At 49.6% G+C, this 141,441-nt stretch overlaps 3 protein-coding genes, 1 non-coding gene and 1 pseudogene across 8 annotated transcripts; all 5 read right to left on the bottom strand.

Annotated features, from left to right (window-relative positions):
• Positions 1-26,776: 26,776 nt before the first annotated feature.
• MIR3193 (microRNA mir-3193) lies at positions 26,777-26,888 on the bottom strand. The gene has a single exon (NR_106647.1). It is a non-coding gene; the product is annotated as a microRNA mir-3193 (primary transcript).
• Positions 26,889-27,544: 656 nt separating this feature from the next.
• Positions 27,545-29,818, bottom strand: ID1 (inhibitor of DNA binding 1). Its single transcript, XM_016947089.4, has 2 exons — positions 28,230-29,818; positions 27,545-27,991 (listed from the first exon to the last, which is right to left on the bottom strand). Exons 1-2 carry the CDS (start codon positions 28,653-28,655, stop codon positions 27,950-27,952), a joined length of 468 nt encoding a protein of 155 aa, XP_016802578.1. The 5' UTR covers positions 28,656-29,818; the 3' UTR covers positions 27,545-27,949.
• A 23,021-nt stretch (positions 29,819-52,839) lies between these two features.
• On the bottom strand, positions 52,840-52,955 carry LOC112206547 (U6 spliceosomal RNA; annotated as a pseudogene).
• Positions 52,956-64,606: 11,651 nt separating this feature from the next.
• HM13 (histocompatibility minor 13) lies at positions 64,607-121,301 on the bottom strand. 5 transcript variants are annotated; one of them, XR_001712178.4, is made up of 13 exons: positions 120,929-121,301; positions 108,080-108,178; positions 97,398-97,480; positions 90,621-90,709; positions 86,535-86,620; positions 86,317-86,442; positions 85,526-85,583; positions 80,822-80,905; positions 74,512-74,548; positions 72,426-72,528; positions 67,868-67,953; positions 65,883-66,085; positions 64,607-65,044 (listed from the first exon to the last, which is right to left on the bottom strand). XR_001712178.4 is itself a non-coding variant. In XM_016937630.3 (13 exons), the coding sequence occupies exons 1-13, from the start codon at positions 121,109-121,111 to the stop codon at positions 64,945-64,947; spliced, it is 1,281 nt and encodes a 426-aa protein (XP_016793119.1). In that variant the 5' UTR covers positions 121,112-121,301; the 3' UTR covers positions 64,607-64,944. The 5 variants fall into 5 exon arrangements, 4 of the variants coding, with proteins under 4 accessions (XP_016793119.1, XP_016793121.1, XP_016793120.1 ...); XM_016937630.3 differs by having other exon boundaries at positions 65,939-66,085; XM_016937632.3 differs by lacking the exon at positions 65,883-66,085.
• On the bottom strand, positions 86,929-88,269 carry MCTS2 (MCTS family member 2). Its single transcript, XM_054674300.2, has one exon. It carries the CDS (start codon positions 88,142-88,144, stop codon positions 87,599-87,601), a length of 546 nt encoding a protein of 181 aa, XP_054530275.1. The 5' UTR covers positions 88,145-88,269; the 3' UTR covers positions 86,929-87,598.
• Positions 121,302-141,441: the final 20,140 nt, after the last annotated feature.

Genomic DNA, 141,441 nt, shown 5'->3' with positions numbered 1-141,441 from the left:
TTTTTTTTTTTTTTAAGCTTTGTAGAGACAGGGTCTTGTTATGTTGCCCAGGTTAGTCTTGAACTCCTGAGCTCAAGGGATCCTCCTGCCTTGGTCTCCCAAAGAGCTGGGATTATAGGTGTGAGCCACTGCACCAGGCGGAAGGTCATGAGTCTTGCCAGACCTTTTTCAGGGTGGCTGGGAGGGCGGTGGCTGCACTGGAGTGAGTGGCCTGTGTCTATGCATGGCTCTACTACAGCCACTCTGGCCAAGCGGCACCATTTCTGGGCCTCAGTTTCCCCCATCTCCTCAGTTTCACAGGGTCTTCCAAGGGAAGGCATTTGAGAAAGGCGATCCTCTGTTCTTCCCTGCCCTCTTCCGCCCCCGCCTCTGTGGGAACATCAGGCTCCAGAAGTTGAGTGATGCTGTGATAAGGAACATCTGTGGGGGAAGCCCAGCCCCGGGCTGAGGGCCATGGGGTGGAGGCCGGCCCTGAGTTGCTCACGGTGAATATAGCCTGCAGGACAACTGCGGAGCCTCCTTTCAAGGTCCTGAACCTGGGAAGAGACGGACTGTCCCTTAAGGCAGGCCACTCGGGGTCCCAGAGCCAAGGAATAAGGGTCTTCTCCTGGAACCGCGGTGGGTCCAAGGGTGGAAGGGACTCCGGACACGGCATTCAGGCCACTTGTCGTGACAGGCCCGACATGCTGAGAGCTCTGGGATAGGCTGAGACCTGCCAGCAGGAGGGATGGCAGCTCACGCTCACTTGATCGGCTCCAGGGAGCCCCCAGATTCTGCCCAGATGCAAAGACCTGAGCCATGGCCTCAGCATCCCCCCACCAGCCAGGCTCTAGGTATCACACAGGACCCACCTCCGGCCTGCCAGCCCAGAGGGGTTACTGTGGAAGAGCTGGGCCTCACGCAGGACCCTAAGGTGAAAATAGGAAGAGGAGCTGGACAAAGCGTCACAGACCCAGACCCCCAGCCCTTCAGGAGTTCCGGGAGCCCCTTGAACCCAGGGAGGAGGTCTAGTACAGGAGGAGCGGGGAGAGGCGAGAGTGGGCAGAGCTAACCACAAGGAGCGGGGCCAGGCGACAGCAAGGGAACCGGGCGCCGAGGGGGCAGAGCCAGCGAGCCGATGGGCGTGGTCAGTGAGCCGAGGGCCCTGGCCAGGAGCGGAGAGCAAGGCCCACCCAGCTCACCTGTGGGAGCGGAGGCTCTGCGGAGCTGTGGGAATCACCGAACGCTGAGGGTGTCTCAGCAGCAGCTCAGGCTCGGAGGACGTCGCGGGAAGACCCGCAGCTCTGGTGGACCGTCCAGCAAGCGCTTCTAAAACCGTGGACAGACACGCCAGGCCGGAACCAACACTGAGGGCTGGGCACGGTGGCTCGCCCCTGTAATCCCAGCACTTTGGGAAGCTGAGGTGGGAGGATTGCTTGAGATCAGTAGTTCAAGACCAGCCTGGGCAAAATGGTGAGACCTTGTCTCTATAAAAAAAAAAAAAAAAAAAAAATCAAAAAATTAACAGGATGTGGTGGCGCACACCTGCAGTCCCAACTAAGGAGGCTGAGGTGGGAGGAATGCTTGAGCCTGGGAGGTCGAGGCTGCAGTGAGCTGTGATTGCACCACTACATTCCAGCCTGGGTGACAGAGCAAGATCCTGTCTCAAAAAAACAAACTGACGTTGAGCTGGGACTGCCATAGGGGTGGATGGCCACTAATGGCAGGTTTCCTGGCCTGCCGCAGAACCCATAGCATGATCGGGGTAGATGAATGCCCTTGGCTAGATTTCACCGGGACAGGACAGGACAGGTGGCCTAGAGATGGAAACTTCCTGGGGCAGGTCAGATCTCTTCATACCATTGCCGTCTCCTCCTCCCTACCAGGGCAGACACACTAGAGGAGTGGGGCTGAGGGAGGGGTCCAACCTGGCAAAGGGGCTGAGGTGGTGAGATCTGGGAGTGCAGGTGTCACATCAGCCCTAGGGGTAGGCACTAGTGCCTTCACATCCTGGAGGCCAGGGCCTCTGTCTTCTCTGAGACACAATTGGCTCCTGCACATGGGCATGGGTATTTGGCCCCCAGATGTGGGGACAGCCTATGTGGGGACAGCCTCATGGCATCCTTGAGGCTTTCTTGGCACCGCTGGCTTCCCAATAAACTCCTTAGCCTGACGTTCAAGGTCCCCACTACCAAATCTTCCAAACACAGCTTCTTCATCAGCCTCTCCTGCTCTCCCACCATGCCCCAGCCACACTGGGCTTCAGTTCCTAGAACACACCCACCTTGCCCATGACAGGGCCTTTGTAATTGCTCTTCTCTCTGCTGAAATGCTCTTCTCTCAAGGGCAAGTCTTATTCCCACTCACCTGTTCCATCTGAGAGAGCTCTACCGGAGCAATACACCCGGCCTCTCACCCACAGACCAAAGCTATGCTTTACAAACTAGTTTATCAGGAATTGTGGCAAATTGTATTTTCAAAAAAGATAGCCTATCAATATCTCCAATTCGACATGCTCATTGTACAATTATGACCTTGACACTTGAGTGTGGGATCTATGTCCCCCTTCCTTCAGCCTGGATGTACCTTTGTGACAGCATTAAACAGCAGAATATGGTGAAAGTTGCTATGTGACTTCTAGATCATAAAAATGCCATGTGGGCCCGGGTGGGGTGGCTCACGCCTGTAATCCCAGCACTTTGGGAGGCTGAGGTGGGTGGATTGTGAGGTCAGGAGTTCAAGACCAGCCTGGCCAAAATGGTGAATCCCCATCTCTGCTAAAAATACAAAAAAATAGGCTCAACGCTGTGGCTCATGCCTGTTATCCTAGCACTTTGGGAGGCCGAGGCAGGTGGATAACCTGAGATCAGGAGTTCGAGACCAGGCTGACCAACATGATGAAACCCTGTCTCTGCTAAAAATACAAAAATTAGCCGGGCGTGGTGGTGGGCGCCTGTAACCCCAACTACTCAGGAACCTGAGGCAGGAGAATCGCTTGAACCCGGGAGGCGGAGGTTGCAGTGAGCTGAGATCGCACCACTGCACTGCAGCCTGGGTAACAAGCGAGACTCTGTCTCAAAAAAAAAAAAAAAAAAAAATTACCCAGGCATGGTGACAGGCGCCTGTAATCTCGCTACTCGGGAGGCTGAGGCAGAGAATTGCTTGAACCCGGGAGGCAGAGGTTGCAGTGAGCTGAGATTGTGCCACTGCACTCCAGCCTGGGCAACAGAACACAACTCCATCTCAAAAAAAGAAGAAGAAAAAAGCCACGTGGTCTGTTGGGACATTCTCCCTGGGAACCCAGCCATCATGCTATGAGGGAGCCAAGCCAGCCCAGGTGGAGAGACCATATGGAGAAGTCATGTGTAGATGTGCTTGCTCAAGGCCCTGCTGAGGTGCCAGCCTACAGCCAGCATCCATTTCCAGACATGTACAACTCCAGATGATTCCAGCCCCAGCCATCAAGGACCTCATAGCCATTGAGTCTTTCCAGCTGAGGCCCCAGACTTCATGGGGCAGAGACAAGTCATCCCTGCTGTGCCCTCTCTGACCTCCTGGCCCACAGAAACCATGAGCATCAGTTATTTTGCACACTAAACACCAGGTGGTTTGTAGGTGGTTTGTCATGCAGGAACAGTGAATGGAACAGTAAGGAAGTGTTATTTTGATTTCAATATACCTGATTCCTCATCTGCTCTCTGTTGTGTCAGAACTTGGGCAAAGAAGAAGTTGTTATGTATTGACATCCAAACCCCAACCACTGTCCTTCAAATTGCAGCTCAAATGTCATCTCAGAGAGACCTTCCGTAAGACCCCTATGCAGTTTAGATTTCTTTTCTTTTTTTTTTTTTAAACAGGGTCTCATATGGTCACCCAGACTGGAGTGCTATGGTGGGATCTTGACTCACTGCAGCCTCAGCCTCCTGGGTTCAAGCAATCTTCCTGCCTCAGGCCCTCCAAGTAGCTGGGACTACAGGCGTGTGCCACCATCCCTGGCAAAAATTTTTGTATTTCTTGTAGAGATGAAGTTTTGCCATGTTGCCCAGGCTGGTCTTGAACTCCTGAGCTCAAGCTACCTGCCTGCCTCGGCCTCCCAAAGTGCTAGGCCTCCAGGCGTGAGTCACTGCACCTGGCTAGATTTATTTTCCTCTTAGTATTTTTCATTATCCAAAATTATGCACAGGCTTGCCTGGCCTGAATCTTCTGCACACCAAGCCTGTTCACTCAGTCCCTCCACCTCTACACGGGGATGAAGTAGGATCTGGTTGTTACACTGATACTCACTACTTAATTTTTATTGGTGCAATTGCTTTGTTTTTGTTTTGTTTTGTTTTTTTGAGACAGAGTTTCACTCTTTTGCCCAGGCTGGAGTAAAGTGGTGTGATCTCGGTTCACTGCAACCTCTGCCTCCTGGGTTCAAGTGATTCTCCTGCCTCAGCCTCCCAAGTATTTGGGATTACAGGCACATGCCACCACATCTGCCTAATTTTTTTTTTTTTTTTTTGTATTTTTAGTAGAGACAGTGTTTCTCCATGTTGGCCAGGCTGGTCTTGAACTTCTGACCTCAGGTGATCCACCCGCCTCAGCCTCCAAAAGTGCTAGGATTACAGGCATGAGCCACCGCACTCGGCCTATTGGTGCAATTGTAAATCATACTTTTGAAAAATTTCAAGCCAAGCGTGGTAGTGCGTGCCTGTAACTACTCAGGAGGCTGAGGTGGGAGGATTGCTTGAACCCAGGAGTTTGAGCCCAGCCTGGATAATATAGCAATACCCTGTCTCTAAAAAATAAAAAAAAAAAAAATCAATTTCCAATTGTTCATTGATATTATATAGAAATGCAGCTGGACACAGTGGATCACTCCTATAATTCCAGCACTTTGGGAGGCCGAGGTAGGCAGTTCACTTGAGGTCAGGAGTTCGAGACCAGCCTGGCCAACATGGCAAAACCCCATCTTTACTAAAGATACAAAAATTAACTGGGCATGGTGGTGCATGACTATAGTCCCAGCTACTTGGGAGGCTGAGACTTGAGAATCACTTGAACCTGGGAGGCAGAGGTTGCAGTGAGCCAAGATGGCGCCACTGCACTTTAGCCTGGATGACAAAGAAGACTCCATCTCAAAAAGAAAAAAAGAAATGCAATTGATTTTTGTATATTGACCTTATATTTTACAGCCCTGCTAAATTCATTTATTAGTTGTATTAGTTTGCTAGGACTGCTGTAAGAAAGTACTAGAGACTGGCTGACAGAAATGTATTATCTCACAATTCTGGAGGCTGGAAGTACAAAATCAAGGAGTTGGTAGGATTGGTTCCTTTTATATATATATATTTTTTATTATTATACTTGTAGTTTTAGGGTACATGTGCACAACGTGCAGGTTTGTTACGTATGCATACATGTGCCATGTTGGTGTGCTGCACCCAATTAACTCGTCATTTACATTAGGTACATCTCCTAATGCTATCCCTCCCCCCTCCCCCGACCCCACAACAGGCCCTGGTGTGTAATGTTCCCCTTCTTGTGTCCAAGTGTTCTCATTGTTCAGTTCCCACCTATGAGTGAGAACATGCGGTGCTTGGTTTTTTGTCCTTGTGATAGTTTGCTCAGAATGATGGTTTCCAGCTTCATCCATGTCCCTACAAAGGACATGAACTCATCATTTTTTATGGCTGCATAGTATTCCATGGTGTATATGTACCACATTTTCTTAATCCAGTCTATCATTGTTGGACATTTGGGTTGGTTCCAAGTCTTTGCTATCGTGAGTAGTGCCACAATAAACATACGTGTGCATGTGTCTTTATAGCAGCATGATTTATAGTCCTTTGGGTATATACCCAGTAATGGGATGGCTGGGTCAAATGGTATTTCTAGTTCTAGATCCCTGGATTGGTTCCTTTTAAAGGCTGTGAGGGAGGATGTGTTCCTGGCCTCTCTCCTTGGACTATGGATGGCTGTCCTCTCTTGTCTCTTTACGCCATCTTCCCTCTATGTCTACTTCTGTGTCCAGATTTCCCCTTTTTTGAAGGAGACCACTAATATGCATATTGATCTTTTCAAAGAACAAGCTTTTGTTTCATTTATTTTCTGTCTATTGTTTTTCTATATCCAATAGCATTGACTTCTGGTGTTTATTATGTTTTCTGTCTACTTGCTTTGGGTTTAATTGGCTGTTATTTTTCTAGTTTCTGAAAGTGGAAGTTTGTACTATTGATTTAAGACTCTTCTATTCTCATATACCCATTTAATACCAGAAAATTTGAGGCTGGGCACGGTGGCTCACGCCTGTAATCCCAACACTTTGCGGGGCCGAGAAAGGCAGATCACAAGGTCAGGAGTTCGAGGCCAGTCTGGCCAACATAGTGAAACCCCATCTCTACTAAAAATACGAAAAATTAGCCAGGTACAGGCCGGGCGTGGTGGCTCACGCCTGTAATCCCAGCACTTTGGGAGGCCGAGGCGGGTGGATGATGAGGTCAGGAGATCGAGACCATCCTGGCTAACACGGTGAAACCCCGTCTCTACTAAAAAATATGAAAAAAATTTAGCCAGGCACAGTGGCGGGCGCCTGTAGTCCCAGCTACTCGGGAGGCTGAGGCAGGAGAATGGAGAGAACCCGGGAGGCGGAGCTTGCAGTGAGCCGAAATCGCGCCACTGCACTCCAGCCTGAGAGACAGAGCGACACTCCATCTCAAAAAAAAAAAAAAAAGGAATTAGCCGGGTGTGGTGGCAGTTGCCTATAATCCCAGCTACTCAGGAGGCTGAGGCAGGAAAATAGTGTGAACCTGGGAGGTGGAGGTTGCAGTGAGCGGAGATTGTGCCATTGCACTTCAGCCCGGGCGATAGTGTGAGACTCGGTCTCAAAAAAAAAAAGTAGAAAGTTCTCTCTGCTCTATTTTATGTAGTTTAATATGTTGTAATTTTATTTTATTAAGTCAGTTTAAAATATTTTCTGGCCAGGCACAGTGGCTCACGCCTGTAATCCTGGCACTTTGGGAGGCCAAGACAGGCGAATCACCTGAGGTCAGGAGTTCGAGATCAGCCTGGCCAACATGGTAAAACCCCGTCTCTACTAAAAATACAAAAATTAGCTGGATGCAGTGGCAAGCGCCTGTAATCCCTGCTACTCGGGAGGCTGAGGCAGGAGAATCTCTTGAAACCAGGGGCGGAGGTTGCAGTGAGCCAAGATCACACCACTTCATTCCACCCTGGGTGAAAGAGCGAGACTATGTCACACATGCACACAGACAAAACTACACATGTATATATTTTCTAATTTCTCTTGAGACTTCTTCTCTGGCCCATGATTTATTTAGAAGCGTGTTGCTTCATTTCCAAATATTTAGGGGTTTTCCAGATATTTTTCAGTTCTTTTTTTTTTTTTAATTTGAGATAGGGTCTCCCTCTATCACCCAGGCTGTAGTGAAGTGGTGCTATCATGGCTCACTGCAACCTCCACCTCCCTGGTTCAAGTGATTCTTGAGCCTCAGCCTCCCCAGTGGCTGGGGTTACAGGCACCCTGCACCACGCCCAGCTAACTTTTGCATTTTAGTAGAGACAAAACATTATTTTCAAGTACACTTGGAACATTCACCAAGATAGACCATATTCTGGGCCTTTATATTTAAAAAATGTTTAAAAATGTAGGTGATACATTCTCTGATCATAATGGAATTACACTAGAAATCAAGAAATCAGCCACGTGTGGTGGCTGACGCCTGTAATCCCAGCACTTTGGGAGGCCGAGGCAGGTGGATCACCTGAGATCAGGAGTTCGAGACCAGCCTGGCCAACATGGTGAAACCCTGTCTCTAATAAAAATACAAACATTATCTGGGCACAGTGGCTGGTGCCTGTAATCCCAGCTACTCGGGAGGCTGAGGCAGGAGCATTGCTTGAATCCGGGAGGCAGAGATTGCAGTGAGCTGAGATCTCGCCACTGCTCTCCAGCCTGGGTAACAGAACGAGACTCCATCTCAAAAACAAAAACAAACAAACAAACAAAAGTTTAAAAATACAAAAATTAGCCAGGCGTGGTGGCACAGGCAGGAGAATCGCTTGAACCTGGGAGGTGGAGGTCGCAGTGAACCAAGATCGTGCCACTGCACTCCAGCCTGGGCAACAGAGGGAGACTTGGTCTCAAAAGCAAACAAACAAATAAAAAACAATTTGATTAAATTGGTTGATAGTGTTGTTCAGCTCTTTTATGTCCTTGCTGATTTTTCTTTCTTTTTTTCTTTTTTTTTTTTTTTTTTGAGATGGAGTTTTGCTCTTTTTGCCCAGGCTGGAGTGCAATGGCACAATCTCGGCTCACCGCAACCTCCACCTCCCGGGTTCAAGCCATTCTCCTGCCTCAGACTCCCGAGTAGCTGGGATCTGGGATTACAGGCATGCACCACCATTCCCGGCTAATTTTTTGTATTTTTAGTAGAGACAGCATCTCACCAGATTGGCCAGCCTGGTCTCAAACTACTGACTTCAGGTGATCTGCCCACTGCAGCCTTCCAAAGTGCTGGGATTACAGACATGAGCCACCGTGCCCAGTCCTTGCTGATTTTCTGTTTTATCATTTACTGAAAGAAGAGAGTTGATATCTGCAAGTATAATGGTGACTTTATTTCCCTTTTTAGATCATTTTTGCATTATATATTTAGGAACTTTATAAGTGCGTACACATTCAGAATTGTCATGTCTTCTTGATGAATTAACCCTTTAATCATCATATAATGTCCTTTTTTCTCTGATAATTTTTTTCTTGTTCTAAATCTACTTGTTATCAATATAATCATTTCAACTTTTAACAAATTTTTATTTTATTAAAAAAAATATTTTGGCCTGGCATGGCGGCTCACTCCTGTAATCCCAGCACTTTAGGAGGCCGAGGCGTGCAGATCACAAGGTCAGGAGATCGAGACCATCCTGGCTAACATGGTGAAACCCTGTCTCTACTAAAATACAAAAAAAATTAGCTAGGTGTGGTGGTGGGCGCCTGTAGTCCCAGCTACTCGGGAGGCTGAGGCAGGAGAATGGCGTGAACCCGGGAGTGGAGCTTGCAGTTAGCCAAGATTGCCCCACTGCACTCCAGTCTAGGCGACAGAGCAAGACTCTGTCTCAAAAAAAAAAAAAATTTTGCAGAGACAGGGTCTCCTGTATTACCCAGGTTGGTCTTGAACTCCTGGGTTCAAAGGATCCTCCCACCTCAGCCTCACAGAGTGCAGGGATTACAGGCATAAACCACCATGCCTGGCCTTGTATGTCAATTCTAATGGCTGGGTGTGTGTGTGTGTGTGTGTGTGTGTGTGTGTGTGTGTGTGCTGGTATCTATTGATTGTTTTTTTCTTTGAGATTTGGTGAGATTTTCCTTGTTGAGTAATCCTGGGCATTTAAAATATTGTCTGGTGGCCGGGCGCGGTGGCTCACGTCTGTAATCCCAGCACTTAGGAAGGCCGAGGGCAGATCACCTGGGGTTGGGAGTTTGAGACCAGCCTGACCAACATGGAGAAACCCCGTCTCTACTAAAAATACAAAATTAGCCGGGCGTGGTGGTGCATGCCTGTAATTCCAGCTACTCAGGAGGCTGAGGCAGGAGAATCGCTTGAACCTGGGAGGCGGAGGTTGCGGTGAGCCAAGATTGCGCCATTGCACTCCAGAAAGGGCAACAACAGCAAAACTCCGTCTCAAAAAAATAATAATAAAAATAAATAAATAAATAAATAAATAAAATAAAATATTGTCTTGTGGCCAGATGTGGTGGTTCATGCCTGTAATCACAGCAATTTGGGAGGCCAAGGCGGGTGGATCACCTGAGGTCAGGAGTCGAGACCAGCCTGGCCAGCATGGTGAAACCCCATCTCTACTAAAAACACAAAAAATGAGCCGGGTGTGATGGTGGCAGCCTGTAATCTCAGCTACTCCAGAGGCTGAGGCAGGAGAATGGCTTCAACCTGGGAGGCGGAGGTTGCAATGAGTCGAGATCGTGCCATTGCACTCCAACCTGAGCAAAAAGAGTGAAACTCTGTCTCAAAATAAGTAATAAATAATAAATAAATAAATAAAATCAAATATTGTCTTGTGAGACTCTGGGTCCTGTTAAAAGCCTGTGAAGGACCCGGCACAGTGGCTTGCACCCATCATCTCAGCACCTTGGGAGGCTGAAGTGGGAGGATCGCTTGAGCCTAGGAGTTTGAGATCAGCCTGGGCAGCATGATGAAACCTTGTCTCTATGAAAAATACAAAAAAAAAAAAAAAAAAGGCCAAGCGTGGTGGCTCATGCCTGTAATTCCAGCACTTTGGGAGGCCGAGGTGGGTGGATCACGAGGTCAGGAGATCGAGACCATCCTGGCTAACACGGTGAAACCCCATCTCTACTAAAAATACAAAAAAATTAACCGGGCGTGGTGGCGGGCACCTGTAGTCCCAGCTACTCGGGAGGCCGAGGCAGGAGAATGGCGTGAACCTGGGAGGCGAAGCTTGCAGCGAGCCGAGATCACTCCACTGCACTCCAGCCTGGGTGACAGAGCGAGACTGCATCTCAAAAAAAGAAAAATACAAAAAAAATTAGCCAGGCATGGTGGCATGCACCTGTAGTCCCAGCTACTTGGGAGGCTGAGGTGGGAGGATTGCTTGAACCAGGGAGGTGGAGGCTGCAGTGAGCTGTTACTGCACCACTGCACTCCAGCTTAGGTGACAGAGTCAGACCCTGTCTCAATAATAATAATATTCATAATAATTTAAACAACAACAACAACAACAAAATACTCAAAATTCTCCTCACACTGTCTGGCTAACAGGGGCGGGTTTTCCTGGTTCTCTGGCCAGAATATTAAACTTTTCTTTTGAAGGTTTTTGCTGCTGGTGTCAAACACAGTTTCCTGATTCAGAGTCCTTTGGGTCAAGGCCAGAAAATACAGAAAGAAAATTCACCAGGAAACTTTCCACTGCCATGCTGGCTGTTCTTCAAATGTTGACTTCCTATGCCAATCTATTTTCTATTGTTTACTTTTCAGAGGTCCTCCTTAAGTAGGTGCTTTCTGTATTTGTCCAGAGTTTGTTTTTTGTTTTTTGTTTTCTTTTTTCTTTTTTAGATGGAGGCTCGCTCTGCAGCCTAGGCTGGAGTGCAGTGGCACGAACTTGGCTCACTGCACCCTCTGCCTCCTGGGTTCAAGTGATTCTTCTGCTTCAGCCTCCCAAGTAGCTGGGATTACAGGTGCCCGCCACCATGCCCAGCTAATTTTTGTATTTTTAGTAGAGACAGTGTTTCGCCATGTTGACCAGGCTGGTCTCGAACTCCTGACCTCTAGTGATCCACCTTCCTTGGCCTCCCAAAGTGCTGGGATTACAGGCGTGAGCCACCGTGCCCAGGCTGTCCAGAGTTTTTTGTTGTAATCAGTGGGAGAGAGGGCTATGGTAGTCTTACTCCACTTTAGCCTTCATTCTCTCTCTCTCTCTTTTTTTTGGGGGGGCGGGGAACAGGGTCTCAGCTGGAGTGCAGTGGTGTGTGATCATGGTTCACTGTAGCCTCAACCTCCTGGGCTCAAACGATCCTTCCACTTTAGCCTCCCAATACCTGGGAGTACAGGCTTGTGTCACCATGCTCGGCTAATTTTTTTACTTTTTTTGAGACAAGACCTCACTATGTTGCCCAGGCTGGTCTTGAACTCCTGGGATCAAGCAATCCTCATGCTTTGGCCTCGAAAAGTGCTGGGATTACAGGCGTGAGCCACCACACCCAGCCTTTCTCTTTTATTTTAATGTCTTTTTTCCTTTTGAGATAATTTTAGTCTTACAGAAGATGTAAAAATAGTACAGGGAGTTCCTGTATACCCTTCACCTGGCTTCCCCTTCTGTCAACATCTCAAACAGTGACAGAACATTTATCAAAACTAAGAAATTAACCTTGGTACATTACTATGAACTAAAGTACAGAAGTTTTTCGATTTCATCTGTTTTCCTACTTATGTCCTTTTTCTGTTCTGGGATCCAAACCAGGATCTTTTTTTTTCTTTCTTTTGTTTTTTTAGACGGAGTCTTGCACTGTTGCCCAGGATGGAGTGCAGTGGTGCAATCTTGGCTCACTGCAAGCTCCACCTCCCAGGTTCAAGCCATTCTCCTGCCTCAGCCTCCCAAGTAGCTGGGACTACAGGCGCCCGCCACCACGCCCGGCTAATTTTTTTTTTTTTTTTTTTTAGTAGAGACAGGGTTTCACCATGTTAGCCAGGATGGTCTGGATCTCCTGATCTCACAATCTGCCCGCCTTGGCCTCCCAAAGGGCTGGGATCACAGGCGTGAGCCACCCCGCCCGGCCTAAACCAGATTTTTCTTTTCTTGTTTTTTCTTTTCAGACAGAGTCTCACTCTATGCCCCAGGCAGGAGTGTAGTGGCATGATCTCAGCTCATTGCAACCTCCGCCCCCCAGGCTCCAGCGATCCTCCCACCTCAGCCTTCTGAGTAGCCCGGACTACAGGAGCGAGCCCACCACACCCAGCTAATTTCTTGTATTTTTTTGTAGAGACAGGGTTTCACCATGTTGCCCAGACTGGTCTCAAACTCCTGAGCTCAAGCAATCCTCCTGCTCAGGCTCTCAAAGTGCTGGGATTACAGGTGTGAGCCACCACACCCGGCACCAGCAGTCTTTTTCAATCTGTGACAGTTCCTCGGTCTTTCCTTCTTTTTTGTGACCTTGACACTTTTGAAGAGTCCTATTCAGCTGCTTGGTAGAATGTCTTTCAAGTTGGATTTGTCTGAGATTTTCTTGTGATCAAATTGAAGTCATGAATTATGGGGAAAATGTCACAGAAGTGGTGTCATGCCTTTCTCAGTGCATCCTTGCAGAGGCCCTGATGTTGACATGTATGACCACCAATGTTAACCTTGATCAGTTATCTAGGGCAGTATGTACTGGACTTCTTCACTGTAAAATTATTATTTTAGGCTGGGTGCGATGGCTCAGGCCTGTAATCCCAGTACTTTGGGAGGCCGAGGCGGGTGGATCACGAGGTCAGGAGTTCAAGACCAGCCTGGCCAACATGGTGAAACCCCGTCTCTACTAAAAATACAAAACTTAGCTGGGCGTGGTGGTGTGCACCTTTAATCCCAGCTACTGGGGAGGCTGAAGCAGGAGAATTGCTTGAACCCAGGAGGTGGAGGTTGTGGTGAGCTGAGATTGCGCCACTGCACTCCATCCTGGGTGATAAAGTGAGACTCCATCTCAAAAAAAAAATTATTTTACTCTGTGTAGTTATTAAATATACTTAGGGAGATACTTTGAAACCATGAAAATATCCTTTGTCTGCTTGAAGTTTAACCCCTTGAATTGGGCATCCTTTGGTAGATCGTTATCTTCACTGTCAGTGCTTAGTAAGTTATAGTCATGATGATGATGACGATGATGATGATGAACTGGATCCTAGAAGAGCACTTGCCAGCCAGGTACCTGGAACTAGTTTTTCCTCTTGGAGCCTCACCTTTCTCATTCATAAAATGGGACAATCATGGATCTGACCTCACTGAGTTGTGGAGGTGTGTTGAACCGAGATACTGACAGCAAAACACCCAGCACAGGATTTGACACATAGCAGGGATTTTGGTTTGGGAATGTCATTGCTAGGGGACTGAATTGTGCAGGGTGGGAGGTGGCCATGTGGGGCACCACGGGGCTCTGGGTGGGAATGATCCTAAAGCAATCCCTGCAATTGTCTGTAGTCAACAAGAGGGAGGAGGGTTGTCTCTGGAGGTCAGGAAGGGAGCCTGAGAGAGTTTCCAAACTAGACCAGCTTTCTGGAGGAGGTGAATTCAGAAAAATGAGGCTTGGAAGACATCACTGGAAGTCATTTGTGCAAAGTCTGGAGGTTGGAACAGAAAAGGGAGGTCATGGCAGGTAGGCACTAACTGAGCCCTCATGCAACAATAGGTTTTGGTGACCAAAGCCACTCTCAGTACCCCCTTCCAGGGCTGAGGACGAGGCTGCCAGGGGATGGCAGGTGCCTGAGTGCCCCTCTTCCCAGAAACTCTACCCAGCTGGATGAACGGAGTTGAACCCGAGTGTGGTGGGCATACATCTATTCATCCACTCTCTCATTTATTCAGCAAATATTTATTAAGCACCAACTATGTGCCAGGCTCTGGGCTGGACAGTGAGCACATGGCAGAGAACAGAGCAGTTCATGGAGCACCCATTCCAGAGACAGAAAACATGGTAAGCAATCAAATAAACATGATGGTTCTGGCTACAACAAATTACCATAACAAATGCTCCATAACAAATTACCCCAAAATTTAGTGGCTTAAAACGACAACCGTTTTACTATATCTCACAGATTCTGTGGGTCAGGGATTAAGGTGGAGCATAGCCGAATAATTCTTCTGTTCCCTGTTTTTGTTTTTATTTTTTTGAGTCAGAGTCTCACTCTGTAGCCCAAGATGGAGTGCAGTGGCATGATCTCAGTTCACTGCAACCTCCACCTTCCCAGGTTCAAGCAATTCTCCTACCTCAGCCTCCCAATTAGCTGGGATTACAGGCATGCACCACCATGCCTGGCTAATTTTTTTTTTTTTTGGACACAGAGTTTTGCTCTTGTCACCCAGGCTGGAGTGCAGTGGCACGATCTTGGCTCACCGCAACCTCCCCCTCCCGGGTTCAAGAGATTCTCCTGCCTCAGCCTCCTGAGTAGCTGGGATTACAGATGTTTGCCACCATTCCCGGCTACGTTTTTTGTATTTTTACAGGTGTGAGCCACGCGCCCAGCCGGCTAAGTTTTTTTGTATTTTTAGTAGAGATGGGGTTTCACCATGTTGGCCAGGCTGGTCTCCAACTCCTGACCTCAGGTGATCCACCCACCTCGGCCTCCCAAAGTGCTGCTATTAAAGGCATGAGCCATCACACCCGGCCCCCATCTCCTTTCAACCTTTTTTTTGTTGTTTCCTTCTTTATCACCATTCACATCTGTAATTGTCCTCCGGGCAAGGAACTGAACCTCTCTGAACACACTGCACTTAGAATAGCTTATTATCCTCATGACAGTTTTTGTTTGTTTGTTTGTTTTATAATTAGAGACAAGGTCTCATTATGTTACCCACTCCTGGGCTCAGGCTCAGGTGGTCCTGTCCCCTCAGCCTCCAAAGTAGCTGGGACTACAGATGCACCCTGGCACCCCGGCTTAGTTTCTTTTCTTTTCTTTCTTTGTTTTTTGTTTTTTTTCTTTTTGAGACAAAGTTTCGCTCCTGTTGCCCAGGCTGGAGTGCAATGGCGCCATCTTGGCTCACCGAAACCTCCGCCTCCCGGGTTCAAGCGATTCTCCTGCCTCAGCCTCCAGAGGAGCTCGGATTACAGGCATGTGCCACCATGTCCGGCTAATTTTTTTGTATTTTTTTTAGTAGAGACGCGGCTTCTCCATGTTGGTCAGGCTGGTCTCAAACTCCCGACCTCAGGTGATCCGCCTGCTTTGGCCTCCCAAAGTGCTGGGATTACAGGCGTGAGCCACTGCACCTGGCCATTTTATTTCTTAATGGCCTCAAATTTTTGACATTCTTCCTGTCAAAAGGGGGGTGTATGTCTCCTCCCTTTTGAACCTGAGAGGGCTTCTGTGACTGCTTGAACCAGTAGATTACAGCGAAATGGTGCTGTAATCCCAGCACTTTGGGAGGCTGAGCCAGGTGGATCAATTGAGCCCAGGAGTTTGAGACCAGCCTGGGCAACATGGTGAAACAAAAAATACAAAAATTAGCTGGGCATGGTGGCGTGCACCTGTAGTCCCAGCTACTTGGGAGGCTGAGGTGGGAGCATCACTTGAGCACTCTGAGAAGCCCTACTTGGAAGGATTGCTTGATCCCAGGAATTTGAGACTAGCCTGGACAACAAAGTGTGACCCCATCTCTACAAAAATGAAAAGAAAAAAAATTAGCCAGGCGTGATGGCACACACCTGTGGTCCCAGCTACATGGGAGGCTGAGGCGAGAGGATCACTTCAGTCCAAGAGTTCAAGGCTGAAGTGAGTCATGATTGCCCCACAGTACTCCAGCCTACAGAGTGAGACCCTGTCTCAAAAAAAAAAAAAAAAAAAAGAAGGAGATGGGATGGTCGAGGAAGACCCTCTGAGCCAACCTTTGGGCTGAAAGCTGAAGGACATGAAGATACGCAGGGTGTAGAATTTGAGGCACAGGCAAAGTCTCCCCAGTTACGAAAGAGCAACTGAAAGGAAACCAAAGTGACTGGAGGGGAGTGGCAAGGGGAGAGTTAGGGGAAGTGGGTGGATGTAGGCAGGAACCAGGCCTTACTGTGCCTTGTAGGCTATGGTAACAAATTAGGATTTTATTCCAAAAGTAACGAATGCCACAGGGAGCATTTAAGCGAGCAAGTGACGTGATCCTTGTATTTTTTAGAAGGATCTCTCTGGCTGTCATGTGGAGAATGAGGGGGAAATGGAAGCAGGGTGACTGAGGAGGCTATTGCAGTATCCCAGTGAGATGATGGGCACCAGGGTAATGGCCAAGGGGAAGGGCAGAAATGCGTAAATTTGGGATATATTTAAGAGTTAAGGCCGGGCATGGTGGCTCATGCCTCTAATCCCAACACTTTGTGAGGCTGAGGCAGGTAGATCACCTGAGGTCAAGGAGTTCGAGACCAGCCTGGACAACATGGTGAAACCCCATCTCCACTAAAAATACAAAAATTAGCCGAGCTTGGTGGCACATGCCTGTAATCCCAGCTACTCAGGAGGCTGAAGCAGTAGAATTGCCTGAACCTGGGAAGCAGAGGTTGCAGTGAGCCGAGATCCTGCCACTGCACTACAGCCTGGGCGACAGAGCAAGACTCCATCTCAAAAAAAAAAAAAGGCGGTAAGACCAGGCGCACTGGCTGATGTCTGTAATCCCAGCATTTTGGGAGGCCGAGGCAGGTGGGTCAATTGAGCCCAGGAGTTTGAGACCAGCCTGGGTAGCATGATGAAACAAAAAATACAAAAATTAGCCAGGTGTGGTGGTGCACACCTGTAGTCTCAGCTACTTGGGAGGCTGAGGTGGGAGGATCGCTTGAGCCCAGGAGACAGATGTTGCAGTGAATCAAGACTGCACCACTGCACTCCAGCCTGCGCCACAGAGTGAGACTTTGTCTTTGAGGGGGTGGAAAAAAAAGCATTAGAGTTGGCAGGACTTGGAGATGCAGTGAGTGTGAATGTGTATTTGTCTTGGGATGGTTTTCTTTTCTTTTTTTTTTTTTTTTTGAGATGGAGTCTCGCTCTGTCACCCAGGCTGGAGTGCAGTGGTGCAATCTCAGTTTACTGCAGCCTCTGCCTCCCAGGTTCTCCTGGGAGCAATTCTCCTGCCTCAGCTTCTCAAGTAGCTGGGACTACAGTTGCGTGCCACCACGCCTGGCTAATTTTTGTATTTTTAGTAAAAATGGGGTTTCACAATGTCAGCCAGGATGATCTCAATCTCCTGACCTCGTGATCCACCCACCTTGGTCTCCTAAAGTGCTGGGATTACAGGCGTGAGCCACCACGCCCGGCGGGATGGTTTTCAAAGAGCATCCTGTGTTTCTAGTTTGCCCAGATTATTATTATTATTTTTTGAGACGGAGCCTTGCTCTATTACCCAGGCTGGAGTGCAGTGGCCAGATCTCGGCTCACTGCAGCTTCCGCCTCCTGGGTTCAAGCAATTCTCCTGTCTCAGCCTCCTGAGTAGCTGGGATTACAGGCGTGCACCACCATGCCCGGCTAATTTTTGTGTTTTTAGTAGAGACAAGGTGTCACCATGTTGGTCAGGCTGGTCTCAAACTCCTGACCTCGTGATCCGCCCACCTCAGCCTCTCAAAGTGCTGAGATGACAGGTGTGAGCCCACCGTGCCCAGCTGCCCAGATTCTAAAACCAGCCTAGAAGACTATTTTAAGGGTAAAATACAGTCTTGTTCATCTTCAAAATGAGAAGGAAATATATTCTCATGCCTCACTCCCAGAATCACTTCCAAGGCTATGACCTTAGCCCAAGAGGCCAGGTCTGAGGGATTCTGGGCAAGTCACTGAACTTCTCCGGGCTTTCCTTTTCCTATCTCTACAATGAGTGCGCTGGGTTAAGCTGTATGTAAGGGACCTTCCAGTTCTGATTATTCTGTTTAATCAAAATAGACTCCAGTCCAACCTAGTAATGTTTAAATTGTGCATCACCTAGGATGCAGCCATCCTACTCCTTTTAACGCATATTCACTGAGGGCATTCAGAGCAGCACTGCTGATAACAGCAAAACCTATGAAACAATCCAAAGGTCCATCACAGGAGACTGGGGCAATAAATCACATAATAGAATACTACAAAGTGGGCTGGGTGCGGTGGCTCATGCCTGTAATCTCTGCACATTGGGAGGCCAAGGTGGCGGATCACCTGAGGTCGGGAGTTCGAGACCAGCCTGACCAAAATGGAGAAACCCCGTCTCTACTAAAAATACAAAATTAGCTGGGCATGGTGGCGCAAGCCTGTAATCCCAGCTACTCGGGAGGCTGAGGCAGGAGAATTGCTTGAACCCAGGAGGCAGAGGTTGCGGTAAGCTGAGATCGTGCCATTGCACTCCAGGTTGGGCAACATGAGCAAAACTCCATCTCAAAAAAAAAAAAAGACTACTACAAAGTGGTGAAAATGAATGAATGAAGGCAAGAAATCAACAAGGATGACTCTCATGTAATTCATGTTGCATGAGAAAATCAGGTTGCAGAAAACTGCATATAGTATGATTTTATTTATATAAAAGGCAAAACCAGGTAATATCAAGTAATGGATTGTTTAAGGATGCATACTTGTACATATGTGAAAAAAATAAAAGAACAAGCAATTGATTAACACAAAGTTCTGGATAAGAGGTAAAAGCTTATGGGGATTTTATCCTGAAGGGCAAACACAGGCTTCAAATGAACTAATATTCTATTTCAAGCAGAGAGGCTGGTACTTAAGTGTGTGTTTTATAGTTTTATATATACATATATGTGTATATATACATGTGTGTATATACATATGTGTATATATACATGTGTGTATATACATATGTGTATATACACATGTGTATATACATATGTGTGTATACACATGTGTGTGTATATACATGTGTGTATACACATGTGTGTGTATATACACGTGTGTATACACATGTGTGTATATACACGTGTGTATATACATGTGTGTATATATACGTGTGTATATACATGTGTGTATATATACGTGTGTGTATATACATGTGTATATATACGTGTGTGTATATACATGTGTGTATATATACATCTATACACATGTATACATATGTATATACATATATACATACACATACATATATACATACATATATACATATATATACACACATATATACACACACATATATACACACACACACACACATATATATATATACACACACTTTTTTTTTTTTTTTTTTTTGAGACAGAGTCTTTGTTGCCCAAGCTGGAGTGCAGTGGCGCGATCTCGGCCTCCCAAAGTGCTGGGATTAAAAGCGTGAGCCACCGCACCTGGCCGGTTTTATTATTATCTTTAAACTGCAGATGTGTGATATCTGCTCTATTGTAGGTGTGATACATTTCACAATTGAAAAAAAGAAATTTCCAAGATTAAGCCAGGCGTGATGGCTCACACCTGTAATCCCAGCACTCTGGGAGGCCGAGGTAGGCAGATCACCTGAGGTCAGGAGTTCAAGACCAGCCTGGTCCACGTGGTGAAACCCCATCTCTACTAAAAATACAAAAAATGAGCCAGGCTTGGTGGCGAGCCCAGATTGCGCCACTGCACTCTAGCCTGGGCGAAAGAGTGAAACTCTGCCTCAAAAACAAAAAACAAAAAACAAAAACAAAAACAAAAAACAAAATTAGCTTGAGCGCCGTGGCTCACGCCTGTAATCCCAGCACTTTGAGAGGCTGAGGCAGGCTTATCACCTGAGGTCGGGAGTTCGAGACCAGCCTGACCAACATGGAGAAACCCGTCTCTACCAAAAATACAAAATTAGCCAGGCGTGGTGGCTGGCGCCTGTAATCCTAGCTACTCGGGAGGCTGAGGCAGGAGAATCGCTTGAACCCAGGAGATGGAGTTTGCAATGAGCCAAGATCGCGCCACTGCACTCCAGCCTGGGCTACAAAAAAAAAAAAAAAAAAAGCCGGGCGCGGTGGCTCACACCTGTAATCCCAGCATTTTGGGAGGCCGAGGCAAGCGGATCACGAGGTCAGGAGATCGAGACCACGGTGAAACCCCGTCTCTACTAAAAATACAAAAAAATTAGCCGGGTGCGGTGACGGGCACCTGTAGTCCCAGCTATTGGGGAGGCTGAGTCAGGAGAATGGCGTGAACCCGGGAGGCGGAGCTTGCAGTGAGCCGAGATCGAGCCACTGCACTCCAGCCTGGGCGACAGAGCCAGACTCCGTCTCAAAGAAAAAAAAAAGAAAAGAAAAGAAAAGAAAGAAGAAAGAAAAGAAAAAGAAAAAGAAAAGAAATTTCCAAGATTAGCCCAAGATCTCCTCCTTTAAAAGGGAGGGAATGCCGGGCGCGCTGGCTCACGCCTGTAATACCAGCACTTTGGGAGGCTGAGGCGAGCGGATCACGAGGTCAGGAGATCGAGACCATTCTGGCTAACACGGTGAAACCCCCTCTCTACTAAAAATACAAAAAATTAGCTGGGCGTGGTGGCGGGCGCCTGTAGTCCCAGCTACTCCGGAGGCCGAGGCAGGAGAATGGCGTGAACCCTGGAGGCGAAGGTTGCAGTGAGCCGAGATCGTGCCACTGCACTCCAGCCTGGGCGACAGAGCGAGACTCCATCTCAGAAAAAAAAAAAAAAAAAAAAAGGGAGGGAATGAGGCTCATAGGGGGTTGTCACAAGCAAGGAAGAGGAAAGAGGATGAGAGAATGGGGGAAACGGTAGCCAAAGGGGGCCTGAGAGAAGGGGCTGAGGGTTTACATGTGCACAGAACTCTTCACTCTCCTAACACGCTTGCAGCTCTGGCTGCAGTTCCCAAGGCGTCCACTAGAGGCCACCAAGGCATCAGCCTCCGCCTCTCGCAGCAACCAGGCCGCCTTTCTCGCCCACGGTGGCATAGCCCGGGCTCTGCCCGGGAGGGGGCGCTGATGGCCAAAGGAAGACGGGAGCGGGCACAGCGCCTGCGTTTGCAGCTGCATGAGACCAGCTGCTCTGGAAAGCGCTGGCCCGCCTCCCAGCTCTTCTCTGCCGCCCAGAGATTTTAGGGTCTCAAACCCAAAAACCGGGCCGGACAGGGTGGCTCACGCCTGTAATCCCAGTGCTTTGGGAGGCGGAGGCGGGAGGATTGCTTGAGCCCAGGATTTTGAGGCCAGCCTGGGCAACCATGCAAGACCCCGTCTCTATTAAAACCACAACAGGCCGGGCCCGGTGGTTCACGCCTGTAATCTCAGCACTCTGGGAGGCCGAGGCGGATGGATCACCTGAGATCAGGCGTTGGAGACCATCCTGGCCAACATGATGAAATCCCGTCTCTACTAAAAATACAAAAAATTAGCTGGACGTGGTGGTGCACGCCATAGTCCCAGCTACTCGGGAGGCTGAGGCAGAAGAATCGCTTGAACCCAGAAGGCAGAGGTTGCAATGAGTCGAGATTGTGCCACTGCAGTCCAGCCTGGTGACAGAACGAGACTTTGTCTCAAAAATTAAAAAAAAAAAAAAAAATTAGCTGGGTGTGGTGGCAGGCGCCTGTAACCCCAGCTACTTGGGAGGCTGAGGCAGGAGAATCGCTTGAACCCAGGAGGCGGGGGTTGCAGTGACTTGAGATGGTACCATTGCACTCCAGCCTGGGTGACAAGGAGGAAACTGTCTCAAAAAATGTATAAATAAATAAAAATAAATTAATAAAATAACAAAACAAACCCAAGCAACGAACAGCACCCACAGACACGATTCTTTGTCTTCTGCAGCTATGCCTTCAAGCTTGGGCCCTGCTCGGTCTCGTCTATATATAAAGAAGAGGCTCTAGGTTTGTGCAGCTTCTAAGGAAAAGAATACAACATTTTGCAAATCTTGCAAAACACACAGAAATCATGCTAACATATGGCTGATACTCTTTCCATGTGAGGAGGCTTGAAGTTTAAGCTTAAGTAATTTCCAGGTAAATGCACCTCTGATTACACATCTGCATATTTATCTACTGCGTGTCTCCCACTAAGAATGTAAGTTCCAAGACTGCAAGAATTTGTATCTGAATTGTTAACTCCTGGGGCCCGGTTCCTAGTATATTATAGAAGCTTTATAAAGTATTTGTGGAAAGAACCAGTTGGGGCTAGTTTCACAGGTAGAAGTACAATGGCCTAGCCTGAGGCTTGAGGAGTGCAAAGGTTTGGGATGATATCACTGAAACCTCAAAACGGTGAGTATAACACCCATTTAAAAGCTGGGAATGAGGCTGGGCGTGGTGGCTCACACCTGTAATCCCAGCACTTTGGGAGGCCAAGGCGGGCAGACCACGAGGTCAGAAGGTCGAGACCAACCTGGCCAACACGGTGAAACCCCATCTCTACTAAAAACACAAAAATTAGCTGGGCGTGGTGGCAAGTGCCTATAACCCCAGCTACTTGGGAGGGTGAGGCAGGAGAATCACTTGAACCTGGGAGACACAGGTTGCAGTGAGCTGAGCTCCTGCCACTGCACTCCAGGCTAGCAAGAGAGGGAGACTCTGTCTCAAAAAAAAAAAAAAAAAAAAAAATTGCTGGGGATGGCAGGGTGCAGTGGCTCACACCTGTAATCCCAACAATTTGGGAGGCCAAGGCAGGTGGATCACCTGAGGTCAGTAGTTCGAGACCAACCTGGCCAACATGTAGAAACCCTGTCTCTACTAAAAATACAAAAATTGCTGGGCGTCGTGGCGCACACCGGTAGACTCAGCTACTGGAAAGGCTGAGGCAGGAGAATTGCTTGAACCCAGGAGGCAGAGGTTGGCAACAGAGTGAGACTCCGTCTCAAAAAAAAAAAAAATGCTGGGGATCCTAAGAGCCCAGGAGGTGAAGCAGGTGCCCAACCAGAAGTGGCACTGGGCCTAGAACCCGCATTTGCCTTGCCTCTTGCCCTGCCTTTGCTCCCAGCCACTGTCCTCCCTTTAACCCCCCTTGCACAAGGCCTTGATGCAACCTGTACTGGCCTGGGGCACCCTGCTTGAGGACAGCGTTGGGAACGAGGTTTTGCAAGAGTTGCAGCAGGAAGCAGCACCAGCCAGGGCAGGTCCAGGGAGATAAGGGCACCCTTGCCCCTCCCTGTGCTCCTCCTGGCCTTCTGGTTTCCTCTTCCCTTCCCTTTCCTGGAAAGTGGCGCCCGCCTGGACCCTGGCCCCAGCCTCGCCCAGCTCCTGGCCTGGCCCTGTGACTCACCTCCTTTCTTTCCGGCAGCCATGCTGGGATGTGAGACCTGCCTGCCACCAGGAAGCCCTGCTGTGTGTGACACTGGGCAGCAGGGAGCTCTCTCTGGCTGGCAGTTCCTGGTGCTCAATAAGAGTGACTGGCATGGGTCGGGTGTGGTGGCTCACGCCTGTAATCCCAGCACTTTGGGAGGTTGAGGAGGGCTGATCACCTGAGGTCAGGAGTTCGAGACCAGCCTGGGCAACATGGTGAAACCCCGTCTCTACTAAATATATAAAAATTAGCCAGATGTGGTGGTGCGTGTCTGTAATCCCAGCTACTCAGGAGGCTGAGGCATGAGAATTGCTTGAACCCGGGAGGCGGAGGTTGCAATGAGCCAAGATCACGCCACTGCACTCCAGCCTGGGCGACAGAGCGAGACTCTGTCTCAAAAAAAAAAAAAAAAAAAGAGCCGGGCACGGTGGCCTCATGCACTTTGGGAGGCTGAGGAGGGTAGATCACCTGAGGTCAGGAGTTTGAGAGCAGCCTGGCAAACATGGTGAAACCCTGTCTCTACTAAAAATACAAAAATTAGCTGGGCGTGTTGGCATATGCCTGTAATCCCAGCTTCTTGGGAAGCTGAGGCAGAAGAATTGCTTGAAACTGGGAAGCGGAGGTTGCGGTGAGTCGAGATCGCCCCATTGCACTCCAGCCTGGGTGACGAGGAAAACTGTCTTAAAAAAAAAATAGACATTCCCCAATATGGGTTGCAAACATTGTGATATGTGTATATTTCTTGCATTTATCTGAGTTATGCTTTTAAAACAAATACATATAATGACCAGGTATGATTTCAGTTGGAAATAAGATGAAAGGCTTTATAAACTGGACATACTGTGGGAACATGAGGCCCCTCATAAACCTGATTTAGACAAGTCTGATTTCTGGAAAGTCCTCTAAGGTAATGTGCAATGTGGCCTTGGGTGGGTCACCTCACCTCTTTGATGCCTCCGTTTTCTCATCTGAAAAGTGAACACAGGCCGGGCACGGTGGCTTACATCTGTAATCCTAGCTCTTCGGGAAGCTGAGGTGGGCAGATCCCTTCAGGTCAAGAGTTTGAGACTAGCCTGGCCAACATGGTGAAAACCCTTTTCTACAAAAAAAATACAAAAATTAGCTGGGCATGGTGGCACGTGCCTGTAATCCCAGCTACTCGGGAGGCTGAGGCAGGAGGATCACTTGAACCTGGGAGGTGGAGGTTGCAGTGAGCCAACATGGTGCCACTGCACCCCAGCCTGGGCAATAGAGGGAGACTCTGTCTCAAAAAAACCAAAAAAGTGAATATACCAGTAGGCCCACACCTGGTAGGGCTGTTGAGACAATCCACTCAAAACACTTTATTGCAACATGCACTAAGTATCTACCATGAGCCTGTGCTATGCTTTTTAGGTGCATTGGTTCAATTAATCCTTGAAGCCCAGGTTCTGAAGCCTGTTTTCCAAAAAAGAAAAGAGGCTCTGACAGGTGAAGTGATGAGCATCAAGGTTGATTCTGGGCTTGTGTTCTACCTGCCTCCCTACTAAAATGTTAGCCTATTACTCTTGTTGTAGTGGTGGTGGTTGCTCTTATTAAAATGAGCATATGATGATAGCACTGGCCTCGTTAAAGTTCTGACGATTAAATGAATTGATATTGTAAAGAGTTTAGCATGGTGCCCAGCACACAATAAGCTCTCTGTATTTCTTAAATAAAATTAACAGTACAGCCCCGGAAAGGCAGAGTCCAATGCCCAAGAAACTTGGTCCTCGGGTTTCTCGGCATCTTCCACCCCAGCTCCTGGCTTCGTCCTGTCCAGGAGGGGTTAAGGAGTTAATGATTTCCAAAGGAGCAGGGTTTTGTGTGTTACATGCACACACACCGGTGGCCTCTGTCCCCCCTCCCTCTGCGAGGCCCGGAGCCTCTTATGCAAGCCGCCGGCGCCCGCCGGTTCCCAGGCCCGGCTGCAGCTGCGGGCGGAGGGGCAGGGCGGGGGCGGCGCGCTGTTTGTCTAGCGCTGCTGTGCCAAAGACTGCGGGCCCCAGACAGCCAGGCGCCTCCGTACACCTGGGGATGCTCAGGTTAAATAGCTCCGCATTCCTCGGGCCCAGCTGATGGAAACGCTCCCAGGCCGCCGCCGAGCCGGCCTCCAGATGGGCTGGGTCTGGGCCAAAGGGGAAAAGAGGGAAACGTGGAATCCAGAGTGTGCCTGAATGGCGGGGGAGGTGGCCCAGGCCCCCGCCGCAGCCCCTTCCTCCCCCTGGAAAAAGGCCCTGCATGTCGGAGTACGCGAGGGGGAACCCGCTCAGACCCCGTGGGTGGGCTTGCAGGTGGGGGCCCACACGTGGGAGGGAGTGCGTGCACACGTGTGCCTCCGAGGACACTCCAAGGACTCACAGGCGACAATTAATAATGATAATTTATAACTATGAAACATTCTGTGCCAAGCACTGTGCTAAACGTTTTACACACTTACTTTATTTCATTTATTCTCTACTACATTCCGTGAGGTTAGTACTGTAATACAGCAGCCGGTGGGGAGGGGGTAGCAAAGAACATAATTCGCCTGCAAGTACTGGGTTCTTCGATAAAATCCATAAACTGTGGAGGGGGTGTACCTGGCTTAATGTTAGTGCTCAAATCATCATCTTTCATTTGATTTTTTGTTCATCCCCTCTCTGAGCTTGTTCCTTCTGCTGTAAAACTGGGATCACAGTCTTGCCTTTAGCCCCACAGGGAATCCATGAAATCGTTTTTGTAAAGGGTTCAGTTGAGCAGAGCCAGGCTTCTGGTGCTAAGGGCTATCGATTTTATTCTATTGTTTATTGACAAAATACATTAATAGCCCTTACCTGTCTGGGACAAGTTCTTTGTCATTCCTGGGACTCAGTTTCTCCATATGTAATACAGGGGGGTTTACCTGGCAGCAATCCTTGAGGGTTGGTGCCCCCAGGACCTAACGATAGCCCAGGGAGTTGCCACGTGAACTTTTGAGGAAGGGTTTGCCCAAACACAGCTGTCCCCACCTTCACTCCAGACCCGCAGAGGCCCAGGAATGCCAACCAATCTATAGAACAGTTATACACACAGAAACCCACAGTGTGGTTCTGTGGCCCCCAGACACACAAACCCATCCATCATGCCAGACCCATGCAGAGATGCCTACAATGCATTTAGGCAGAACACACAAGCCCAAACAGCTGGAGGTTCCACACTTATCTGCAGAACACATGTGCTCTCATTTGCCCTTCTGCACACACCCCCAAGCATACTCCTACTTACACCCCCCTCCCCCAAGCCTATATGTGAACAGTTGGCCCATCCCCACTGTGGGAGTAGTGGGGGAAGATCAGCTTACTCCTGTTACATACACAGGCGTAGACACTCATACATGCTCCCCTGAGTAGAAATCCACATACATGCCCAGGAAGATTCTTAGACCCTTGCCAATGACATATTTTTCCTGCTCAGGAGCTGGGTAATGAGACTCGTCCACTCCTCAGATCCTACGCAGGAGCCCTGGGGTTGGTGGGGGAGATTTGTTTGAGGTGCCGACAGAGCCAGGCCAGAGTAAGGAGGCCGAGTCTGGACCCAGAGCAGGTGTCCCGGCAGCTGTGCCCAGCCTGGCCCTGCCAACTTGCTCACCCACTTGGATGAGCCAGGAGCCCCAGGGCTGCCTGCTGGAACCCAGAGGTAGGCTGTTGGGGGAGGCACCTCCAACTGGGGAATGGGGTGATAGAATCACTGCCTCTCACAAGCTATGGCCCTAAGCAAGTCCCTTTCCACTGGGTCTCACTTTATCCACATCTTGGCAAGGAAGTGGGTGGTCCAGCGACCAGGTTCTCCAACTTAAATGGCTTGCTCAATACTCCCAATACAGAGGGGGCCCTGGCAGGTTCATCTGCATTTTAACAACCTCCCCAGGTGATCCAGATGGCCCAATGATCACTTTGAGAAACCCCAGAGGTCTAGAGTATTTAGTTTTATAACACTGGGGGGCAGGGAAATGGGCAGGGATGGTGGGGGAAGAATAGACTTTAAAGACACCGGAAACACTCATTCAGGCCGGTAAGAGCAACAATCCAGATGTAGCCCTCCAATTCTCCCAGAACCAGCTGTGAAGAGGGTCAGGGGTCAACCCCCAGCCCAGGCCCCTCCCCTCAACCCAAGAAGTCACTACAACTTTACCACCATCTAAATTATTTGTTTAATAACAAAAAAACAGCCCCACAGAACTATTGTAAAACAATATTCTCAATCGGTGATCATTGTAATATACAATACAAAGCAATTTCCTCAGAAATCTGAGAAGCACCAAACGTGACCATTTTTAAAAATGTCTGCTTTTCAAAAAATAGAAACACACGAGTGGAATCCCACCCCCTAAAGTCTCTGGTGACTAGTAGGTGTGCAGAGAGGAGCGCCCTCTCCTCGCCCGTGCCTCAGCCCCAGACTGGATGCAGTTAAGGGCGCAGTGGCCGCCGATCGGTCTTGTTCTCCCCCAGATCCGGCGAGGCGCGTTGGGGGAGACCCACAGAGCACGTAATTCCTCTTGCCCCCTGGATGGCTGGGGTCCGCCGGTCCCTGGGGGAGGCGCTTCAGCGACACAAGATGCGATCGTCCGCAGGAACGCATGCCGCCTGTGAAAACGAAAAGAAGTGAGACCGGCGGGTTGGAAGGGACGCCGCTCCGAGCGCAGCGAACGCCCCCTTCCCCAGGAACACGACGGGGGAGCGCTTTTTCCAGGCTCCTTAGGCACCCCCGCATAGCCAGGTACCCGCAAGGATGGGACGGAAGTGGTGCAAGCGCCCACGCCCTCTCTGGCCTCCGTTTCCCCGTCGGTATAAGGATGATCTAGTGGTCGGATCTGGATCTCACCTCGGCCGTCAGGGCGCTGATCTCGCCGTTGAGGGTGCTGAGCGGAGCCCGGACCGGCAGCCCTCGGCCCCCGGGGGTCCCAACTTCGGATTCCGAGTTCAGCTCTAACTGCAGGTCCCTGATGTAGTCGATGACGTGCTGGAGAATCTCCACCTTGCTCACCTTGCGGTTCTGGGGCAGGGTGGGCACCAGCTCCTTGAGGCGTGAGTAACAGCCGTTCATGTCGTAGAGCAGCACGTTTACCTGCTGCTCGTCCAGCAGGGCAGGCAGGCGCGCCCCGGCGCCCCCGGCGCAGCGCGAGATGGCCACGCTCTGCTCAGACAGACAGCGCACCACCTCGCCCGCGCCGCTCGCTGTCTTGCCGGCCTTCAGCGCGCAGCTGGGGCCCGCGGCGGCGGTGGCGGTGCTGCCACTGGCGACTTTCATGATTCTTGGCGATGGGCTGAAACAGAATGGGCAAAGCGAAAGAATGAGGTGGAAACCCGAAGCAGATACGGAAAATAGAGCAGTTAAGAACGTGGAATGAGAGTGCGGAGCCACAGCTGGTCTTTTATAAACACGCCACGGCCCCCGGAGGGGCGGGCTCAGAACGTTCAAAAGCAGCCAATGGGCGGCATGGGGGCGTGACCCGCGCTCCTAGGTCCAGCCTCCTGCTCGTCTAGTGCCTGCTCGCAGTGTGGAAAGACGACCCGAGTTTCAGAACAGCAAGGGTGGGTCGGTGGCAGGGCACCGGGCAGGGCAGCGGGTACAGGCGAGGGCCGCACTGGGCTCCTCTGGAAGGAGGCAAGGAAGCTAAGCAGGCATTGCCTTATAATGAAAAGACCTCAGGAATCAGTTTTTCCCATATTCACTTTCTCACTTCTCCAGCTCCATTTCACAGATGAGAGAAATTGAGGCCCGAACGGAGAAGCGGCTGGCTCTGGATAGCCCAGAGAGCCTGGGTTTCCGGACCCTCTTGGAAGATGCTTCTCGGACCCTGATCTACAAATATCAGGACCGAAATTTAAAGCGGGCGCTCCTTTACATCTGCTCCCCTGGGCTTTCTCAATTCCTAGATAATGTTGCTGTTCCTGTTCCTGAGACCCGGAGGGCCTACCCAGATCCCTCCCGGGTGGGAGCAATTAATTCGGGAAAGTCTAGTAAGTTTGGGGCTGGGTGGCTGGGAAGTGAGCTAGATAGAGCGCAGTGGAGTGAGGCTGCATTCGATTCCACCTTGAATTTGCAGCCCCTTGCAAAAATTTCCAGAACCTGCAACAGTTCGTGATTTTTTAATGTTTTTTCCCATTTTTGGCTGCTTTTTAAATTTTCTTCTCAAAGACCTCAGAGCAGGGTCTCCCTCCCACGGCGCGGCAGCTGCGGAGCTACAGTCTCCCCCCTCCCTTCCCGGGCCGGTCTGTGTCAGCGTCTGAACAAGCGGCTCAGACCGTTAGACGCCAGGCCTGTGACGTCACCCATTCATAAAACCCGGACGGACTGTCAGGCTGGCGCCGCGCGGGCGGTCGCCATGGAGACGACAAACTGGGCTAGCCAGTTCCCTTGCTACCCCCATTCCGTCACCTGCAGACCCCGGGCGGGAGGCCTGGGAATGCGTTTCTCGCGGGCGCGGTCGCTGAGCAAGGGTCACCTTACCTCCCCGCCCCACACCTGCGAGTCTCCCAACCCAGACCCACAGCTTGGGCCGCTTGGGGTTTCTTCACCGCTCCCCCCACCTCTCCGCCCCAGCTACCCCTTCCAGCGTGGGGAAAAAGGCCTGAGTTCTCTTTCCAGCTCTGCAGCTGAGTGAATTCAGGCGGGTCGCATGCCCTCTTTGAGCCCTAATATTTAATATCTGCTTGGTATTTAAATAATAATCACAAACGTGACCATTATTAATTTCTTACTTTGTACACCGGGCACTGTATGAAGAGTTTGTCTTGATCATCTTTTTTCATTTATTTCTTATTTTAAAAAATGAAGGCCTGCGCGGTGGCTCACGCCTGTAATCCCAACAATTTGGAAGGCCGAGGCGGGTGGATTGCCTGAGGTCAGGAGTTCGAGACCAGCCTGACCAATATGGTGAAACCCCATCTCTACTAAAAATACAAAAATTAGCCGGGCATGGTAGCGTTCGCCTGTAATCCCAGCTACTCGGGAGGCTGAGACAGGAGAATTGCTTGAACCTGGGAGGCGGAGGTTGCAGTGAGCCGAGATCGCACCACTGCACTCCAGCCTGGCGACAGAGTGAGACTCGTCTCAAAAAAAAAAAAAAAAAAAAAAAAAAAAAAAGGATACAGGGGGCCGGGCGCAGTGGCTCACGCCTGTAATCCCAGCACTTTGGGAGGCCGTGGTGGGCAGATCACGAGGTCAGGAGTTCGAGACCAGCCTGACCAACATGGTGAAATCCCGTCTGCACTAAAAATGAAAAATTAGCCAGGTGTGGTGGCGCGCACCTGTAATACCCCAGCTACTCAGGAGGCTGAGGCAGGAGACTCGCTGGAACCCAGGAGGCGGAGGTTGTAGTGAGCCGAGATCATGCCACTGCACTCCAGCCTGGGTGACAGAGCGAGACTCTGTCTCAAAATAAAATAATAATGATACAGGGTCTTACTCTGTCACCCGGCTTGATCAACTTCTGTAGTCTTTTTCACAACTCTAAAGAAAGGAGCGCTTTGGTTTCTTTATACAAAGGAAACTGAGGCTCCACAAGACGCCTAAGTCATAACCATAGTTGTGTTATTATAAGGAGAGTACAGTGTTGTAATGCAACCGCTTCCTGCTGAGAGCAGGCAGTCTGACTGCAGAGTCCTGGACATGCCACAGGTGGGGAAACCGAAGCTCAGATTAGTCACCCAAAGCCACACAACATTAGCAGGGGTAAAAATCTGTGCTCACCAGTGGAGGGTGATATTATGGTCCCTCCCTGCTCCCCTCCACCGCACTACCCCGCAGCAATTAATTCACTGAGTTATCAGCAGATTCCGTTTTCCCACAGAAGTTCGGGGGATGAGGGAAAAGTAAAGGAGCCTTCTGCCTCCACATCAGGAAACCAGGAAAACCAAACCAATCAGTGAGACCAGCTTCAAAAGAGAGAGACATCATAAATTAATTAGCCAGACTCCTCATCCCCTTACCACATACACCAAAACTCTCTAAACTCCCTACGCCTTGTTTAGCAATCCTAAATTAATGATGGGAGGGAATAGTTTGCTGCTCAAAAGAATTGCCAAATAATTGGAAGAACAACAGTCAACCAGAGGAAATTGGAGTATTAATTCATCACCAAGTGTTTATTTTTATTTATTTATTTTTGAGGCAGAGTCTCGCTCTGTTGCCCAGACTGGAGTGCAGTGGCGCGATCTCAGCTCACTGCAACCACCACCTCCTGAGTTCAAGTCATTCTCCTGCCTCAGGCTGGGATTACAGGCACCCACCACCACGCCCATCTAATTTTTGTATTTTTAGTGGAGACGGGGTTTTGCCATGTTGCCTAGGGTGGTCTCAAACTCCTGACCTCAGGTGATCCGCCCGCCTTGGCCTCCCAAAGTGCTGGGATTACAGGCATGAGCCACCGTGCCTGGCCATCACCAACTGTTTATTTATTTTTTTTTTTTTGAGATAGAGTCTCAGACTGTCACCCAGGCTGGAGTGCAATAGCACAGTCTTGGTTCACTGCAACCTCCGCCTCCTGGGTTCAAGCGATTCTTCTGCCTCAGCCTCCCAAGTAGCTGGGATTACAGGCGCCCGCCACCACACCAGGCTAAATTTTTTGTCTTTTTAGTAGAGACGGGGTTTCACTATGTTGGCCAGGCTGGTCTCAAACTCCTGACCTTGTGATCTCTCCACCTCAGCCTCCCAAAGTACTGGGATTACAGGCGTGAGCCACAGTGCCTGGCCTTCAACTGTGAATTAATTGATCCAGCAATTCTGTTTACTGCAATGAATTCCAGAGAAACCAGCTTGGCCAACATAGCAAAACCCAGTCTCTACTAAAAATACAAAAATTAGCCAGGTGTGGTGGTGGGCGCCTGTAGTCCCAAGTACCTGGGAGGCTGAGGCAGGAGAATCATTTGAACCCAGGAGGTGGAGATTGCAGAGAGCCAAGATCAAGCCACTGCACTCCAGCCTGGGCGACAGAGTGAGATTCTGATTCAAAAAAATAAAAATAAGAGAGAAAATTATGCTGTAGAAATTAGTTCAGGGCCAGGCGCAGTGGCTCACCTGTAATCCCAGCAGTTTGTAAAGCCAAGCCAGGTGGATAACCTGAGGTCAGGAGTTCGAGATCAATCTGGCCAACATGGTGAAACCTCATCTCTACTAAAAATAGAAAAATTAGCAGGGCGTGGTGGTGCACACCTGTAATCCCAGCTACTTGGAAGGCTGAGGCAAGAGAATTTCATGAACCCAAGAAGTGGAGATTGCAGTGAGCCAAGATGCCACCGCTGCATTCCAGCCTGGGTGACAAAGCAAGACCCTGTCTCAAAATATAAATACATAAAATAAATAAAATGACATAGTATTTGTATAAAACCTATGCATATCCTTCTACACACTTTTTTTTTTTTTTTTTGTGAGACGGAATCTCGCTCTGTCACCCAGGCTAGAGTGCAATGGCACGATCTCTGCTCACTGCAACCTCTACCTCCCAGATTCAAGCAATTCTCCTGCCTCAGCCTCGCGAGTAGCTGGGATTACAGGTGCCCACCACCACACCCGGCTAATTTTTGTATTTTTAGTAGAGATGGGATTTCGCCACATTAGCCAGGCTGGTCTCGAACTCCTGACCTCAGGTGATCCACCCTTTTCCACTTCCCAAAAATGCTACACTTGCAGGCGTGAGTCACCGTGCCCGGTCTTTTTTTGTTTTTGTTTTTTGTTTTTTGAGACAGAGTCTCGCTCTGTCCCCCAGGCTGGAGTGCAATGGCACGGTCTCGGCTCACTGCAACCTCCGCCTCCCGGGTTCATGACATTCTCCTGCCTCAGCCTCCTGAGTAGCTGGGACTACAGGTGCCCGCCACCACGCCTGGCTAATGTTTTTCTTTTCTTTTTTTTTTTTTTTTTTTTGAGATGCAGTCTCGCTCTGTCTCCCAGGCTGGAGTGCAGTGGTGCGATCTCAGCTCACTGCAAGCTCTGCCTCCTGGGTTCACGCCATTCTCCTGCCTCAGCCTCCCGAGTAGCTGGGACTACAGGCACCCGCCACCACGCCCGGCTAATTTTTTGTATTTTTAGTAGAGATGGGGTTTCACCGTGTTAGCTAGGATGGTCTCGATCTCCTGACCTCGTGATCTGCCCACCTCAGCCTCCCGAAGTGCTGGTATTACAGGCATGAGCCACTGCACCTGGCCTTCTTTCTTTTTCTTTTTTGTTTTTTGAGACAGAGTCTCACTCAAGTCGCCCAGGCTGGAGTGCAGTGGCATGATCTCAGCTCACTGCAACCTCCGCCTCCCAGGTTCAAGCAATTCTCTGCCTCAGCCTCCCGAGTAGCTGGGATTACAGGTGCCCGCCACCATGCTCAGCTAATTTTTGTATTTTTTTTTAGTAGAGACAGGGTTTCACCATCTTGGCCAGGCTGGTCTTGAACTCCTGACCTTGTGATCCACCTGCCTTGGCCTCCCAAAGTGCTGGGATTACAGGAGTGAGCCACTGTGCCCGGCCTTTTTTCTTTTTTTTTTTTTTGAGACGGAGTCTCGCTCTGTTCCCAGGCCGGAGTACAGTGGTGCGATCTTGGCTCACTGCAACCTCCGCCTTCCAGGTTCAAGCGATTCTCCTGCATCAGCCTCCTGAGTAGCTGGGATTATAGGGGCCTGCCACCACACCTGGCTAGTTTTTGTATTTTTCGTAGAGATGGGGTTTTGCCACATTGGCCAGGCTGGTGGTCTCCAACTCCTGACCTCAGGTGGTGATCCACCCGCCTCTGCCTCCCAAAGTGCTAGGATTACAGGCGTGAGCCACCGGGCCGGCGGTCATTCCTTCTTATTGCTAAGTAGTGTTCCATTATATGGATATACCACCATTTGTTTATCCAGACATTTGGTGAGGGGCATTTGGATTGTTCATAGTTTTTGGTTAGTAAAATAAAACTGCTATGAACTTTTTTTTTTTTTTTTTGAGACAGAGTCTCGCTCTGTCGTCCAGGCTGGAGTGCAGTGGCGAGATTGCGGCTCACTGCAAGCTCTGCCTCCTGGGTTCACGCCATTCTCCTGCCTCAGCCTCCCGAGTAGCTGGGACTACAGGCGCCTGCCACCGCGCACGGCTAATTTTTTTGTTGTTGTTGTATTTTTAGTAGAGATGGGGTTTCACCGTGTTAGCCAGGATGGTCTCGATCTCGATCTCCTGACCTCGTGATCCGCCTGCCTCGGCCTCCCAAGGTGCTGGGATTACAGGCGTGAGCCACTGTGCCCGGCCATGAACTCTTGTATACAGGTGTTTATGTGAATGTATACTCAGTCTCGCTCTGTCGTCCAGCCTGGAGTGCAGTGGCACAATCTTGGCTCACTGTAACCTCCGCCTCCCGGGTTCAAGCGATTCTCCCACCTCAGCCTCTGGAGTAGCTGGGATTACAGGCGCCCACCATCACGACTGGCTAAGTTTTGTATTTTCAATAGAGATGGGGTTTCACCATGTTGGCCAGGCTGATCTTGAACTCCTGACCTCAAGTGATCTGCCCACCTCGGCCTCCCAAAGTACTGGCATCACAGGCGTGAGCCACCACAACTGGCCGTATTTGTTTAACTTTACAAAAGAACTGCCAAACTCACTGGGCACAGTGCATGCCTGTAATCCCAGCACTTTGTGTGGCCGAGGTAGGCAGAATGCCTGAGCTCAGGTATTCAAGACCAGCATGGGCAAGATGGTGAAACCCCATCTCTTACAAAAAGTACAAAAATTAGCCAGACGTGGTGGTGCACGCATGTAGTCCCAGCTACTTGGGAGGTTGAGGCAGGAGGATTGCTTCAGCCTGGGAGGTTGAGGCTACAATGAGCCAAGATCATCGTGCCACTACACTCCACCCTGGGCAACAGAGTAAAACCCTGCCTCCAAACAAAACAAAAAAACCCAGCCAAACTGTTTTCCAAAGGTGGTTGTACCATTTTATATTCCTGTCAACAGTATTTGAGAGGTCCAGTTCTTCCACATCCTCTCTAACACTCCAACAGTTGGTATGTTGTGTAACTACAGTACAATATCACAACCAGAATTCAGGTGAAATTCAGTTTTCTTTTTTGTTTTTTGGAGATGGAGTTTCGCTCTTGTTGCCCAGGCTGGAGTGCAGTGGCATTAATCTTGGCTCACTGCAACCTTTGCCTCCCGGGTTCAAGCGATTCTCCTGCCTCAGCCTCCCAAGTAGCTGGGATTACTGGCATGCGCCACCACGCCTGGCTAATTTTTTGTATTTAGTAGAGACAGGGTTTTACCATGTTGGTCAGGCGGGTCTTGAACTCCTGACCTTAGATGATCCACCCGCCTCGGCCTCCCAAAGTGCCGGATTACAGGCGTGAGCTACTACGCGTGGCCTTTTTTTTTTTTTTTTTTGGAGACAGAGTGCCCTGTCGCCCAGGCTGGAGTGCAGTGGTGCGATCTCGGCTCACTGCCACCTCCGCCTCCCAGATTCGAGCAATTGTCCTGCCTGTCGAGTAGCTAGGATTACAGGCACATGCCACCACGCCTGGTTAATTTTTTGTATTTTTAGTAGAAATGGGGTTTTGCCATGTTGGCCAGGCTGGTCTCGAACTCCTGACTGCAGGTGATCTACCCGCCTTGGCCTCCCAAGGTGCTGGGATTACAGGCATGAACCACCGTGCATGGCATGAAATTCAGTTTTCACCCAATTTATATGCACTAATTTTTGTGTGTGTTTTCAGTTCTATGCAATTTTTTTTTTCTTGGAGACAGGATCTTTCTCTGTCCACCAGGCTGAGTACAGTGGTGCAATCACGGCTCACCACAGCCTCGACCTCCTGGGGTCAAGCGATCCTCCCTATTTAGCCTCCCAAGTATCTGGGACTACTGGCATGTACCACCACACCTGGCTAATTTTTAATTTTTTTGTAGAGAAGGGGTCTTACTATGTTGCCCCAGGCTGGTTTAGAACTCCTGGACTCAAGTGATCCTTCTTCTTTGGCCTCCCAAACTGCTGGGATTTACAGGCATGAGCCACCACACCTGGCCTTATCTTTTACATGTTTAAGGCCTGACAAGGAGTTTAAATAAAGATTGCCTGCTTATCTTGTTGTCAGATGGGCATTTTTCTGGCCTTGTTGGTAGTGTGAATTGAGTGTGCATTTTCTTCCCAGTCCTCCTTCCCTGAGTCACCTTAGGAAAACCGACACTTCTGGTGGCCAGGAAGTTCGGAGGGCTCCTTAAATGAACCCCCATATTCCCAACCCAGCATTCATGGTCATAGTCTCTCAGGAAGCCCTTTTCACATACCTGGCACATCTGATTTCACAACTGCTCCTTGGAGCTGGTGCAGCTGTATTATTGTAATGCCCCATTTCACAGATGGGAATATTGAGCCCCAGAGAGAAAAAGGGACCAGCCCTTCACTGCCTCCAGTCCTGGCTGTGCCATTGACAAACTGGGCCTCAGTTTCCTCATCCATAAATTGGAGCTAATGCTCATCCCTCTTCGTAGGGTGGTTGTGAGAGTGAAATGAGCCATACCAGGAGCCAACTGCAGCACCTGGTGATAAAAGGGAGTGCACTTTCCTTAGGATTTTTCTGTCACCACACCTCCTTCTCTGCCTTCCAGGGTGCCTCCTCTGGCCTCCAGGGCTCCAGGCAAATGGCTCACATTTACTAAGAGTTTCCTCAATGCCAGGCCTGGTTCTAAAGCATTAATTGTGTGCTTAGAAGGGAAGGGACCACGGAGGTCCTGTTCCCTGCTGTCACGCAGAGCCTCATGCAGCACCTGGCATGTGGGAAGTGCTCAACGAATATTTGTTGAATTAGAAACAAACAGCCTGGGAGCACTTTGGGAGGCTGAGGTGGGTGGTTCACCTGAGGTCAAGAGTTTGAGACCAGCCTGGCCAACATGGTGAAACCCCGTCTCCACTAAAAATATGAAAAAATTAGCCAGGCCTGGTGGCGGGAGCCTGTAGTCCCAGCTACTACAGCTACTAGGGAGGCTGAGGCAGGAGAATCGCTCGAACCCGGGAGGCAGAGGTTGCAGTGAGCTGAGATGGTGCCACTGCATTCCAGCCTGGGCAACAGAGTGAGACTGCGTCTCAAAAAATTAAAAAAAAAAAAAAAAAGAACAGCCTGTGGAACAGTGGTAGTAATATCATGTCCCCTTCACAGCTGAGGCCATGAGACCCAGAGAGGTTGAGTGACTTGTTTCAGATCACAAAGCTGGGAGGTGGCATTGAACCCAGGCACTCTGTCCTGAGGCAGGGGCTGTGTGGGGCTGCAGGGGCTGTGTGCCTGGACGTCTACAGTGCACAGTTCCTCCTCGTTGACACACTCTTCTCGTCCAGAGTGTTCTCCACTGCCCCTCCTAGGAGTCTTGGCCTTGTAGGCTCCAGGACGGTCCTGCCCTGTGCCACGTGACCCACTCTGGCCCTGGCTCGGCAGCTGCTCCCCAGATGTGCCCACAGTGCAATCTTCCAGCCGCCAGGCCGGCGCCTCTGGGCTGGGACTGCCGGAGCTATGGGGGAGAGACCTTTGGCTCTGGCTGTCCCCACACTCCCAACCCTTGTAACAGGAGACTACAGGCCCCCCCACTACCACCAGAACCAGCACATCTCACGGAGAATAAGATCCAAACTCCTCCCCTGCCCACTACCCAACTGGGCCCCTTCCCTTTCTCTCACCAGCCCAGAGGCCTCCCTCGTTAAACTATTAATAGCTCTGTCCTGCCTCAGGGCCCTTGCCCTTGCTGTTACTTGTTCCTAGAACACTGATCAGCCCCAGGTCTTTGCCAGACTCCTCATTCTTCAAGTCTCAGGTCAAATGTCGCCTCCCCAGAGGCCTTCTCAGATCCCCCTAGGCTACTTTCTTTTACATTCTCCTGCTCTTATTCACTGAATTCATTACCATCAGAAATGATCTTTGTTTTCTTGTGTATTTGCCATTCCTTGCCTCCTCTTCCCTGCCCAGGCTATGGGCTCTAAGAGAGCAGGAACCACGGCTCCTTTGGTCACTGCTGTGTCCCAGAGCTGAACTAGGGCCTGGCCCAGAGAAGGTAAGCAACTTGCTCAAGGTCACACAGCGTACTACTTGAAATACGGTAATGTTTAGAGTAGTGTCCTTTGAAGAATAAATTGTTGCCTTATGGTTCAGTGTACTCCTGTGCAAAATGGGTACAAAATATGAACTTAACCTGCAGAGTTATGACACTTCTGCACTTAGCACATGGTAAGCATGCAGAAATGGAAACCACAATAGACCGTTTTGTTTCCATTCTGGGGTGTCATTTTTCCATCCCCCAAACCTGGCAGGAGGCTGTGGGTGGGCACATAAAGGGTGTGGGGCTTCAGGCTCTCTCCCTTTTAATAGGAATGAAACCCCTCAGTTTTCTCATCCACAAAATGGGGACTGTCCCCAGGCCCTCCCTCCTAAGGATTCTGTGCTGTGCCCCTGGGTTGTTTCAGGGAGTGTGGGGGTCCAGGCCTGTGTCCACCTTTCACCTCCCATCCTGTTTTCCAGAGAGGCCCCAGAACAATGGACGGGAGGCTGGAGCCTACCAGTCTGGGCCCCTCCCAAGTCCCCTGCCGATGGAGGGGGGTGGGGTTTTCCTGTGGCTGGACAAAGGGCCATTGCTGCCCAGGGTCTCCAGCAGCCAAAGGCAGGGGCAGAGCCAAGGCTCAGGGAGCTCCCATCTTAGGTTACTCAGCATAGGCCAAACCTGCAGGGTTACACAAACACACTGCTTCGCACACCCACAGAGCAATATACAAATGCACACACCCACACGCCCAACGTGGCATTTATATGTACGACTGACACAACAGACAAACCCAACAGCCACACACCAATAGACACAACCTGCCAAATGCACAACGCACAACGGTACACCATAATATACAACCAACACACTGACCTCCGTGCACACTACCGAAACACCAAATCTGCATAACCAACACACCAAAAAATAGAGACCAAGGAGGAAATGTCTCAAAACACCCCATTATCACTCCTAACAGAACCACATGCAATGAATCCTCTCAACAAACAGGACACACAGACACATGCATGCACACTACAACATTGCAAACACAACACACACTTACACCTATACAGTATTACTCACGCCAAAACACCTGGGACTCCAAGATGCCAACACACATGCCCGCAGCCTTAGAGAAGTCCACCACCTGCAAAAGGATAAACTGGCTTCCTGCAGGCACCCACCCCCACAGTGCACAGACCCAACCAACACCCACCTGCACCAGGCCAGAGACCTCCCACCACAGCCCTTCTAGAGCACACAGTCCCCTTACTCTCCACACATACACAATTCAGAATCCTGCAGAAAGGCCAGGTGCGGTGGCTCACGCCTGTAATCCCGGCACTTTGGGAGGCCAAGGCAGGCAGATTATATGAGGTCGGAAGTTCGAGACCAGCCTGGCCCACATGGTGAAACTCCCTCTCTACTAAAAATACGAAAATTAGCCAGGCGTGGTGGTGCACGCCTGTAACTCCATCTACTTGGGAGGCTGAGGCAGGATAACTGCTTGAACCCAGGAGATGGAGGTTGCAGTGAGACGAGATCGTGCCACTGCACTGCAGCCTGGGCAACAGAGCAAGACTTCGTCTCAAAAAAAAAAAAAAAAAAATCCTGCATCAGCCCCAAGGACACACAACCACACCCATCCAGGGCTCAGGCCTCTCTCTCCTCTTGCACCCATGAATGCAGGCCTGGGCCCTGCCCAGGGTGGAGGCGTGGGAGCTGACCTGACCCTGGCAGCCTGGGAGGCTGATGCCACCAGTCAGGAGTGCCCTGAGGCCAACTGGCTACACCCTGGGCAAAGCTCAGCAGAGGCCACTGCCCCTAGCTGCAAGAACCTCTGAGGTGAGAGTGGGGAGACTGGGCAAGAGGTCTCTGGGCCTCGGTGGTGTCCCCATATGCCCACTGGGTGATGGACGGAAGGCCCCAGAGGCCCCCTCCCAGAAGCAGTGGCCCTCCTCTCTGGCACCCAGCCTGACCCTCCTTTGACTCACCTGCCTCCCATATAACTGGCTTCCCTCACTGCTCCAGGGCCCGGAACCCAGGAACCAGCTGAGGTTGAATGTCTCAGGACCCCGCCCAGCTCCCTGCCCAGCTCCCTGCCCACCTCACAGAGCCTGAGGCAACCACCACCCTCCTGGCTCAACCCAACCCTGAGTACCCAGTCACCAGGGGGCGGCGCCTGCAGCTGCACCCTCACCTCAGGCCGCTTCAGAGCTGTACTCCTCAAATACTATGACTCATGATAATGTACTTTTTTCTTCTAAAAAGTATTTTTTTTTTCTGGCTGATGCAAAAGCAACGATGTGCTGTTTAAAAGGAAGCTATAGGCCAGGTGCGGTGACTCATGCCTGTGATCCCAGCATTTTGGGAGGCCAAGGCAGGCTTTGAGTTTAGGAGTTCAAGACCAGCCTGGCCAACATGGTGAAACTCTGTCTCTACTAAAAATACAAAAAAAGGCACGGTGCGGTGGCTCATGCCTGTAATCCCAGCACTTTGGGAGGCCGAGGCGGGCGGATCACGACGTCAGGAGATCAAGACCATCCTGGCTAGCATGGTGAAACCCCGTCTCTACTAAAAACATACAAAAAATTAGACAGGCATGGTGGCGGGCGTCTGTAGTCCCAGCTACTCAGGAGGCTGAGGCAGGAGAATGGCGTGAACCCAGGAGGCGGAGCTTGCAGTGAGCCAAGATTGCACCACTGCACTCCAGCCTGGGCAACAGAGCAAGACTCCATCTCAAAAAAAAAAAAAAAAAATTAGCTAGGCGTGGTGGTTCGCGCCTATAGTCCCAGCTACTCAGGAGGCTGAGGCAAAATAATCGCTTGAACCAGGAAGGTGGAGGTTACAGTAAACCGAGATCGTGCCACGGCACTCCAGCCTGGGCGACAGAGCAAGACTTGGTCTCAAAAAAAAAGAGTTTATGTGATTTAAGTCTGGGCGTGGTGGCTAATGCCTGTAATACCAACACTTGAAGAGGCTGAGGTGGGAGGATGACTTGAGGCCGGGAATTCAAGACCAGCCTGGGCAACATAGCAAGACCTCTCCATAAATAAATTAATAATAAAAATTAAAAATTAAGGCCCGGCGCGGTGGCTCACGTCTGTAATCCCAGCACTTTGGGAGGCCGTGACGGGTGGATCACGAGGTCAGGAGATCGAGACCATCCTGGCTAACACGGTGAAACCCTCTCTCTACTAAAAATACAAAAAATTAGCCGGGTGTGGTGGCGGGCGCCTGTAGTCCCAGTTACTCAGGAGGCTGAGGCAGGAGAATGGCGTGAACCCAGGAGGTGGAGCTTGCAGTGAGGCAAGATCGCGCCACTGCACTCCAGCCTAGGCGACAGAGTGAGACTCTGTCTCAGAAAAAAAAAAAAAAAAATTAAAAAAAAAATATCAGCTGGGCCTGGTGGCACATGCCTGTAGTGCTAGCTACTGGGGAGGTTGAGATGGGAAGATTCCTTAAGTCCAGGAGTTGACGCCGCAGTGAACTCCGATCTTGCCATTGCACTCCTGCCTGGGCAACAGAGGGAGACTGTATAAAAAAAAAAAAAAAAAAAGAGGGGCTGGGTGAGGTGGCTCACACCTGTAATCCCAGCACTTTGGGAAGCCAAGGCAGGAGGATCACTTGAGGCCAGGAGTTCAAGACCAGCCTGGGCAACACAGCAATACCCTATCTCTACAAAAAAAATTTTTTTTAAAGCTGGGGCCGGGGCAGTAGCTCACGCCTGTAATCCCAACACTTTGGGAGGCCGAGGAGGGCAGATCACCTGAGGTCTGGAGTTTGAGACCAGCCTGGCCAACATGGTGAAACCGTCTCTGCTAAAAATACAAAAATTAGCCAGGTGTGGTGGAGAGTTCCTGTAATCCCAGCTACTCAGGAGACTGAGGCAGGAGAATTGCTTGAACCCAGGAGGTGGAGGTTGCAGTGAACTGAGATTGCGCCACTGCACTCCAGCGTGGGTGAGATTCTGTTTCAAAAAAAAAAAGAAGGAAAAGAAAAAAAAACCACACAGGTTCCTGGCAGTCAGCATTCAGTAGGCACTAGTTATTATTACAGTGACTATAATACCTCTAATTGGGTATATCCTCCACCACTGAAATACAGAGCTTTAGAATCATTAAATAATAAATGGTTAGTGTACACTTGCTTTGTGCTAGGCAAAGCATGGAAAGAACATGACCTAGGCTCATGCTCTTCAGAGCTACATTTAGTTGAGGGTACCCAAATGGGAATAAACACCACCAGCCATGTGGTGCTTCCTTGCTGCTGTATCCAGATGCTGAGGACACAGAGGTGTGGTGGGTAGGTGAGCTACTGCCATCCCAAGGGCGTACCTTGTAGGAATTAGAGAAAGGAATTCTTTACTTCAAGTAGATGGAGCCTTCCACAAAAGTACTATTTGTAGCAACTTTGTGTTCCTTTCAGCCTGTTCAGTGGCCCTGCAAATGTGACCTCTTCCTGGGGAGCTCACAGTCCGCTGGGGAAGACAGACCATAATGAGACAGTCACCCCTCAAGTTCCCAGTGCTGTGATGGGAAAGCACACGAGGTTATGGGAAGCTGCCAGTCAGCTAAGGTAGACTGGGGAGGCCTTCCTGAAGGAGGAGGTGATAGTCCAGCTGAGACAGACAAAGTGAGGAAGGGTTAGGCAGATGCTCCTGAGCCCCAGCATTTGCATATCTGGGATGTCAGCAGGAGGCAACTGCCGTGTCACCCTGCAAAAAACATTAAAGTCTGGCTTGGCACGTGGCTCACACCAATAATTCCAGCACTTTGGGAAGCCAAGGTGGAAGGATGACTTGAACGCAGGATTTTGAGACCAGACTGGGCAATATAGTGAGATCTCATCTCCAGAAAATATTTTAAAGGGCTGGGTGTGGTGGCTCATACCTGTAATCCCAGCACTTTGGGAGGCCAAGGCAGGTGGATCACCTGAGGTCAGGAGTTCAAGACCAGCCTGGCCTACATTATGAAACCCAGTCTCTACTAAAAATACAAAAATTAGACGGGCATAGTGGCAGGCACCTGTAATCCCAGCTATCCGGGAGGCTGAGGCAGGAGAATTGCTTGAACCCGGGAAGCGGAGTTTGCGGTGAGCCGAGATCGCGCCATTGCACTCCAGCTTGGGTGACAAGAGCGAAACTCCATCTCAAAAAAAAAAAAAAGAAAATAGTTTAAGGAAATAATTAGACAGGCATGATGGCATGTCTGTAGTCCCAGCTACCAGGGAGGCTGAGGCAGGAGGATCACTTGAGCCTGGGAGGTTGAGGCTGCAGTGAGCAAAGATGCTGCCACTGCACTTCAGCCTGGGTGACAAAGTGACATGCTGTCTCAAAAAATAAAATTAAAATATAGGTCTGTCTTCAAAAAGAAAAAAATTAATAAAACAAAAGTTTAAAGTCTGATAATATAGAAAATGTTGGTGAAGCCAGGCACAGTGGCTCACGCCTGTAATCCTAGCACTTTGGGAGGCCGAGGCGGGCAGACCATGAGGTCAGGAGATTGAGACCATCCTGGCTAACACGGTGAAACCCTGTCTCTATTAAAAATACAAAAAAATTAGCTGGGTGTGGCGGCGGGCGCCTGTGGTCCCAGCTACTCCGGAGGCTGAGGCAGGAGAATGGCGTGAACCCAGGAGGCGGAGCTTGCAGTGAGCCGAGATCGCACCACTGCACTCCAGCCTGGGTGACAGAGCGAGACTCCATCTCAAAGAAAAAAAAAAAATGTTGGTGAGCATGTGGGAAAATAACACTCATCCAGTGCTGGTGGGTGTGTAAACTGGTATGACCACTTGGGAACTCAATTTGGCAATATCCACCAAAAGTGAACATTTGAAAACACCCTACGAGCCAGTGATTCACTCCCACGGACATACCCTGGGAGTCCTGCACACAAGAAAGCAGATGTGGGCAAGAATGTGACAGCCATTTCTACAACAACAACAAATTGAAAACTAGGCCGGTTGCAAGTGGCTCATGCCTGTAACCCCAGCATTTTGGGAGGCCGAGATGGGAGGATCAGTTAAGGCCAGGAGTTCAAGACCAGCCAGGTCAACATAGCGAGACTCCATGTCTATTTTAATTAAAAAAAAAAAAAAAAAACCCCAAAATTGAAAACTACATACTTGTCCAATGACAAGAAAACAGGGAAATGGCGATGGAATCGTACCCAGCATTGAACAGGAATGAGCTACGTCTGTGTGTATTCTGCTAGATACCTGCATAATAAAATGTTGCTTAGGGAAAATGCAGAATGATTTTTTTAGAAGTATAAATTTAAAAACACACACAATGCTAATTTATTTACATGTAGTAAAAGTAACAAGAAACATAACCTGGAAGAAAACATACCCAAGTCATTATATTAACAGTAATTGGGGGATTGCATGGTGGGTGGGGTGGCAAATAGTCTTAGAGAAAAGGGAAGAGGGCCCTGGTTAAAAGAAGGCTAGTGGCTCGGTTTGCTGGCTCATGCCTGTAATCCCAGCACTTTGGGAGGCCAAGGCGGGAGGATCACTTGAGCCCAGGACTTCCAGACCAGCCTGGGCAATATAGTGAGACCTGTCTCTTCAAAACAAAAATTAGCTGCTCCTGGTGATGGGCACCTCTAGTCCCAGCTACTGTGGAGGCTGCAGTGGGCAGATCCCTTGAGCCCTGGAGTTCAAGGCTGCAGTGAGCTGTGACCACACCACTGCACCACTCCAGCCTGGGTGACAGAGTGAGGCTCTGTCTCAAACAAACAAAAAGCACAAAAAGGCCGGGGGCGATGGCTCATGCCTGTAATCCCAGCTTTATGGGAGGCTGAGGCGGGCGGATCATGAGGTCAAGAGATTGAAACCATCCTGGACAACATGGTGAAACTCCGTCTTTACTAAAAATACAAAAATTAGCTGGGTGTGGTGGCATGCGCTTGTAGTCCCAGCTACTGGGGAGGACTACGGGGCAGGGGAATCGCCTGAACCCGGGAGGCAGAGGTTGCAGTGAGCCGAGATTGCGCCATTGCACTCTAGCCTGGGGACAGAGCGAGACTCTGTCTCAAAACAAAACAAAACAAAAAACACAAAAAGACAGGAGCACTATCTGTAAAGGTTTGTTCTTTGGAGGAGGAGAAATAGGCGCAAATACAGCTGACAGTTGTCAGTCCTGGGTGGTGGGAATGTGGTATTAGGAACATAAATCGCTATATTTCTCGGTACTTTTTATATTTCACAAAATCAAGAGTTAAGCAGGCAATGAGGACAAGGGGTATTCCAGGCTGAGGGGCCAACGCAGTTGGCAGTTTTTATTTTCCCACGTCCACACCAGCGTTTTATATTATCAGACGTTAGTATTTTTTGCAGGGTGACGTGACAGTTGTCTCCTGCACTTTGAAGGTTTGGGGCTTAGGATGGAGACGGCGCGTCAGTGAGCCCGAAGCGTTCGGTGCGGGAGGAAGAGCGGGTGTTGGGCGGCGGACAGGGGGGCACGCGGGCCCTTCTGGGGAGAAGCAGGAGGGGCGGCGGCCGCCCTTGAACCCAGCAGCCCCGGGCAGCGACTTTGGGTCCAGCCGCGCGGGGAGAGGCCGTGCACCCCGACTTTGTTCGGGGGCGCACCCGCCTGAAAGACATTGCTGGGCGCCGGTCCCGCCCTTTGGGGACGCCTGGGCGGTGGACCGGCCGCGCCTGGCAGCCGCTCGCGGCAGATGGGCCGCCCCGGCTTCCCGCACTCGGCCCGTGGGAACCAGGCCCGGCGGGCGGGGGCGAGGGCGCCAGGAACCGCCCCAGGGGAGCGGCGCGCAGATGGGGCGGGGGCCGGTGAGGCGGCAGATGGGTGCGAGGCCGGCCTGCGGCCGCGCCACAAAAGCGAAGGGCAGATGTTCGCGGCCAGATGTTCCAGGAGCCGGGGGAGCCTGGGAAAAACCAGCTTGCCTTCCCTCCGCCCTTCCCCAGCGGCAGCTCTGCGCTGGCCGGGGGAAGATGCGGCTGGCGTGGCCGCCGCCCGGCACCACTAGGACGGTGGGAGCTGAGGTCAGGGTCTAAGGACATCTCAGGTGAAGCTTGTACCTCTAGCCTCCTCCACCACACCAGCCGTCCCACCTTCTTGCTGGAGAGTACTAAAAATGACATCTCAGGAATCTGGTCTGAACCCCCCTCCCCTATGTGACCGCCTTCCCCCCACCCCTCTTCTTCTGCACCCCGCTGTCTGCCACACCACCATGAGCATAGCGGCAGCAGTGTTCGCTGATATTTATAAAGCTCTTACCAGCGCTTTAAAGCATTATCTTATTTAATTCTTACAGCCACTCTGTGCTGAAGGTCGTCTCTATTCTGATTTAAGCAGCCGAGACAGAATGAAAAAGCTAAAAAAAAAAAAAAAAATCAATCCGCCGGGTGCGGTGGCTCACGCCTGTAATCCCAGCATTTTGGAAGGCCAACGCGGGCGGATCACGAGCTCAGGAGTTCGACACCAGCCTGGCCAACATGGTAAAACCCCGTCACTACTAAAAATATAAAAAATAGCTGGGCGTAGGCCGGGCGCGGTGACTGACGCCTGTAATCCCAGCACTTTCGGAGGCCGATGCGGCCGGATCACGAGGTCAGGAGATCGAGACCATCCTGGCTAACACGGTGAAACACCGTCTCTATAAAAATACAAAAAATTAGCCGGGCGTGGTGGTGGCGGGCGCCTGTAGTCCCAGCTACCCGGGAAGCTGAGGCAGGAGAATGGCGTGAACCCGGGAGGCGGAGCTTGCAGTGAGAAGACATCACGCCATTGTACTCCAGCCTGGGCGACAGAGCGAGTCTCCGTCTCACAAAAAAAAAAAAAAAAAAAAAAAGCTGGGCGTGGTGGCGGGCACCTGTAATCCCAGCTACTCTGGAGGCTGAGGCAGAAGAATCGTTTGAACCCGGAGGCTGAGGTTGCAGTGAGCCGAGATCTCGCCATTGCACTCCAGCCTGGGCGAGAGGGTGAGACTCCGTCTCAAAAAAAAATCCCTTTCAGGTTAGGGACTATGAACAGGGAGCTCCTGAGTGATAAGTAACTTGTCCACGGTGGCAGCGAGTACCAGGCAGGGCTGGGGCTGGAGTCCAGGATTCTGGAAGCTGTGGAGCATCTCTTGCTTGCCAGGCTGTGGGCCAGCGCTGGCATATTACAGTGAGCAGAATATTGTTGTTGTACTAATCTATTATGACTGGTGTGAACCCAAAAGCATCTGAAACAGGTCTTAATCAATTTAGAAAGTTTATTTTGGCCTAGCACAGTGGCTCACACCTGTAATAGTAGCACTTTAGGAGGCCAAAGCAGATGGATTGCTTGGGCCTAGGAGTTTGAGACCAGCCTGGGCAACACAAGGAGACCCTGTCTCTACATTGAAAAAATAAAACAAACAAACAAACAAACAAAAACGGCTGGGCTTGGTGGTTCACGCCTGTAATCCCAGCACTTTGGGAGATCGAGGCGGATGGATCACCTGGCGTCAGGAGTTTGAGACCAGCCTGGCCAACATGGTGAAACCCCATCTCTACTAAAAATACAAACATTAGCTGGGCATGGTGGTTCGCGCCTGTCATCCCAGCAACTTGGGAATCTGGGGCAGGAGAATCATTTGAACCCAGGAGGCGGAGGTTGCAGTGAGCCGAGATTGCACCACTGCACTCCAGCCTGGGCGACAGAGCAAGACTCCGTCTCAAAAAAAAAAAAAAAAAGAACTTTTGTTTTGCCGAGGTTAAGGATGTACCCATGACACAGCCTCAGGAGTGTGCCCAGGGTTGTAGAAGGGAATGTCTGGGTTACAATAAGTGGTTGTGGCGACCAATGTTTTATTATGCAGATGAAACCTCCAGGTGGCAGGTTTAAGTAAGAATAGACTGTAAATGTTTCTTATCAGACTTAACGTCTGTGTTGATGTTAATGCTAGTCAGCTTTTCCTGAATTCCAAAAGGAAGGAGGGTGTAATGAGACAAGTTCGACGCTTCCCCCTCACCCGCTTCCATCGTGGCCTAAACTCATTTTTCAAATTCATTTTGGAATGCTCTTGGCAGAGAGGAGGGGTCCGTTCAGACGGTTGGGGGCCCCTAGCATTTTATTTTTGGTTTTACGCTTGTATATAGTGAACAGAATCAACAGAAGTCTCAGTCTTGTGCGGTTTTTATTCTGTGGGGGACAACACAGTAAGTGCAATATCTGTGATCTCATCTGGTGATAAAAATTAGGCGCCAGGCGCGGTGGCTCACTCCTGTAATCTCAGCACTTTGGGAGGCCCAGGCGGGAGGATCACCTGAGGTTAGGAGTTCAAGACCAGCCTGGCCAACATGGTGAAACCCTGTCTCTACTAAATACAAAAATTAGCCGGGTGTGGTGGCAGGCACCTGTAATCCAAGCTACTCAGGGGCTGAGGCAGGAGAATCACTTGAACCCAGGAGGCAGAGGTAGCAGTGAGCTGAAATCACACCACTGCACTCCAGCCTGGGCAACAGAGCCAGACTCCGTCACAAAAAAAAAAAAAAAAAAAAAAAAAAGATTTAGCTACCTCTCCCATCCAGAAATGGGAGTCAAGGCTTCTGATTTCCCAGGCTCAATTTATCCTCCCGCCTCAGCTTCTTGAGGAACTGGGACTATAGGCTTGCACTATCACACCTGGCTAGTTTTTTGTTTGTTTTGTTTTGTTTTGTTTTTCTGAGATGTTGTCTTGCTCTTTGCCCAGGCTGGAGTGCAGTAGCACAATCTAAGCTCACTGCAACCTCTGCCTCCTGGGTTCAACCGATTCTCTTGCTTCAGCCTCCCAAGTAGCTGGGATTACAGGTGTGCCTCACGACATCTGGCTAATTTTGTATTTTTAGTAGAGATGGGGTTTCACCGTGTTGGCCAGGCTGGTCTCCAACTCCTGACCTCAAGTGATCCACCCACCTCAGTCTCCCAAAGTGCTAGGATTACAGGTGTGAGCCACCACGCCTGGCCAATATTTGTATTTTTTTGTAGAGACGGAGTTTGACTATGTTGCCCAGGCTGGTCTTGGACTTCTGGCCTCAAGAGGTCCTCCTTCCTTGGCCTCCCAAAGCGTTGGAATTACATGTGTGAGCCACCACACCTAGCCTGCAATTTTCTATTCTCATGTGACCACCTATTAGTATTCATGTCTCATCACCATCAGTGTTTTTTGTTGTTTTTAACTGACCCTGTATGGAAACACCACTTGTGTCTGAAGTGGAGCATGGTGGCATGCTCCTGTAGCTCCAGCTACTTTGGAGGCTGAGGCCAAGGATCACTTGAGCCCAGGAGTTCTAGGCCAGCCTAGACCCAGTTTCTTAAAAAAACAAACAAACAAACAAACAAACAAAATTACATATGTATTTGCTTGTATCTCACTAGGAAACTGATGACTGTGGCTGCCTCCAATAGGGAAGAAGGGAGACATCCGTTGTTTTTCAGCGTTGTATCAGGAACATGTATTAGGTAATACATGTTCAAAAATGAAATGAAATTAAAATATAAAGGGGAGAGGTCTGGATCCAGAAAAGATTTAAAAAAGCCCTATGGCCCTGGGGTTTTTACCCACTCTGAGATTGTGTAGTTTGGAGACATCTGTGAACAACAAGTGGGCAAAACTCACCTGGACCCATGATTAATTAGGTCTAACAGTTGCTCAGTCATAGCCACCTGGAAGTGGGATGGGAGTGCAGTGGGGGAGGGATATGGGAAGTGGGGACCTTGGAGGTAGTGATTGCCTTATCATTGTACTGGGTGGTCAGAAACAGGAGCATTTCTAGAATTTACCTTTTTTTTTTTTGAAATGCAGTCTCGCACTGTCGCCCGGGCTGAGTACAGTGGCACAATCTTGGCACACTGCAACCTCCACCTCCCGGGTTCAAGCGATTCTTCTGCCTCAGCCTCCCGCATAGCTGGGATTACAGGCACATGCCACCACGCCTGGCTAATTTTTTGTATTTTTAGTAGAGACAGGGTTTCACCATGTTAGCCAGGATGGTCTTGATTTCCTGACCTCGTGATCCACCCGCCTTGACCTCCCAAAGTGCTGGGATCACAGGTGTGAGCCACTGCGCCCAGCCCCCTTTTTTTTCTTTAACAGGTTTATTGAGAGATGATTTACATACCATACAATTCACCCATTTAAATTGTACAACTCGGATGTGTGTGGTGGCTCACACCTGTATTCCCAGCACTTTGGGAGGCCGAGGTGGGCAGATCACTTAGGTTAAGAGTTCGAGACCAGCCTGGCTTACTTGGCAAAACCCCGTCGCTACTAAAAATATAAAAATTAGTCGGATGTGGTGGTACACATCTAAAATCCCAGCTAATTTTTTTTTTTTTTTGAGACGGAGTCTCACTCTGTTGCTAGGCTGGAGTGCATTGGTGCGATCTAGGCTCACTGCAACCTCTGCCTCTGGGGTTCAAGCAAGTCTCCTCCTGCCTCAGCCTCCTGAGTAGATGGGAATATAGGCAAGCACCACCACTCCCGGCTAATTTTTGTATTTTTAGTAGAGACAGGGTTTCACCATGTTGGCCAGGATGGTCTCGATCTCTTGACCTTGTGATCTGCCCGCCTCGGCCTCCCAACATGCTGGGATTATAGGCCTTGAGCCACTGCGCCGGGCCCTGACTAATTTTTGTGTATATATATATATATATATATATATATATATTTTTTTTTTTTTTTTTTTTTTTTTTTTTTGAGACAGGGTCTCACCCTGTTATCCAGGCTGGAGCGCAGTGGTGCAATCTTGGTTCACTGTAACCTCTGCCTCCCAGATTCAAGCGATTCTCCTGCCTCAGCCTCCTGAGTAGCTGGAATTAAAAGCACCCTCCAACACGCCCAGTTAATTTTTGTACTTTTAGTAGAGATGGGGTTTCACCATGTTCGCCAGGCTGGTCTTGAACTCCTGACCTCAGGTGATCTACCTGCTGTGGCCTCCCAAAGTGCTGGGATTACAGGCATGAGCCCTGGAGCCTGGCCAATTTTTTTTTTTTTTTTTTTGAGACGGAGTCTCGTTCTGTTGCCAGGCTGGAGTGCAGTGGCGCGATCTTGGCTCACTGCAACCTCCGCTTCCTGGTTCAAGGGATTCTCCTGTCTCAGCCTCCCAAGTAGCTGGGACTACAGGTGCATGCCACCACACCCAGCTAATTTTTCTATTTTTAGTACAGATTGGATTTCACCATGTTGGCCAGGATGGTCTCCATCTCTTGACCTCATGATCTGCCTGCCTCAGCATCCCAAAGTGCTGGGATTACAGACGGGAGCCACCATGCCCAGCCCAATTTTTGTATTTTTTTAGAGACAGGTGTTGCCCAGGCTGGTCTCAAGTTACTGGCCTCAAGAAATCCACCTGCTTCCACCCCCAAAGTTCTGGGATTATACGTGTGAGCCACCTTGTCCGGCCTTATTATTACTTATTATTATTATTTTGTACTTTGTGTAGAGAGGGGATCTCGCTATGTTGCCTAGGCTAGTCTCGAACTCCTGGGTTCAAGCAATCCTCCCGCCTTGGCCTCTCAAAGTGTCAGAATTACAGGCATGAGCCTGTTTATTATTAATTAGTCATTATCAAGTTCATTATTATTGATGGCTTTTTTTTTTTTTGAGATGGAGTCTCGCTCTGTTGCCCAGGCTAGAGTGTAATGGGGTGATCTCGGCTCACTGCAAGCTCTGCCTCCCGGGTTCAAGCGATTCTCCTGCCTCAGATCCTGAGTAGCTGGGATTACAGGCGCGCGCCACCACGCCTGGCTAATTTTTGTATTTTTAGTAGAGATGGGAGTTTCACCATTTTGGCAAGGCTGGTCTCGAACTCCTGACCTCATGATCCGCCCGCCTCGGCCTCCCAAGGTGCTGGGATTACAGGCGTGAGCCACTGCGCCCGGCCTTTTGCTCTCTTTGTCTGGCAATCCACAGTTCCTGAGCGTGTCCTTACTACCATTCCCATTAGAATCCTCCCAACCACCTTGCAGTTTGAGGATGAGGAAACAGGGTGCTGAGGATGGACTGAGAGTCCGAGGACATGGGTGCCCTCGCTGAGTGACTCTTGCGACCAGGGTGCAAATGGGGCTGGGGGCTGGGAAGAGACGGACTGCCCTTCCCCTCCACCCCCTCACTCCCTTCCCTGGGAAAATCCAACAGGTGGTGGGGCCGCGGCGCTGTGGGCCATTGTGTGGGCCCTGGGAGGGTCGCAGGGCCCACTGTGTGTCTGGGAGAAGATGGATGCCTTCATTACCATGTGAATCCTGGGAAAGCGCTGCCGAGGCTGGGTGGTGGGTGGGCGTGGGCCGCAGGTCGGGGGGCTTGGTGTTCTCAGGCCCAGACCACACAGCGGCTGGGAAGTGGGTCTGGTGGAATCCTGAGAGACCCATTAAAAAACACCACCACCACCACCACCCAAAAAAACCAGAACAGATCATGGGGCTTCCCCTCTTATTTAATTTCTTATTTTAGGACATTTCTATCCTGTGGGGCTTAAAAGAGACACAGATTGGGAAAACAAAATTATTTTATTTTTTATTGAAGGCTTCACGAATTTGCGTGTCATTCTTGCTCAGGGGCAATGCCAATCTCTGTCTAGTTCCAATTTTAGTATATGTGCTGCCAAAGTGAGCACCAAAACCAATTTTATTAAGGAAGTAAAAACTCGTTTTTTGCGTTTTGGTTTTTTTTGCTTTCTCTGTTGCAACTTTCCCACAGATTGTGCTGCGCATTTGGGCCTGAACAGAAAAATCTGAGGCTTACGCAGCATGTGTACAATCAGCATCTCTGTGGAGGCATTCCCAGCAGCACTCTCCCGGAGTGGCTCTTCCGCTCATGTAAATACGTCCTAGGTCACTCTGGATGATTAGCAAATAGCTGCTGAGCAAACTGGAAGAAGCTGGTTTTAGGCTTGAAAAACAAAAGCTATTATCAATTTGGCCAGAGCAGAGAAGACTGGCTGGTGTTTGGGAAGGGGGCAGGTAGCAGGGAGATAATAACAAGGACCACTGACTATATATCTCCATTTTACAAATGAGGAAACAGCCTTTGAATCAGTTGGCCAAACCACACAGCGAGAGAATGGCACAGAATTCCAAACCCTGTTTCTCTAATTCCAGAGTCTATGCTCTTTCTGGGGTTTCTCCATGAGGCCAGAAGAGAGGAAGCCGCAGAGAGGCCGCTGTAGAAACAGACTGTGCGGGGTCTCATGCCTGCAATCCCAGCACTCTGGGAGGCTGAGGAAGGAGGACTGCTTGAGGATAGGAGTTTGAGACCAGCCTGGACAATATAGTGAGACCCTGTCTCTACAAAAATATTAAAAAATTAGCCTGGCCGGACGCGGTGGCTCACGCCTGTAAGCCCAGCACTTTGGGAGGCCAAGGCAGGCACATCACTTGAGGTCAGGAATTGGAGACCAGCCTGGCCAACATGGTGAAACCCCGTCCCTACTAAAAATACAAAAAATTAACCGGGCGTGGTGGCGTGCACCTGTAATCCCAGCTACTTGGGAGGCTGTGGCAGGAGAATCGCTTGAACCCAGGAGGCGGAGGTTGCAGTGAGCCGAAATTGCGCAACTGCACTCCACCCTGGGCAACAGAGGCAGACACTGTCTCAAAAAAAAAAAAAAAAAAAAAAAGAAAAGAAAGAAAGAAAAAAATTAGCCAGGCCAGTGGTGTACACATGTAGTTCTAGCTACTTGGGAGGCTGAGGTGGGAGGATTGCTTGAGACCAGGAGCTTGAGAGCTTGAGGCTGCAGTGAGCTGTGACTGCACCACTGGGGGATGACCCAGGCAAAGGGAAGCATGAACCAAAGAAACAAGACCTGAAACACACACACACACACACACACACACACGCAGAAAGCAGGGCTGGGCACAGTGGCTCACACCAGTAATCCTAGCACTTTGGGAGGCTGAGGCGGGCAGATCACCTGAGGTCGGGAGTTCGAGACCAGCCTGACCAACATGGAGAAACCCCCTCTCTACTAAAAATACAAAATTAGCCGAGCGTGGTGGTGCATGCCTGTAATCCCAGATACTCGGGAGGCTGAAGCAGGAGAATCGCTTGAACCTGGGATGCGGAGGTTACGGTGAGCCGAGATCCCGCCGTTCCACTCCAGCCTCGGCAACAACGGCGAAGCTCCGTCTCAAAAAACAAAAAAGAAAAAAAAAAGCAAGCAAGCAGATGGGACAGCACACATTCACAAACTCGCACAGGCAATGCCCTTGCAAAAGCCCTTTTATCAACCCAAACACTTCCACATGATCTGTCTCTCTTATACCCACACACCAATTACACACACCCACCCACCAATGCAGGCACTTGCTCACAAATGTTCTCAGAAACACATATTCCTAAACATACTTAGACACACACAATCATGCATTCACAATCACAACCATATAGAAACCCATCTACAGCACTGGTCCACGTAAGATTTCAACTTTACCATTACCCACAACTTGTAGAAACCCAAACATTAGCATAGACTCTCCTTTTTTTTTTTGAGACAGTCTCATTTTGTCGCCCAGGCTGGAATGCAGTGGTGCGATCTCAGTTCACTGCAACCTCCGCCTCCCAGGTTCAAGTGATTCTCCTGCCTCAGCCTCCTGAGTAGATGGCGAGAGGTGAGTGTGCTGGCAGCCCTCCCTCGCTCTTGGGGCTTCCTCGGCCTCGGCGCCCACTCTGGCTGCGCTTGAGGAGCCCTTCAGCCCGCCGCTGCACTGTGGGAGCCCCTTCCTGGGATGGCCGAGGCCGGAGCCGGCTCCCTCAGCCTTTGGGGAGGTGTGGAGAGAGAGGCAGGGGTGGGAACCGGGGCTGCGCCTGGCGCTTGCGGGCCAGCTAGAGTCCCGGGTGGGCATGCGCTTGGCGGGCCCCGCACTTGGAGCGGCTGGCCGGCCCGCCGCCCCAGGCAGTGAGGGGCTTAGCACCCGGGCCAGCAGCTGCAGAGGGTGCGCCGGGTCCCCAAGCAGTGCTGGCCCACCAGCGCTGCGCTGGATTTCTTGCCGGGCCTTAGCTGCCTCCCCGTGGGACACGGCTGGGGACCTGCAGCCCGCCATGCCCCGCCCGCCCCATGGGCTCCTGTGCAGCCCAAGCCTCCCTTACGAGCGCCGCCCCCTCCTCCATGGCGCCCGGTCCCATCGACCCCCCAAGGGCTGAGGAGTGCGGGCGGCACACGGCCTGGGATTGGCAGGCAGCTCCACCTGCAGCCCCTGTGCGGGATCCACAGGGTGAAGCCAGCCGGGCTCCTGAGTCTAGTGGGGACTTGGAGAACCTTTATGTCTAGCTAAGGGATTATAAACACACCAATCAGTACCCTGTGTCTAGCTCAGGGTTTGTGGATGCACTAATCGGCACTCTGTATCTAGCTAATCTGGTGGGGACTTGGAGAACCTTTATGTCTAGCTAAGGGATTGTGAATACACCAATAGGCACTCTGTATCTAGCTCAAGGTTTGTAAATGCACCAATTAGCAATCTGTGTCTAGCTCAGGGTTTGTAAATATACCAATCAGCACTCTGTATCTAGCTAATCTAGTAGGGACGTGGAGAACTTTTGGGTCTAGCTCAGGGATTGTAAAAGCACCAATGAGCACCCTGTCAAAACGGACCAATCAGCTCTCTGTGAAACAGACCAATCGGCTCTCTGTAAAATGGACCAATCAGCAGGATGTGGGTAGGGCCAGATAAGAGAATAAAAGCAGGCTGCCCGACTCTGCAGTGGTAATGTACTGGGGTTCCTTTCTGCACGGTGTGTGGGTTTTTTTTTTGTTTGTTTTTTTTGTTTTTGTTTTTTTTGTTTTTTTTTTTGGCTGTTTGGTTCCACATTGCTTTTATGAGCTGTGATACTCGCTGTAAAGGTCTGCAGCTTCACTTTTAGAAGCTAGTGAGACCACGAACCTACCGAGAGGAACGAAGAACTCCACACACGCCGTCTTAAGAGTTGTAACACTCAGGTGGAAGGTCTGCAGCTTCACTCTTGAAGCCAGCGAGACCACAAGCCCACGGGGAGGAACGAACAACTCCCGATACGCCGCCTTAAGAACTGTAACACTCACCGCGAGGGTCTGCAGCTTCATTCCTGAGCCAGTGAAATCACGAACCCACCAGAAGGAAAAAACTCCCAGCACATCCGAACATCACAAGGAACAAATTCCAGACACGCTGCCTTTAAGAACTGTAACATTCACTGCGAGGGTCTGCAGTTTCGTTTTTGAAGTCAGTGTAGACCAAGAACCTGCCAATTACGGACACAATGCGACTATAGGTGTGTGCCACCACGCCAGAGTAATTTTTTGTATTTTTAGTTTAACCATGTTGAGCAGGCTGGTTGTGAACTCCTGACTTAAGGTTATCCACCCGCCTTGGCCTCCCAAAGTGCTGGGATAACTGGCATGAGCTACCAAACCCGGTCCATCAGAATAGATCCTCACAGGAGCAGACACTGTCAGTCAAACACCTACCCCGCCCCCCGCAACATGCACGCATAGTTGCATAGAGAACCTGTCAAGAAGAAAGGATCCCGGTCAGGCAGAAAGAGGCTCAGCTTCTCCCCCAAAGTCCACACCTAAGAAATCTGTTTTCCAGACTCAGTACCCTGGATTTTCCCTCACCACCTCTGCATCTGAGTGTTACCAGTGCCTCCACCTCCCCTCCCGCACTTCAGAGCCCAGCTGGGACCTGGGGTAGCCTGAGGGGGTGGGTGGCCAGCTTCTGGCAGCAAAGGAAAGTACCTGTCTGAGGTGGGCAGGCCCATGGGGGTCTGGCAGCAAAGGAAAGCACCTGTCTGAGGTGGGCAGGCCCATGGGGGTCTTGAAGCAGCACCTTCGCTGGGTATCCCCAACTGGGCTGATCCCAGGGGGCACAGAGCTGGGACCCATGGTTTTGGGAAGGCAGTAGGGAGGGCCCATCAAAGACTCCACCAGGCATTCTCTGCTGGGGTCTGCCTTCACATGAAGATAGCCTTGTTTGTCACACCTGTCTGCCTTAAAATAACAAAGGTTGGATGCTGTCTGGGTGTGAGATGAAATGGCAACTGACTGAAATGGGAAGAAAGTTAACTATGGAAAAAATACTTCATTTAGATCTGATTTGGGTTAAAAAAAAAGCATAGAAAAAAATCTGGAAGTAATCTATGGGTGGCCAAATGTGCTGTTTTATTTTCAATGTTTTTTACATCTAATTTTCTTTTCTTTTTTTTTTTTTTCTGAGACAGGGTCTCTGTCACCAAGGCTGGAGTGTAGTGGTGCGATCATGGCTCACCTCCAGTTCAGGTGATCCTCCCATCTCAGCCTCCCGAGTAGCTGGGACCTCAGGTGTGAGCCACCAGATCCGGCTAATTTTTGTATTTTTTTGTAGAGATAGTTTCGCCATGATGTCCATGCCAGTCTGTAACTCCTGGGCTCAAGTGATCCACCTGCCGTGGCCTACCACAGTGCTGGGATTACAGGCTTAAGCCATGGTGCCCGGCCTTTTTTGAGACCTGGTCTTGCTCTGTTGCACAGGCTGAAGTGCAGTGGCACTATCATGGCTCACAGCAGCCTTGACCTCCCAAGCTCAAGCAGTCCTCCTTGGCTCAAACAATCCTCCTGCCTCTGCCTCGTGAGTAGCTGACACTACAGGTGTGTGCCATCATTTCTGGCTAATATTAAATTTTAATTCTGTAAAGATGAAGTCTTGCTATGTTGCCGACGATAGTTTCAGACTCCTGGCCTCAAGCAATCCACACACCTCGGCATTCCAAAATGCTGGTATTACAGATGAGAGCCACCGTGTCCAGCCTAATTATTATTATTATTTTTTTTTTGAGACTGAGTCTCCCTCTGTTGCCCAGGCTGGAGTGCAGTGGTACCATCTCGGCTCACTGCAACTTCTGCCGCCTGGGTTCAAGCAATCTCCTGCCTCAGCCTCCTAAGTAACTAGGATTATAGCTGCCCACCACCGCACTCGGCTAATTTTTGTTATTTTTTTTTAGTAGAGATGGGCTTTCACCATGTTGGCCAGGCTGATCTCAAACTCCTGACCTCGTGATCCACCCGCCTCGGCCTCCCAAAGTACTGGGATTACAGGCGTAAACCACTGTGCCCGACCTTTTTTTTCTTTTTCTTTTTTTGATAAGGAGTCGTGCTCTGTTGCCTAGGCTGGAGTGCAATGGCATGATCTCGGCTCACTGCAACTTCTGCCTCCCGCGTTCAAGAGATTTTCCTGCCTCAGGCTCCCAAGTAGCTGGGATTACAGGCACCCACCACCATTCCTGGCTAATTTTTGTATTTTTTAGTAGAGACGGGGTTTCACCATGTTGGTCAGGCTGGTCTCGAGCTCCTCACCTCAGGTGATCCACCTGTCTCGGCCTCCCAAAGTGCTGGGATTACAGGCATGAGCCACCGCACCCGGCCAAGAAATTTTTTTAGAGATTGGGAGGAGTCTTGCTATGTTGCTCAGGCTGGTCTTGAACTCCTGGCCTCAAGCATTCTACATGCTTTTGCGTCCCAAAGTGCTGGGATTACAGGTGTGAGCCATGTCCAGCCTAATTAAAAAACTTTTTTTTTTTTTTGAGACGGAGTTTCACTCTTGTTGCCCAGGCTGGAGTGCAATGGCACCATCTCGGCTCACTGCAACCTCCACCTCCTGGGTTCAAGCAATTCTCCTGCCTCTGCCTCCCGAGTAGCTGGGACTACAGGCGCATGCCACCACACCCAGCTAATTTTATTTTTAGTAGAAACGGGATTTCACCATGTTGGCCAGGCTGCTCTCAAACTCCTGACCTCAAATGATCAGTCCGCCTTGGCCTCCCGAAGTGTTGGGATTACAGGCGTGAGCCACTGTACCTGACCATATTTCTTTTTAATACAGACAGGGTTTCACCATGTTGGTCAGGCTGGTCTCTAACTCCTGACCTCGTGATCTGCCTGCCGTGGCCTCCCAAAGTGCTGGATTACAGAGGTGAGCCACAGCGCGCCCGGGCCAAAGTTTTAAAAATACAAAATGAGGCCGGGCGTGGTGGCTCACGCCTCTAATCCCAGCATGTTGGGAGGCCTAGACGGGCGGATCATGAAGTCAGGAGATGGAGACCATCCTGGTTAACACGGTGAAACCCCGTCTCTACTAAAAATACAAAAAAAAATTAGCCAGGGTGGTGGCGGGCGCCTGTAGTCCCAGCTACTTGGGAGGCTGAGGCAGGAGAATGGCATGAACCCGGGAGGTGGAGCTTGCAGTGAGCCGAGATTGCGCCACTGCACTCCAGCATGGGCGACACAGCGAGATTATGTCTCAAAAAAATAAATAAATAAAATAAAAAAATAAAATGCAAAGTGAGCAGGGTGTGGTAGCATGCACCTGTAGTCCTAACTACTCAGGAGGCTGAAGTGGGAGGATGGCTTGAGTGCAGGAGTTCAAGGTTACAGTGACCTATGACTGCCACACTGCACTCCAGCCTGGACTACAGTGAGAGCCTGTGTCAAAAACCAACAAGCAAAATACCCACCCACACACAGCTTAGTTTACATATATAGCAAAAATCTTCCAAGCCACCTAACTCCTTTGTATATTCCTTGCCCTCAAATTTACTCAAAATAGTATCTCCCTTTTTTTAATATTTTGGAGACTCTTCCATAAATATCTATTGAGAACACACTATGTGTGATTTCCATGTATTTATTTATTTTACTTAATCCTCACAGCCATTATGTAGACGAGGAAAGTGAAGCTCAGAGATGGGAAGTCACTTGCCTGAAGCCGCAGGTTGGTAAACATTAGACTCTAGGTAATTTGATAATTTGTGTCCATTTATGAAGTGCCTGCTGTAGCCAGGCCCTCAGGATTGTCCCAAACCTTTATAGTCACTCTTACAACAAAGACTGAGTGCCTTCATGTTTCAGGCAATGGGCCAAGTGTTGGGGCTACGGTGGAGAGGAAAACAAAGGCTTAGCCCATGGTTGAGGGAGGTTCAATTGTTCACCCCATTTTTCAGGTAAGAAAACCAAGGAAGAGAAGGGAAAGAAAGTGTCCTGAGATCACACGGTCACACGAAAATAGCTGAGGCACGGCGCGGTGGCTCACGCCTCTAATCCCAGCACTTTGGGAGGCCGAGGTGGGAAGATTGCTTGAGCCCGAGTTCGAGACCAGCCTGAGCAAGAGTGAGAACCGCCGTTTCAACTAGGGGAAAAAAAAAAGCCAGGCGTGGTGGGACACACCTATATTCCCACCTGAGGTGGGAGGATCGCTTGAGCCCAGGAGGTCGAGGTTGCAGTGGGCCGTGATCGCGCCACTGCACTTCAGCCTGGGCGACAGAGTGAAACCCTGCTGCACAAATAAAAGAGAAAAGGGAAAAAGAGCGGAGACAGGCAGCCCCGCTTTACAGGTAGGGAAAGTGAGGCACAGAGAAGTAAAACGACCTACCCAAGGAAACCCATCTAGTAAAGGCAGGGACCGGGATCGCAGGCTCTTGGAGCTCACCAGTCCCCGCCGGGCGGTGCTTGGCCCCTCCTTCCCCTCCGGCGGGCGTGGCTCGGCCGGGCCCGCCCCCTCCCCTGCGCGCGTTCCTGGCAGCCCGGCCGGCGTTTCCTGCCTGCGTCGCTAAGCTGGCGGGCGGGCAGCCCATCTGGCGGCCCCCGCGGGGCGGCGCGGGGAGGCGGCCCAGACTTGCTGGAGCCAGGCGCCGGCCCGGGGGCCCCCCTGCCCGCCTGGAGAACCCAGGTGTGGCCGCGGCGGGGGTGGGGGGTGGTGCTTTCCTTCCCGCTCGCTCGGCCCTTCCTGACGCACCAGGGCAGGATGCAGCCTCCTCCCGTCCTCTCCTCGGCCTCCGCCTCCCGCGCCCTGGCCCGGAATGCTGGAGGGAATCCAAACGCGGGGCGGGGAGGCAGGGGCAGGCCCCTGAGGCCCCGCCCCTGATAGCCATTTGATACCACCGCTAGTCTTGCCCGTGTTTGGGGTGACTCAGCTTCCCTGCTTGTGCAAGAACAGCTGAACTCTGACCTCCTGGATGGCCGACTCTTGCCTTGCTCCTCAGGGACCCCAGACACGATCGTAGGAACCGGAGGTACTACTGCCCTAAGCCATAGCGCTTGACATTATCCATTTATTCAGCAGTTTCAAGTCGCGGCAAGCGGCGTTTGACCACTTCTGTTCCCTGCCCAGTGCTTAACTGGTACCTGGTGTCGGCCTGATGGAGGCTCTGAAGGCTTTCCCTCAGAAAGCTGGACCCGCCCTGGGAAGCAGGTCCTAACCCCCCTTCACAGTCGAGCACAAGACCGCTTCATTCATACTGCAGGAGCCAGCCCTGCTGTCAGACTCTGACGGTGCCAAACCCCCTTCTCCAATGCTGCCCCCAAAAGGAACCAGGGATCCATTATCCTGATCATGTCAAACAGCACCACGGTGAATACGAGTCTTGGAAGCCAGACACTCTGGGTTCACATGCCCCCTGGGCCCTTACTTACGGTCTCTGCCTCAGTTTCCCCATCGTAAGAATGATGTAGGTACCTCAAAGTGTTGTTACAACGATTAAGTAAATCTTAAGATACATTTGAAACTTGAACACGGGTTTCAATTGTGCAAGTGCACTTACACGTGGACTTTTTTTCTACCTCTGCCACCCCTGAGACACCAAGACCAACCCCCTCCTCTTCCTCAACACAGAGACCAGGATGAAGATCTTTATTTTTGATGATCCACTTTCACTGAATAATTTTTTTTTTTTTTGAGACGGAGTCTCACTCTGTCCCCCAGGCTGGAGTGCGGTGGTGCAATCTTGGCTCACTGCAACCTCCGCCTCTTGGGTTCAAATGATTCTCCCGCCTCAGCCTCCTGAGTAGCTGGGACTACAGTCGCCTGCCACCATGCCAGGCTAATTTTTGTATTTTTAGTAGAGTCGGGGTTTCACCATATTGGCCAGGCTGGTCTCGAACTCCTGACTTTGTGATCCGCCTGCCTCTCTCGGCTTACTGCAAGCTCTGCCTCCCGGGTTCAGGCCATTCTCCTGCCTCAGCCTCCCGAGTAGCTGAGACTACAGGTGCCTGCCACCATGCCCGGCTAACTTTTTGTATTTTTAGTAGAGACGGGGGTTTCACCATGTTAGCCAGGATGGTCTCGATCTCCTGACCTCCTGATCTGCCCATCTTGGCCTCCCAAAATGCTGGGATTACAGGCATGAGCCACCATGCCCGGCTCTTAGGATTTTCTTAATTACATTTTCTCTAGCTTACTCTATGGTACACAGTGTAGTACGTATAACATACAAGATGTTTTGACTGTTTATGTTATCAGGTAAGGCTTCTGGTCAACAGCAGACTATTAGTTGTTTTGCGGGACTGAAAAGTTATACAGATTTTCAACCATGACGGGTTGGTGCCCCTAATCCCTGTGTTGTTCAAGGGTCAGTTGCACTAGCATAATGCTAGTCACGTGAAATACAGTCAGTGCACACTGGGGTCTCAGCAGGGCTGGTTTTCCCCTTGGAACCCTCTCTCTTGTCGCAGTCATGGGAGACTGAGGCACAGAAACAGAATCTAATAAAGCAGGGTAGAACTTGGGTTCTAGAGCAGTTTCCTAATAATCCACCCCAAACCAGGTGAGGCTGGCATCTAGCCCACTCGGGGCCCTGCCCAACCACCCACACCCCCTCCCCAGCATGCAGGCCCAATCCTTGCCCGGCCTGGTGCCATTTTTCCATGGGACTCTGGCGGTGGCGGTTCACATCTGGAGTCTAGACTCGCAGGCTCTGCGGGCCAGGCCTACCGCCTGGGCTGGGCCACCACTGCCCGCTGTTTGCTCAGCTGAAGCTGGTTAATTGGAATTAGAGTGGCCTCTGCGGTGCCGGCTGGCCGGGCGGGCCCTAGTCCGCTGCTCTGGAGGTCTGTGGAACATCTGGCTGGACCAGGACAGTCATTAGGTGGCAGGCGCTCGGCGCCACTGCTGCCTCAGCCTCTGCCGGGGGCTGGTGGTGACTCAATAAGGCCTTTGTGGGCCCTGGGCCGCAGAGCCAACCATGCTGTGTGCCTGGGCCGCCTGCCCCATCTGCCACCCTCAGAGGGGCCTTGTTCCAGGACCACATGGCCTCAGAGTTGGCTGGAGTGGGTAGAGATTCCAGAAGCCCCTGAAAGGGAACCCCCCTCCCTGAAAGGAAGAAGCCTTTTGAAATTTTCTACCCCTTTTCCTTCCTATAGAACCCTGGAGCCAGTAAAATTGGGTGGCTGGGGCTCAGGGATGCCCAGCACACCAGCCAGTGACTTGGTCCCAGGGGTCTGGGGAGGAGCTGCGGTCCTTAGGAACCTGGAATTGTTTGGCTTGGCTAAGGTCAAATCGATGTCCATGGGCAAGCTGCTTCAATTCCCTCATCTGCACAGCGGAGCGAATAATAGCACATACAGCCCAAGACTCAGAAGGAAGTGAAATCCTATATCAAGGTGCTTAGTGCATGTCAATACCTAGTGAGGGTATTACAATCATACTCCTGAGTCTCTGGTCATGATTGTCCTTTGGCCACTTCCAAACTGGAAGCCACTGTTATTTTCAGCCTTTGAACCTGAAGCTTGGGCAAGGGAGAGCCCCGGGTCTGTCAGTATAGTGGCCACCCGCTCCTGTCTGTTTCCCCACTCAGTGACCTCATACCAGGTGGGTGGATGAGGGTTGTGGCCACCGTTTGCCTGGTTTGGGGTGGTGTGCGGTCGGTCTCCTGCTGGCCGGGGCTGCTGTCTTCAGCAAACTTTAGGGAAACCCGGGCGCTGAGATTTCAGCTCTTAGGCCCCAGAAGGCCTCTAAGAATCACTAGGCTCAGTCCTTCCCCACCCCAGCCTCTAGAGGTCCTGGCCCTTGTGCCATGACTGGCCCCACAGTAGTCATTTTGGGAAGAAACCCAGGAGTGGGCAGAATTGGAGACAAAGCCTTGATCTTCAGGGCAACCTAGAGTCTGAGCCCTCATCAGCCGAAGCCATATGGGCACAGGGACCAGGGAGGCTGGCAGGTTCTACAGTTACTGCTTCCCTTGTGAGTCAGGTCAGCCCTGGGTACTCCCCACCACTCTCACCATGGTGAGTGGGAGACTCTCATCTGCCAACACTCTTGCTGCCCCCAAGTATTTCGAGGAAGGTGGTGAGAAAAGTGCTAGCTGGTGAGAGAGGGCTCGTGGGCCCCCTCTACTGGCTAAAAGGTGTTTTACGGGTGCAGGGCTGGCCAGGCACTGGGGTGGGCACCCTTAAGGGGCTTGCAGAAAAGATTTTGGGTGGGCAGGTGAGACCTAGAAAACCCAGGGCAAGACACTGGGTGCTTAAACAGAGAATCTTCCAGGAGCACAGTGGCCCGCCCTGGCCATGGGATGAGTTTTTAATGTGAGGCAAAATCAGTCCACAATACAAAATCTAAAAATCACACCCACTTTTCCCACCTGGCTCCTGGGGAGGGGGGAAGCTGGGGGTTTCTTTTGCCTGCAGGGTGTGGGGAGGAGCAGAGGAGGGCCAAGAAAGGGAGAAGGAAACAGAAGCCACAGAGGCCTGGCTGGAGGTATCCTGCTGCCCCCTGCCCTGTCCTGGAGCTGCCCTTGGCCTCCTGTGCCCTCTACCGGTGCACGCCTGTGTGGGCCCAGCCCCCATCTGTCTGGTCTGGCCCTGAGAGGCTCGGGCACCAGCCGCATCATTTCTCTTTCTTCTCCAGCCCCTTCGATGCTGATGCCTCTGTTCCCTCTTTGGATTCTGTCACTGCCGCTGGATCCTTAGGATTTGACTCCTCATAACTGACCAAAAAAAAAAAAATAAAATAAAAATTCATTTAGAGGAGAGGGTGAGCAGAACCTTGGTTGTCCCCTTCCCCCACCCCCATCCTAGGAAAGCGCCTGGTCACATGCAGAACGTCAGCCCTGTGTCCACTGCCCAGCACCTAACAGCACCTGGCCCCAGCCCTACCGCATGCCCTCCTCAGGCAGGCTGCTCTGCTTTCTCTGAGCCCGGGGGTACCAGGAGGCAGCAAGGGCAGCAGCCAATGGAAGAGAGGTTGGGCCTGGGCTTGTGTGGGCTGACTTCAAGCTTCCTGAACCTTCTGCTGTAGCGTGGAAAAAGGGGTGGCCATGACAAGGCTACAAGAGATGGAGATAGGCTGCCTCCCAGGGCACACAGCATGAATCAAACAGCTCAGCCCCAGAGGTGAGGGCACTGCTGTACTGGCAAGTGGCAAGGTGCTGCTCTGAAGACAGACACCCTGGCTTAGCTCCTTCTATGGGCTTCATTTTTCAAGCAACTGAGTTCATGCCAAAGATAATACACATCTTTCCTCACCAGATCAACCCCGTGAGGCAGGAATGTGCCCACTTACAGATGAAGAAAGTAACTTGCCTAAGGTTATACATATACCTTGAATGGTAACAGTATCTACTACTGCATGACAAGGGCCATTTCCATCCACTATGATGTGGGCCCCACATTACTGGTGAGGGCAGGAAGCTTCGGGGTTGTCCTGCTTCCCAGCCCTATGGCTCGGTGCAACCACTGCCTGGTGGTTGTGGAGGAGCTGCTCTTGCGGCCTACTCCTGGCAATGGTCCCTGCCCTATGCACTGGAGCTGCAGTGTCTGCCCTACCTTGGGCCCCGGGGCAGTAGGGGGAAGCGGGCAGGTGGGCACCCGCTGGGCATTACATGGCGCTGGGATTCTGCGGGCGCCGGCGGCGAGGGCCAGCTAGCTTCTGCTGCATGGAGTCGGCCAGGCTGGCTGGGGAGCCCGAGACTGTGGGGAAGTGGGTGAGCCTCGGGGTATGAGGCAGGATTTCCGCTGAGGACTCGTAGCTGTGTGAGAGAGACAGAAGAGACAGAAAAAAAGAGATGGATAGGGAAAGACTAAGGGAGGACAGAGACTTCCTTTCCAAGGAGCAGAGAGCAGAACTGTCTTGTTTTTACCTATTTTTGCACTTCCAGATTTTATGGAAAGAAGCTGATATTATTTGGAGAATGAAAAAAGAAAGATGCACCTAGACAAAGGCACATCAGGCCACTGTGCAAAAGAACAAGCATGCTCTAGAAGTGTATGTGCTGCTGTGGAAACACCTCTAAGAAATACCGTAGAAACCCAATGTGCAGAATGCTCCAAGAATGCCACCGTCTGTGCAAGAAAAAGTATACACACATCAGTGCACAGGTGTCTGAATGTCTGTGTAACACTGCTGGCCTCTGTGGGGTAGCTGGAGCATGAGGGCGCTCTCTCTGTTACAGCTTTGGAATTTTTAACTATGTGAATGTGGTACCAATATAAAAATAAGTAAATCAATAAAAAAAGGAGGAGAATAGAAGGGAAAAGTAAAAAGGTGGAGAATCGGGAGAGAAATGGGGAGAAAGGAGGGAGAGAGAGACAGAGAGAGATCACTTGCTTTTTACCCCAATCTAAGAATGTCCAGGGTGGGAGTGGAGGGCAAACAGTGGGGGCAGGGTACCTGTATGGCAGAGCATTTAGCACCAAGCAGGTAAAGGCCAGGGGCACCCTCTGCCTTGTGTATTCAGAGCTTTGCCTGATGAGGGCACAATAGCATTGGGTGGTTACCCCAAGGGGAGGGGCAGGGAAACCTGGGCTGGATGGGAGGCAGAGGGAGGGTGAAGGATGGGTGCTAAGCTCAGGGATCGGGTGCCATGCCTGCTCCCAAAGCTCCCTGAGACCTGTCCCCAAGTTCACCCCTAGCCCCCACTTGCCTCAGACCACAGAGCTTTGCTGGGCGAGGCAATGTGGGCAGGCAGGCGGGGGGCTGGGGATTCTAGACAGGACAGGGAGGGCAGAGGCAGGTCTGGGGGAGGGGTGAGTCACAGGCTCCCCTGCGGGGAGCCAGGTGCACAGGAGGCCCTGGCAAGCGCTCTAGGGACAGCTTGGAGGCCAGGCAGGTGGAACTGGGCGGAAGGCACCCGAGTAGGCAGCTTTAATCGCAACTGGCAGCTATTTCTAGGTCCCTGGCAGGCAGGGTCGGCAGTGCTGGGGGCAGACACCTGTTGGAGTCACGCAGGCCTTGCGGTATGGGTGGGGCTGTGTGCAGGGTGTGGTAGGTGTGGATATGGCCCTGGGGAAGGGGTATCTGTGTGAGATACAGATAGAGAGAAAGCAGTGAGCTGTGGGTTAAAGCCACAGAGGTGAATGAACAGGGACTGACACCTGCCTTCTACTCGGGGCACTTTCTACCACACTAGGGCATCCCACACGCCCCCTGTTCTATTACTCACATGTGAACACTGAGGCCATGGGAGGGGAAGACATGCCTGAAGTCACCTGGGGGCAGAGTCACCTAGGACTTCTGACAGTAGGCAGAGAAAAATCCACAACAGCTATTCTTAAGATCCAGCTAACATTTGGATGGGGGATGCCTAGAGGGCTCTGATGCCTTGCGCTCCCCTGGCTCCTGGCCCAGGGTAAGGTTCCCACTGGTGTCCACAGGCCAGGTACCCATGTACTGGTGAAAAAGGCAAGGGGTGGGACTGGTGGTGGGAACAATGTTCCCCTGGAGAGGTGTAAAGATACTCCCAGCAGGTTCCACTGACTGCCAGCAGGCGCACTGGTGCCCATGAGGACATCTGCCCCCCACTCTGCCTTACCTGAACATCTCTGTCACTTCTCCCTTGGCCAGCGCCACCAGGACAGGAAAACCGATGCAGGCGGGGACCAGGTATAGGAGGGCAGGCTATGAGAGGACACAGGCTGGTGAAGCCATGCTGGGCACGGCACTGCCTCAGGGCCGTGCCCAGCACCCCAAACCCCTCCTGGGCTGGACTGAAGGACAGTGACTGGTCCAGGACCATAGCAAGTCAGTGGCTGGGCCTGAACCCAGGGCTCCTAACTCCCAGACAAGGGTTGCTCCTCCCGAGAGGGAATGCAAGAAAACTAAGAAACTCAAGTAGGCAGGGCTTCAAGGGTTCCCAGGGGTTTGGCTGGCAGCATCTGAATCACCTAGGTCACCACGTTCAAAAAGCAACTTCCTGGTTTGGTCCTACTCCCAGAGACTCTGCTTCCTGAGGTCTGGGGCTCACACCTGCATTTTAGCAAATGCTCCAGGAGATGCTATTATAGTGATGATGACGCCACAGCTGCTATGTAATGACTACTTGTTGCAGCCTGTATTAAGGTGACCTAGCTGGTCACTGGCTCCCCCAGGATTCACACCCAAGCAATTTGGCATGTCTGTGCTGAGACTCCTGGTAAAGCTGGGTTTGGAGAAAAGGACGGTTATACTAAGACCCTGTTCATGAACATCTACTGTGCAGGCACTGAGCTTAGCCTTCCCAGGAAGTCAGCCCACTGCCACATCCCATGATGGTTATCCTTTTGCAGAGGAGGAAGACCAATGCTTCACAAGGAGAGGGAAAATAGCCCAGGACTCAGAGACCCAAATCTTTTTTTTTTTTTTTTTGAGACAGAGTCTCTGACTCTTGTTGCCCAGGCTGGAGTGCAATGGTGCAATCTTGGCTCACTGCAACCTCCGCCTCCCGGGTTCAAGCGATTCTCCTGCCTCAGCCTCCTGAGTAGCTGGGACTACAGGTGCCCGCCACCACGCCTGGGCTAATTTTTGTATTTTTACTAGAGATGGGGTTTCACCACGTTCGCCATGGTGGTCTCGAACTCCTGACCTCAGGTGATCCACCTGCCTCGGCCTCCCAAATTGCTGGGATTATAGGCCTGAGGCACCACGCCCAGCCCAAAGAGTTTCTTTCTTTTTTTTTTTTTTTGAGATGGAGTCTGGCTCTGTCACCCAGGCTGGAGTGCAGTGGTGTGATCTTGGCTCACTGCAAGCTCTGCCTCCCAGGTTCACACCATTCTCCTGCCTTAGCCTCCGGAGTAGCTGGGACTACAGGTGCCTGCCACCATGCCCGGCTAATTTTTTGTATTTTTAGTAGAGACAGGGTTTCACCGTGTTAGCCAGGATGGTCTCGATCTCTTGACCTTGTGATCTGCCTGCCTTGGCCTCCCAAAGTGCTGGGATTACAAGCGTGAGCCACCGCGCCTGGCCGAGTTTCTTTTCTTTTCTTTTTTTTTTTTTTTTTTTTGTGATTTTGAGATAGAGTCTTGCTCTGTCTCCCAGACTGGAGTGCAATGGTGCGATCTTGGCTCATTGCAACCTCCGCCTCCCGAGTATCTGGGATTACAGGCATGCGCCACCATGCCGGGCTAATATTTGTATTTTTCAGTAGAGATGGGGTTTCACCATGTTGGCCAGGCTGGTGCACTTGAGTTCTTTCACATGGAGTCAGGTCCCTTGCTGCGTGCTCTGTAAGTCCCTCTAATTTCCCTCACAGCATTCCTCAGCAATTTTTTTTTTGAGACAGGGTCTCACTTTTGTCTCCCAGACGGAAGTGCAGTGATATGAACATGGCTCACTGTAGCCTTGACCTCCTGGGCTCAAGTGATCCTCTCACCTCAGTCCTACAAGTTGCTGGGCCTACAGGTGTGCGCCTCCATGCCTGGCTAATTTTTGTATTTTTTGTAGAGACTGGTTGTCACCATTTTCCCCAGGCTGGTCTTGAACTCCTGAGCTCAAGTGATCCACCTGCTTTTGCCTCCCAACGTGCTGGGATTACGGGTGTGAGCCATCGTGCCTGGCCTCCCCAGCAATTTGTAATGGAACATCCCCATAGGTGGTGAGTTCAGTGAGGGCGGGCCCACAGCTGTCTTGCTCACCGTAGTGTGCCCTGCATACTGAAGAGGGCCTGGTAAATACTCAGTGAATGGCTCCTTCATGGTGCGTCTTCATGGGTGCTCATGAAGTGAAGAGATTGTCCTGGAGAGGGTGAGGAAACTTCATTCTTTTTTTTTTTTTTCTGAGACAGAGTTTCCTTCTTGTTGCCCAGGGTGGAGTGCAGTGGTGCGATCTCGGCTCACTGCAACCTCCGCCTCTCAGTTCAAGCGATTCTCCTGCCTCAGCCTCCCGAGTAGCTGGGATTACAGACATTCTCCACCAAGCCCGGCTAATTTTGTGTTTTTAGTAGAGATGGGGTTTCTCCATGTAGGTCAGGCTGGTCTCAAACTCCCGACCTCAGGTGATCCACCCACCTTGGCCTCCCAAAGTGCTGGGATTACAGGTGTGAGCCACCACGCCTGGCCGGAGACTTCATTCTTAACATAAAGCCAGCCCTTGGCCAGAGAACAAAGAAGTCTTTCCCGCATGCCCTTGATCCTAACATTCAGACTTATTTCTTGCCATCTGTCATAGGTGGGCTGTGATCAATACTGCTTTATGTATATTAAATTATTGAATCTAACAATCCCTAAGTAGGATGGGTGTGGTGGCTCACGCTTGTAATCCCAGCACTTTGGGAGGCTGAGGTGGGCAGGTCAGTTGAGGTCAGGAGTTTGAAACCAGACTGGCCAACATGGTGATACCCTGTCTCTACTAAAAATATAAAAATCAGCTGGGCGTGGTGGTGCACGCCTGTAATCCCAGCTACTTGGGAGGCTGAGGCAGGAGAATTGCTTGAGCCCAGGAGGCGGAGCTCCAATGAGCTGAGATCACACCACTGCACAAAGGCAGAGGTGACCCTTACCTAGACCAATGCTAGCACTGGGACTACCTGTGTGTTGGAGAGCAGGGGACCCCATGGGACAGGGTCCCCTCATGTCCTGGATCCCCTTTCCAAGGATTTTCAGAGAGGTGCCCACTTGGATGACTGGGGAGAAGGGCTGGGCTGCTGCTGGGGAGTAACACAGGCCTTGGGGCAGGGTTCAGGAGTTCATTAGTCTGGAGTCCAGATTGCCACCCAGGGCCCAGCCTGATGTAGTGTTTGCATTCTCTCAGCGCTGCAGTTTTCCGATAAAGGAGAGGACTCCTGTGTGCCAGAGCTCTGAATGGGAGCCTCTTCTCAGTCCAGCCAGGCAGAGGGTGAGGCTGCCACCTTATGGCCACTGGGGGAATTGGCTCTGGGCTTGGACTCCAATAAGGGGCTGGGAGCTGCAGAGACCTCCAAAAGGTCTCTTAACTAGTCCTCCAAACCAGGTCCAGTCACTCTCTGTGACCCTTGCCATACGCATGTTACTCTCACCTTACACGCCATTGAAGCCCTTGAGCAGAAGTGAGAGGCAGTTCCACAATGGTTGTTCTTGGTTTTTCTAATTATGGGCTAGGGGCCTTTTGACCTTCTATAAAGTAATACTGTACTAGGACTAAATGAGTTATTAGCAAAAGAGTTTAGCACAGTGCCTGGCACAGAGTGATTAAAAAAACCCCAGCTTTTGTGATTAATTCAAAGATGGCTCGTCTGTATTTGGGCCCTGGGGAAGGGGAAAGCGGACAGAAGCAGCAAGCCCAGAGTTCCATGGTTACTGGGCGGTGCTGGGATTCACAACAGGGCTCCCTTAGCCCCTGTTCGATGCTGCGTTTCCCATGGCCAGGGCTTGAGAGCCTGGGTGTGGTTTCCATGCTGACCCAGGTTTGAATCCTGGCTTTACCACATACTTGCAGTGTGTCACCTGAACTCCAGTTTCCCCACCTGTTCACAAGGATCCTCATGAGTGCAGAGCCTGACATGTGGAAGTGCTTAACAAACAGGAGCTCTTATTATTTCCAGTAGAAAGTAGGGCAATCCTGTCTGCTCACTTTCCCCTGAATCTTCCCCTCTCCAGGCCACGCTGAGGGCTCCCAGTCTTTGTGCTATGTTGCTTCATTCTGTGGTGGCTCAGTACTCCATCCTCATCTTGGTGGGAGAAGGAGGCAGAGCCTGGGCTACTAGGGAGTAGGGGGAGGGACGCCCCAATACCCAACACCCACTCCAATCCTGTTCTTCTCTGCCTGCTTCCCACTACCAAGGCTGAGAAGCCAAATCCTCTTTCCTGGACTCTCCTGTAGCCAGGGTGGCTTTAGGACCCCAGTCTGGCCCATGAGATGCTGAAAGGGTTCTGGGAAAGTTCCTGCCTTCCTGATGAAGGCAGCAGGCATGGCTGTTACACTTTTCCCTCCTTCTTGCCTCTAACGTGCCCATGCTGCCTAGAGCAGTGGCAGCCATCTTGCAACCACAAATGGAAGGCCAAGAGAATCACAGACATGACTGCTCCAACACCAGTGGGGAGTGCCTATCTCTGGACTGCTTGCATTTACAAATAAATCCCTCTGTAAGTCCCTCTATTTGCAGTGAGGCATTCCTGACACTCTGATACCGTCCTGCTCACCTGAGCATGCTTGAAGATGTGCATGATGAAGATGGTAAGGCCCAGGCCGAAGATGTAGGCTGCAAAGCTGGTGTAGAAGTAGGTGTGGGTATTCTTCTTCAAGCTGCAGGGAAGGTGTGAAGAAAGAGGAGGAGGGTTAGATATAGGGACTGAACTAGTAATACCCCTTCTGAGGGAGCTGGGGAAGACCCTAAAGGTTGTAGGGGGGTGACTGAGCTCTGGGCTGGGAGTCTGGAGGTGGGTGTGCACGCTGATACTGCCCCCAGCTATGTGTCTCTGGACAAGTTGCTTTCCTTCTCTTAGCCTCAGTTTACTCATCTGCAAAATGGGAAAATGAGCTCATCTCCTTGGTAGTTATGAATATCAAATGCTGCAACTTATAACAGTGGCTGTAAGACTTTAGTCAGCATAAAAATCATCTGGAAAGCTTGTGAAAAAATGCAGGATTCTAGGTCCCACCCCCAGGGAGTCTGATCTAATAGCTCTAGAGCAGGGCCCAGGAATCTGCATTTTGAAAAAAAATCTGAGGTGAATCTCATACCGTTGGATCATGCTTTGAGAAACACAGATACAGAAACTGCAAAGGTAAGTTACTACTTTTAAGTGCAGTGGACGTAATAGTTCAGTAGCCTATTTGTGGTACTAACTAGATGCTGGCTGCATGAATAAATGCCAGTGGCTTCCTGGAGGTGATTCATCCAAGATCAGCTTCAGAACAGATGAATCATATACAGCCCGGCATTGCCGTTACGTGACTTCCCTCTCCAATGCCAGCTCCATAACCTCTGCATGTCCCCAGCACCTGGGATGTGCCCAGCCAGTACTATGGACTCAATTAACATTTGTGGAATGAATGAGTGCTTCTGACCCCCTTCTCTCCTTGTCCTGGGTGCTTCTAAGCCTTCGGCTGCAAGTACCTCGAGAACTCACCTATCTTGAGAACTGGGATACAAGTGACTCCCTTTGGGAATGTTGCACTGATTCTGGAATCAGCTGAGGAGCTGCTTATGCTGTGAGCCCAGGCTAGAAATGAGACTCTGTCTCTGAGGGTGCTGGCAGTTGAATCTGTCTCCAGCAAATAGCCTGGGGGCTTCTTATGGGTTTCACTTTGTATTACCTCTGAACAGCCAGGAGTAGAGACGGCTGGCACAGACATCCCTCTACTTACAGACTGGCCAGGTCTCTTCCAAAGGTGACTGTGAGCCCATATGCTCCTAAGGTTTGAAGTGGCACTACACAAATAACCCAGGTGTATGTGAGTGGGAAAAACCTAAGTTTCACATGGAAACTGGATTTCAATGATGCTGGTAGTAAGTTTCTCATTACCACTGTCACTGTTATTACTGCTTTTGCAACTATCAGGCATGAGGAAATCAAGAGAAGTTCACAAACCACCTCAAAGTTAAGTGCAACATTGCCAGCCCTCACAGGGATGACGGGGCATAAAATGATGGAGCTGTTGCTGGCGCCCCCTGCTGACGGCAAGTCCCATTGCATAGGTGCATTAACTCGGATAAGACCTTTCTTGTGTTTTAAATGCTGACCTAAGTTGCCCACCTTCTCCCCCTCGTGCTCACTGTCTACAACAGACTGAAAAATGTCTGAGTAAAGAGAGGGCAGGGAACAGCTAGAGCAGCTGAGACATGGTGACCTGACCCTAGGCTGATAGAAGATGATGATGATGACTGCAACCAGGATTCAACCAAGAGCTACTGAGGTCAGTGTGTGCTCAGCACTCTCTCCAGATTTTCATGGTAGGAACTCTTGTTATTAACTCAAGATGAGAAACCAGAGGCTCAGGAAGGTCAGGCCACTTGTCAAGGTCACACAGTGAGAAAGCACTGTGAGTACCACCAGGCCCTTGTGGGTTTAAATCTCTTGGCCTATGATTCTTAAAACAATTTTTTGACCACAGGCTCTTCAAATACTTAGAACTTCAAGATGCAAAATGCAGATAAAATCAGAATTGCTCTGGCTGCTGTGGGGGTGGAGGGTCTGGTCTCCTGAGGTACCTTCTCTGGGCTCCTGAAGGCCACTGGAGAATCCCTGGAGAAGCCCATGCTGGGGCAGGCCCTCACTCACTCACCTGATGTCAAAGCGCAGCAGCAAGGCAATGAAGATCCCTGTGGGAGAAAGCTGGGGTTAGAGAGTGGCAGGGAAGCAGCAAGGCAGTGAACTAACAGGAGACTGGGTCCTGGTCCCCAACCTGGTGTTCCGTCTTGGAGCAATCATTGGAGACCAAGGCTGTGGCCAATACTCTCAAGTGCCAGCAGAAAGTCCCATTTCTCTACCTAGAACAATGAGAGGGGCCCAGGATTTTGCTTTGGCCTGGGACTACAATGACCCAGCACCTCACCGCATCATACTATGTCACACTGTGTCTGCCCAAATGCTTATCAAGTGCCTATGTACCAGGTGCTATGGGAAATGCAGGAGTAGGCAAAATCGCTGCTCCCACAGAGCTCAGCCAGGGGGACAGGGTAGCCACACTATGACATACCTCAAATAGTCACAGAAATCATTGTGAGATTGTGACTGTTAAAGAGTGCTTCCACTTTGGAAGGCAGAGGTGGGTGGATCACGAGGTCAGGAGTTCCAGACCATTCTGGCCAACATGGCGAAACCTCGTCTCACTAAAAATACAAAAATTAGCCAGACATAGTGGCATGCGCCCGTAGTCCCAGCTACTCGGGAGGCTGAGGCACAAGAATCGCTTGAACCCAGGAAGTGGAGGTTGCAGTGAGCCGAGATCACGCCACTGCATTCCAGCCTGGTGACACAGCGAGACTCTGTCTCAAAAAAACAAAACAAAACAAAACAACAACAAAAAACAAAAGCAAAAATTAGCCAGACGTGGTGGCAGGCACCTGTAGTCCCAGCTACTCGGGAGGCTGAGGCAGGAGAATCGCTTGAACCCAGGAGGCAGAGGTTGCAGTGAGCTGAGATCACGCCACTGCACTCCAGCCTGGACAACAGAGACTCTGTCTCAAAATACAAAAAACCCCAAAATGAGCTGGGCATGGCAGTGCACGCCTGCAATTCTAGCTATTGGGAGGCTGAGGCAGGAGAATTGTGCTTCCCATGTTGTAAGAAGGTGTAACAGGATGAGACCTAGGCTGGGCAGGGGTGAAGGAGGGGAAAGAAGGCAGGCTTCTTGGAAATGCCACACGCCAGGAGGAGAGAACAGCATGTGCAAAGGTCCTGGAGAAAGAGTGCTCAGGAGATGTGGCAGGGACTGAGGGGTCACTAAGGCAGCTTGCCCACTGGCAGGAGATGAGGAGATAGACCAGCCCTGCAGGGCCCCGAGGACCATGGGGAGGAGTTGGGTCTTTATCCTGAGTGAAGAGACGCACTGGAGAAGTTCTGAGCAGAACAACCTAAACACATTTTGAAAAAGGCCCCTGCGTGGCTGGAGGGGGGAGGAGGAGGGGCAAGCAGTGGGCCATTTGAAGGCTCCACAGGAGCACAGGAGAGGGTTACTTCGGTCCACCCACTGCACTCTGAAACTTGAAAACCAAGCCAATTGTAAGCAATGGTTCTGCTAAAAAAGAAAAAGAAAGAGACATCCCGGAAGCCTAAGCAACCCCAAAACACAGCCAACCAGTCCTGTCCCTGTGCTATACGCACACCCTGTGTGTCGCCTCCCTTACTGGGCTCTGGGCTCTGAGTCTCATTTACTTGAAGGAAGGCGCTGAGAAGCACTGCCTGGCCGGGTGCGGTGGCTCACGCCTGCAATCCCAGCACTTTGGGAGGCCGAGGCAGGCGGATCACCTGAGGTCAGGAGTTCCAAGACCAGCCTGACTAAAATGGTGCAACCCCGTCTCTACTAAAAATACAAAATTAGCTGGGTACTAAAATTAGCTACTCGGGAGGTTGAGGCAGGAGAATCACTTGAACCTGGGAGGTGGAGGTTGCAGTGAGCTTAGATTGTGCCATTGCACTGCCTGGGCAACAAGAGCAAAACTCCATCTCAAAAAAAAAAAAAAAAAAAAAGAAGCACTGCCTGTCAACTGTCAACATATGATTAATTTTAAAGAGGGAAATGAATTAGTTCTCAATGAATACTCTGTAGGAGTAGGGAGTTGGTTGGGGATAGAGCAGACAACTGCAGTTATTCTGGAATCAAGCTGGGAACTCAGTGCCCCCTGGCGGCTGATTTCTACCAGTGTTCTCCAACTAATCCAGGGGTCAGAGCTCTGCCAGGGATTTTCACTCCTAAAGTGCATCTGGCCTTCCAAACAACGCTCCACTGTGATCAACTTACATTTATTGTGATTGCGGGACTACTGGGGATATATATAGAGGGTGGGGAAAGGACAGATATGCCGAGATGTCCTGTGCCTGTCTCAAGCCTGGAACTTATGACAAGGACACAGGGGAAGTTTGTGTGGGTGAATGATAGACTGTGCCCTTAAGAGGGAGCCAGATGCTTTACAGGACTCCATTTCTTTTGTCTGACAGAGATGCCTTCTACTGGGGAAGCAAGTCTCCCTGCCTCACAGCACTGCAAATTATGAAGACAGATGGGTGCAAGCCCATACCCTCAGGCAAGTCAAACCTCAGTTTCCTTATCTGTAAAATGGAAATGTCCTCTATCTCACTGGACTGCTGGGAGAAGTAAAGATAACATATAAAAAGTACCTAGCACCATTCTTTTTTTTTTTTTTTTTGAGATGGAGTCTGGCTGTGTGGCCCAGGCTGGAGTGCAGTGGTGCAATCTTGGCTCACTGCAAGCTCCACCTCCCGGGTTCATGCCATTCTCCTGCCTCAGCCTCCCGAGTAGCTGGGACTACATGCGCCCGCCACTATGCCTGGCTAATTTTTGTATTTTTAGTAGAGACGGGGTTTCACCATGTTAGCCAGGATGGTCTCGATCTCCTGACCTCATGATCCGCCTGCCTTGGCCTCCCAAAGTGCTGGGATTACAGGCTTGAGCCACCATGCCCGGCCACCTAGCACCATTCTTGGTACACGACAGGTGCTTGATAAATGGTAGCTGTTGTGATTACCATCTTATTACTGCTAGTGCTACTGTAAGGAGCAGTTCTGACAGCGTAGCCTTTTTTGCAGTTGGACAGTGCTGGTCTGAGTCCTGGCCCTTTTGCTTACTAGTGTGTGAATTTGTATCATTCCCTTTACTTCTGAGCTTCAGTTTCCTCATTGGTAAAACAGGGAAAGCCTCTGTGTCACCTCCATGTGTCACAAAATGCAACTGTCACAAATAGAAGTGCCTGTATCACCCTAGGTGATCAGAATTGCTATAATATCCTACCCTGGAAAGTAAGTCAGCCTTTAATCTGCTGCTTTAAAATAATTCCTCTTCTTTTAAAAAATATAGACGGGGTCGGCCAGGCGTGGTGGCTCATGCCTGTAATCTCAGCACTTTGTGGGGGCCGAGGTAGGTGGATCACCTGAGGTCGGGAGTTTGAGACCAGCCTGACCAACATGAAGAAACTCCATCTCTACTAAATATACAAAATCAGCCGGGCGTGGTGGTGCATGCCTATAATCCCAGCTACTTGGGAGGCTGAGGCAGGAGAATCGAGAATCGCTTGAACCAGGGAGGCAGAGGTTGCAGTGAGCCGAGATCGCGTTATTGCACTCCAGCCTGGGCAAGAGCAAAACTCCATCTCAAAAAAAAAAAAAAAAAAAAAAAAGGCTCCCTCTCTCCCTCTCCCTCTCCCCACGGTCTCCCTCTCCCTCTCTTTCCACGGTCTCCCTCTGATGCCAAGCGGAAGCTGGACTGTACTGCTGTCATCTCGGCTCACTGCAACCTCCCTGCCTGATTCTCCTGCCTCAGCCTGCAATTGCAGGCGCGCGACGCCACGCCTGACTGGTTTTCGTATTTTTTTGGTGGAGACGGGGTTTCGCTGTGTTGGCCGGGCTGGTCTCCAGCTCCTAGCTGCGAGTGATCTGCCAGCCTCGGCCTCCCGGGGTGCCGGGATTGCAGACGGAGTCTGGTTCACTCAGTGCTCAATGGTGCCCAGGCTGGAGTGCAGTGGCGTGATCTCGGCTTGCTACAACCTCCACCTCCCAGCCGCCTGCCTTGGCCTCCCAAAGTGCCAAGATTGCAGCCTCTGCCCGGCCGCCACCCCGTCTGGGAAGTGAGGAGCGTCTCTGCCCGGCCGCCCATCGTCTGGGACATGAGGAGCCCCTCTGCCTGGCTGCCCAGTCTGGAAAGTGAGGAGCGTCTCTGCCCGGCCGCCATCCCATCTAGGAAGTGAGGAGCGTCTCTGCCCGGCCGCCCATCATCTGAGATGTGGGGAGAGCCTCTGCCCCACCGCCCTGCCTGGGATGTGAGGAGCGCCTCTACCCGGCCGCGACCCCGTCTGGGAGGCGAGGAGTGTCTCTGCCCTGCCGCCCCGTCTGAGAAGTGAGGAGACCCTCCGCCTGGCAACCGCCCGTCTGAGAAGTGAGGAGCGTCTCCGCCCAGCAGCCACCCCGTCCGGGAGGGAGGTGGGGGTCAGCCCCCCGCCCGGCCAGCCGCCCCGTCCGGGAGGGAGGTGGGGGGGTCAGCCCCCCGCCCGGCCAGCCGCCCCGTCCGGGAGGGAGGTGGCGGGGTCAGCCCCTCGCCCGGCCAGCCGCCCCGTCCGGGAGGTGAGGGGCGCCTCTGCCCGGCCGCCCCTACTGGGAAGTGAGGAGCCCCTCTGCCCGGCCACCACCCCGTCTGGGAGGTGTACCCAACAGCTCATTGAGAACGGGCCATGATGACAATGGCGGTTTTGTGGAATAGAAAGGGGGGAAAGGTGGGGAAAAGATTGAGAAATCGGATGGTTGCTGTGTCTGTGTAGAAAGAGGTAGACATGGGAGACTTTTCATTTTGTTCTGTACTAAGAAAAATTCTTAATCCTGTTGATCTGTGACCTTACCCCCAACCCTGTGCTCTCTGAATCATGTGCTGTGTCCACTCAGGGTTAAATGGATTAAGGGCAGTGCAAGATGTGCTTTGTTAAACAGATGCTTGAAGGCAGCATGCTTGTTAAGAGTCATCACCACTCCCTAATCTCAAGTACCCAGGGACACAAACACTGCGGAAGGCCGCAGGGTCCTCTGCCTAGGAAAACCAGAGACCTTTGTTCACTTGTTTATCTGCTGACCTTCCCTCCACTATTGTCCTATGACCCTGCCAAATCCCCCTCTGCAAGAAACACCCAAGAATAATCAATAAAAATAAATAAATAAAAAAGGAGAAATAATAATTTTATATATATATATGGTCTCACAATTTGCCCAGGCCAGACCTCCTTCTTTAAGAGACAGGGTCTCACTCTGTCACCCAGGCTGAAGTGCAGTGGCACAATCATAGCTCACTGTAGCCTTGAACTCCTGGGCTCAAACGATCCTCCTACCTCAGCCTCCAGAGTAGCTGGGACTACAGGCATGAGCCACCACGACTGGCTAATTTTTTTTTTTTTTTTGTAGAGATGAGGTCTTGCTATGTTGTCCAGACTGGTCTTGAACTCCTGGCATCAAGTGATCTTCCCCACTCAGCTTCCCAAAGTGTTGGAATTACAGGTGTGAGCCACTGTGCCCAGCTGAAACCTTCTTTTAAGCAAGCTTCTAACCCTCTCACTCTGAGGCTAGGAAGACAAGTATGTCCCTTGGGTTCACTGCCCCCACAACTGGGCCCAGATAAGCAGACACACCCGAGCCTCAGCCACTTCAGCAGCTCAGCTTTGCCCTTAGTCTCTTTCCTGACTGGTAGTTTGAGCTGCTCCTGCCCCAAGGTGAGGCCAGGCTGTGGTTGCGCAGGATGTGCTATCCTGCTTGGATTGTGGACAGGGCCCCTGTGTCCATACCCACAGACACACTGACTAGAACCCACACGCAGATGCAGGGGCTCAAAGGCCAGCCTCTGCAGACAAGCAGGTGTGCATGCACATGCTCCTCTGCTGAGAGTGCAGACAGGAGCCCATGTGTGTGTTCTCCCTGGAGACGTCTTGGCACAGGGAGGAGGAGCAAGGGGGCTAGGGCAATTCTGGTACATCTGTGATGCTTGCAGATGCTGGGAAGGGGTATGTGTATGTGTGGGTGTGTGTGACAGGGGTCCAGTCTGTTAAGATTGTCATGAAACGTGCTTTTTCAGAGTGTACCTCAATCTGTCATTAGACTTTTACTTTTGTAGTTCTTGAGCAACATCTGCTCACCTAGACCAGAGGCTCTGTGAAGACAGTCTTGTTCACTGACACCTGACCAGGACCCAGCTTGGGGCATGGCACCTGACTGGCCCTCCGTAAATGGATGTTAAGGGGGAACCCTTCACCAATCCCTGGCCTGATCCAGCCTTACCTTTTCTCTTTCTCAGCTGGTAAGCCTGTCTGTTTAGCAGTAATCCCCTTGCTCCGGGGAATACCCTCTCCACCCCTTTCACATAGCCCCCACACCAGCAGGCTCACCTGGAATGACGACATCTCCAAGTCCCAGCATGGCAAAGTTGTTTGCTTCGAGGCCTTTCTCCAGCAGATCCTGGGGAAACACCACTGAAGCGGGAGGCGGGAATGTGAGGAGTCAGCTGGAGCCCAGTTTACATTTTTTTTTTTTTTTTTTTGAGACGGAGTCTCGCACTGTCACCCAGGCTGGAGTGCAGTGGCGCAATCTCGGCTCACTGCAAGCTCCATCTCCTGGGTTCATGCCATTCTCCCGCCTCAGCCTCCCAAGTAGCTGGAACTACAGGCGCCCACCACCGCACCCAGCTAATTTTTTGTATTTTTAGTAGAGACGGGGTTTCACCGTGTTAGCCAGGATGGTCTTGATCTCCTGACCTCGTGATCCTCCCGCCTCGACCTCCCAAAGTGCTGGAGTTACAGGCGTGAGCCACCGCTCCCGGCTACTTTGTATTTTTTTTTTTTGAGACGGGGCTTGCTCTATTGCCCAGGGCAATGAGGACTGCAATCGGGAGTGCAGTGGCATGATCTTGGCTCACTGCAACCTCTGTCTCCTAGGCTCAAGTGATTCTCCTGCCTCCTGAGTAGCTGGGATTTTAGACGCCCGCCCCATTTTTGTATTCCCAGCTTACTTTGACTCCTAACCCCCCATTCTTGTTGTATGAAACTCACACATTTGTTTCTGGGTGGGATGTGGGGGATGGGGACGTGAGAGGATGCAGGGCAATGTCTCCATCTGGAGTCACAGCTGGTTAGAGTGGGGAGGAATAGGGTCATCTAGGCTGAAGATTTAATGCCTTTACTGAGCTATAACTCAACCATACAATTTCAACGCCTTTTTATAGCTATTGAACCCTTTGGTTAAATGGGATTGACCCTAAAGCCCAGTATATAAAAGAAAAGAGCCACACAGTGCCAACATCTACAAGGTTTCCCATCTCACTATAACAGGGGTATGGACAGATGTTGGCCCTTGTTCTGAAGCAGGGTGAGCCCGGGCTATAAGCTCCTTCTGTATTTGCTGAGGGAGAAAAGGCTACACACCCGCAGATTGCTTCCTTAAAGCCCCTCACTCAGAAATCTTGCTGGACAGCTTGTCTGGATAAATACAGATTAGGGAGAAACGCCTCCCTCTGTGTCTAGTTATAGCAAAAGGAGGTTATAACTGGATTTCATCCATAGGGCCTTGCAAGCAGAAGAGCAGTTATAAGTGGACCTTAGAGGCTGACTTGTGGGTCTGTAGGTCTGAATCCTAGTTCTGTGCTCTGCACAGGTTACTTACCTGCCTTAGTTTTGTCACCTGTGAAATGGGTAGACAACAGAACTGACCCCTCAGGGTGGTAGTGAAGATTAGATGATTTGTACACAGTTAACTGCTACCTCATGCCTTCTTTACTAATCCAGTCCTGGTTTTGTGTTAGGCAGCCTTCCCAGGTGATAAGTGTGGTGCAAGACTAAGCCAGTCAGGAAAATCCTGTTCCTTGAATTCCTTACTTGCAGGTAGGGGGTCAGCTCTGGCCAACCTTTTTTTTTTTTTTTTTTTTGAGACGGAGTCTCGCTCTGTTGCCCAGGCTGGAGTGCAGTGGCGCAATCTCAGCTCACTGCAACCTCTGCCTCCCGGGTTCAAGTGATTCTCCTGCCTCAGCCCCCTGAGTAGCTGAAATTACAGGCATGCGCCACCACGCCTGGCTAATTTTTGTATTTTTAGTAGAGACAGGGTTTCACCATGTTGGTCAGGCTGGTCTCGAATTCCTGACCTTGTGATCTGCCCACCTCAGCTTCCCAAAGTGCTGGGATTACAGGCGTGAGCCACCACGCCTGGCCATTTAATTTTTATTTCTTTATACATATATACATATATATTTGAGACGGAGTCTTACTCTGTCACCCAGGCTGGAGTGCAGTGGTGCGATCTTGGCTCGCTGCAACCTTCATCTGGCCAACAACAGGTACACAGAGGTGCGTGCACAGGGATTCTGAATAAGCTTGTGCTTCCCTAATACATGGATAGGTACCCTTGCCCTGCCTGCCTCTTCCTGCCTTGAATGTACAACGCAGTGATTTACAGATTTTCTCTCTCAATCCTGGTACCATTCAATTTTGAGTGGCAGAGACTATTGTCACCATTTTACAGTTCTAGAAACCAGGGCTCAGAGAGGACAAGTCTTCTCCCCAAGGCCACACGGTCAGCAAGTGGCAGAGCTGAGATTCAAGTCCAGGCAGCCTGACGTCAGCATATGAGCACTTCACTCTTCTGCCTTTCTGCCACTGAGCACTAGTCCTAGCAGTAGAAGGCAGTGGGTCTTCTCCCTAGCCCAGAAAACCAGACCCTAAGTATCAGAAACCAAATATGACAGCACCACTTCCCTGCTCGGAGTCTTCCAGTGGCCTACGGGGCAGTGTCCAAGCTCCTTGGAGTGGCATCCTTGGCTTCCCAAATCTGGCCTCTGCCCACCTCTTTCCAGCCTCTTTTCCCTGAACTCAGCTATGCCCACTCCCTGATTCTCTGCTCCCAGGCCCCTCCATGTACCTTCCTGCCTCCAGCCCTTTGCTGAAGCTGTACATTCTCTTTCAAATGCCCATATTGCCCCTGCATGCTTGGGAAATGTGTATTCATCCTTCATGACCCAGAAAAGATTTTCCTGACACCCTGGCTGGGTTCTCTGGGCTTACACACCCCCAGGCTCAACCATCAAGGCACTGGGGAATAGCTGTTGCTCTGGCTGGCCCAGCATCTGTTCCCTTGCTCTGGAGAACTGCCCTCCCCTTGTACACTTGGTTCTGGGGGGCTGCCAATTCCAATACTCTGCCCCCAGGCACTGGAGAGGGCAGTGACCCTGGCCTGTCCATCACGATCCTCCATCTCTCCAGTGGGAGTGTCTGGCTCATGGGCCAGGCCAGGCCTTGTAGGTTTATTCAGGCCAAAGCTGGGAGAAACCTGTTTTCCTCTGGGGTCACTAAACTGGGACCACAGAATTCAGGAGCTGTTTGTGGCCATGAAGCTCTCCTCAACGCAGGGAGAAAGGCTGTCCGCAGTGGTAGAGTGAGTCATGAGAAAGACAGCTGTTTCTTGATTCCCTGAGTGGAATCTCCCCCAGTCTCCCCCAACGACTGCCTGTCGCCACGAGCCAGTGCTTCCATGGCATGCACTCACTGTTGCCTGCCCTCCCAGCAGCATCTTCCTCTCTTCCTTGCTAGCATGCCTGACGGATTCTGTTCCCCTCTCTGAGCCTTGTAATACCAGCAGGTGATTCTCCACTAGTCTAAAGCTTAAACTCTAAGCCAATCATGTTTCCTATCCCCCTCACTGGTGAATGGTTTAGACTTGGGCCTGTGACACAGTTTTGGCCAATAAAGTATGAGGGAGACTGCACAGGAGATTTGGGAAAAACCATCCCTCCCTGAGACATAATTTCCCCTTTCTTTTTCTGGACACAGCTATGTGAGGAGTCAGTGCTGGGAGCTGTGGCAGCCATCTTGGGACCATGAAGGGATGACCTAAGGGGCAGGTGGACATGCTGAGAATACTGGGGTGGGAGTCCTGAAGTAACCTTGGCTCTTGGTGAAGAGAGGGTCATTAACTCACTCTGAGCCTTCTACCCCTGGGCTTGCTGTAGTGTGAGATGACAAAATTTCCCCCTTGTTTAAAGACAGTTATACAGGTTGAGTATCCCATATCTGAAATGGTTCAACCAGAAATGTTTCAAACTTTGTTTGAATTCTGGAATATTTGCATATACATAATGAAATGTTTTGGGGATAAAACCTAAGTTTAAATATGAAATTCACATTATACATAATAGCTTGAAGGTAGTTTTATATATGTACACACACATGTATTTATATATATATAAATTTTAAAGACAGGGCCTCATTCTGTCATCCAGGCTGGAATGCAGGGACATGATCATAGCTCACTTCAGCCTGGAACTCCCAGGCTCAAGTGATCCTCCTGCTTCAGATCCTCCCAAGTAGCTAGGACTACAGATGTGTGTTACCACGCCTAGCTAATATTTTAATTTTTTGTAGAGATAGGGTCTTGCTGTTACCCAGGCTGGTCTTGAACTGCTGGCCTCAAGTGATCCTCCCACCTCAGCCTCCTAAAGAGTTTTATACAATCTTAAAATGCTATTTGCTGCATGAAACACAGTTCACATGTGTTAAGTCCTTATGTGTGGAATTTTCCATTTGTGGTGTCATGTCAGTGCTCAAAAACTTTTGGGTCTTGGAACATTCTGGATTTCAGATTTTTGGATTAGAGATGCTCAACCTGTAGGTGGATTTTCTATGACTTATAAACAGTGGATACACTGAAGAACAAAACCAAGGCAGTTTGAGAGGCACGGGATAGACAGCACCCGACACTCAGGTGCCAAGGGGACCCCAGTGAGGGGTCTCGGCTTAGAGGTTTTCTCTCCTGGAAAGCCCCTGCGCGTGCCCCCCGGGCTGGGTTAAACACTTCCCCTCCATGCTCGCTCCCATTTTGGCTCATTTCACGCCATGCTGCACCACGATCAAGTGGCCAGGGGCCGGGACCTGGGCAGGATGAACACAGCCAGATGAATCAATTGAGGATAAGGAAACCAGGCTGGGGAGCCACAGGAGGAAGAGGTACATGGGGAAGAGATAGGGAGATGCACTGACTGAAACGGGCTGTGGGGGCATGGCCCGGCAGGGGTAGGGGAAGGGGTTCCCTGTGGCGGGGTGGTCACTTACATTTTATTGGTGCCTCGAAGGACTTGGCCACTGTCACCATCACATTGGTGCCAAATACCTAGAAGGAGAAAAAAAGAGCAGTATGAAGGGAAGTGAGGGGCTGTGGGGGGAAGAATGGCTGTCCCTGGGCTTCTAGATGTGCTGCTGCCTGGGATCTGAGGGGAGCTGGGAGGGGCTCCAGTGCAGATCTGAAGCTGAGGTGAGGTGGCCACTGATACTGGTTCTGGGCAACAAAGGGGAAATTCGAGGGAGTATAGAAAGGACCTCTGATGGCCCAAGCCAGGCAGCCTATGTTTATTCACAGTTCTGTTCCTCCCAAGTGATAAAGTCCCCAGCGCTACCCACTTGAGAGGGGAAGAGGCTGCCTGGGGCCAGGAAAAGGGTGCCTGAGTCAGGCTGACGTCAGTCCCTCTGTGATGCCTCTCAGAGTGAATGTGAATGCCCTTGCTGGGCCCATTCATCAACATTCTTCCACCCCTACCTGAACTTCTCTAAGTCTCAACTCCCTTGCCAAGGAGACATGGGATTAGGTAACACCCCTGCTAGCAAGGAAGATAGGCAGGTGGTCGGAAGGCACCGGGCATGAGTGTGCTCTCAGAAAGAGGTAGAATCTACTCTCTCTGGCTCCATCTCACAGATGGGCCCAGAGAGGACTTGCTCTGCGGTCCGGAACTTCAGCCCAAAACAGCTCTTCTCCGTCAGATGACTGCAACTTGGGCCAGAGAGGCAGGGTAGTAGGAAGATGAGATGGCCCTGGAGCCAGACATCCTTGGCATCCCTGCCTGACTCACCCAGAAGACATCGTAGATGAAGAGTCCGCCCAGCAGGATGCAGCCAGTGCTGACATTGTTGAGGTGCAGGAGCTCTACTCCATTAAGGGAGAAGGCCAGGCCAAAAAGGTTGTTGGCAATCCAGTGCTGAGGAAAGCGGGGAGTGAGACCAGCTTGCTGTGACCCACCCTGCCCTGTCAACCCCATCCTCCCCTTCTGCCCAGGTCCTGACTACTCACCTTCCTCAGCAGGTACCAGACGCCAACGATGCTGCTCAGGCCCAGGCACACCAGGTCCTTGGTGTCAAATTCGTAATTGATGATCTCTGAGCAGAGAGGCCAGGTAAGTCCACTCCTTGAGGCAGGGCTACCCCTCCCACCTGTCAGCCCCTGGACGGAGGAGGGCATGGCTGTGGGCACTGTGAGAGGTTCACAGGCTGGCGGGGCTAAGCCTTGGCTGCCCCAGATTAGTATGAGTTTCAGAAGGGGAGAGCTCACTGGAGCCACCCCAACCCCTCCAATTTCCTACAGGAGGGAATGGAGGCCCAGAGAGAGACTTACAAGCCTGGCACAGTATCAGCGGGAAGTGGTCTTTGGTGTTAGAAGCACAGGCTTTGTTACTTGTAGCTGGGTGACCTTGGGGAAGGCAGTGCCCTCTCTGAGCTTCAGTTTTCTTATCTGTAAAAAGGGGATAACAGCACCCCTTCTTAGGGCTGCTGTGGGGGAATAAGTAAGACAGTCCTTACAATGCATTCAGCACAGTGCCTGGCACATAGCGGGTGCTCAGTCAGTGCCAGCTGCCACTGAGCCCAGGTCTTTAGAAAGGTCGAGTTAATTCTGGAATCTTTCTACTTTGCCACCAAAGGATGAAGAAGGTTAGCGGCAGTCTCAGTTCACTAGCAGGCGATGAAGAAGGGAAGAGATGCAGGTCTCAAGGAAAGGCCGGAGTCCCCGAGGCTGCTTTTGTGGGGGGCCCTGTGGTAGACATCTTGATGTTAGACCCTTCTCAATTGCTTCCAAGCTTCCTAAGAAGACAACTAGAGGCTGTGGAGTTTGCCGGGAGTCACAGAGTCCAGACACTCCTTTCACATTCCAGAGTGTAGCAGACTGCTTGCTGCTTGTCCCCTAATTTGTTTTTTCATCTGTGGTAAGAGCACCCTGATTTGTTTTCTATAAAGTATCTGTTAAACTTATTTAGCATAACCACAGAGGCATTGTATTCACGCTGTCACACACAGACACAAACACACATACGACACAATCAATATCCACATTTAGCCCCCCAAATGCATTCCTTCTGAGGCTCATTTATATGTCTTCATGTGCCACAGCCCATCATTTAAATAATGGATATTTTCAATGCCAATTCCTTTGTTGACTTTCTCAATATCTTCTGCAGACATCTTCATGACCCCAACACACAGAGCATGCTGTTTTCCTTCCGCTGTGACTGCTACAATCGTATCTACCGCAGCAGGGTACAGCTTAGCTCCAGGAGAAGTTAAACCTGGACACATAATATTTGCGCCACTGAGTACAAATTTGATAGCTCCTTTATCAACCTGCTGGTGTGGCAGGATAAAAGGGTATTTGTGAAGCAACCTTAGAGTTGGACAAAAAGGCCCCTTTCTTTGTCTAAAAAACAGTAATTCCCCACTTACGGTAAGGATTTCTGTATGTTCGTGGCATCGGACTATTTTGACAGGATCTTTCTTAGGCATGATTTGATTAAGCCATGGTTCAATACCTGGAAATTGCTCTACCAGTTGGCTCTTAATGCCCTTAATAACTGACGTTTTCAACTGGATGCAGTTGGACACACTTTCCTTTTCATCAAACTTCTTGAACATGATCCAGGGTGAAGCGGGCGACAACAGGGAAACAAACGGAATTGGCAAGGCTCCGGTGGAGTCCCCTGCAGGAAGGCCGGCGCGGGCGCCACGCGGCCTGCCAGACGGTCAGAGCCGTTGTCGCTAACCGGAAGATGACACAGCCAGCGCGCTTTACGGCCCGGTGAAATCTGACAACTTCCGCTCTCTGAACGCCACGTCACGACTGCGCTTGGCCCGCTGTTCCTTCGACTGCTGATTCCTCTCCAATGAGGATCGCTGAAACAGTAGGGCTTGAGAAGCTAGAAATGATACGAATGCTTTCTCCTTGCCGGAACAGAAGACTGGAGATGCGCACCCTGATGAGTTAGTTCTAACTAGACACGAGACCGACTCACGGCCATTTTCCAGCTTCTCTTATAGCTAAATGGACAGGGAATATGGATGCCTCTCCTTCCTTCTGGCTGGACAGTGGAGTGATGACACTATCCTGACCCGAGGGCCAGTGCTGTATATGGCGGAGCATGAGATAGAGAGGGCCTGGGACCTTGAAGACTGTGGTATAAGCCTAGCCTTTTTACTGTTTTATTTATTTATTTTTTTAGACGGGGTCTTGCTCTTTTGCCCAGGCTGGAGTGCACTGACCGTGGCTTACTGCAGCCTCGAACTCCAGGGCTCAAGTGACCCTCCTGCATCAGCCTCCCAAAGTGTTGGGATTACAGGCATGAGCCACCGCGCCTGGCCAAGCTTAGTCTTTTTTTTTTTTTTGAGACAGGGTCTCACTCTGTCGCCCTGGCTGGAGTGCAGTGGCGCGATTTCGGCTCACTGCAACCTCCGCCTTCCCAGGTTAAAGCGATTCTCCTGCCTCAGCCTCCCGAGTAGCTAGGATTACAGGTACACGCCACCATGCCTGGCTAATTTTTTGTGTGTTTTTAGTAGAGACGGGGTTTCGCCGTGATGGCCAGGCTGGTCTGGAACTCCTGATCTCAAGTCATCCGCCTGCCTCAGCCTCCCAAAGTGCTGGGAGGCGTGAGCCATCTCACCTGGCCCAAGCTCAGTCTTTAAAAAAAAAAAATCAACAATTGTTTAACAGAGGTTCCTTACAGATGCACAAAGCAATCACATAAAATTGCTGCCGATTAGGGACAAGGCAGCATGTGCTAGGCACCAGTAAGAGAGAGTGCTATGGCCGGGCGCGGTGGCTCACGCCTGTAATCCCGGCACTTTGGGAGGCGAATCAAGAGGTCAGGGGATGGAGACCAACCTAACACGGTGAAACCCCGTCTCTACTAAAAATACAAAAAATTTAGCCGGGCGTAGTGGCGGGCGCCTGTAGTCCCAGCTACTCGGGAGGCTGAGGCAGGAGAATGGCGTGAACCCAGGGGGTGGAGCTTGCAGTGAGCCAAGATTGTGCCGCTGCACTCCAGCCTGGGCGACAGAGCGGGACCCTGTCTCAAAAAAAAAAAAAAAAAAAAAAAAAAAAAGTGCTAGATTTCACATGCTCAGTATTGTACACAAGAGAAATACCTGCTGGGCGTGGTGGCTCACTCACGCCTGTAATTCTAGCGCTTTGGGAGGCTGAGGTGGGCAGATCACTTGAGGTCAGGAGTTTGAGACCAGCCTGGCTAGCATGGCAAAACTCCATCTCTACTAAAAATACAAAAAAATTAGCTGGGTGTGGTAGCACACGCCTGTAATCTCAATTACTCAGTTGGCTGAGGTTTCAGTGAGCTGAGATCGCACCACTGCACTCCACCCTGGGTGACAGAACAAGAATCTGTCTCAAAAAACAAAAAACAAAGAAATACCTGCTGTTTGGTCAAGCATTGATAATCTTGTTACAGCATTTGAATCCATACCCTAACTAACCTGCAAATCCCAGGATCTCCACACTTCCCCATAGTTTGCATTTTTAAAAAATTTTTTTGTAGAGATGAGGTCTCACTATGTTGCCTAGGCTGGTCTCAAATTCCTGGCCTCAAGTGATCATCCTGTCTTGGCCTCCCAAATTGCTGTGATTACAGGCATGAGACACTGTTTCTGGCCAGTTTTTATTTTTGAAAAAAGAGCTGTGGAACCCCCTTTTCAAACCTTAGGTGAGGCAGTGATCACACTAAAAATATATACGAATAAAATAATCATGAAGGCCGACTTTGATTGAGTGCTTACTATGAGCCAGGCACCATGCTGAATGCTTTCCACTTATTGACTCGCCATCTTAACAACATGACTGTGAAGGAGGTACTAGATTAACACTTTCATTTTACAGATGGGAAAAACAACAACAACAAAAACACCCAATGCTCAGAGAGGTAAGGCGTTCACCCAGGGTCCCATGTCTAGACAGTAGCAGAGTTGGAATGTGAATCTAGGCCATGGAATTCCAGAGCCCACTTCATCAGTTGCTCTATTGGAGAACCCCAATATTGGAGAGACAAAGGGAATGGTGGAGGAAGACACCCAAGGCACACTACAGGGGAAAGTGGTTAGCACTGACCTTCCTTGTTTTCCCCAGAACCCTGTGTGAAGAGCAGCTGGTACTGTCGATTTGGAAAGCTGGCTGGAAAAAACTTATTCATGAAGGGGCTGGAAGGAAAGACAAAGCAAGTCGGCAAACAGAGCCCCCATGGGCAGTCAGCCTTAACACACCCCTGCCCCATTTACAGCTGGCACCCTTACAGCTGTCCTGATAGGTAGGTGTTACTGTTCCCACTCTACAGATGTGAAAACAGAGGCCCTCAAAAGGTAAGTGATTTGCCCAGAGTCACACAGGGGTCCTATATCTCAGCTAAGACTCAAACCTAGGTTTTTGCACTCATAGTGATTTCTCTACTGCCTTTTTGTTAACATCAAAGAAATGCAAAGCAGAAGCAGATAGACTTTCAGGCAAAATACCATTTTTGGGAGAGCAGAGGATCCCAAAGTCTGGCCCACATGCCACCTATATGAGTCCCTTGTCAAGAAGCATATTTGTGGACTCCCTTCCAAACCTATCAAGTTAGATGACCTGACAGTCACCCCCACCCCACTCCATGACTTGACATTCTGCTTTCCAACAGCAGGACTGAGATTTTTACAGACTCAGCTGGAATCAATCAGCCAGATGAATCATAGCCCCTGGGCAGGATCACTATCACATTCACTCCTTCCACAAGGCCTCAGTTGTTTAAGACCAGCTTGGCCTCGTCTCTAGAAGCATTCTCTCTGATTACCCAGCATGCCCCACCTCCCAGCCAGGAAGGAAGCAGAGACCTTTTCTGGACTTTTTTCAGAGCAAGATTAGCAAACCAAGGCCTCTTGACCCAGCCTGGTGGCAGTACTGTGGAGTGGCTGCATGCCTGGGTGGCCCAGCACTGAGGCCTGCTCTGCTATGTGGCTGTGGGAGAGCCATTTCAGTGGCTCTGTCTCCCTGGACCTCAATCTTCTCATCTGTATACAGGGCTAACAATACCATCTGTCTCAGAGCATTGCTATGAAGATATGAAAGAAGGCAGGATGAATGCTTTGCCTGGCATGGAGTCTTTAGCAGGGATGAGGCAGGCCAGGAGGTACCCAGGTCACAGTGATAAAGGGAGGGAAAAGGGAACTCTCTTTTTTTTTTTTGAGATGGAGTCTCACTCTGTCGCCCAGGCTGGAATGCAGTGGCGCGATCTCGGCTCACTGCAAGCTCCGCCTCCTGGGTTCACGCCATTCTCCTGCCTCAGCCTCCCGAGTAGCTGGGACTATAGGCACCCGCCACCATGCCCGACTAATTTTTTTTTGTATTTTTAGTAGAGAAGGGGTTTCACTGTGTTAGCCAGGATGGTCTCCATCTCCTGACCTCGTGATCCGCCCACCTCGGCCTCCCAAAATGCTGGGATTACAGGCGTAAGCCACCGCGCCCGGCCAAGGGAACTCTCTTCTAAAGACCCTGGTGGCATGGAGCAAGATGTAGATTCAAGAACCCTCTCTGGCCAGGTGCAGTGGCTCACGCCTGTAATCCCAACATTTGGGAGGCTGAGGTGGCGGATCACTTGAGGTCAGGAGTTCGAGACCAGCCTGGCCAACATGGCAAAACCTCATCTCTACTAAAAAAAATACAAAAATTAGCCCGGCGTGGTGGCAGGAGCCTGTAATCCCAGCTACTCAGGAGCCTGAGGCAGGAGAATCGCTTGAACCCGGGGGGCAGAGGTTGCAGTGAGCTGAGATTGTGCCATTGCACTCCAGCCTGGGCGACACAGCGAGACTCCGTCTCCAAAAACAAAAACAAAAAACCATCTCTGGGCCTCTATTTCTCCACTTGTCAAAGAGCTGATCCCTCCTAGCCTGTAGGGCTGTGGTATGAATGATGGGAGGGCTTTGTGAAGAGAAGCGCAGCAGGTGCAAGGCCAGAATCGGAAATGGGCTCCCACAGCAGGGTTCTGAGGCGGTGGGAGGCAGAAGCTGGGTGGGTGACAGGAAGCTACTTTCAGATTAGTTTGCTGAATCAGTTTTGGGGGAGTCTGAAGCCAGGGTGTGAGTGCAGGTATGGATAAGAACTCTGCCCATCTTAGCTGGCCTCTTCCTTAGGAGCTTGGTGCTCAGCTTCTCAACCAGCAGAGTGTGACAGTTAAAGACATGGACTCTGGAGCCAGACTTCCTGGGCTCAAATCCTAACTCTGCCACTTATTAGTGGTCTGATCTTGGGAAACTTGCTTAACTGCTCTGTGCAACTGTTCCTCATCTGGAATGCTACAACACCTTTCTTGTAGGGCTATTGAGAGGATTAAATGAGCACTTGGCACCCTATAAACTTAACTGCAGCTTCAACTTCAAGTAGCAAGTCTCTAGATTGATATCTTTGTTATTCCAAGAAAAGAGAGGCTGCTTAGCACTACACAGGGGAAGAGTCAAGCAACCTGGCTAGCGCGAGCCTGTGGACTTGAGAATAGAGGCCCTGTCTCATCATCTTCACCCTACCCTGGGGTGAAGATGCCTGGTGCCTGCTAGACATCTGCTAAAATGCTTGCTGAATGACTCTGAATGCAGACTTTTGTAGCAGGCAGAGATTCTTCCTGGCCCTTGATGGCTCATGTCAAACGTAAAGGTCATTGCTTCCCACTGACAAGCCACATCCTGGTGCCCTTCTCCCCTGGGGGTGGAAGGTAGGGTCAGTGAAACTGGTGATGTGGCTTCCTCCTCTGGGGTGGCAGATCTGGTCCTTCTGGGCATTTTTTCCCTCTAAGGTCAGCTGGGTGGGGCACGAGCTCAGACACAGATGATGAAGTAAGCCGAGGTTCCCTTTGCAGGAAGGATGTCTTGGGTTTGAATCTTGGTGACTACACAAGGTAAGGCAGGCTGTGGCCCCTGCCTTCCTCCAATCCCCCAGGCTGGGATTTGTTCCCAAAGAGGCTTAATGTGGGCTAGGAAGTGGTGGTGGAGGTGGAGGGAATCCTGAGAACCTCAGCCTGTGCTGTCACAGCTCGGGTGCAGCTCTCTGCAGCCTTTCAGCAGGCCTCTCCTCTGCCAGTCCTTGGGAGACCACAGGCTCAATGGCAGGAGGTGGCCAGCCCACCCCCTTTAAGCTCCCCCCCACTTCACTTTTGCCAAAACTGTAAAGAATAGGGGTTTTGGAGTCAGACAGACCTGAGCTCAAAACCTCACTTTGCCCTTACCAGCTGTGAATCCTGGTGGTCACATAACCCCTCTGAGCCCAATTTCCCTGTCTTAAACCTTTGGATCTGTTGTTTGGATCCTGAGGAAGGTCTAAGTTTGTGGATACAGGCAGCTGATCAAAATTCTAACAATACTGTAGACTTTCCTTGAGAAAATATTTAAGAAAACTCGATTTAATTGAAACATCCATTTAATTGGTAGACCAACTTTCTAAAAAGCATGATCAAATCATCCCCTACTTACTAAAATTATTTTCACTGGATTCAGTTCTTTTCCATGTTAATTTTACAATAATGATTTCCTTCATCTGACAGTTTTTGGTCCCCATGAAATTTTTTAGTGGACCAGCTTTAACCCCATATGGTAAGCATACCTTCTGCCTATGGTCATCCATTATTCTTATTTTTTTCTTATATTTTTCAGATGGGGTCTTACTCTGTTACCCAGGCTGGAGTGCAGTGGCATGATCACAGCTCACTGCAACCTCTCTGCCTCCCAGGTTCACGCGATCATCCCACCTCAGCCTACCGAGCAGTTGGGACCACAGGCACGCACCACCATACCCGGCTAATTTTTGTATTTTTTGTGGAGACAGGGTCTCAACATGTTGCCCAGGCTGGTCTTGAACTCCTGAGCTCAGGTGATCCAACAGCCTAGGGCTCCCAAAGTGCTGGGATGACAGGTGTGAACCACCATGCCCAGGTGATCCATTATTTTTAAAAGGTATGGTTTTCCCAGGTCAAATTTTGTTGCTCTAAATTTCATTAAGAAAATTATTCTTCTGTTAGTTTCTAGTCACTCATACATTTTACCATGTGCAGTTTTAGCTGCTATTGGTTTTATTTTCTGTTGATAATATCTATCTCTAAAAATTATGAAGTGGCTAAAAGACAGATAGACAATTATTTCTTTTTTTTTTTTTGAGATGGAGTCTCCCTCTGTCACCCAGGCTGGAGTGCAGTGGTGCGATCTTGACTCATTGCGACCTCCACCTCCTGGGTTCAAGTGATTCTCCTGCCTCAGCCTCCCGAGTAGCTGGGTGCGCCATCACACCCAGCTACTTTTTTGTATTTTTAGTAGAGACAAGGTTTCACCATGTTGCCCAGGCTGGTCTTGAACTCCTGACCTCAGGTGATCCACCTGCCTTGGCCTCCCAAAGTGCTGCGATTACAGGTGTGAGCCACCGTGCCCACCCTCAATTATTTCTTGACATAGATTACTCATCTATGAGAAATTTGGGACAATGTCCCTTAGTTATTATTCTAAAAGGGAAAAAAAGTCTTTGGTGTCAAGATGATAAAGGTTCAAAATACCCTGCCTAGGCAGCTGGGTAGAGATAAGATCTTCATTGTAGGGTTGTTGCAATAACATTAAATAATCAGTTCCTCAGCACACAGCCTAACAGTGGCTTTCAAAACACACTGGGCTGTCTGAGGTGGAGGCTGGGCTGTGGGGAGACTTGGGGGTCTCAAGCGTCTCACAGATGCTGGGGTAGGATGGTCTACAGTTGGGGAGGATCCTAATCAGCATGGGAAAGGAGGACACCCAATGTCTGGAAGTGACTGCCCCCACCCCACCCCAGGTCCACCACGAAAGGACTGGTTTGTCCTGTGAGCAAGGGCGACTGGGCCTGCCATTATCTTGGTTGGGTCCAAGTCACTCAGGTTCCCTGGGCCTCCATTTTTCAGGATGCGGGGCTGGACTAGAATTCTCCCAAGCTAGCTAGAATAGAATTTTGTGGGTGAAGAGTCAGTGCAGGTGAGGACAACAATGACCTCAGTGGGAAGACCAGAGGTGAAGTCTCAGCTGTGTAACCCTGGGCCAGCCACTAGGCTCACTGTGTGCTTGGCACTGTGCTCTAGGGATGTTACAGCCTGGGGCTCACTAGACCCTCCCCACACCTCTGAGGAGGTACCTGTAGTCTCTCCATTTTATAGGTAGAAGAACTATGCTCAGAGCTTGAGTAATTTACACATATTAGAGCTGGCAGCACCAGGTGTTTGTCCCAAGGCTGCCTGCCTCTTGACCCTGTGCTCCTGACTACCACACTGTCCTGCCAGTGTGCCTAGAAGAATGAAGCCACATTCATATTGGCTTTTTTTTTTTTTGAGATGGAGTCTCACTCTGTCGCCAGGCTGGAATGCAGTGGTGCAATCTCGGCTCACTGCAACCTCCGCCTCCCAGGTTCAATGATTCTCCTACCTCAGCCTCCTGAGTAGCTGGGACTACAGGCATGCACCACCACGCCCAGCTAATTTTTTTGTATTTTTAGTAGAGACGGGGTTTCACCATGTTGGCCAGGATGGTCTCAATCTCCTGACCTTGTGATCCGCCTGCCTCAGCCTCCCAAAGTGCTGGGATTACAGGCATGAGCCACCACCTGGCCTCATATTGGCTTTCAATGCTTTTGGGAGCAGATTCTGCCCATGCCCTCAATGTGCACAAACTTTCTAGCACCTGACCTCTCCCTCCTTTGTACGTCTTCCAGGTTTCCTACCCTTCAAAGAACGCTAAGTTCAAGTTGAGTTCCTTCCTTCTGGGAACCCTGGCCACCTCTTGGTCTATCAGTGTTTCTCAGTCTGAGGCTGCACCTCTTCAACGGGGCAGACAGAAACATACTGGGACATCTCTGTAGTCACAAGCTGGGGAATACTGGTATGCAACTCCCATTTGGTGAGCAGGGCAAGGTTGCCAACTGTTTGTAATACACGGGATAGTCCTGCAGAATGGAGAACTGGCCTGTCCAAAATAAAAGTAGCAACCCCCTCTAATGAACCACTCTCCCCACTGAAAGGACATGAGCATGTGGCAGTTTGAGTTAGGGTAGCAGTGGGAAGAGGATGGGCTCTGGAGCCACACCTGGGTTTGAATCCTGGCTCTGTTGCTTATTAGCGGTGTGATCCTAGCAAATTTCTTAACCTCTCTGGGCTTCAGTTTCCATGACTATCATACAGGTGTGAAAGCAAAAGCAACCCATATAAGGTTGTCTGGCAGGTTAACACAGATAATGACAGTAACAGCTAATAGTTACTGAACACTTTAAATCACCAGATACTGTGCTAAAAGCTTTCCACATGACCCCATGGGAAGGGCACTATTATTTTTCTCCACATTCACCAGGAAATTGAGGCCAGAGAGATTAAGTAACTTGCCCAAGATCACAGAGCTATTAAGTGGCAGAGTCTGGACTCAAAGTAAGGTAGTCAAATGCCAGAGCCCGCACTCCTAACTTTTCACTATGCTGCCTCTGGCTCCTTACGAAACACGGTCATGTGTGAGGAGCCCAACATGGCACTTAGCACACAGCTAGGCCACAACACCCGGCAGGTGGTACTGGTGTTACTCACCTGAGTATTGTCACAACTAACATGACATTACTGCTCACAAATCACTTTCCCAACAGCTGTGGTGGTGGAAACACCCACCAGATCCTCATCATGTCTATAAGGAAACTGTGGCCCAGAGAGGTCATTGTTCTTGTCCTAGTCATCTACAGTGTGCAGGGGAAAGAGTCCCTTGAGTTTTATAGCCAGGATTCAAACCTGGCTCTGAATGATGCCAAAAGTCATGTTCTCATCCAAGACCCTGTACTGGTTCCCGAGAAAGCTGCTTCAAATGTTGCAGAGAGATGCCTTCTGACCTGATGGTGTGGGACAGGGCCAGGATTCCCAGCACGAAGAAATACATGGACAGCAGGAGGTTGATGTACTCCTGGGAGAATATCTGAGGCAGAAATACAAAGAGAAACAGGAAGTTAGGGTTGCCAGTGGCTGTGAGGAAACCAGAGTCCCTGCGTCTCTTCTGGAGGTTGGTCTCACCCTTCTTGAGTCGGGGGACAGTCAGGAAGAGTCTCAGACAATACTAGTGGCATTCTAGTTTCTGCAGCTGTGGGGGAAAGGTGAGAAACCTCAAGCCCCCAGCTGTACCTCGCAAAGGGGTTTGTAAGTTTACGTTTAGTGGCTCCATTATCTGGAGAGAGACAATTATGTTTGTGCTCAGAGTGCTGCACAGGGGTTCTTAAGGGATAAGGGAGTCTTCAGTATAGAGCCCCAGGAGAGCTGTTGGAACCTCAGAACTCGCTCTTCCACATTTCCTTCTCCCTGTTTAATCATCCAGGGAGCCCCTACAGAGTGGCTACCCAGGCCCCAAGCATGCTAGTTACAAGACATCTGTCCCACTCCATTCTCCACATTCTGCTTTCTGATGACTCCTCCTGCAGTGATGGCTGAAGCTATGACAGCATCCCTGACAGCTGCTTCTTGGTCTTTTCGTCGTTAGGTGAAACTTGAGAAATATTCTGTCACAATGCTCCAGTCAATGGTCACATGTTAATTCTAGACTTTGGAAAGGCTATGCCATGGTACACCATGTTTGCTGCATCCCTGATGAATTTGTTACTATCGTGGTCTCTAACCTGGACGGAATAAGGGAATAATGTGCTGTTGTGTGGGGTATAGGGAACCTGGCCACTCTCAAGCAGGGCTGTTTTGGAATCTGCTGAACATCTGTCAGATCATGTCACTCCCTTACTGGAAGCCTCTCCGCAGCTAACCTCTGCTCTCATAAGCTGAAAGCTCACATCCACCTGTTGGCCTCTTGCCCTCGTGGTGGCCACCACAAGTCTCCTGAGCCTTGGCTCACACATGCTCTTGCTCTACACACTGCAGCCACACTGGCCTTTTTGCAGTATGATGTGTGTGCTACATGCCCACCCACAGGCAGCTGTGTACAAGCTCTCCTGCTGCCTGAGATGTTCTCCTCTCTTCTCTCTTCACTGAGGCCACCCCTACTCAACCTTCTTTAGCTCCCAGATCAGGGAAGCTTTGCTCACATAGTTTCTATGAGACAATAACCCCTCAGTAATTCAGCCCATACTGATTGATTGCCTACTACGTGCAAGGCATTGTCCTAGACACCAGTGATTCAGCAAGGAATCAGGCAAAGTCGCTGCTCTCCTAGAGTTCATGGGCCTGTGAGGGAGAAAGAATCTCGAAAGAAACAGTTACATGTATTGTTAGGTGGCAATGGGCACTAAGAAAAGCAAACCAGGGCAGGGAGATAGAGAATGAAAGGGCAGAGCTGCTATTTTAGACAGGTGGGCAGGGAAGGTTCTGGAGGAGAGGACATAGGAAGAGCGTCATAAACGAAGGGAGCAGGTGCAAAGGTCCTGAGGTGGGTGAATGTTCATGTGTGCAGGGACTACAGAGGACCTGTGAGCCCAGAGCTAAGGGAGCATGGGGACAGTGTCAGGAAAGTAGGCTGGGCGGGAAAAGGGAGCCAGACCCTGCAGTGCCATGGGAAAGTCTTTAGATTTGCCTGCATGAGACAGGCTGGTACTGGAGTGCTGATGGCAGGGTTTGACATGATCAGACAGCATGAGAGGACCTCTCTGCTGCTGTGTAGAAGACCCTGCAGGGCTAGAGTGGAAGCAGGGAGCAGGAGAGGGGGACGGTGCCCTGGCTTGGGGGGATGGAGGGGAAGTGATGAGCAGTGGAAGGATTCTAGATCTGTTCTGCTCCCCTGACCCCCACCCTCCCCGAGATGGAGTTTCGCTCTTGTTGCCCAGGCTGGAGGGCAATGGTGCGATCTTGGCTCACTGCAACCTCCACCTCCTGGGTTCAAGTGATTTTCCTGCCTCAGCCTCCCAAGTGGCTGGGATTACAAGCATGCACCACCACGCCCGGCTAATTTTGTATTTTTAGTAGAGATGGGGTTTCACCATGTTGGTCAGGCTGGTCTTGAACTCCTGACCTCAGGTGATCCACCTGCCTCGGCCTCCCAAAAGTGCTGGGATTACAGGCGTGACCCACCGCACCCAGCCTCCAGATCTGTTCTGGAATTGGAGCTGCAAGATGTGTGAAGGGGCTGGATACAAGGGCTTGGGGGGACAGGGAGAAGGATGACTCCTGGAGTTTCGGCTGAGCTAGGACAATGCAGGTGCTGTTGTGGATAAGGGGCTTGGGCAGTTCACCTTGGGTGTAGGTTCACCCTGAGCTGGTTCTTCCATGCTTTCCTGGTGCTATGGACCTCACCTTAACAGCACTTTGTACAGCTGTAACTTCACATCTATCTGTGTGATTGGTGTCTGTCTCTACCACTTAACAAGATGCTTCTTGAGGACAGGGATGGTCAGCTGTTTTTCTCACTTCAGTATCCCCAGTACCCAGCCAGGGCCTGATGTAGCAGGCTCTCAATAAATGCAGAATGACTGAATGGAAGGGCAAATTGGTGGTCCATGTTAGTGCTACAAGAAAAAGACCTATGAGCAGACTTTGTAGGCATATGGATTGTGCTTTATTTATGAAGATGTGGCATACCTCTCACATTGCGTTCTTTCAGTCTGAGCCCTTGGGACAAATCACTCTCAGGCCACACCTCTGAGCTTCTTGTTGGTTTCACTGTGACCCATGTGGATTGGGCACCAGGTCTCACTTTCCTTTGTGTTTTGGCTGCTAAAAAGCCAGAGCCACAACTAAGCCCATTTCTAGCAGGAGTATAGGCTTCAGAGCATGGGGTATGGGTGTGGTCCTCACCCAAGGCTTGTTTTATCTTATTTTAATTTTCTCCTTTAACTCTATTTCTTCTGTCTTTCTTATGCTGTTGGATTTAATTTTTTGAGTTGCCTCAAAGGAATCAATTTTAAATAAAGTGGGATAAAGTAAATACTATGATTTTGTGAAATATTACTATATTGTACAAATTTAAAACTTATTTTAAAAACTTACTTTACAGATGCCTCAACATCCCCACAAATAGGATATGAACATTCTGCCCAGGTTCTCCTTCTGGCCCTCCTCTTCTTTTTTTTTTTTTTTGAGACGGAGTCTCGCTCTGTCGCCAAGGCTGGAGTGCAGTGGCACGATCTTGGCTCACTGAAAACTGTGCCTCCCGGGTTCACGCCACTCTCCTGCCTCAGCCTCCCGAGTAGCTGGGACTACAGGCGCCCGCCACCACGCCCGGCTAATTTTTGTATTTTGTTTAGTAGAGACGGGGTATCACCATGTTACCAGGATGGTCTCGATCTCCTGACCTCGTGATCCGCCCGCCTCGGCCTCCCAAAGTGCTGGGATTACAAGCGTGAGCCACTGCACCCGGCCCATTTCTTCTTCTTTTTTTTCTTTCGAAACAGGATCTCACTTTGTTGCCTAGGCTGGAGTGCAGTGGCCTGATTTTGGCTCACTGCAGCCTAGACCTCCAGGGTTCAAGTGATCCTCCTGCCTCAGCCCCCAAGTAGTTGGGACTACAGGTGTGTGCCACCACGCCTGGCTAATTTTTGTATTTTTTGTAGAGACAGGGTTTCACCATGTTGGCCAGGCTGATCTTTAACTCCTGGGCTCAAACGATCTGCTGCCTTGGCCTCCCAAAGTGCTGGGATTACAGGCGTGAGCCACAGTGCCCAGCCTCTGGTCTTCTTCTTCTATGACCTAATACCATTCAAACACATGGTAAATCCCCTCATGCCCTTTGCTTGTACTACCCTGAGCCCTAACAAAGGCACTTGCCCAGGGGTCCTCCCCTCTCCTTCCTTCCTTCTGTCCTCTCCCCCTTCTCCCTACCTGCTTGGTTGAGTGGCTTCCTTGGAGCTCCTCCCATATGGCCCCCTGTGTGGCATGCATGCCTCCTTCTCTAGAACATGTGAGTATAGTAAATCCTGTAATTTCATAAGCCTCTCTGAGCATAGTTTCTGTGGCTGTGTGCGAGTGATCCTTAAAGACTTCATAAAGTGGGCTGGGTGCAGTGGCTTGCGCCTGTAATCCCAGCACTTTAGGAGGCCAAGGCGGGAGGATTGCATGAGGCCAGGAGTTCAAGATCAGCATAGGCAACATGGCAAGACCCCATCTCTACAAAATAAAAAAAAATTAGGCGGGCGTGGTGGTGCATGCCTGTAGTCCCAGCTACCCAGGGGGCTGAGGTGGGAGGATTAACTGAGCCTGGGAGTTTAAAGTTATTGTGAACTACGATCGCACCACTGCACTCCAGCCTGGGTGAAAGAGTAAGACCCTGCCTGTAAAAACAAGGACAAAAAAACCTCACAAGGGGAACATCTTTTTTACAACACAATTGGTGATGAGGATGGGATCATTCTAAACTCAGTGTGAAAGTCCTTGAGAGAGAGGCATATGAAATGAAAGGATTTATTATACTCACAGGTCCTACAGAAGGAGACCCATGGCCAAGTGCCTTCTTTGGGGCTCAGGGTGAAAGACACAAGCAAAAGAGATCTCACTGATGTGTCTGAATGTCACTAGGTCAGAGTAGAGGAGGGCAAGAAAGGGAACTTGTCGCAAGGACCAGCCTTATCACACTGGCACCTGTTCACCTGGGCAAAGTGTTCATGGCCTGTTTGTGGGATGTTGAGGCATCAGGAAAATATGAAGTTTTTTTTTTGTTGTTTTTTTTGAGACGAAGTCTCACTCTGTCACCCAGGCTGGAGTGCAGTGGCATGTTCTCGGCTCACCACAACCTCTGCCTCCTGGGTTCAAGCGATTCTCCTGCCTCAGCCTCCCAAGTAGCTGGGACTACAGGCATGGGCCACCACGCTCGGTTAACTTTTTTGTATTTTTGGTAGAGACGGGGTTTTACCATGTTGGCTAGGCTGGTCTTGATCTCCTGACCTCAGGTGATCTGCCCGCCTCAGCCTCCCAGAGCGTTGGGATTACAGGCGTGAGCCACTACACTCAGCCCTGAAGTTTTAAAAATGTTCAATGCAGTTACAAACTCCAGTGCCCCAACCAGGAGGAGGGGAGGAAAAGGGCTGAGGGAGAGCCGCTGTGGTGGGCTGTTTTTCTGTTAAGCAAACCAACCAGCCAGATGTCAGTGGGGAGGCCAGGAGGAGCCCAGTGGCTGTGCTGTCCAGGCAGCTACCTTTCAGAAATCTTATTGGGGACACTCTAGAGGCATGGGGTATACTCTGTGCTTCTGGCACGAGGCCGACTGAGGCTTACCTGCCCAGAGAGGAGGCAAGACTGAGCAACAGGAAGCCAGTGCCTTAAATAAAAATGCTCACACCCACTGCTGCCAGAAATTCCTTTTGGGAGCATCTGGTCTAAGGAAAGAATCCTAAATACTAAAAATGTTAGAAGGTCTCTCAAGACTTCAGAAATATCTGCCAAAAGCAAAGGCAGAAGCAATGGCTGGATGTACACAGAGCCATGGAGAGATCTTAAGGTACAGAGAGCGGAAAAGGAAACAGAGGGAGATGCAATGCACAGTTCTATTTATGGAAATGCAATTCCCACTCATACACACAGATACACCAACACTACATATTTTATAAGAAACATACACATCTAAGGACAGAAGTCAAATGCATTAAAGCAGCTGCCTCTGGCAGAGAGAGAAATGAAGGTGGGAAATGGAGGTGGATATTGGAGTGAAGTGGGGAAAAAAAAAAAGTAGGGGGGCCTGGCATAGACCAAGGATGGTATGCTATGAACCAAGGCATTTGATAAATTCAGCTGTTTGTTTGTTTGTTTTGTTTTGAGATGGAGTCTCTCTCTGTCACCAGGCTGGAGTGCAGGGGCACGATCTCGGCTCACTGCAACCTCCGACTCCCTGGTTCAAGCGATTCTCCTGCCTCAGCCTCCCAAGTAGCTGGGATTACAGGCGTGTGCCACCACACCCTGATAGTTTTTGTATTTTCAGTAGAGACGGGGTTTCACCATGTTGGCCAGGATGGTCTCGATCTCCTGACCTCGTGATACACCCGCCTTGGCCTCCCAAAGTGCTGGGATTACAGGCTTGAGCCACCGCGCCCGGCCTAAATTCAGCTCTTTATCTGAGGTCCAGGAAAAAAGAAAAAAAAATCTGTGAATAGCCAATGTTATTTAGTGCACTCTTATTTCTTAGAGTAAAAATCAGAATGACATTTTCTGTTTAAAGTGAGGGGGATGCTTTAAGTCAACTGTGCTGTATCTGCTTATAGGGATGTTTTTCTGCTTTTATTGTCAGGGTAACATTCATGTCCAGGCTGGAGTTCAGTGGTGTGATCATAGCTCACCATAGCCTTGAACTCCTGTGCTCAAGTCATCCTTCAGCCTCAATCTCCTGAGTAGCTGGGAATATAAGCCTGCACCACCATGTCTGGCTAATTTTTAAATGTTTTCTAGAGATGGGGTCTTGCTATGTTGCCCAGGCTGGTTGCTTGTGGGGATACCCTGTAACCATTAAAAAGAGCATTTCTCAGGAGGCTGAGGCAGGAGAATTGCTTGAACCTGGGAGGCAGAGATTGCAGTGAGCCAAGATCATGCCACTGCACTCCAGCCTGGGTGACAGACTCCGTCTCAAAAAACAAAACAAAACAAAACAATAACAACAACAAAAAACAACAAAAAAAGAGGATTTATAGCTGGATGTAATGACATACGTCTATAGTCCCAAATACTTAGGAGGCTGAGACGGGAGGATCATCTGAGCTCAGGAGAACAAGTCTTCAGTAAGCTACGATTATGTGACTGCACTCCAGCCTGGGCAACAGAGCAAGACCTCATCTCTAAAAAAAAAAAAAAATTCCGATCCAAAATGAGGGAGCTATGAAATAGGAAACAGGTGTTAAAAAATTATGTTTTTGGCTGGGCGCAGTGGCTCACACCTGTAATCCCAGCACTTTGGGAGGCCAAGGCAGGTGGATTACCTAAGGCCAGGAGTCCAGCCTGACCAACAAGGTGAAACCCCGTCTCTACTAAAAATACAAAAATTAGCTGGGCATGGTGGCACACACCTGTAATCCTAGCTACTTGGGAGGCTGAGGCAGGAGAATCGTTTGAACCTGGGAGGTGGAGGTTGCAGTGAGCCGAGAATGCGCCACTGCACTCCAGCCTGGGCAACAGAGTGAGACTCCATCTCAAAAAAAAAAAAAAATCTTTTTAATTCACTCACAGACTGGAAAAAACTAAAAATTTTGGTGCTATCCAATGCAAGTGAGCGCCTGGGTAGGCCAGCACACTTGTAACTGTCAGTGGGAATGTAAAATGGTACAATCTTTTTGGAGGGTGATTTGGCACTATCTAATTACAAATGGAGATGCACTTGACCTGGTAGACCTACTGCAGATAGACTTGAAGAAAATAAGTGCACAAATTATGTGTATGAAGTGTTTACGACAATACTGCTATGATACCCCAACACTGGACAGACCTAAATACCCTCAGGGTACACTGTAAAACAGAACCATGAGCAGCTGTTAAAAAGAATGAAAGAGGCTGGGCACGATGGCTCATGCCGGTAATCCCAGCACTTTGGGAGGCTAAGGAAGGCGGATCACAAGGTCAAGAGATCAAGACCATCTTGGCCAACATGGCGAAACCCCATCTCTACTAAAAATACAAAAATTAGCTGGGTGTGGTGGCACGCACCTGTAGTCCCAGCTACTCGGGAGGCTGAGGCAGGAGAATCGCTTGAACTAGGGAGGCAGAGGTTGCATTGAGCTGAGATTGCACGCCACTGCACTCCAGCCTGGCGACAGAGAAAGACTCTGTCTCAAAAAAAAAAGAATGAAAGAATGGGGTAATTTGACTGTATTGATATAAAAATACCTCCGTGGTAAGAATCATGTATTTGATACATATAAAAAAATATATAATTTAACATAAGTATAGATTTATGCATGACAGAATCACAGGAAACTGTATTGGGGAGAGGATTATGGTTCATTTGTACTTTAGGTTGAAAAAAATATTTTTTTGAGACGGAGTTTTGCTCTGTTGCCTAGGCTGGCAACAAATTTTTTTAAATGATGTACATTATTGATGAATCGGTTTATTTATTTACCTATGAATGAGATGGGGTCTCACTATGTTGCCCACACTGGCCTCTAACTCCTGAGCTCAAGTGATCCTCCCACCTTAGCCTCCCAAAGTACTGGGATAACAGGTGAGCCACTGCGCCAGGCCTACATGTACATATTTTTTTTAATTGATACTTTTTTTTTTTTTAAATTGAGACAGAGTCTCGCTGTGTCGCCAGGCTGAAGTGCAGTGGCACCATCTCAGCTCACTGCAACCTCTGCCTCCCGGGTTCAAGCGATTCCCCTGCCTCAGACTCCCGAGTAGCTGGGACTACAGTCACATGCCACCATGCCCAGCTAATTTTTGTATTTTTAGTAGAGACCGGGTTTCACCACGTTGGCCAGGATGGATTTTTGTAGTTTTTGTAGAGACAGGGTTTCACCATTGTTGGCCAGGGTGGTCTTGAATTCCTGACCTCAGATGATCCACCCACCTCGGCTTCCCAAAGTGCTGGGATCACAGGTGTGGGCCACTGTGTCCAGCCTACATTTTAAGATGTAAATTAAAGACATCCTTGAGGAATTTTCAATGACCAGGAAAAAAGCTGACGTACTATTAAAAAGAACAAAAAGGGGCCAGGTGTGGTGGCTCATGCTTGTAATACCAGCACTTTACAAGGCCAAGGAGGGTGGATAGCTTGAGCCCAGGAGTTCGAGACCAGCCTGGGCAACATGCAAAACCCCATCTCCACTAAAAATATGAAAATTAGCTAGGTGTGGTGGTGCACGCCTTGTAGTCCCAGCTACTCTGGAGGCAGAGGTGGGAGGATCGCTTGAGCCCAGGAGGTTGAGGCTGTAGTGAGCCATGATTGCACTACGGCACTCCAGCCTGGGTGACAGAGCAAGACCTTGTCTCAAAAACAAAACAAAACAAACAAAACAAGGGCCTGGCATGGTGGCTTACATCTGTAATCTTAGTGCTTCAGGAGGCCAAGGAGTTTGTTACCAGCCTGGGCAACATAGTAAAACCCTGTCTCTAAAAATAAAATACAATAAAACAAAATCAGTAGGTTTTCCACTTGAGTCCAGGAATTGAGGTTGCAGTGAGCCATGATTGCACCAGTGCACTCCAGGCTGGGCAAGAGTGAGACCCTGTCTCTAAACAAACCAATAAACAAAGAAAAACCTAATATAAACAACAAAAAGAAGATCTAACACTACAGTTATGATTATAATAATGCTAAACATACACTTATTAAAAGGCTGAAAGGGATGGATGCAGTGGCTTACGCCTGTAATCCCAGCACTTTGGGAGGGAGAGGTGGGAGGATCACTTGAGCCCAGGAGTTTGAGACCGGACTGGGCAACAAAGCGAAATCTTGTTTCTACTAAAAGAAAAAGTTGGCCGGGTGCAGTGGCTAACGCCTGTAATCCCAGCACTTTGGGAGGCCAAGGTGGGTGGATCATGAGGTCAGGAGTTTGAGACCAGCCTGACCAACACAGTGAAACCCTGTCTCTACTAAAAATACAAAAATTAGCTGGGCGTGGTGGCGCGCGTCTGTAATCCTAGCTACTCAGCTGGCTGAGGCAGGAGAACCACTTGAACCTGGGAGGTGGATGTTGTAGTGAGCCGAAATTGTGCCACTGCACAGGAGCCTGGGTGACAGAGCGAGACTCCGTCTCAAAAAAAAAAAAATTAGCAGGGTGTGGTGGTGCGTGCCTATAATCCCAGCTACTTGGGAGGCTGAGGCAGGAGGATCTCTTGAGCCTAAGAGGTTGAGGCTGCAGTGAACTGTGATGGCGCCATTGCACTCCAGCCTGGGGGACAGAGTGAGACTCTGTCCTAAAATAAATAAATAAAAAGCCCGAAATGAGATATGCCAAAATGTCAATGACTACTTCTGTGTTGTGGTATTTATTTTTCCCTCTATTGATATACTTTCTTTAGTTTTTCTGAATATATTTTTATAATCCAGAAAATAGTACAACTAAGGAGGGTTTGCAGTAACATGAGAAAATGTTTATGATGTTATTAATGTGAAGTGAAAAAAGCAGCTACAAACTGAATACACCATGTGGTCACAGCTACGGAGAAACCATGCACAGGGAGAAACAGTGGAAGGACACACCTCCGAAGGGAAACTGTGACTGTCTCTGGTAGTGGGGTTTTGGATGACTGCTGTTTTTCCCTTTTTACTTTTCTGTGTTTTCCAGGTTTTCAACACTGAGCCTGTATAACTTTTATTGGGAAAATAAACCTCAATAAATTAAAAAAAAAAAAAAGGCCATTAGTATGGTAGAGGTATGTCTGAGCACAAGCTATACCCCATCCCAACATAAACAGTACAATGAAACCAAACTGATATCACAAAAACAAAACAAAAAGCTACATGGAGAAAAGAAATACAGACTAGTGAGAAAGGGTCCCAAACACTAACAGTTGTTGTCTTTGGGTAGGTCTATGGGTGAATTATTAATTTTTCTTTCTTCTTTATTTTCTATAAATGAACATGCATGGTTCTTGTGATGGGAAAAACAAAACAAAATAAGATAAAGTCATTTAGATCAAATGACACAACAGGTGGCAAAAGACTTACTTTGAAAAAGAGGTAGAGCCCCAAGAGTGTGCAGCTGGCGATGATGGGGAAGCGGGCGGCATCCCGGCTGGTGATTGTTTCAGGCATGTCTGAAGCATTCTAGAGGAGAGAAGAATGACAATGGCTCAGCACGGCTGGTTCCCATATGTTCCTGCAAGGCTCTGCTAATGCTATTCCCTTGGCTAGGGATGCTGCCTGCCTCATCCTGGGGCAAGATGCTCTGATCTTGCCATTTTTTTTTTTGAGACGGAGTCTTGCTCTATCACCCAGGCTGGAATGAAGTGGCACAATCTTGGCTCACTGCAGCCTCCGCTTCCTGGGTTCAGGCGATTCTCCTGCCTCAGCCTCCCGAGTAGCTGGGACTATAGGCATGCACAACCATGCACAGCTAATTTTTGTATTTTTAGCAGAGATGGAGTTTTACCATGTTGGCTAGGCTGGTCTTGAACTGACCTCAAGTGATCCACCTGCTTCGGCCTCCCAAAGTGCTGGGGTTACAGGTATGAGCCACCATGCCTGGCTGATCCTGCCATTCTACCATGAGGAGATCTGGACCCTGATCAAGAGACCAAGGAGAACCCAGGGCATGTGTGACACATCTGGGGAGAAGGGCTATGGCAGAGGCCATTCCAGTATGGAATAACTGAGAGAAGAAAACCTGGACACCAGTGATGCCATAGCAGTTTCAGACCTCTCGAAGAAAATTGTTTTCAGTTTTCTAATGGATCAGCCAAGAGGGAAAAATGACTATTCTGTCATCCAGTAGGTAATGAATATTATGAGTTGAAATTAACAACAAACAAGACAGACAATGGCTGAAACTGCACATAGGGAGACACCAACTGTGAGGAGAAGCAAATCTTGACAAAACTTAAATTTAAGAAATTTGACTGGCAGACTTGAAAATGGTAAAAATAAAAGCCACAATTAAATTTATAATGGCAGATGCTATAGTTGGCAAGAATGTGATGTGGGTAAAGAACTGATGAAGGATAAATATTTACATGAAAAATAACTGAATGCAATCAAAATAATTTCAGTATTATAAAAATGGAAAAGAATTGAAAATGGAGTAACAGATCAACATAGGAATAGATTAGCTTCATAGAATTTATGCCAAAGAAGGCCAGGCGCAGTGGCTCACGCCTGTAATCCCAGCACTTTGGGAGGCCGAGGTGGGTGGATCACAAGGTCAGGAGTTTGAGACCAGCCTGGCCAACATGGTGAAACCCCGTCTCTACTAAAAATACAAAAATTAGCCGGGCGCAGTGGCGGGCACCTATAATCCCAGCTACTCAGGAGGCTGAGTCAGGAGAATCGCTTGAACCCAGGAGGCGGAGGTTGCAGTCAGCTGAGATCGCACCACTGAACACTCTAGCCTGGGAGACACAGCAAGACTCCGTCTAAAAAAAAAAAAAAAAGGATTTATGACGAACTTTCTTTTTTGTTTTTTGAGATGGAGTCTCACTCTGTCACCTAGGCTGGAGTGCAGTGGTGCAATCTTGGCTCACTGCAACCTCTGCCTCCTGGTTCAATCAATTCTCCCGCCTCAGCCTCTCAAGTAGCTGGGACTAAAGGCACATGCCACCATACCTGGCTAATTTTTGTGTTTTTTGCAGAGAGGGGGTTTCACCATGTCGGCCAGGCTGGTCTCAAACTCCTGGCCTCAGGTGATTTGCCCGCCTTAGCCTCACAAAGTGCTGGACTTATAGGTGTGAGCCATTGTACCTGGCCAGAACTTTCTAATGAAAATTTATCAATGATATATAGTACTGGTATAAATTTCTTTTCTTTCTTTTCTTTTTTTTTTGGTATAAATTTGTATTCCAAACAGGGTCAAAAGCTTCCAGGATCACAGTGGTCTCTACCTGCCCTCTCTCTGCTAGGCAAAATCCTCACAGTCCTCAAGGGCCTAGTAAATGTCACTGCCACGAAGCCCTTCCAGATTTCCCTGCTGGGACAAGCCTACTCTGCAACTGTTTTGTATCATGGCTACCAAAAGTCCTAGCAATGCCAGATTAGACTCCTGCTCATGCTGAAGTTCTTTCCATAGTAGCCAGGCTCATTACAGTGTCTGAGATTCTACTATCACCATATCCATCCTGCAAGTAAAGCACCAGCATCCCTAGAAGAAGGGATCACATTCAGTTATGGAGACTCACAAATATTTTGGCTTACAAAAACCAACAATAAAAAACCTGCTAAGAGAGAGGGTGTCTGGAGAAGGTAAGACTGGCTCAGAGAGGCCCTAGTGTCCCAGGTGGAAGGTTGCAAAGAGGGAAGGAGATGGGGCAGAGGGCAGTAAGCCCACAAAATGACTACTAGGAGAGGGAGGTGTGGGCTAGATTCGAAATCCTGGGCTTAAGTAATCCTCTTGCCTCAGCCTCCCAAGTAGCTGGGATTACAGGCATGCACCACTGTGCCTGGCTAAAGGAAATACATAGACAGCACTGGCCTAAAGTATAAACCTGTCCAGCCTTTTCAGGAGGGTAATTTGGCAGGATGCATTAGACTGAAATTTCCACATGCCCAAAGATACAAAAAGAGGAGCCACAGAGGCCGGGCACAATGGCTCACGCTTGTAATCCCAGCACTTTGGGAGGCCGAGGCAGGCGGATCGTGAGGTCAGGAGATCAAGACCATCCTGGCTAACGTGGTGAAACCCCATCTCTACTAAAAATAGAAAAAATTAGCCAGATGTGGTGGCGGGCGCCTGTAGTCCCAGCTACTCGGGAGGCTGAGGCAGCAGAATGGCATGAACCCGGGAGGCGGAGCGTGCAGTGAGCCAAGATTGTGCCACTGCATTCCAGCCTGGGCGACAGAGCGAGACTCCGTCTAAAAAAAAAAAAAAAAAAAGCCACAGAACAAGAACTACAAATGGCTCTTAATAATAAAAAAAAAGTCTTTATTCTCACCCTTAATAAGAGCTCAAACTAAAGCACACTGAGATTCTGTTTTTTGTCTATCGGAAAGGTAAGAATCCACACACTGGGTAACATACTGAGTCGGTGGGGCTACGGGGAAAGATGTAGTCTCCCACACTGCCTATGGGAGTCAATCTGTCTTCCTGTAGAAAGCAACTAGGCAATACACAAAAAATTACAAATGCACATACCCTTTGACCAAGCAATTCCATCTGTGGGAATTCTCCCTACAGATATAGTTCATACATAAGTAAAATGCTACACATAAAGTGTATCCAAGGTATTCCTTGCTCTGTTAACGGCTTGCTGAGTGACTGGGTTTACTTCTCTGTCAAACAGGAGGACAATCTCTAGCCTCACTTCAAAAAAGGTCCAAGAGCCTTCTTTTTTTTTTTAAAGAAAAGTGACAGGGTCTCTCTCTGTTGCCCAAGCTGGAGTGCAGTGGCAGGATCATAGCTCACTGCAGCCTTGAACTCCTGGCATCAAGCGATCCTCCTGCCTTGGCCTCCCAAAATGCTGAGATTATAGGCGTGAACCACCACACCCAGCCCCATAGGAGTCTTAAACCAAATAAGATATGGGATGCAAAACAGCCTGGCAAACTAAAGTACTGTGCCTGTATTGGGGGTTGTGACTATCAGGGAGAGGTGAGTGAGGAGGCCCCTAACCACACCCTTGCCTATGCATGGCTGAGGCAGCCCAGGCTCTGGGCTGGAAGGGAGACCCTCCCCTCTGGAGCCACTGGAGGCAGCTCCATGTGAGTCACTTGGACAGCTTTGCTAGGAGGTGGGAGTGGGGTGGGTGAGCAATACCCACATGAGAGGCCCAGTTTCCTTCCTTCCCTATTCTCTCCCAACCCTTGGCTTCTGCTTTTGCCAGCAGTGTGCTGTGGGACTTGGGCAAGTTCCTCATCCCCTCTGAGCATCTCCACACATTCAATACATTTCCTGTGTAGCAGTAGTATGGGTACAAAAATGAGTTCCTGATCTTGAAACACTCACAGGCAGGTAGGTTAATACTGTGACATGATACATATTACAGGGAACACGTATTCTAGTTTATGGAATGCACAGCAAAACTGGCTGGGCGTGGTGGCTCATGCCTGTAATCCCAGCACTTTGGGAGATGGAGGCGGGCGGATCACCTGAGGTCAGGATTTCGAGACCAGCCTGGCCAACATGGTGAAACCTTGTCTCTACTAAAAATACAAAAATTAGCTGGGCGTGCTGGTGTGCATCTGTAATCCCAGCTACTTGGGAGGCTGAGGGAGGAGAATAGCTTGAACCTGGGAGGTGGAGGTTGCAGTGAGCCGAGACTGAGCCACTGAACTCCAGCCTGGGTGGACAGCGAGACTCTGTCTCAAAAAAAAAAAAAAAAGACCAGCCTGGCCAACATGGTGAAACCCCGTCTCTACTAAAAATACAAAAATCAGCCGGGTGTGATATCGTGCGCCTATGGTCCCAGCTACTCAGGAGGTTGAGGCAGGAGAATTGCTTGAACCCGGGAGGTGGAGGCCGTAGTGAGTGGGGATCGTGCCACTGAACTCCAGCCTTGGCAACAGAGCGAGACTCTGTCTCATAAAAAAAAAAGCCCCCCTCCCCCAAAAAAAAACCCCAAACAGGCTATTACAATGTAGTGTGACACATGATGCAATAGACATGTATATCACTGTGACACACAGTATGAACATCAGCAGTTATGAAGGGACTCTGAGATCAGGAAGTCCATTTGGACTCCCAGCTCTACTTCCCAGCTGTGGGACCTTGGGAAAGTGATTTTTTTTTTCTCTAAGCCTCGGTTTCCTCAGCTGTAAAACAAGTTGTGAGGATTCTGATTTCTGCTTTGGAAGTACTCAGCATTGTATCTCGAGTCATCATTTAAACCGTATACACCATTTGTATCATTATTATGCAAAACGGAATCACGAGACAGCCAACAAGACACTATTTCTGCAGAGAAGTAAGGGAGTCAGAGGTGGCAAGAGCAGGTACCACTTAAGCAAGGCCTTGATGGTCAAGCACAGTGTCTGGTAGTCTGGAGCCAGACAAATGCTGACTGGGTTGAGGAGTCAGCTTGTCAGTATTTTGTTTTTGTTTTTTTTTTTTAGTGGAGTTTTGCTCTTTTTGCGCAGGCTGGAGTGCAATGGCACAATCTCAGCTCACTACAAATCAAGTGATTCTCTGCCTCGGCCTCCTGAGTAGCTGGGATTATAGGCACCTGCCACCACACCCAGCTAATTTTGTATTTTTAGTAGAGATGGGGTTTCACCATGTTGGCCAGGCTGGTCTCAAACTCCTGACCTCAGATGATCTGCCTGCCTTGGCCTCCCAAAGTGCTGGGATTACAGGTGTGAGCCACCATGCCCGGCTTGAGGAGTCTGCTTTGTGTACAAGGAAAGGAAGTGCTTATCAGGCAGAAAGATATGCACATGCAGAGGCTCAGGGCTGTCAAAGGACACACAGGACTCTGTGGCTTCACCTACAAACCAGCATTATGGCTCATTTCCACATATTCCTTTCAATTCAGCTCAGCACCCTGGGTGGGAAGAGGCCTAATCTTATTCAGTGACAAACCAAGGTTGGACAGATGCTCTCCATTACACAGAGGACTCTGGTCTCCTTTGTGGGTGACTTATAAATATCCCATGCTGCAATGCTGAGTCAGAATGGGAGACCGGACTGTAATCCCAGCACTTTGGGAGGTCAAGGTGGGCAGATCGGTTGAGCCCAGGAGTTTGAGACCAGCATGGGCAACATGGAGATACTCTGCCTCCATTTAAAAAAAAAAAAAAAAAAGAATGGGAGACCTGAAATCTGACGATAATAGTAATAACAATAACATTACTGCACTGTTCTAGGTACTTTACATGTTTTCATCCTCACAAAAACCCCACAAAGCAGGTACTTTTTTTTTTTTTTTTTTTGAGACGGAGTCTCGCTCTGTTGCCCAGGCTGGAATGCAGTGGTGCAATCTCGGCTCACTGCAACCTCCGCCTCTTGGGTTCAAGCAATTCTCGTGTCTCAGCCTCCCGAGTAGCTGGGACTACAGGCATGTACCACCACGCCCAGCTAATTTTTTGTATTTTTAGTAGAGACAGGGTTTCACCATGTTAGTCAGGATGGTCTGTCACAAGATCCTGACCTTGTGATCTGCCTGCCTTGGCCTCCCAAAGTGCTGGGATTACAGGTGTGAGCCACCACGCCTGGCCAGCAGGTACTTTTAATAGCTCTTTTACAGATGAGGAAGCGGAGGTCTAGAGAGGTGAAGTAACTTGCTTAGTGTCACACAGCTGGTGAGTGGCAGAGCCAGGACTGAAACTGAGGCAGTCCAGTTCCAGACCCCAAACTCTTGGGAGCTGTTTCCTAGAAGATTTCTATCTTTCCTATCTGGAAATTTCTGTTGGAAAGTTTTAACAGGAAGATACTTGGGAAGCCTGCAACCTTTCTGAGGAACAGAATCCTGAAGGTAACTGAACAGCTAATCTTTGTAGTTACAAAAATACTAAAAAGTTGCTAGGATTCTTTACCAATCCAATTGCGATTTTTTAACCAGATTTGTGTATGTAAATACAATAGCTCCTGCAACATAAAACACAATTAGAAAGTGGGGGAAAAACCTGACACAAACAGCAGAAGTAAATGTAGCTTCCAGTGACATTCTGGATGTTGTTATCAGAGCGGAAACAAAAGCTGTAAGAGAGGACAGATGCCTGCTTCAAGCCACTGGCACGGTTCAAGCTCTTGAAGCACTGCTTCTACGCCATGCCCTGGAAATGATCTGAAATTCATGGGCCATTCTGTTACTGTTGCCCCAGCTGGAGACTCCAGAGTCTCCATTCTTTACCACAACATCCAGTCACTCAGCTCTCCAAGGTTACCTTTCCTAACTTCCCACCCCAATCCTTTGGCCCTCATTGCTGCATTGCTGTCTTCACAACCCCTGCACCAACATTACACTTCTCCCTCCTGCCTATCACCCACCCTGCCATGAGCTCTTTCTAAAGCCTACACCTGATTGTATCACGTATCTGCTTAAAAACCTCTGGAGAAGCCAGGCACAGTGGCTCACACCTGTAATCCCAGCACTATGGGAGGCCGAGGTGGGCGGATCACTTGAGGTCAAGAGTTCGAGACCAGCCTGGCCAACATGGTGAAACCCTGTCACTACTAAAAATATAAAAATTAGCCAGGCGTAGTGGCACGCGCCTGTAATTCCAGCTACTTGGGAGGCTGAGGCATGAGAATTGTTTGTACCTGGCAGGTGGAGGTTGCAGTGAGCCAAGATCACACCACTGCACTCCAGCCTGGCCAAAGAGTGAGACTCTGTCTAACAAACGAACGAACAAACAAACAAAAACAACAACAAAAAAACAAAACCTCTGGAGAACAGACTCCTCCACAGCCATTCAACAAGAATTGAGGTCATTGCTGGTGGGAAAGTAAACTGATACAACCTCTATAGTGGATCATATGGTAAATTCTATCTAAATAAAAAGTGTGGGCTGGGAACAGTGGCTCACGCCTGTAATCCCAGCACTTTAGGAGGCCAAGGCGGGCAGATCACCTGAGGTCAGGAGTTTGAGACCAGCCTGGCCAACATGGTAAAACTCCATCTGTATGAAAAACATAAAAATTAGCCAGGTGTGGTGGGTGCGCGCCTGTAATCCCAGCTACTCAAGAGGCTGAGGTGGGAGAATTGCTTGAACCCAGGAGGCAGAGGTTGCAGTGAGCTGAGATGGCACCACCGCACTCACACTCAGCCTGGGCAACAGAGCGAGACTGTCTCAAAAAAAAAAAAAAAAAAAGTGTGCATAGCCTTCGACCCACCAATTTTGAGAAATTTATCCCACAAATACACAGACAAGTGTGAAATAAAAATGTATAATGTTATTAATTTCAGCATGGTTTGTAATAGCAAAAGACTGAAACAACCTAAATGACCAGTTGGGGACTCAAATTCTCAAATTTGAGCATGCATCAGAATCACCAGGTGGGCTTGTTAAAACACACATTGCTGGGCCCACCTTGAGCTTCTGATTCAGAATGTGCATTTCTAACAAGTTCTGGGGTGATGCTGACACTGCTGGCCCAGGGACCAGATACTAGAGAACTAGCATTCTAAGCAAACTGGAGTACAAGTGGGATACCATACAGCTGTTAAAGAACACACCCACCCCCTATGTACTGACATGATTGGATCTGCAACACACATTAGGTGAAAAAAGCAAGGTGCAAGGAAGAGTGTACTGGCCAGGCGTGGTGGCTCACGCCTGTAATCCCAGCACTTTGGGAGGCCGAGGCGGGTGGATCACCTGAGGTCAGGAGTTCAGGACCAGCCTGGACAACCTGGTGAAACCCCGTCTCTGCAAAAATACAAAAATTAGCCAGGCATGATGGCAGGTGCCTGCAATCCCAGCTACTCGGGAGGCTGAGGCAGAAGAATCCCTTGAACCCAAGAGATGGAGCGTGCAGTGAGCTGAGGTTATGCCATTGCACTCCAGCCTGGGTGACAGAGCGAGACTCGGTCTCATTAAAACAACAACAAAAAAAATCAGGGAAAAGTATATGCCTATTTATTTGTAAAGACACAGAATCTTTCTGGATGGATATCTAAGAAACACAGGAGAGGGGCTGCCTCTGAGGAGGGAAATAGGGCAGCTTGGGGTAGCAGGGAGACTTTCACTGTGCACCCCTTTGTACCTTTTGAATTCTGTACCATGGGCATGTATTACCTACCCTCCCCACCATAAAAGATGAGGTAGATCTCTCTCTCTCTCTATATATATATGTATATATTTTTTGAGACAGGGTCTCACTCTGTTGCCCAGTGGTGCAATCAGGGCTCACTGCAGCCTTGAACTCAAGGGCTCAAGTTATCCTCTCGCCTCAACCTCCAGAGTAGCTAGGACTACAGGTGCATGCCATCATGTCTGGTTAACTTTAGGTCTATATGTACTGACATAGAAAAATAATGAAACATATTATTATTATTATTTTTGAGATGGAGTCTCACTCTGTCGACCAGGCTGGAGTGCAGTGGTATGATCTCAGCTCATTGCAACCTGTGCCTCCCGGGTTCAAGCAATTCTTGTGCCTCAGCCTCCCGAGTAGCTGGGATTACAGGCGTGCCCCACCACGCAAAGCTAATTTTTGTATTTTTAGTAGAGATGGGGCTTCACCATGTTGGCCAGGCTGGTCTTGAACTCCTGACTTCAAGTGATCCACCTGCCTCGGCCTCCCAAAAGTGCTGGGATTACAGGCATGAGCCACTGTGCCTGGCCAACATATTGTTAAAAAAAAAAAAATTGCTGGGCGCGGTGGCTCATGCCTGTAGTCCCAGCACTTTGGGAGGCCGAGGAGGATGGATCACCTGAGGTCGGGAGTTTGAGATCAGCCTGACCAACATGGAGAAATCCCGTCTCTACTAAAAATACAAAATTAGCCAGGTGTGGTGGTGCCAGCCTGTAATCCCAGCTACATGGGAGGCTGAGGCAGGAGAATTGCTTGAACCTGGGAGGCAGAAGTTGCAATGAGCCAAGATCACGCCATTGCACTCCAGCCCGGGCAACAAGAGTGAAACTCCATCTCAAAAAAAAAAAAAAAAAAAAAAAAAAAAAATCAAGTTGTGGAGAAATATGTACTATATAATCCAATTTTTATAAAAATAAATTTACATGTCTATATACACAGACACATATACAATGAATGTGTAAACACAGAAAAAATTCTCAAAGGTTATATACTCAACAGCCAGTTGGGTTACTTCCAAGGAATAGTGCCCAGGAGGCTTTTCCTTTATACTTCTGCACTGCTTGATTTTTTTTTTTTTTAACAAGTGTATAGTATTTTTGTAACAATAACAATTAACCGCTGCATTGCTTTCAGGATTCTCTTCCCCAGAAAGGCCACAGGTTTCCTGAACATCTTGTCACTACATCCAAGCCCCTCTCCTGGGCTCACACCACACTCTTCACTGCCTCCCTGAACACATCTTGTGGTCCCCTGCCCCACCTTCTCCTGCTCTGCCTGTTGGACTCTCCCAATCCATGCAGAGACAACTGCTGCCCCCTCCAGGAGGCCTATCAGAGCTCTATTTACTTGACTAGTCACATGTCTGTTTCTCCTTGGTGACTGGGCTCAGTGAGGGCAGGGCTTGGCCTTCTTTGTCCCGGAACTCCTGGTACCCAGCCCAGAGCCTAGCCCACAGCAGGCACCCAGTCCTGTTCGCTGAGGGCCCTTTAAACCAATGTTTAATGTGCAGCTACTGCCTGGGTCATATTCGCTTCTGTCTGGGATATAGGACTCTGACAGTGATGGGTGCTGCTCTGAGACTGCTCCTCCCAAGGCTACTTCTTCACAACATACTCCTGGAGGCTCTACCTTCTTTCTCTCCATGATTTCACAATTTTCCCTGCCTGTTATGGACACCTTGACCCTTGGGGATTCTGTCCTCACATTCCCTCTCTCCCAACTGGTTTTGGGGTCCAACACTGGTGGGAAATCAAAACTGGGTCCCCACACTAACTCTTCTCTCTCCTTTTCACATGACCAGGGAAACGACTCAGGGTAGAAGGGGAGTCATTTGCCCTGTCCTTTCCCTAGGTCAATGCTGCTTGTCTTTAAAGGTACCTGTGTTAGGAGAGAGCCCTGGACGAGGACTAGGCATACCTGATTCTGCCCCTAAATGGCAGAGTGATCTTCAGAAGTCATTTCTTTGACTCTCAGTTTCTTTTCCTGTACAATGAGGATAATGAAACTGGCTCTGCCTGCCACCTCAGTTGCTGTGAGCATCAAAGGGCGTCAAGGTTTTGCAAGCTTTACCGCATCTGGGTCATTGGTGGTGGCAGGCTCTTAATGGTCAGGTCCTGTTTGTAAATTCATACAGTCCTCCACACCCTGCTGCCCTGCAGGAGATGCTTGGGAGAGGTATTCAGAGGCTAAGGCTTTCTCCTATCCATACCCTCTGTTCCAGCCACACCAAACCTTCCACTATTTCCTGAACTGCCTTGTAGCCTCCTGCCTCCGTACCTCTCTCTGCTTACCTGGTTTCTTTTGCTTAGAATGCCTTCTCCTGGCTGAAATTCTACCTCTACGTCAAGGCTCAGGCCTACCTCTAGCACAAAGCCTCCCTGCATTGTCCCAGATGTGCTCAATCTTTCTCCCTAAACCTTGTAGCATTGCTTGTAGTATAATCACAATCTAGTTATTATTCTTTCACCTAGGCTCCCGAATTCCTTGGTGACAGGGCTCTGACCTACTCATCTTTGCAGCAATCCTCCCTTACCCCTGACAGTGGTGGAAATTCAGGAAATACTGTTGCCTGGAAGGTGTTTTCTGCAGAGATTAGTGATCCATGTACAGAAGGTGCCAGGGAGAATTACTCAGTTTGGAGAGCAGCTCAGATCAAGCTGCCTAGCCTTATGCCAGCTGTCCTTCGCCTCCTCTGTCCTGGGTTATCTCAGAACTGCTCTCTACACTAAGTGTCTACCTGACAGGCATAGTAGAGAGGCTTAATATCACCTGAACTCAGCTTAGAAAAAGCCAAATAAAAAGGAAAATGGAGTCATGTTTGAGTCTCTCAGCCTAAGCCCCGCCTAACTACTTTCCTTTGCATCTGATCGCATACAGAGCCAGTAGTGAGTTCTCTGCTCCTGGGGAAGGAAGATGGCAGGACTCAGCTACTGCTCAAGTTGGGTAGTGTTTTGAGAACCTCAGCTTCAGCAGTTTCAAAAGTGGCAGCTGCTTTGTGGGCCTGCCCTCTTTGGGCAAGACTTCCACTTAGGTCCATCCTCAGGTCTGGGTGGGGGAGGAGCATCGGGAAGGTGCAGATTAAGAGGTTGTGGAGGAAGGGAGAGGGTGCCAGGAAGTGAAAAGTCATTGGTACAACGGGCTAGAGAGGGCTTAATATAGGGAAGAAGTGGGGCAGGGAAGGGGGAGGGAGAAGCAGAAGGTGAAATGTGCTGGAGTCCTCCTAGGTATCCAATGGGACAGATGTTGAGGAAGGCCAGGGATGGAGTCTGGCCCAGTCTCACAAGAGGGGCCAACAGTGGCCCAGCAGACAGGCCCAATTTGGTGGGGGGATTGTCTTGGGGGTATGGGGAGAAGGGCTACTTTGAGATAGGGTCAAAGGCTGGGTGGGAAAAGGGTTACAGGTTAGGAACAAGGTCTGGGTTTTGACTAGGCCATGTCCAAGGTTGGATGGTAGTTAAGAGAGGAAACCAGGAAAATAAGACGTCCATGCCTAGTTGGAAAGTAGAGGCACCAAGATGCCAGCTTCTGAGGAGCCAGCTGACTGGGATGGTTCCAGAAAGTGATGTGAAAAACTGGGCTCTTAGAGATCATTGTTTTTGAGGCAGGGGCAAGGGCCAGGTGTGGGGGATCTAGGTGAGCACATAAGGTGCCATAGATTCCAGTGAGACAGGAGTCAGAGTCTAGGGATGGGTCTGGATGGTAGAAAGGGCCCTGCGGTGGGCTGAGGCAGGGTTCCTAACAGGGAATGACACGAAATTGTACCATTCGGTAAGTTGTGAGGACCAGTATCCATCAGGTAAACATGATGGGGCTGGTCTGCCTGGGCCCAACAGGCTCAGAACAATCAGTGCCCGAGTCGCAGTGGGGGACGGGCTGACAGCGTTCCCAGCCGCGGCATGATGCACAGGGAGGGAAGTGTCAGGGTCCGGGTCGGGAGCAGAAGCAAGTTCCTATTGGGGAAGGTATCATACCCTGGTCGGGGGTCGGTGCCCAGATCCCGGGGTAAGAAATGCCAGCCCCGGAATGTGGGCCCGAGACAGAGGGAACGGTGGTGATCAGGGGCTGGGAAGAGTCAGTGTCCGGGGAGAGGAGGTGTCTGTCCCTCCTAGGAAGGGTCCATGTCGGCCGTGTTCGGTATGGGGGTGGAAAGTGCCCGGTTTTCCCGCTGACCCTACCTTGCCGCGGGCGCAGCGTACGGAGCGCAGGGCGCCGAAGAAGATGGGCAGCAGCGCCATGAGCAGGAGGCTGCCGTAGGCCAGCGCGATGCCCTCGGGCGTGGAAGGCGGCCGCGTAGTGCTGTTGGTGGGGCCGCCTGCCTCGGCGCTGCCGTTATGCGGATCGCTGAGGGCCGAGTCCATGGCGAGGGTGCGTTCGGTATCCGACTCCAGCTCCGGTTGCTGCAGCAGGGACGCAGGCGGAGACACCGGCTCTGCAGGGAAAGCCACGTTCCCCTAAGGCAACAGGAAGTGACGTGCTCCCTCCCAAGCCCGCGCCGCGCACGCGCGCACACACGCTTGCACGCACGCGCGCGCGCGTGCACGTCTCCCCGCCCGCTCGCCCTCTAGCGGTGGCCGAGGGCCGGGCGGCGGGTTGCTAAGCAACTTGTTAGCGGTCCGGACAGGGGCTCTGGGCCACTGCGGTGGGCATGCCACCCGAATGCCCATTTCCCAGTCTCAGCCAGTCTCCTCAATCCCAGGCTGTCCACTCTCCGCAAATCCTCATATTCCGAATAACTAAGAATGTGTTTATTCATACATGCATTTATTGGGTATCCAATTGTTTATTCACTCCTTAAATATTTATTGAATGTCCCTCAATATGCCAATAACTGTCCTAGGCTCTGGGGACACTGAGGTGAACAATACAGGCAAAAGTTCGTCCTTGCCTTCGTGAAGCTTGCATTTTAGTGCAGTGTGTGTGGGGGGACGTTGGGAAGACAATAAAGAAACTGAACAAAATAAAAGTCTGTAAAATGGGCTGGGCGCAGTGGCTCACGCCTGTAATCCCAGCACTCTAGGAGGCCGAGGCGGGTGGATCACCTGACGTCACGAGTTCGAGACCAGCCTGACCAGTATGGTGAAACCCCGTCTGCACTAAAAATACAAACAATTAGCCGGGCTTGGTGGCACGCACCTGTAATCCCAGCTACTCGGGAGGCTGAGGCAGGAGAATCGCCTGAACCCGGGAGGCGGAGGTTGCAGTGAGCCAAGACTGAGCCATTGCACTCCAGCCTGGGCAACAAGAGCGAAACTCCGTCTGAAAAAAAAAAAAAAAAAAAAAAAAGAGGCCAGGCGCGGTGGCTCACGCCTGTAATCCCAGCACTTTGGGAGGCCGGGGTGGGCAGATTGCGAGGTCAGGAGATCGAGACCATCCTGGCTAACACGGTGAAACCCCGTCTCTACTAAAAATATAAAAAGTTAGCCGGGCGTGGTGGCGGGCGCCTACAATCCCAGCTACTTGGGAGGCTGAGGCAGGAGACTGGCTTGAACCTGGGAGGCGGAGGTTGCAGTGAGCCCACTGCACTCCAGCCTGGGCGACAGAGTGAGACTCTGTCTCAAAAAAAAAAAAAACGAGAAAAATTTGTAAAATGTTAATGTATAGTTATGTGTTCCATAGCATGTTAATGCAGATAAATAGAGAAAAATAAAGCAAAAGAAAGTAAGCTGTGTGTGGAGTTTGCAAATGTATTGAGAGCCTACTATGTGCCAGGCAATTATAATACATTACCAGTTCATGCCCCTGTACAATTTATAAAGCTTTGTGGCTCTTTTCAGAATTGGAAGAATCTGTTTATTTATGTGATTCTTATTTTTGATATTGTTAAAAAAGTTAAAAAAATATATTTTCTTAGACATGGGGTTTTGCCATGTTGGCCAGGCTGGTCTCAAACTCCTAGGTTCAAGTGATCCTCCTGCCTCAGCCTCCTAAAGTGTTGGGATTACAGGTATGAGCCACTGCTTGCAGCCTACTGTGGCTATATTAGATACTGGAACATCTAAGCATCAGTGTGTGACTGTGCAAACAAAAAACTTCAAGGAGGGCCTATTATTATTATTATTATTATTATTATTATTATTATTTTGAGACAGGGTCTCACTCTGTCACCCAGGCTGGAGTGCGGTGGCATGATCACAGCTCACTGCAGCCTCTACCTTCTGGGCTTGGGTGATTCTCCCACCTCAGCCTCCCCAGTAGCTGGGACCACAGGTGTGTGCCACCACGCCCGGCTAACTTTTTGTGTTTTTAGTAGAGATGGGGTTTCGGCATGTTGCCCAGGCTGGTCTCAAACTCCTGGGCTCAAGCAATCTGCCCACTTCGGCCTCCCAAAGTTCTGCAGTTATAGGCATGAGCTGCCACGTCCCGCAAGAGTGCCTATTTTATTTTATTTTATTTATTATTTATTTATTTTTTTTTGAGATGGAGTCTTGCTATGTCACCCAGGCTGGAGTGCAGTGGCGCGATTTCGGCTCACTGCAACCTCCAGCCTCCGGGTTCACGCCATTCTCCTGCCTCAGCCTCCCGAGTAGCTAGGACTACATGCACCCGCCACCACGCTCGGCTAATTTTTGGTATTTTTAGTAGAGTCAGGGTTTCACCGTGTTAGCCAGGATGGTCTCCATCTCCTGACCTCGTGATCCGCCCGCCTCGGCCTCCCAAAGTGCTGGGATTACAGGCATGAGCCACCGCGCCCGGCCAAGAGTGCCTATTTTAAAAAAGATTTCTATGTGTTGAGGCAGTTGTTTACTGCAGAATCAAGCCCACTTTAGGCTTACTACCAGCTTCTATCTAAAAATATTGACTGATAACCGAAAGTGTTCTAAAGGTGGTTATTCTGATCTATAGTTTTTTTGTTTGTTTGTTTTGAGACGGAGTTTTGCTCTTTTTGCCCAGGCTGGAGTGCAATGGCGCAATCTCGGCTCACCACAACCTCTGCCTCCCTGGTTCAAGCGATTCTCCTGCCTCAGCCTCCCGAGTAGCTGGGATTACAGGCATGCGTCACCACGCCCAGTTAATTTTGTATTTTTAGTAGAGATGGGGTTTCTCCATGTTGGTCAGGCTGGTCTCGAACGCCTGACCTCAGTGATCCACTCGCCTCGGCCTCCCAAAGTGCTAGGATTACAGGCGTGAACCACTGCGCCTGGCCTCTGATCTATAGATTTTTTAAAAAGTATTTACAGAAAGTATAGATGTTTTTGTGAATTTAATACAAGTTAGCCTCCAATTTTCTCTTCTCAAATGCTTGATTTATAGTTTTTGCTCCTTTACATATTTGCTTTTTTAATTTCAAGATTTGTAATTTTACCTTCAAAACAGTTCATTTTTAAAATTGTAAAGCATGTTTAACATACGCAGAAATAGGCTGGGTATGCTGGTTCACGCCTGTAATCCCAGCATACTGGGAGGCCGAGGTGGGCGGATTGTGTGAGCCCAGGAGTTAGAGACCAGCCTGGGCAACATAGCAAGACCACATCTAAAAAAAAAAAAAAAGTCAGTATTTTGAAATTAGTTGAGCTCAATGCAGTTCTACTCTTTGGAAGCAGATTAGCTAACTGAATCTGGTGCTCTTGTTGAATAGAAATAGGTGATGGGAAATGTCTATCATTTGACTTTATAAGGATAAGCAAGATTTACCATGATGCTTTGATTTGGGGGTGGATTCCAGTCCATCATTGCCCTGGCACATGTCAATTAGTACACACAAAATTCAATGTCAAATCCAGAGCCTCAGAGGAAAACATTTATTTCCCAAGAGAACAATGATAACATAACAAAGTAAAATGTTATCTAGATTATATTGGTATTAAAATTATCTCTTATATAAAGTATATTGACTGTAACTATACATAGAAGATTCATAGTAACACCTGGAAGTTCCTTCTCATGTTATATATAAATTGAATTATGAAAGCTTTTCATATTACCTGTTTATGGCCTTATAGATTTAATGTACCAAATGAAAACTTCCCACTCTACCTCTAGATAAGATAAAATCTATATTTATTTTCAAGGTAGAGTTTTAAGTGGCCATATTTCTTAAGCCGTATTCAAAGGAAAATTTTATTTCAAGGCACACTTTCACTCTGTCACCCAGGCTGGAATGCAATGGCATGATCACAGCTCACTGCAGCCTTGACCTCCTGGGCTCAAGCGACCCTCCCACTTCAGCCTCCCGAGTAGCTGGGACTATAGGCATATACCACCATGCCCAGCTAATTTTTCCATTTTTTATAGAGATGGGGTTTCACCATGTTGCCCAGGCTGGTCTTGAATTCCTGGGCTCAAGCGATCTGCTCACCTTGGCCTCCCAAAGTGCTGGGATTACAGGCATGACCACCATGCCTGGCCACTCAAGGAAATTATGTCTTAACTAAGTTTGAATGCTGTTCCTCTTCATTTTGTATATGAAACTTCAGCTGATTTAATATTGACATTCATCATCTAGTCAAACCCTTCACATGTTCTTCAAACCAACCAAATTTGGGGTTCTTGACATTTTCTGTGTCAATAAAATTAGATGTGGATCTTATCTTTTTTTTTGAGATGGCGTTTTGTTCTGTCACCCAGGCTGGAGTGCAGTAGTGGGATCTTGGCTCACTGCAACCTCCGTGTCCCGGGCTCAAGCAATTTTCCTGCCTCAGCCTCCTGAGTAGCTGGGACAACAGGCACCCGCCATCATGCCCGGCTAATTTTTGTGTTTTTAGTAGAGATAGGGTTTCACCATGTTGGTCAGGCTGGTCTCAAACTCCTGACCTCGTGATCTGCCCGTCTCGGCCTTCCAAAGTGCTGGGATTACAGGCGTGAGCCACTACGCCCAACCAAGATGTGGATCTTATATTTTATTTTGAGATGGAGTCTCGTTCTTTCGCCCAGGCTGGAGTGCAGTGGCATGATCTCAGCTCACTGCAAGTTCCGCCTCCCAGGTTCATGCCATTCTCCTGCCTCAGCCTCCCAAGTAGCTGGGACTACAGGCACCCGCCACTGTGCCCGGCTAATTTTTTTTTTTTTTTTTGTATTTTTAGTAGAGACGGGGTTTCACCGTGTTAGCCAGGATGGTCTTGATCTCCTGACCTCATGATCCACCCGCCTCGGCCTCCCAAAGTGCTGGGATTACAGGTGTGAGCCACCACGCCTGGCCTGTATCTTATTTTATCTAGATCTACTAGATTTGATGAAGACTTGTTTTTTCCTTGCCATACTGGCCTTCTAGATGACCTTTGAATTGAATTTAGAAGATGGGAAAGTGTAGACCTGTCTTGGCCTGAGTCTTTTTTTTGAGATGGAGTTTCACTTTTTTTTTTGTTTTGAGATGGAGTCTAGCTCTGTTGCCAGGCTGGAGTGCAGTCTGGCACTCCAGCCAGACAATCTCGGCTCACTGCAACCTCCGACTCCCTGGTTCAAGTGATTCTCCTGCCTCAGCCTCCCCAGTAGCTGGGAATACAGGCATGCGCCACCATGCCTGGCTAGTTTTGTATTTTTAGTAGAGACAGGATTTCTCCATGTTGTTGAGGCTGGTCTCGAACTCCTGACCTCAGGGGATCCACCTGCCGTGGCCTCCCAGAGTGCTGGGATTACAGGCGTGAGCCACCATGCCTGGCCTGGCCTGAGTCTTTTAACAGCAGAGAAGAGAAGAGAGTGAGACCCTGAGGAGTGAGGGGGGAGACTGGCTGTTGACTGCAGGACACTGTCAATGCCTTATTGGTGGCATTCGCTAGACTTGGGGGCAGCCGTTATTCTGGAATAAGTTACTTAAAAGTTACAGCAGTTGTTTGAGCTGTATAAATCTGCATCCGTAGGAGCAGTGCCAGAAGCAGCAGCCCCTGCTGGAGCCTGGCCACCATTGCTCTGCCCATGCCTGCTCCAACCGTGCTGGGTGCATCTCGCTTGATGCTGATGCTGGGTGTGTAGAGAACTGCTGGCTCAGGGCAGCTGCAGACAAGGTTGATGCTGCATGACTTCTGAAGCGAGGTCAGAAGAGGCCAAACAAGAAGATAAAATATTTTAGAGGAAATTAAAGAAAAAGGAAATAAGGAAGAAGCCAAACAGCTTCCACCTTGTTCAGTGGAACAATTGCTCAAGGACCTCTGAGCCACTTTTAACAAGTCTGACTGCCCAGAGACTGCCATGTTGTAAGGAAGCCCAAGTCACATGGAGAAGCCATGTGTAGATGCTTCAGTCAGCAATGCCAGCTGAGTCCAGTCTTTTTGTTATCTCAGTCCAGGTGCCAGACATGTGAGTGAAGAGTCCTCCAGATGATCCCAGTCCCCAGCTGCTTGAGTCACACTAAACCATCAAGTCTTCCCAGCTGGGGCTCCAGAGAGCATGGAGCAGAGTCAAGCCATGCCCACAAAGTCCTGTCAAAACTCCTGATCCCCAGAATCAGTAAGTTTGACAAAATAGTTCTTTTGGGAGTTCCTCTTTATGCAGCAATAGATAACCAGAACAACATGTCAGTTATGATTAGGTTTGGCTGGTTGCATGCAACAGAAAACCTCCAAATAACAACAATTTAAAACAGATGAACTTAAAGAGGCCAGGCGCAGTGGCTCACGCCTGTAATCCCAAAGCTTTGGGAGGCCAAGTGGGCGGATCACCTGAGCTCAGGAGTTCAAGACCAGCCTGGCCAAAATGGTGAAACCCTGTCTCTACTAAAAATACAAAAATTAGCCAGGCATGGTGGTGTGCACCTGTAGTCCCAGCTACTTGGGAAGCTGAGCCATGAGAATTGCTTGAACCCAGGAGGAGGAGGCTGCAGTGAACCGAGATCATGCCACTGCACTCCAGCCTGGGTGACAGAGTGAGACTCTGTTTAAAAAAAAAAATTTAAAACAGATGAATTTAAAGAAATGTGGAGTCAGGCAGCTCAGGGCCAGTACAGCAGCTCCATGGCTATCGGGGATCCAGCTCCTTCTGTCTATTGTATTCATCATTCTAGCATAGGACTTCCATCCTCAAGGTCACCTCATGATCTAAGAAGGATGCTAAAGCTCTGGACACCTTGTTCAAATTGTAGTCTGGAAGGAGGAGGAAAGAGCAAAAGAGTTTTCATCCCCTCCCCTCTGACAATCACTCCAGGAGTTCTATATAATGCTTCTACTTACATTTAATTGGCCAGACCATAATTACCTGGTCATGTTTAGCCACAAGGGAGGCTGTGTGCACTCTATTAGTGGGACAGCATTAAGCTAGTTATTGGAAATCTTGCAATTGCCTAGATAAAAATGGAATATTATTTTTTTTCTTTAAAAAAAAAATATGCCAAGCTGCGCCAGGCGCAGTGGCTTACGCCTGTAATCCCAGCATTTTGGGAGGCTGAGGCGGGTGGATCACCTGAGGTCAGGAGTTTGAGACCAACTTGACCAATATGGTGAAACTCCGTCTCTACTAAAAATACAAAAATTAGGCCGGGCATGCTGGCTCATGCCTGTAATCCCAGCACTTTGGGAGGCCGAGGTGGGCGGATCACCTGAGGTCAGGAGTTTGAGACCAGCCTGACCAACATGGAGAAACCCCGTCTCTATTCAAAATACAAAAAAAATTAGCCAGGCATGATGGCGCATGCCTGTAATCCCAGCTACTTGAGAGGCTGAGGCAGGAGAATTGCTTGAACCTGGGTGGCGGAGGTTGTGGTGAGCCGAGATCGCACCATTGCACTCCAGCCTGGGCAACAAGAGCAAAACTCCGTCTCAAAAAAAAAAAAAAAAAAAAAAAAAAAAACAAAAATTAGCCATGCGTGGTGGTGTGTGACTGTAGTCCCAGCTACTCAGGAAGCTGAGACAGAATTGCTTGAACCCAGGAGTTGGAGGTTGCAGTGAGCCAAGATTGTGCCACTGCACTCTAGCCTGGGTGACAGAGCGAGACGCTGTCTAAAAAAAAAAAAAAAAAAAAAAAAGCCAAGCTGCAGAGTGCAGGAGTTTTCTTACAATGAAAGAGGAGGAGAATGGAAGTTAGGAGGCAACAGCAGTCTCTGCCATTGAAGGGCTCCCAGTGGAGTGGGCATTGGAACCAAATCTTGAAGGATAAAGGAGATTTTATTTTCTATGGTTTTTTTTTTTAATAGCTAATGTACGGCCGGGCGTGGTGGCCCAGGCATGTAATCCCAGCACTTTGGGAGGCCGAGGCGGGTGGATCACGAGGTCAGGAGTTTGAAACCGGCCTGGCCAACAAGGTGAAACCCCATCTGTAATAAAAATTAGCTGGGTGTGGTGGTGCATGCCTGTAATTCCAGCTACTCAGGAGGCTGAGGCACGAGAATCAGTTGAACCCGGGAGGTAGAGGTTGCAGTGAGCTGAGATCGCGCCACTGCACTCCAGCCTGGGTGACAGAGTAAGACTCTGTATCAAAAAAAAAAAAAAAAACCAAAGGAATGAAAGAATGGTTACTCCATAGGCAGAACAGCAGCATGGGCTGCTTGACTGAGTATATTTATAGTTATTTCTGGATTATATATTAAACAAGGAGTGGATTATCCATGAGTGTTCTGGGAAAGGGGTGGGCAATTCTTGGAGCTGAGGGTTCCTCCCCTTTTTAGACCATAAAGGGTAACTTCTGGACATTGCCACAGCATTTGTAAACTATCACGGCATGGGTGGGAGTGTCTTTTAGCATGCTAATGCATTACAATTAGCATTTAATGAGCAGTGAGGAGGACCAGAGGTCACTTTTGTTGCCATCTTGGTTTTGGTGGGTTTTTGCCAGCCTTTTTACTGCATCCTGTTTTATCAGCAAGGTTTTTGTGACCTGTATCTTGTGCTGACCTCCTATCTCATCCTGTGACTAACAATGCATAACTGCCTGGGAATGCAGCCCAGTAGGTCTCAGCCTAACTTTACCCAGGCCCTACTCAAGATGGAGTTGCTCTGGTTCAAGCACCTCTGACAAAGGTATATATCAGAAGTCTACATAGCAAATCTAACAAGGTCATTTACATATTAAAGAATGTACGTCAAGCACATTGGAATGGTTGCCTATAGAGGGTTGGGAATGAGAGTGGCAACTGGGATTAAAACAACAAAAAAATAGGTACGGAAGTAAAATAAAGCAGGGCCCTTGTGGAAAATGGTGATGATAGGCTAGGAGGAAGGAATGAGTATAATGAACTTGTCACTCTGCTCCTTTCAAAATAGAAAACAAAAGGGAAAATTGAAGACTTTAAGAGAAAATTGTCATTTCAGAGTTCCCTTTGTTCTTTGTTGAGTTGGGGATGCAGGCTAGATTTGCAAAGGGAATGGGAAGTGTCAGAGAGAGAACCTCTGACAGACTCAGGGTTCTGTGATTTGCAAGGGCTGGAAGCACAGTTTGAAATGCTTTAGGCAAAGGCTGGAATGCATTGGCCTCTTGAACTCCAAGGAAGAGGTGAATAACCAAACCCCTGCAAGGACAGGCAGGGATGGAATTGGGCCTCACTAACCCCTGGAAGCCAGGATGTCCATGCTGCCAGGATCCTCTCTCTGCATCTCCTTTCTGTTTTTATCTGCTTTGTCTTCATTCTCTTTCACAGAAAACCAGGCTTGCTACAAACAGCAGCCCTCAGGAACTGAGTTAACATGTTATGATTTGCTGCAGGAACCTAGAAGCTCCCAGATCTGTGAGCTTCCTTGGCTCAAGTTGGTCAGGGGAGTCTTGAAGCGTGTCCAGTTCTACTCTCAAAGGCCTCTGGGGTGGGTGGTGAGGCTTCTGTTACACAGGCTGAACCTGAGGTCAGTGAGGATTTCCATAATCTCAGACCAAGCCATAAGATGTTGAATGTCAGGCCGGGTGCGGTGGCTCACGCCTGTAATCCCAGCACTCTGGGAGGCCGAGGCGGATGGATTACCTGAGGTCAGGAGTTCGAGACCAGCCTGGCCAACCTGATGAAACCCCATCTCTACTAAAAATGCAAAAAATTAGGCGGTTGCGGTGGCGCATGCCTGTAATCCCAGCTACTCGGGAGGCTGAGGCAAGAGAATCACTTGAACCCAGGAGAAGGAGGTTGCAGTGAGCCGAGATTGCACCATTGCACTCCAGCCTGGGCAACAAGAGTGAAACTCTGTCTCAAAAAAAAAAAAAAAAAAATCGACGGTCATGAGATGAACGTCAGGGTCATAGAATGAATGCTAGCCTCACAATGTATCTGGGTGAAAATGCTATTGTCCTGATACTGGTATTTTTCCTAGGGAGGGGACAGTATATATATATGTACATTACACAAAAATACCATGGCAACCTGCTTGAGGAAAATGTGAGCCCTAAGCACCCTGGCTGGCAGGGCTGAAATGGCAAATCTGCTTTGCATTAGAGGTGAACAGGAATTTGTGGGAAGGAGAGAAGTAGCAGACAGAAATATAAGGGAGTGGCGGCTGGGTGCAGTGGCCCATATCTGTAATCTCAACACTTTGGGAAGCTGAGGAGGGAGGATCTCTTGAGGCCAGGACTTCAAGACCAGCCTGGGCACACAGACTCTGTCTCTACCAAAAAAACAAAACCCAAAAAACCAAAAATTAACCAAGTGTGGTGGCACGCGTCTGTAGCTACTCAGGAGGCTGAGGTGGGAGGATCATTGAGCCCAGGAGGTTGAGGCTGCAGTGAGCTGTGATTGTATCACTGCACTCCCAGTCTGGACAGAGGGAGACCCGGTCTCAAAAAAAAAAAAAAAAAAAAAAAAAAGAAATGGAGCTGAGGATGTGGAAGGAGAGGAGCCAGTGAGATGGATGGCACGAGGCTGGGACACCAGTAGAGACGGGGAAACATTCCCAGTAGGAGGGTGGCCAAGTGCCTTGTTTGTGGGGCTCTGATGTGAGCACCTCTGTTGTCTTGCATCTTCAGGACAGTTTTCTACATGGACAGGGTGCCCTGGTGTGTGGGGCTGTGTATTTCTCAGGGATGTCCCCATCCGGCTCAAACACTGAGGAGAAAGGATCTTGGAATCAGAGGACACCACGAGGACTCTGGCTGCTGAGTGGGAAATGGATTGGCCAGGACAAGCGTAAAAGTGAGTAAATAGACTAAAGAAGTGATGTTTGTGGCTTTGACTGGGAGTGGGGGCAATGGAGACAAAGAGAGGTGGACAGGATTAAGATAGATCTAGGATATTTCCAATTTAGGATTGTGTTTAGGAAATAGGGTGAAAAGGACTCCCTGATGGGATGTGAGGGAGGAGGAAGTGTGAAGACTGTGTCTTGGGTTTCTGAGCTGACCTACTGCATGATGGATGTGCCAGGACCTGAGATGGGGAAGATGGGTAGGGTGGAGGCACCGTCCCTGTCTCCACCTGGAGTTGTTTCTTTTTTTCTTTTTCTTTTTTTTTTTTGAGATGGTGTCTTGCTCTGTCACCCAGGCTGGAGTGCAGTGGTGCAATCTCGGCTCACTGCAACCTCCGCCTCCTGGGCTCAAGCGATTCTCCTGCCTCGAGCGCCACCATGCCCGGCTAATTTTTTGTGTGTTTTTAGTAGAGACGGGGTTTCACCGTATTGGCCAGGCTGGTCTCGAACTCCTGACCTCAAATGATCCACCCACCTCAGCCTCCCAAAGTGCTGGGATTACAGATGTGAGCCACCGCGCTGTTGACCCACCGTGGTGGCTTTGGGAGGCTGCAGCTCCCCTTGCTCAGGTGCCCTCTCCTGCCAGCAGAGGGCAGCATAAGCCAGTTAACAGACAGTCCCCGCTACGTGGCCGGGTTCTGGCCGGGCCGGAACACTGGGATGGAGGGCCACCACTTGGACCTGGCTCATGGGGAGGCAGCAGGCCACTCTGAGGCTCAAATGCAGTCTTTGACTTTAAGGCCAATTCCAGCCACAGAAATTTGGGGCTGTTCATATCTAAGGCTGCTGGCCAATCCAAGCCAGCCCATCTCTCCTGAGCTCTTCAGCAGCTTCCTAATTTGTCTCCTGGAGTCCCCTGCACATTGCATCTCTTTGCTTGAAACCCTTCAATGACTCCCTGGTGCCCCTGCCCTCAAGATAACTTCACGCTCTTCAACATGGCCTAGTTGTCCAGCTCATTCATTGCACATCTTCTTTTGCGATCCAAGCTCTTTTCTGCCTCAGACCCTTTGTATAGGTGTCCCCTGCCTGGTGTTCTCTCTCCCTGCTTTTTTTTTTTTTTAATTATTATTATTATTAAGGTAGCTCCTTCTTATGGGTCCTAGTTTCAAACTCACTTTCCAAGTGGCACGATCTCGCTCATTGCAACCTCCGTCTCCCAGGTTCAAGTGATTCTTCTGCTTCAGCCTCCCAAGTAGCTGGGACTACAGGCACCCACCACCACACCCAGCTACTTTTTGTATTCTTAGTAGAGATGGGGTCTCACTGTGTTGCCCAGGCTGGTCTCAAACTTCTGGGCTCAAGCGATCCTCCCGCCTCAGCCTCCCAACGTGCTGGGATTATAGGCATGAGCCACCGCACCCAGCCCCTGACCACTTTTCTATCTTTATCTGAGTTACTTAAAAGGCAAACAAACCCTCACAGCACATAGCATTTACGTACCAGGGTGATTTGATGTATTATTAATACTTTGTATCTTTCTCTCTCTATTTGTCCCTCCCCTTTCTGTACCCTCTTGCCTAGGGAGGTTTGGTTCTAGGGCCCAAAGCAAAAGCTGCTTCCAAGACTCTTCCCTTTCTGGACTCCACTTTCTATAAGCTTAAACATTGTAGAGCAGATATTGTAAATTGTCAGTTTTATAGGCCCAGTCCTGCTCACAGATGTGTTTTGTATGACTTTTGCCAAGGTTTAAAAACTGGCTTTGGTTGGGCATGGTGGTGGTTTGTGCCTGTAGTTCCAGCTATTTGGGAGTCTGAGGTGAGAGGATCGCTTGAGCTCAGGAGTTTGAGATCAGCCTGGGCAATGTAGCAAGACCTCGTTTCTCTACAAAACACTAAAAAAAAAAAAATAGCCAGGCTTGGTGGCATGTACCTGTAGTCCCAGCTACTTAGGAGACTGAGGTGGGAGCATTGCTTGAACCTGGGAGTTTGAGGCTGTGGTGAACTATGATTGTGCCACTAAATTCCAGCCTGTGCAACAGAATGAGATATCGTCTCTAAAAAACAAAACAAAACAAAACAAAACAAAAACAAAAATCTGGGTTTACTTAGCTACCAAGGTTAAAAAATGGAGCAGTTTCAGAATAAAAATTTGGATAGTTGCTTTCTTTTGAACATTTAGTAGGTCTGGCAGTCTTGGCCCTGTATTTTCCTGTGATGGGTGCTAACATTTACTGAGTAACTACTAATGTCAGGCACTGTCCTAAGTGCTTTCTCATGTGAAGCTGCCGTACCTACCGGTACAAGTTTTGTTTTGTTTTTTTTTGGGACAGAGTCTCACTCTGTCACCCAGGCTGGAATGCAGTGGCGTGATCTCGGCTCACTGGAACCTCTGCCTCCTGGGTTCAAGTGATTCTCCTGCCTCAGCCTCTGGAGTAGCTGGGATTACAGGCATGTGCCACCACGCCCGGCTAATTTTTTTTTTGAGACAGAGTCTTACCCTGTCATCCAGGTTGGAGTGCAGTGGCGCAATCTCAGCTCACTGCAAGCTCCGCCTCCTGGGTTCACACCATTCTCCTGCCTCAGCCTCCCCAGCAGCTGGGACTACAGGTGCATGCCACCACATCTGGCTAATTTTTTTGTATTTTTAGTAGAGATGGGGTTTCACCGTGTTAGCCAGGATGGTCTCGATCTCCTGACCTCATGATCCACCTGCCTTGGCCTCCCAAAGGGCTAGGATTACAGGTGTGAGCCACCGCGCCCAGCCTAATTTTTGTATTTTTAGTAGAGACAGGGTTTCACCATGTTGGCCAGGCTGGTCTCGAACCCCTGACCTCAGGTGATCCGCCTGCCTCGGCCTCCCAAAGTGCCGGGATTATAGGCGTGAACCACTGCACAAGGCCACAAGTATTATTCTTTTTCATAGTTTAGGAAACAGGTACAGAGAGGTTAGGTGACTTGCCTAAGGACTCACAGACAGCAAAGAGTGGCACCAGAATTTGAACCTGGGCAGCATAGCTCTAGAATGCAGCCCCTAACCACGAGGCTACATTACCTGATAAGTTTGGTAAGCTAAGTTGTGCTGACCTTTTTTTATTGGGAAAAAAAACACTTTTTTTGGGGTAGAGATAATGTCTAACTATGTTGCCCAGGCTGGTCTTGAACTCCTGGCCTCAAGCCATCTTCCTGCTCCAAAGCCCTGTGATTATAGATGTGAGCTATTGCATCTGGCCTATGCTAACCTTTTTAGGCAAGGCATGTGCTCTCAGGTCACCAAGTCTCATACTTTTTTTTGTTGCTATCTGCTTGGCCCCTGGAGACTTGGAGTTTGCAAATGCTTGGTGCTCATTGTTTTTGAGGGCAGAAACAGAAGAACAGAAAGGAGGTGTCAGAGGCCATGAAGGTTGGTGGAGTCCAGGATCAGGGAGATCTCCTACCCGAAGAGGTGGCTAGACTGTGGGGATGGCCAGGTGGTGTGCTTGGGGAGGCTGGATTCAGGCCTGGTGATTCCAGCCTCCAGCAAGACTCCCAGGCCCCTCGCTTGGCTTGGCTTGCAGGGGCTGCTGGACTTCAGGGGCTATTGAGGGCTTGGGCACTGTGGTCAGAGGCTTCACGTGGTTCAGTGGCAGGCGGAGTCCCTGTCTTCCCTCCTTGTTTCTTGTCATGGAGTGGCTTCAGTAAGGATGGAGACTGAATTTCCATGCAGCCCAGAAGGATGGGAGTAGGGGATAGGAGTAGAATTTGCTTTTTGAGAAAATAAAAAAATGAATATTTCTTGCACACTTGAGTTTGGAGGTTAAGATTTAGATCTGATGCAATAATTTGTAATTATTTTTATTATTATTATTGTTTTGAGATGGAGTCTTGCTCTGTTGCTCAGGCTGGAGTGTAGTGGTATGATCTTGGCTTACTGCAACCTCAGCCTCCCAGGTTCAAGTGATTCTCCTGCCTCAGCGCCCTGAGTTGCTGGGATTACAGGTGTGTGCCACCATGCTCAGCTGATTTTTATATTTTTAGTAGAGAAGGGGTTTCACCATGTTGGCCAGGCTGGTCTCGAACTCCTGACTTCAGGTGATCCACTCGCCTCGGCCTCCCAAAGTGCTGGGATTACAGGTGTGAGCCACCGCGCCTGGCCTCTTTGTATTATTTTAATAAAGTTGTCTTTTTTGGTTTGTCTCTCCTATTAGACTGTGAACTCCTTGAGGGCAGAAATTATGCATGTTGTGTTCACACTGAACTTCACCCAGTACTTCTACTGTTTAGAGAGTGCCCAGCACATAGTAAATGTTCAGTAATCATTATAATTATAACACACATGCATGGGGTACTGATTTGCTTCCCATGCACTGCACTAAACATTTACAAACTCACTTGATCCTCACACCATCGTACGGGGCAGGCATCTCCACTGTCCTCATTATGCACACAAGGACTCCGAGGTACAGACAGGCTAAATAACTTGCCCAAGGTCACAAGCTTGGGTTGCATTTAATAAATATTCATCAAATGAATGGATGAGTGGATGATTTCCTGCAGTGCTCCTTGCTCTCTTTTGCCCTTCAACCTATGCAGCTCCATCCCCTCCATCCCACAGTATCAGAATTGCACAGGTTAGACCCAGGCAGGGGAGTGCCTCAGCATCTTTGGTGAGTCCCTGAGGCCCTGAGACTTGGAGTTTGCAAATGCTTGGTGCTCATTGCTTTTGAGGGCAGGAACAGAAGGACAGAAAGGAGGCGTCAGAGACAACGTCCTTAGCCCTGGGACTGGTGACTGATCCCTTTTAATCTCCTCTGGCTTGTCCTGCTAGGCTACTTTCTCTGTGTTTATTTATTTATTTATATTCTTTTAGATATGGGGTCTTACTATATTGCCCAGGCTGGTCTCGAACTCTTGAGCTCAATTGATCCTCCTTCCTTGGCCTCCCAAAGTGCTGGGATTATAGGCCCTACTTTCTCTTTATCCTTACACGTCAACACACTAGGTAGTCACAGGTTCCCTAGATTCTTTTCAGCCTCCCTGCTTTTGCTCAAGATCTTCCCTGTGCCTGGGACATCCTTCCAATCCTGAGATTCCATTTTTCTAAAAGAAGATAGCGGGAAGGTAGGCCAATTCTTTAAACCATGGCCATTCCTTGTTTGGTTATACTGAAACACTAGATTGCGTCTGGTCTCTGGCAGTCTTCTGATGGTGGTGGTGGTGGTGACTGTAGAATGGTATCCTCATCCCCTTGTCTTTGGTGGGGATACTGAGTCCCAGAGAGGAAAAGGGACTTGATAAAAACAAAACAGGGGATCAGACTCGGAGTGATTCTAGACTCAGAGCGGGGCAGCAACTTCTGCCTTACACAGTGGATGGGCCCGACCCCCCAAAAAGAGCTACTCAGTTCTGAGCATAGAGCCTGAAATTCCACCATTGGAGATTATTTCCTTTGGAGGGCAAAGGATGTTGAAGGCTCTTTGGTCTTCAGGGAGCCTCAGCCAATGTTGCAAACTCTTGCGATGAGTCCTACACAAAACTCATGTCAGCCTGTTCCCAGGAGGATGGGCTGGCTGACAGGCAGCCAAGGGTGAGATGCCGTGGGAAGGAGATCCTGACTGAGGGCTGGAGGAATGTGGGAAGCACCAAAGCAGGCAGAAAAATGGGGATGGGTGGGGGAGGGGCAGTGTCAGCTGTAGAGAGGGTGGGGCTGCTGTGAGAGCCTCGGGTGGGGGACTCAGGAAGCTTGACTTCACTGCCAGCTTGCTGTGTGATGTTGGGCAAGTCTCTTTCCTACTCGGAGCTCTGATATGGGTTAGTGCTATGGAACAGACTTGCTTCTGGTTTATCTTAAGGCTCTTGGGTGTCAGAAAGTTGGTGCCCCAGGGTAGTGGTTGCCATGGCAACTATCTCTAAGGAGATAGTGACCAAGGAGACTGTTGCCATGACTATGGTGACCAGGTAAAGAGCCAAATGATTGGTTCTCACTTCTTTCTTGAGACAGGTCCCTCCCCATCACTTCCTTCCATTACCTGCTCAAGTTCAGTGTGTGGGGTCCAAATAAACTGACACCTAAAGGAAGTGTCAGGAGTCAGGGACCTGCATTCTAATGCCTTGTTTTACACTGCCTGGCAGTGTGACCTTGGGCAAGTCTCTGCTTCTCCCTGGGCGTTAGTTTCCTCATCTGAAAGATGAAGAGATTGCACAGGGCCTCTTCACCTCTAAATTTCTACCATTTGCCTTTAAACAGGAGACAAAGTTGTGATCCAAAGGGTTGTTTCCAGGAGTGATATGAAAAGTAGTAATAATGGTTGTGACCATCACTTACTGATGATCCACATAGCCCTGGGTGGCCCTGCCGTGGTAAGGGTACTACCCCTTTAATGGCTGTTAAGGGGAGGGGCCCTGGAGGGTTCCAGAGGAAGGCCTGGAGGGTCTGTTATACCTGGTACTTGGAGGACACTCAGGGCATGGGTTATTACCAACTAGTAGGAATGCATTTAAATATTTTAACGATTAGTATGACCATACCTTTGCATACTGAACAAGAGCCTTGGTTGTATCCATAATGGTGGAATTATGGGCATTGTGAGTAGCAAGAGGAGATTTACCAGGCAGAGGGACCACACTGATGTCATAGAGATCAGGATGCATTTGATGTGGCTGATGGCTCTCAGATCTTAACCAGCCCTGGCGAAGATCTCTGAGAATAGGATCGATCCTTCTTCCTGGCCACCGCACCCTCCCTGAGTCAGCTGTGCACATCCCCAGAGAGTCGAGTTTGCCAGCATCTCCATTCCAGGAGTGGTTGATGCCCAGATTCATGGGCAGGGCACAGCAGGAGTTGGTAGAGCCGGGGAGCCCAAGGAGGAAGCAGGGAGCTCGGGGAATGCCTGCCCCTCCTCTCCCAGGAGACCTGGCCCTGGACAGATGCCAGATCCTCATCCTCCCGGATCTGCCCCTCCGGCTCCTTCACCCACTGCGGTCCCAGCAGCTCCCTCCCCCTGGCCTCTCCCGGCAGGACATTGCAGACAGTTTCTCCGGATGGACGCGGCTGCACCTCCTCCCTGCACACTTTCCATTCCCAGCCCTGAGCCTCAGCCAGGGTTCCTCAGGAAAATTGGCTGAAAGAGACATTTTCCATGCTCTTGCCTCCTCTGCTGGGTGGCTGTCCCTTCCTCCACTCTCTCCAGTCTCTTCTCCAGCTGGTCACCCAGACCCAGAAGGAAGAGGGATATTTCTTCAAATGGCTGCTGCTCGCTCACCACTTCATTCCATGTGTTATTTCCTCTCCCTGGGCCTCATTTTCTTGATCTGTCAAATAAGCCAGCTACCCTGGGAAGCAGGCTTAGTTAGAAGCCGGACATTTCTGATTTAATCCTTAGCTCTGATCTTTACTAACTGTGTGACTTTGGACAAGCTACTTAACATCTTAGAGTCTTAGTTATCTTTTATCTGTAGAATAGTGTTATCTCTTACTGTTGTGAGGATTAATGAAATAACCTGGGAAAAGGGCTTAACTCAGTGCTCTTCACGTGTCAAATGCCCAATGAATGGCTATTAAAAAATTTAATTGTTATTAATGACTGCTAGGTGCTAGGTGCTGTGAGAGGTGCTTTACACACCCAGTTTCTAATCTAAATAACACCTGTGCAAAGTGCTTGTCATCCTCCTTTGTAAAACTGACTGTCCAAAGGTTCAGAGAGGCCAAGTTACTTGCCCAAGGTCACAGAGCTGGCAAATGGCTGAGCCAGAGGGATTCAAATTCAGACCTGACTGATGCCAGATTTCCTGTTCTGGAATCAGGACTCTAGGCTGATACCAAGAGTATCAGTAACTGGATACCAAGGCTCTGGTAACTGGAATAAAGCACCCTCCTCTACCCCAGGCAGAGAATAAAGAATGAAATAGTCTAGGCTCAGAATTTAATGCAGCCCTTAAAAGCTGTAATTTCAAAGCTTCACTGTGGTTTTGGGCAGCTAAAGGGCACAGTCATTGAGCAGAATACAGCTCAACTTTGTTATAATTAGGGAAAAGCAAAATAGGCAATGAGACACCTTCCTTCCTACTTTCTCTCATCTTGTCCCCAATAAAAGGTCAAATGAGAAGAGACTGGTAATATCTAATGTGGGTCACAGAGTAGGGAATTTGGCACGATTCATCTGAATATAAACAAAACAGCCCCTTTGGAGGGCAATTTGGCAGGGTGTGTCAAAAGGTAAAACGTATGTGCCCTTTGACTAGTAAATTTGAATTTGGTAATCTCTTCTATACATGTAAAAATATTGAATGTCACACTGTTGTGAAGGGCAAAACATTTGCACTAACCTAAATGCCCCTCAATGGGTAAAATATGTTATGGTACATCCATACTGTAGAAAAGTAGTACAGCCACGAAAAAGAAAAAGGTAAAGGAAAAACTGACAGACTGGAAGGAGAAACAGACACATACAACACTCCTTTCTCAGTAATTGATAAAACAAGTAGGCATAGAATCACTAAGCATAGAGAAGACTTGAACAGCATTATCAACCTCTTTGACCTAACTGGCATTTAGAACATTATGCCCAACAATGGCAGAGTACATAGTATTTTCAGGTGCACATGAAACATGCATCGAGATGGGCCATATGTTGAATTATTAAGTCTCAAATTTGCAATGGAAATAAACAAACAAATGGAAAACCCCCAAATATTTTGAAATTAACATACTTTGGAATAACCTATGGGAATCAGAACAAATCACAGGGGAGATTAGAAAATATTTTGAACTGAATGATAATGAAAAGCACAACATACCAAAATTTGTGGGATGCATCTAGAACAGTGTTGGAAGGCAATTTATAGCTTTCAATGCTAAATTGGAAAAGAAGAAAGGCCTCAAATAAATGATTGAGGTTTCTATCTGAAGAAGATAGAAAAATAAGAACAATATAACCCCCCAAATAACAAGGGAAATGTATAAGAATAAAGCATGGATAGAAAGCCAGTACACATTGAGTGAAAAAAGCATATTAACCGATACGTACGGCATTGTAGCAGAGATTACTGGTTGTCCCTTGATTGCTGGTTATCTCTCAATGTCTTTCCTTTTTTTTTTTTTCTGACTTGTCCCCCAATATCTATTTCCTCCTTCCATAAACACAGAATCCCTGATTTTGAGCTGGTATGTGACTATTTAGAATACAATACATTTCCTGGCTGGGCGCAGTGGCTCACACCTATAATCCCAGCACTTTGGGAGGCTGAGGCGGGTGGATCATTGAGGCCACGAGTGTGAGACTAGCCTGACCAACATGGTGAAACCCCATCTCTACTAAAAATACAAAAATTAGTCGGGCATGGTGGTGTCTGCCTGTAGTCCCAGCTACTCGGGAGGCTGAGGCAGGAGAATCACTTGAACCTGGGAGGCAGAGGTGGCAGTGAGCAGAGATGGTGCCACTGCACTCCAGCCTGGGTGACAGAGTGAAACTCCATCTCAAAAAAACAAAACCAGCCAACCAACCAACCAAACAAACACAAAAACAAAAAACATCACAAAATCATTTCCTAAATTTCCATGCAATTAAGTGAGGCCATGTGACTATGCTGCAGCCAACGTGATGTAATCAGAGGTGTGCGTCTTCTGAAAGGCTGTGCCTTTTTTGACTCCTTACCGCTTCCTGCTGGTTGGAATGTGAATATGATGGCTGCTGCTTGAGCGGCATATTGTATTGAAGATGAGGGAACCAGAAGATAGAAGCAAGCACAGTTCCT

The sequence above is a fragment of the Pan troglodytes genome, chromosome 21 (genome assembly GCF_028858775.2).
Source record: "Pan troglodytes isolate AG18354 chromosome 21, NHGRI_mPanTro3-v2.0_pri, whole genome shotgun sequence".
Taxonomy (NCBI): Eukaryota; Metazoa; Chordata; class Mammalia; order Primates; family Hominidae; genus Pan; species Pan troglodytes.
This window is presented reverse-complemented; position numbering and strand designations above follow the sequence as displayed.

Bases quoted from the DNA above. Each gene is read 5' to 3' on its own strand.
- ID1 (XM_016947089.4), bottom strand. From the start codon at position 28,655: ATGAAAGTCGCCAGTGGCAGCACCGCCACCGCCGCCGCGGGCCCCAGC. The intron at 27,992-28,229 runs GTGAGATCCAGA...TCGTTTTCACAG, and splicing joins TCAGCGCCCTGACGGCCGAG to GCGGCATGCGTTCCTGCGGA.
- MCTS2 (XM_054674300.2), bottom strand. From the start codon at position 88,144: ATGTTCAAGAAGTTTGATGAAAAGGAAAGTGTGTCCAACTGCATCCAG.
- HM13 (XM_016937630.3), bottom strand. From the start codon at position 121,111: ATGGACTCGGCCCTCAGCGATCCGCATAACGGCAGCGCCGAGGCAGGC. The intron at 108,179-120,928 runs GTAGGGTCAGCG...TCTCTCCTCTAG, and splicing joins TACGCTGCGCCCGCGGCAAG to AATGCTTCAGACATGCCTGA. The intron at 80,906-85,525 runs GTAAGTGACCAC...CTCCCGCTTCAG, and splicing joins CTTCGAGGCACCAATAAAAT to TGGTGTTTCCCCAGGATCTG.